The sequence below is a fragment of the Rhinolophus hipposideros genome, assembly GCF_964194185.1.
Source record: "Rhinolophus hipposideros genome assembly, chromosome: 13".
Lineage (NCBI taxonomy): Eukaryota > Metazoa > Chordata > Mammalia > Chiroptera > Rhinolophidae > Rhinolophus > Rhinolophus hipposideros.
Genome location: NC_138059.1, coordinates 34,220,543 through 34,364,721, shown reverse-complemented (window position 1 = coordinate 34,364,721; position 144,179 = coordinate 34,220,543). Strand labels below are relative to the sequence as shown.

The window sequence follows — 144,179 nt, the reverse complement described above, 5'->3', positions numbered from 1 at the left end:
ACAGTATGTTAAAAGTGAAAAGACCCGATAGATCAGGAATTCTTAATCTTTTTGTGTACCAGAGCCCTTTAGAAGTCTGGTGAAGCCCATTAACCCCTTCTGCGACTAATGCTTTTAAATGTATAACATTAATATAAACAAACAGAATTACAGAGAAACCTATTATATTAAAATATAGCCATCAAAATATTTTACAAAATATTTTACAGGTGAGGGTTGCACAACAGGGTGAATATATTATAATTAACGTTACTAAATTATACTTTAAAAATGGCCAAAATGGAAAATTTTTTGTTATATATTTTACCACAATTACAAAATATTTAAATTTTTGTGATATAGTAATATGTATTAAATAACAAGATCTAGCCACAAGTCTCATAACCACTATAATTTCAAAGCTGTGAGGGGAGTAAGCGATATTTGCAAATTTCTACAACTACCGTAATGTGAATGAAAACATCTGTGATTTCTATTGATAAGAAAGTCTCAGATACTGCTAACACGACTGTGGTATCTGGCCTATATTTGTCATTGAAGGTAACACTAAATTTCAGTTAGAGGTTCGTGAAAATAGAGACATTACAATGAATTCCCATTACACACCATCTTGTTCTATCTGTTCCCATTAGAGATGAAACATAAGATGAGGGAGATCTAAGAATCTAAAATAAGAGGTCTAAGTTAACTCTCATACCCAGACCCCCAACTCTAGACAAGGCACATAGAATCAGGGGACACTCAGTGGACAGGGTAGGGCTTTGAAGACTCAGATAAGTCATTTTGCTTATGTCTAGGAATGAGTCAAGTAAACGAGAACTTAGCTATTTCCATTTTCCAGTGAGGATCACACTTACTGCCCTCAGAAACCTGTCTGCATTTTGATTCCACTACTACTGAGACCTAAGACATATTTTTAATCTCAGTATTTGAGTTTCCTCGTCTGTAAAATGAGACCAGTGACTGTATTCACCACACTGGGCTATTGTGAGGATTATATGAAATATATGAAATATAATATTTAAAGCTCATATAACAGCACCTAGCATGTTAAGATCAATAAATACTTATTAAATTACCTCCATAGTAACTTACCCCTCAATTTTTCCTAATGACAACAGGTAATCTCAATTCAGCTATGAGAGTTAAATGTCTGGGAATCTTTTAAAGACAGCTGATTAAATTTAAATATTATGTTTTATTTATTTCTAGCCCTACTTTAATTTCTAGATTGCTGTCGCCCAGCCTCCATGGCCTCTCTCCCTCTGCAAAGAATGAGCTGCCACAAATCCTCTTGAAAGAATGCCTTCACATTCTCTCATGGCTTTTTTTGTGTGTTTGGGATGAAAAAAGAACACTTGAGTGGGGTAAGTAAGGGTGGCCACTCTCTGCCCTCACCCAAGGTACACACATTTAATAGATGTTCTTGAATTTTCCTATTCTGCAGGCTAATGCATAAGGGTTGGGCAAATTAGATATAAGTTTAAATCTCAAAATATGTAGTGTTTTAGGTGAATGTTATGCTGAATTCACAGAAAGGAAAAAAACTACTCTAAATAAACATTTCCTGGCACAATAATTTTCTGTGAAGGGGAGAGCAGTACACACTGGAAAGTAGAGCTAATTTGGGGTTATGGGATAATGAAGGAGGCTGATAGGAACCCCAGGATTCAGGTAATGGATGGAGCATTTTGTGAGGGGCTCAGGGGACTCTGGGTACTCAACAACTAGGGTGGGAGCCACTACGTAGGAGAAGTACCAAGACCCTTTCTTTTCACATTCTTCTCTTTCTCCTATCTATACCACAAGTCTCTTTTCTCTGTCTCCCGACCTCCATCCTGTCCACTAACCAGGACCACCTAATAATTTGTGAGGTCCAGTTCAAAATGAAAATATGAGGTCCCTTTGTTCAAAAATTATTTTAAAAATGTTAAGATGGCCAAAGCAGACCATTAAACCAAGCACAGGTCCCTTTGACGTGCAGCTGGATCCAATGGCACTGCGCGGGTCACCCATGCAGCTGGCCCTGCCTCTTCCTTTCTCTTCTGGTGCCTCACTTCTCACCCATCTGCCTCTGTCTTCATAATGACACTTACCCGTGAGCCTGCCTCATGTAACCTTTAGGATTATAGACTCCTGGATGGTTCAAGCTGCAAAAGCTTCTAGAAGGCCAGCTTCTTTAGTTTTACACAATAGGAAACAAAGGGGTTCGTTAAAGGACAACCTTAAAACCTACCAATCACTCCTGGTTTTTCTGACTACCAGGATAGGGCTCTCCCCACTGAATCGCTTGGCTGCCTACTTCTCTCTTACAGCAAGTTTTCTAGTTAAACTCATTTGGAGGGTTCCTGTTGTCTCTTACTCCACTTGACTGCAGAAAGACATAAGGGGGGGGAAAAAGACAGGAGGAGAGCAGAGATAAGAATAGCCTGAAATAATCAACAAGTTTAATAAAAGTATTGAAACTATTTCTTCTTCAGGTAGGGTAAAGAGTTTCATAGCCTAGGGAGATACGGAGAGGAAAAAGGTGGAAAGAAACAAAATGCTAATTTCAGCTCTTGCAAAATTTTGCTTGGGTAACTGGTATTTATTTGCCAGGCACTATTGTAGGTGTTACAAATACAACAGTAAGTAATGCAAATTTTCTGATTTTAAGGGTCCCAAGAAGTCAGATTAGTAAAATATAACCCCCTCCCCAAAATGCAAGCTGTTAAACTACATATACCTATAACACTAATTTTATTTGTAAAAATATTAAAATAAATAGGGACCTAAATGGTCCCTAAAAAGTGGTTTTGCTGGCTAATGAAATTACAGGTTATTTTATTTTTCTTTAATGTAATTTTCATGCTTTATCACATTTATACTGTCTTGCATTCACAATGAGAAAAACATTTAATGTTTTTATCTTTTGACAATGTACAGAATTTCTTTGAAGCTATTCCATAAGGAAGTGATCTGAAATATGAATAAATTTCATCATTACAGTATTATTTACACTAGTGAAAAATTGAGAACATTTTGCTCAAGATCCTTCCCTTGAGTGTTCTTGAATGATGTCAGTGTAGCTACTACAATTCAGAGATGGTACCACTAGGTGGCAATAAGGACATGTGAGTCCAACTTCAAAGTTAGTTTACCAGCCCTAAATCCTCAATGCTTGTGGAATAGGCACTTAGAATCTTTCTCAAAGTGAATCACAATGTTACATACAAAAAAAGCCTCTAATCTAGAAATCACACTTTTAGAAATAAATTATGAAAGATAATAGAATAAATGAACAAAGATGTATAGCAAAAACTGTGAAAGAACCTCATAAGTGAGGGACTGAGCACATACATTATGACACTTTATTAATCATGAAAATCTATATTGACATGGAAGATGCCCATTCAACGTTATTTTTAAGTAAAAAGAAAGCAGATCACAGAACACTAATATAGAAGATAATTTGTTATAATGGTTAAAAGCACAGCATCTAGAGTCACATGGTCAAATCCCAATTATTAGCTGTATAATCTTGAGCTGTATAATCTTAACCTCCCATAAAATGGAAATGATATTACTACCTCACTGGGTTGTTACAATGATTAAATGAAGTTTTACAGGGAAAGCCCTGAGAGCAGTGACTGGCGAATCCCAAGCTCTCAGCAGGTGTTGGCTACCATTTTACAAACAATGTGATCCCACTACTTTTAAAAATATCCAATATATTTATATGTGTACACATGCATTTTCCAGAAGGATACATATCAAAATGTTACAATAGTTATAGTATCTGAGATTGCAGGTGATATTTTAATTAAAGCTCTTAATCATTTGGGGAGAAAAATTCTGATGGTGACTCTATGTACACATAAATACACAGAGATCTGTAACTTTCCTTCCATACCATATTTCTAAGAAAAAACAAAAGATCTTTTATTTAATTAATAACAAAAATCATTGTTTTAAAATAAAGTTTACGGTGAATCTAATTTTCCTTTTTTAAAAATTTGATTCCATCTCTCATCTCAAGAGAACTTGTTTGTACATTTCTTTATATGAGATGTGATCAAATAATATGAGAATGTTTAAATTTTTTAAAAATTATTACAGTAAAAGACATATTGCCAGTAATCCCACTCAAAATACTCCCCATCACTTCAAATACACTTATCCCATTATTCTCGCCACTTTCCGAAGTAGTTCTGGAAGTCCTCTTTCATGAGTGTCTTTAGTTGTGCTGTCATGGCTGCCTCAATGTCCTGAATCATTTTGACTTTGAGGAAGAGCCAGAAGTCCCACAGTGCCAGATCTAGTTAAAAAGTGGATAAGGACACACCGTAATGTTTTTATTTGACAGAAATTGCCATACCAGAAGTGATGTGTGACACGGAGTGTTCTCATGATGGGGATGATTTACAGCACACTTTAAAATACACCTTCTTTCAACCGTAGCTCACACCCGACTGACTGCTCCAAACAAGTTGAAATTTGTCACATACTGTTACTAAGGTTTGAAGCACCATTTCCCGTACTGAAGATCCCTGCCTTTCCATTATATGGCACTTGGCAGCAGCATTCACCATAGTTTGTGGTCACAGCAGAAAGGCTCCTTGTCACACATTGCTTCCGGTACAGCAATTTCTGTCAAATAAAAATATTACAGTGTGTCCTCATCCACCTTATTCACCAGATCTGGGACCATGCGACTTCTGGCTCTTCCCAAAAGTCAAAATGACCATGAAAGGAAAATGTTTTGAATCGATTCAGGACATTGAGGCTGCCACAACAGCACAACTAAAAACACTCGTGAAAGAGGACTTCCAGAACTGCTTCAGAAAGTGGCAAGAACAATAAGATAAGTGTGTTCGAAGCGAGGGTACTTGAGTGGGATTAATGGCAATGTGTCTTTTACTGTAATATATTTTTTTAATTTAAATATTTATATTATTTGTTGGTCACACCTTGTGCCCATCCTCAATTCTAGTGTGTTGCTGCAGGGCCCTCCTCCCCAGCCCAGGACTGCTCCAAAAATCACAACCAGTGCTGCTTTCTGCTCTAGTCCCACTTCACTGTTCACCTCCAGTCCTCCAGGTGGGATAAAAAACTTTCCTCCTCTATTCCTACTTCCCGTCTTTCTACCACAGGCCCCCAAATCACTCCTTGTTTGAGAAAAATGAATTCCCCTGATTAGGTTCCCTCCAGTCACACCATTTCTCTGTCTTTCTACCATCATTTCCCTTTTTGTTCCTTTTAGATAAAAAGAAGAGCTCCTTTTCCTCCTCCACCCACCCCACAGCTCAGTTTCCCTTACTTTTTCTTTGTCTTTTTCTCTGTGTCCCTGTTCCAGTAATGAAACACTTAGCTGTTTTCTCTTTATAAGCTTGTCAGTTCATTCAGAAACCAAGATTAAAGTGTCAAAATCCTGGTATACACCAGAATATTTTTAGAGAATTAACAACAAATTACCCTTCTTTCATTACTTCAATTCATGACATGAGCTTTAATTGCACCCCTCTCAGTTGCTAACATAAACTTGATACTGGTTATTGAGTTACCTCAATTAGCTTTTTTATCTATGTCCTCATTCACAGTGCTAAGAACAAATAAATGGCCTTCAAATCGTAGTCTCTACATTTGAACCTTTGGCAGTAAAAATCAGTTAATTCTTAGCAGAGAGAAATCAAAACTGAGGTTGGCTCCCTCTGCTGATTCAAAAGGGCCTCAGCTTTGCAGTCACTGAGAGTATGACGTGGCAGACACTGATTCTGGCATAAGGCAATTTTTTCTCTTTTTTTGCATTGGCTTAGTGATTAAAGCAATTAGAAGCAACTACTTCTACAATATTTTAAGGGAAGCAAGAAGCAGCTATTAAATTTAACTAATGTAGGGCTGGCCCGGTGGCTCAGGTGGTTAGAGCTCCATGCTCCTAACTCTGAAGGCTGCCGGTTCGATTCCCACATGGGCCAGTGGGCTCTCAACCACAAGGTTGCCGGTTCAACTCCTCGAGTCCCAAAAGGGCTGGTGGGCAGCGCCCCCTGCAACTAAGATTGAACACGGCACCTTGAGCTGAGCTGCCGCTGAGCTCCCAGATGGCTCAGTTGGTTGGAGCCCGTCCTCTCAACCACAAGGTTGCTGGTTTGACTCCAGCAAGGGATGGTGGGCTGTGCCCCCTGCAACTAGAAAACAGCAACTGCACCTGGAGCTGAGCTGTGCCCTCCACAACTAAGATTGAAAGGACAACAACTTGACTTGGAAGAAAGGCCTGGAAGCACACACTGTTCCCCAATAAAGTCCTGTTCTCCTTCCCCAATAAAAAATCTTTAAAAAAAAAAAAAAAAAAAATTTAACTAATGTAAATGTGTATTACAGGTACTATAATAGTACAATTTTGTAAGGATAAAATATAATAAATGAAAATAAGTTCTGATTTTATTTTTAATCAGCCTTAGAAATTTTGATTGGTTTAAAAATAATTTTTAAATTAGCTCGATCATGTTTTGTTTAAATCAAAGATTTTTCTCTGTAATCAAAAACAAAAGCTCACTTTGAGGATTTATTCATTTGTCAAACAGCTCAGAACTGACGACAAGCATAATATAGGGAGCAAAGTGGGGGAGGGGTGAACTACAAAAGCAGAAGACACAGTTTCTACTTTCAAGAAGTTTATAATCTACTTAGAGAGCAAAATATACACATAAAATAACTCATGGACAATTTTGGAAGCAACGTAATAAACATGTAACAATGTTTGGAGATTATCTGTGTTTCAAGACCTCGAAACTTGAGTTGCCAGATAAAATACAAGACCCCCAGTTAAATTTTAATATCATAAACAACAGATAATTTTATTATAAACATGTCCCATATTAAAATGAAGAAGAAAAAAGTATTGGTTGGTTATTTTTCTGAAATTCAGATAACTGCACCTCCTGTATTATTATTTTCGAAATCTGGCAACCTTAAATTTGAGGCATATGGAGTACAGAAAGGATCCTAATACAGTGGTGTTGGTCAGATAAGCTTCCTGGAGAATGTGAGTTTTAAGCCAACTGCTGACTAAAGCAGCTGGAAACAGAAAACATTCCAAATGTGGGAAATACGTGTTCATGGCACTGTAATCGAGATAAGCAAGTAATTCCTGGTTAGGATGGCAACCAGACTATTTTAGCCGCAGGAAGATTTTCAAGAAAGACAAGAGAGTTGAAAACTGCTGATGTGAATGGTCACTCTTAATTGGATTACTTTCTAGGGAGTTTGTTTAAAGGACAATATTCCTACTTCCCAATCAAAGAGTTTTGTTTGTTTGTTTATTTGTTTGTTTAACTATTTCCTCTATATAAGCCAGGACCACAGAGTTCAATGGTTTAGATACATAAGATTTAAATTGTAAAGGTATTTATACTTTAAAGATTTCCTTATTAGTTTTTTTTTTAATAGTTCCTTTAATCCTTACGATGTATCTCACAGGGGATGCCAGTGAAATTATGGTATTTTTAAGTCACTTAGAATGGTTCCTCTCTCTGGTAGTTATGCCATCAACTAGATACACATTTATGTTCATGTTTCCTTTCTTTGTTTGATGTTAAAGATTGCTTTTTTTAATTTAAGTATAAATTATTTAAATATTTACATGATCCAAAGTTAAATCTACCAAATAAGGCACATCTAAAGAAGTCTTGTTTCTGTTGTTTCTTCTCTAGTTTATTTCCTCACTTCCCCATAGGTAGGTATTGTTATTTTTATTTTATGATTATCCTTTTGTTGTTTTAAAATATAATGATATGTTTATTAAATATAAGTAAATATATTTTTATACCCCAGTCACACCATTTCATAGCATGCTATACAACTTCCCTTGATATTGCTTTCTTTTTTTTTAAGTTTTGGAGTTTATACTGTCAGTATCTGAGATGGTTGCATCTACAACTATGTATAAAGCAAGTGAGAAGTTATGTGATGTTCAAGTACCCAGCATCACCGAAAACTGGGATTCTTGGCATGGAAGGAAAAAAGGAAATAAATAAATTATAAGAGGTTAAATAAAAATCCTATAGTCATGAATTTAAATATGAAGTATCAGCATGAACAAATGATGCATTTTATATGTAAAACAAAAACTATATTTCCTAGCTCTATCTGATGAAAAGTTCTAGAAACAATGACCAAAACAAAAGCAGCAATGAGAACCCCAGTACCCCAATTGTGAACCTAAAATACTATTTCCACTAACAGAAATAAGAGCTCCTTAGAAAAGACTGATTGTAGGAGCAGGAGAAATAAAAGATGAGCTTGGAACATCTTGTCATACAAGACAACAAAGACGCTATTAAAGACTGCAGTCACATCAAAAGGGCTCAGGAGCCAACTTGACGGGGTTCCACTGAGAAGAGATGGGACCATTAGAACATTGATACAAATAATAACAGCAATGAATTTAAACACATCAAATATGTTTACTTCATGAGTTGGTAAAGATAGTAAAGCAAAATAAAAACCTACTAGTCACTGTTAGAGGATACTAGTGAGCAGCTTACTATTTTGAAAACTGATAAAGGGAGAAAATCAAGCATTTATCCTGTCTTCCTATATAAATTGTACCACTGTGTAACCAAATAGTATTCCAGCTAAGAAATAAAGAATGAATGACAGAATTAGAATATCACCATTCTGCAACCTCAAGTGAATTAATGGATCTAGGCATTAATCAATGGCTGCTAGAAACACAAAGAGAGACAAATGGACATCAAGTCCCTCCAAATGGAGGGACCACGTGACCTACAAAGTGGTCCTGTTGAAACCTTTAACCTGAATCTGACAAAGCCTAAGCTCTAACTACCAGTCCACAAGAAACACAGGAGACGAGAGAACATGCTACACACAATGGGTTGGGTGACCAATTTCTTCAACAATTAAATTGCAAGAGGAAAAAATGGAGAGGGTGAGGAAAATAAAGGATTAAAAAAGACTTAAAAGATATACACCTAATAAGAGAGAGGCAGAGGGATTACACAGAGACACAGAAAGAAGAAGGTGATGTGAAGATGGAAGCAGAGATTGGAATGATGTGGCCACCAGTCAAGGAGTGCCAATGCAGGAGCCATCAGAAGCTGAAAGAAGCAAGGGACAGATTCTCCCCTAGAGCTTCCAACGGGAGTAAGACCCAGCTAACACCTTGATTTCAGCCCAGTAATACTGCTTCTGGACTTCTGGGATTCAGAACTGTGAAGGAATACATTTCTGTAGTTTTAAGTCACCAAAAATAATAATAATAATAATAATAATAATAATAATAAGTTAAAAATTAAAGAAAATAAGAATTAGAAAAGAAAAGACTTAAGAGACATCAACAATCATGATGTGTAGACCTTAATTGGATCCAGATTCAAATAAGTAAAATAATTTTTTTTAATTATGATCTTTATGAGAAAATTAAAAATTTGGACAGTGGCTTGATAGTTGATGATATCAAAGAAATTTTACTCATTTTAATATGTGATAATGGTATTACGGTTATTTAAAACCATAAGGCTTACTCAGCCAAGTGCCTGTCTGTGTCTCCGGGGGATGGAGGGGACAGACACCGTGTGATTCAATGTATCACTTTTAAGCCCCTGAGAGTGTGGGTCAGTGTCTGCATGAAGTGGAATAAACTGTGTCCAACCACCCGCCCAAAAAAACACATAAGGCTTTATTTGGTAGAAACATATACTAAAATATTTATGGGTAAAAAGATATAAAATCTGTGATTTGCTTCAAATGAATACTGGGGAAAGGAGTGGGAAATAAGATGAAATCAGACTGGTCATAAAGTGATCCTTGAAGCTGGGAAATGAGTACCTTGGGGCTTCATTGTACTTTTCTCTCTACTTTTATACATGTTTGAAATTTTCCTTAATAAAAAGTCTTCCAAAATCCATATTGCCCACTAATAAACAGCTGTAATTTATTGAACACTTGACATGAATTATTTTATTTGATCCTGACAGCAAATTTGTGAGGCGGGTACTATCCCCATCATCTCCATTTTAGAGATAATGAAACTGAGGCTTAGAGAGGTTAATTTACATAGCCAGAAAAAAGATTCAAATTCAGCATATTCACCATGGTTCTATAAGCAGGTTTTCTGGATACTGCCTAATAGTGCTGAGTCCTGTATCTAGCTTTAAATGAAATGAGAACAGAAGCTGTCATGGGACAATTGGCATCTGAGTTTCAGTCACTTAAAAAAATTTTAATTTCCAAAATACATAACAAAAATAATTAGAAAAACAATAGTGTGTCCATGCCATGCCAAGGAAAATATATCTCTACTTCTATTCATAATAAAAAGCCCATTTAAGCCAACCCATTATCCCCAAAAAAGTATTACTGAGCCTTTCAAAGAACAAAAAGCTAGGAATAATACTTGCAGACAGGCAAAAAGACATACGGTCCTTAAGGGAATATGAATTTGAATAGAAAAACTTGAACAATGGAATGCAGTCTGCTTCTTAGATCCTCTGATGTATGAAATTTCGTCCATTTCCAATAGCCATCAGAAGGTGCTGGCAGGGGCCCAGCTGGCCAACCTGCAAGACCATCTGGGCAAAAGGGAAGTGTTGGGCACACACTGGTCAAGCTGACACCAGCACTGTATTGTTTATTCATTTTTACAGTACCTGTTGAACTACTAGGTAAGGTTAACAAGGAGTGAATCAATTTCAAACCATCCATGATTTCAAAGGAATTAAAATGTTTAATTGAGGCATTAAAGGGGACTTTTCAGCAACAGAATGTACCAAGCTTAGAATGACTTATTACCAAGTCTTTGAAAACTGGTCTGAAGTGCATCCCTGGTCTAATTTAAGGCCAGTATTATCTTTTCCCCTGAATGTAACTCAGGCAAGCCATTTTTATCATTCTGCTTGTATCTAATGACCCAGACAATGAGTCTCTGACTGAATATATAGCTTTGAGGTTGAAAACTCTTATCTCCCCTAAACATTCTGTTCTGGAAGGAAATCACTTTTTAAATGGCAAGAGAACAGCCTAATTCTTTACTCTTTTCTAAGAAACAAAAATGCAATATTCACAAGTGTTCTTCAGACACCAGAGATAAAATACTTGATCATAAAGAAGGTGATTTTTTTGGGCCCGCCCAGTAGCTCAGGTAATTGGAGCTCCTAACGTGGAAGGTCGCTGGTTCCATTCCCACATGAGCCAGTGAGCTGCGCTCTCTACAGCTAAGATTATGAACAATAGCTCTCCCTGGAGCTGAGCTGCTGCAGGCTGCTGTGTGCTGCCATGGGCTGCCGGTGTGACAGCATGAGCCTCCGGTGGGCAGCGTGAGTGGCCGGCAGCCATCACGAGCAGCCAGCAGCCAGCGAGAGCTGCTGTGAGCCGCTGTGAGCGGCCAACTGACAACCGGCGACTGACTGCCTCAGCGGGGGGAGCGCAAGGCTCTTAATACCAACATGGGCCAGGGAGCTACACAACTAGAAGAGAAACAACAGCTTGAACCAGAGTGGAGGGCAGGGAGGTGGAAGAAAGGGGAAAAGCAAAAAAAAAAAAAAAAAAAAAAAAAAAAGTGATTTTTAAATGCCACAAGATTCATGGAGAAAGTGGGTACAGAATAGATTTTCAATAACTCTTTCCCTAACTTGAAAGATATATAGAGTTTCTTTTTTTTATCACAATTTTATTGAATTTCAAGCTTTCCACGTGATAATAACAGGCAAAATATTAAAAGAGTCAAGAAAATTCAGAATCAATTACTGTTTAATGCAAATGCTCTTTCTGAAAAATGAAAACCTTAGGGGGGAGAGAAAATCCTATGTAGATTCTCTAGTAATGCCCAAAAGGGTTAAAAAAAAAACAACAACAATAAAACTGAGAAAATATGTAGTAATATAAGTGCAGATGAGTTAGGAAATCTAAAATTGTTGCAGTAGATTTTCTATATCAATTTTTTCAAATTATTGATAAAAATTTTCTCAATAATTTTCCAAAATATTAAAGAGAAAATGTCAATATTTGTTATGCAATCAGAGAAATAATAGATATTGAATTTCTGAAAGAAAAGAAGTATAACTGCAAATGAAGCCTAACATCACTCTGTCAGATTACTGATAATGTAGGTGCGATCATCCTACTTCCAGTTTTCAAAAGCACCTATTTATCACTCACTTACATAAGTCTCTTCCCCACTGTAGGTCAAAGCAATGCAGATTAGATATTTAGTCATTCACTTAACAAATATAGCAGTAAACTTGACAAACTACCATATTATATGCCAAGCACTGTCCTAAGCACTGGGAATACGACTATGAATAAGACAGAGGGTCCTGGCCTGCATGAAGTTTGGGGAGAGACAAATAACTAAACAGACAATAAGATATCAGGAACTAATGTAATTACAATTATAATAAATCTTAGAAAGGAAAGTATAGAGTGCTATGAGGGAATATAAAAGTGGAACCAAAATTTGAATATTTATTTTACCAGAAAACTCACTGAAATATTTAGTGTTGATAGAATATCCATGTTGTCTCCCAAATTTTCCATCCTACCTTGTAATTAGGCGGGGTCATGTGATTGGTTCTGGCCAATGGGCTGGAAGGAGAAAGGTGTCACTTGTAGAAGGAAGCATTTAGGAGACAGTGCTATCCTCCAGCTCATTCCTTCCCTTTTCTGAAGATCCTGGAGGCCACATGTTGAGATGAAGGCCACATGTTCACAAGATGGGAGCAGCCTTGATTGGTAGGTCACAACAAGGAGGACAGATACCCTGGAAAGTCACCAACTTTCATCAATATCCTATGAGCAAGAGATTAACTTTGTTGTGCTAAGCCATGGAAATTCTGAGGTTCATTTATTACCACAGCATGGCCTATTTTTCCTCGACCATATTCTCACAGAAATCATGCTCATTTTCATGACATCTCTCCATTTTACCAATGGAGAAATAAACATACAGAACAGTAAATTGCCTAACATTAGTCAACAATGAAACAGAATATCCTGCCTTCTTGGTGAGAGCTGTATTCAAAGAAAAGTGTTTTTCGAAAACAGGTGGAGACCCACTAAGTCCAAAATCAACTTATTGGGGTACAACCAGGAATTTTTAAAAGATAAAATAAAACAGACTAGCCCAGGGTAGAAAATATCAGAGTACATTCCACGTATTAAGTATTGTTTTAGGGAACTTTAATTCAAAATATACATACACATACATTGCATTATGCATGCATACACATATGTGTACATATTCATTAGAGTGTCCATTTATATGGCTTTAGTACTACTTTGTGTTATAGACAAAAAGTTTGAAAAATGCTGCATTATACTGCATGAGTTGTTTAATGAAACTCATTTAGATAAAATAATATAAGGATATTAATGATGTGGATACATTGTTTAGATACCATTTACTCAGAAGCTTTATTATCAGAAGAAAAGAAGCATTATGAATTCATTGTAAGATGCCAAAAAAAGAAATTGCAAAATTTGCCATTCAATGTTAATTAAAATAATATTAAATGTAAGAGAAAACGTAAGGAAATCTTGGGCGCCAAGAAGATGAAAGTTAGGATTCAAATTCACTCATTCATCCATCCATTCATTCAGAAAATATTTATCAAGCACCCGTCAAATGCCAGACACTGGCCTAGGCTCTGAGGAAATGCTATGGATAAGCTAGAAATGTTCTCTGCCTTTATGGAGTTTATAATCTAAGCAGAGAAGACAGACACTAGATTTTTAAAATACACATTTTGTTCTTGAGCTTTGATGCAGTGAGCTCTGATGCTAAGAAGGGAAGGCCTGGAATGCAGCAATGGACTGGTAAAGGGTTAATAATCCACACTAAGTCAAAACTTTTTGTGTATATGTACATACATAGATTTGTCATAAATTTTACTGAAGTAAAGTATGTGTACCACATAGTTTACAAATAATAAGACGTACAATAGTCTTTATGGTAAATTCCATATAGGCAATTGATTTCCATGGAATGCTTTCACTGATATCTTGGTGAACTCTTGTATCTGTAGCCAAGGTATGGTTTCAACGGAGGAAAGATTGTAGTTCCAATATGAGTGTGGGCAGATATTTTCATTTATAAAAGATGAAAGTGAAACAGCAAAGACATATGTCAGAACTGGACTCACTCATCAATGATGTTTAATGAATTCTTTGCTGAATAAGGTAATAGTTTTCAAACACTAGAAAAATATTTCCTGAATTTTTTGTGCTATTCACAGACACGACATACTTTTAAGTTTGATCTGCATTATTAACATTTTCTCCATCACTTTCTTAAATTTAAACAATCAACGAAATAATAAATCAGGCCCTGATTTGTAGCATTTGCAGATTTTGTGATGTAAACTTCCTGAGGAGCACCATGCCAATTTGAAGTTACCAATGTGACATCATGGAAGAACACAGAGCTGGAAAGAGATGTACAATAGTAGCACACCATTATATAATTTTCCACCATATAGATACGAGACATAAATTACCTCAAGAGCATAAGTAATAATATAATGTAATTAAATAATTCAGGAGTGAGGAGCTTTGAATATTTAGCATCTTTATTTTAATGTAATTTATTTAATTATAAGTGAATATAATTTAGTTTTTAATAATGGCTGTCTTTAACAACTACCTCACAAAAATCTTGAAACATTCACAGTTGGCTCTGGTGAACATACCACTGCCTGAAACCAACAAGGATTGGAGAAAGAGCAAAGTGAAGGTGGGGAGCATCTCAAAGGAAGTCGTCAAGAAGGCCTTGGTATCATGGAAGAAGTTGATTACAGCAGGGGATAAACCCAATGACACCAAGTGTAACTCCCAGGAATTATTCTCCATCAGTTCCTGGATGGGTGAGTCACTCTCTGGCTTTTCCTCCAGAGTAAAGGCTTAGGTTAGGTTAACAGCAAAATACTTCTAAAATCATTCCCTCCCAGCCTCTTCTCATCCCTTTTTATTCTCTCTTAAATGCTTAAATTGTTTTTTTAATATGACGTAGATTTCAAAGACTTTCTTTTATCTGCCCTTTAGCAGCAGAAAAGTCATTTTCTTCTAAAGTTGAAGTTAAAAGATTAAAAATGTGTTTAAGTAACACAGTGACAGAAATGGTACAGTAGGGACAGGCAAGCAGTTTGTCAATAAACATTAATTGACATATCAGATCCTTTCCCGGTTGACAACCTGAAGAGACATGAAGGCTCCTAAGAGAGGGAAGAAATTTAACCTCAAAGAGCTAAAGGTGGTCCTCTTTACCAATTTACTTGGACAAACAGATGTTAATGGGGGTACTGCTAATCTCTATAGCTGAGCACATTTAAATCACCGCTTGAGACAACACAATGACAATGTCTGTATAATCTAAGCCTTTACTTCATCATAATAAAGGTACCCTCACTCAGAAGATTCATGAAGCATTAAAAGGGCTACTTGCAGTAGTTATGACAAATAAATTTCCACCTCACTAAAAATTTATGCACATTGCTTTTTCTCACATTACATTATAATTATTTGTGTATATGTTTGCTTCATCAAGAGAAGGTATTCGATTTTATTTATATTTCACATAGAAGTACCAGCACAGAGAAGGCACTCAAAAAAAAGGATCTTAAAATAAATGGGGAAATGTATGTACATTATATCTTTTCTGTTTGAGATCCTCAGACCTTCACTGAAGCTTGACTCCTTTCCCCCTAGAGCCCCAAGGATCATTCTCATATTCCCCTGTTCACAGGAATCTATCTTGCCTGGCAAACAACTCAGTATAAATGATCAAGAAGCTTCCATGACTTACGCAATACGTTAATATCTGCTATCCAACAGATTCACTATTTCCTGATCCATAGCCTTTTTAAAGCAGCTAGATTCCATCCAGTGGCGTGCTGACAGGTGTTTAACAACCAGCTCCTAGAGCAGGGAAGTGGGGGAGAGAACCGATTTGTAGCATTTATCAATTGTTGTGTTGTAAATACTCTCGCTGTGGATGATTTCAAGCTACCAATGTGACTTCACTGAACACAAATTTGAGAAAAGATATACATAATAGGCTCTCACAGCCTACTTCAGCTCACCATTAATTTACATCTCATCAGCAGGCTATGCTCACCAGTATAACCTTGGAGTTGGACAGAGCTGGAGTCTAGTCCCAACTACCACTGGGTGACTTTGGACAACTTATTTACTCTGTAAGCTTCCATTTCTTTATCCATAAACTGGTGAGTGTTAAAAATAAGATAATACATATAAAGTGCTTACCACAGTGACTAGCACATAGTAGGTGCTTAAGAAATATTAGCTGCTGTCATCATCATCATCATCTTTATTAATCTCCTACCCTTCAAGGATCACCATTCAGTGCTTCCGTAGGTCATCAGGACACCACCTTTTTCATCTATACAGCCTGCCAGTTGTCACAAGCAAACTCACTTCATTTGGCTTATTGCACAAATATTTGCCTAAGCATTAGCATACAAAAATCCTGCTATATTTTTGTTATTCAACTTCAAACTACTAGGAGATAGGTCTGGAATATTATGAATGGAACTGATTTACTTCTGAAACAGGAAAAGAGAAATGGAGCCTGCATTTGTTGAGTACCTACTTCAATCCACAAGGCACTGTGCTAGGAACTTTGGTTGTTACCTCACTTAATGCTCACAACAAAGAGATATTGAATTTTCATCTCATTTCGATGGATTAGAAGACTTCAGCTCAAAGGGATTAAGAAATTTGCCTGAGGTCACACAGCCAGCGACACAGAGCCAGCCCTCTTCTGGTTGATACTGAAGTCACTCTGCACTGTATCACGCTATTAACCTCTTCGAGAATACTTGAGTGGTGAGATGACAGGCACTATGAGAGTAAACTAGCTGCTACAACTAGCTAGTAGCAAATTAAGAATAAATTAGACAATTTAAGAATAAATTTAGACATTTATTAGACAATTAAGAATAAATTTAGCCCACATGCAACAGAAACTCAATTACAGTATCTTAAAGAAGGATTCTTTTTTCATGTAAAGATGTCCTGAAGGAAGTACACCAGTCCTCATGCATTTATTCAAGGAAATCATCAAGGTCTCAGCCTCCTTTAGCTTCCTGCTACTCAGTCCTTCATGGCCCTAGGAGGACCACCCCATCACCAGGTATTGCATCTACTTTCCAGACAGGAAGCAGTATAAAGACACATCTCTTCTAAGTGTTCCTTTTTTGTGCAAGGGAAATAATCACTTTCGCAAAACCCCCATCCTGTAGCCTTTGCTTACATCTCATTGGCCAGAACTAGGTCACAAGGACACCCCAAGTTGCAAAGGATCCAGGGAATTAGGTCTTTTTAACTGGACACAGTAATTCTCTACCACAATTGGGTTTCTGTTATGAAGGAGACACTAAATATCAGGAAAGCAAGCAGACATCCTGACCTCCAGTGGTCCTGAGAGCAGCCCACAATTTTGGGGGGTTGAAAGGGTAAAGCAGGAATAGCATAGAATTTTCAAGTAAAAAAAGAACTTTGAGATCATTAGCCTAGTGAAATTTCCTGACTAATGAAGGAGTTACTTCTACAACTTCTTAACAAAAAATCATCTAACTTCTGCTGAATACAGACAACATTGTGGTGTCTGGATGCTTGACTATTACATGCAAGAGAACAGGACTTAGGGCTCTAGCAATAAATTGATGACAGAATTGTGGTCAAGAGCCAGAAAAAAGAAAAATACAAAAACAATGCACAGTTCAACTAGATAGGAAAAGGGTTATTACAATCTACATGAGAGAGTGGAGAATTCAGTGAGTTCTAATGGTGCAGTAAAAAGATTTCCATCTTCCTAAATCAGATGATAAAATGTTGAAAAAAATAATTAGGGATAAAACTTAAAAGATGCCTGGGGACACATGATAAAAGGAACAGACTTGCCCCCATTGACACAGCAGACGAATCACATGTGCAAGCGTACTCTGCATGTTAATCTGTGGCTTAGGTAGAATTATCCTGGCATGTAGCACCCAGATGCTGGCCTGATTACTTAACTCATTGTTATCTAACACAGTGGTTCTCAAAGTGTGGTCCAGGAGAGTCTGAGACCCTTTCAGGGTCATTTATGAGGTAAAATTATTTTTCATAATGCTAATAAATTCTTGGCCTTTTTCTCTCTTATTCTCTCCTTAGTATACAGTGGAGTTTTCGAGAGACTACATGACCTTTAATGTCGACATGGAGTGAATGTGGAAGGAGACATGAAAATCCAACTCTCTCTAATTAAGGCAGACACTAAAAAGATCTACAAAAATGTAAAATAATGCCACTTTGCTCAATAATTTTTAAAGAATATTTTATGCTTTGGAAATAATAGCTTTTTCCATAAAAATGTATTATTTAGGTTAACACATAATGGATTTATTGTTATTTTGAAATGAATCAATAAATGGTTTTAATTTCTCAGATTTAACTTCTATTGTGGTGAATATCAGTAGTTATAATCACACAAACAAAAGCTCTTTGGATTTCTCAATAATTTTTAAAAGTATGAAAGCATTCCTAACATCAAAAAGTTTCAGAATCACTGATCTAATCTGTAATCCAGTGGGGGTGTTTTGAGAACCAGTAACCCCAGCCCAGCTGAGGTAGTAAATCTGCTCAATGCATAAATGACTCTATAATACTAAGAAGGCATTCAAATAAGAATAAGGATGGTGACTTCCAGATCAAAATGGCAGCCTGAGGTGAGCCTCTGTAAAGCTCTTCTGGAATTTACACCTAATCGGACAACAATAACTCCACAAAAGACTCCCAGCACAGCAGATAGGCAAAATGAAGATTGCGAGCAGAGGAGGAGGCAGGACAGCGTAGTGGAAGCGAGCCACCCCCCCCACGGCGGACCCTAGGCTGGACGGCGACTGCCGCGCAGCAGCCCAGGAGGTAGCGCAGACTCGGGGAAGGTTTGCTGTGGGGTACGCTAGTTGGGCGAGCGGGGGAGAAGCGAGAAGGGCAAGAGGAAACGCGCCGCGCTCTCCCCACCCCCCACGGTAGAGCAGCGGCCCTGCAGCGTGCCCACAGCAGCAGCAGCAGGCAGCACCCGGGGCTCTAGAATGCCACGGGAGCCCAGGGTGCAGCGGAAAGCGCAGGGTCCAGGAGGTGGGCTCTTTCCCTGCATCCCACAGCTGATCGCTCCCGCCGGGTGGGCAGCTCGTGGGTCCTAGGGCAGACAAAGAACTCAGACGCCACACCTGGGCCCCTCACCCCACTTTTCGAATCCTCCCCCCCCTTCCAGAGACTTAAACTGACCCCTGAACTGAGGAGTAGTGTCAGATTACAGAGGGGCGTCTGTGCTCAGGCGCTGGGAATATTAGCAGCCAGCTCTGACCTTTGGAAGAGGCTGGGAGGAGGGGATTTTCACTGGACGAGGAGAGAAGAGACTCCCAGACCCCAAACCACCACTTTTTCGGGCATGCGGGAGGAGTGTGACGTGGCTGCCAGGGGCGGGGTGAGTCGTGAGAGGTGGCCCAGAGCAATGGCAGCGACCACCACCACAGCCAGTCCTGCTTCCACAGCTCCCTCCCCTTTGCCGGAACTAGTTGAGCTGCGATTCTGTGTCTGCGGTCCACAGTTCTCAGAGCAGCAAATATTCTGTCCTTTGATCCGACACTGCTACTTTATCGCTTTAGCACCCGGCAGGTGGGGGTGGGGCGAGCTCTGGGAGGGTAGGGAGGGGGCGGCTAGTCTACGTACCTAGGGCTTCCGTTCTCCGCTCGGCAGTGAGGGCTTAAACCACCGATTTCAGCCCTCTTCCCTCAGTCTTTGGTGCCGGGAGCGTTGGGTTCAGCCATGCTCTAAGCTGCCCCCTCAGCTCTGTGGGCCGTAAGCGGAGCCCTAGCAGTCCGAGTCCTTCCCTCTCCCGCAGCTGCAGAAGATCCGAGAGCAGCAGGCTCCTAGCACTGAGCTAGGTCTGTGTCCTGCGCCTGCGCGGCTCCGTCTCCGCACTTCTCCTCTCCCTCCTCCCCCGCTCGCGCGATTCACCCACCTGGAGGTGAATTCAGTAGTGGGGCTCTTCGTCTTGCCTGTCTGCTGTGCAGGGAGTCCTTTGTGGAGTTATTGTTGTCCTATTCGTTGTAAATTCCCGGGGAGCATTACAGAGGCTCACCTCACGCCGCCATTTTTTTCCCCTCTCTCCATTGATTGTTTCTAATAGCTTTTTAGTGGAGTCTTTAGGGTTTTCTATATCTTTTGATACACAACATACTTTTAAAGAACGACTGGGTCAAAGAAGAAATTAGAGGAGAGCTCAAAAGATACATACAAACAAATGACAATGAAAATACATCCTACCAAAATTTTGGGGATGCCGCGAAAGCAGTTTTAAGAGGGAAATTTATATCATTACAGGCCTATCTCAAGAAACAAGAAAAATCCCAAATAAATAACCTCATGTTACACCTTAAAAAACTAGAAAAAGAAGAACAAGCGAAACCCAAGGTCAGCAGAAGAAAGGAAATAACAAAAATCAGAGCAGAACTAAATGAAATAGAGAACAAAAAGACAATAGAAAAAATTAATGTGACAAAGAGCTGGTTCTTTGAAAAGATTAACAAAATCGACAAACCCTTGGCTAGACTCACTAAGATAAAAAGAGACAAGACACTAATTAACAAAATCAGAAATGAAAAAGGGGAAGTTATCACGGACACCACAGAAATACAAAGGATTATCCAAGAATACTATGAAGGACTATATGCCACCAAATTTAATAACTTAGAAGAAATGGACAAGTTCTTAGAAACATATAGCCTTCCAAGGCTGAATCATGAAAAACTGGAAAATCTTAACAGGCCGATCACCAGTAACGAAATTGAATCAGTCATCAAAAACCTTCCCAAAATCAAAAGTCCTGGACCACATGGCTTCACCAGTGAATTCTACCAAACCCTCAAAGAGGATCTAACACCAATCCTGCTCAAACTCTTCCAAAAAATTGCAGAAGAGCCAGTACTCCCTAACTCATTTTATGAGGCCAACATTACCCTGATACCAAAACCTGCTAAGGACAACACAAAAAAAGAAAACTACAGACCTATATCTCTGATGAATACAGATGCTAAAATCCTAAACAAAATTCTAGCAAATCGAATACAACAATGCATTAAAAAGATTATTCATCACGACCAAGTGGGGTTCATTCCCGGGGCACAAGGATGGTTCAACATTCGCAAATCCATCAATGTGATACATAACATAAACAATATAAAGCACAAAAATCATATGATTCTGTCAATTGATGCAGAAAAAGCATTTGATAAGATACAACATCCATTTATGATTAAAACATTTAAAAATTGGTATAGAAGGAAAATACCTCAACATAACAAAGGCCATATACGACAAGCCCTCAGCTAATCTCATAATTAATGGTGAAAAGCTGAAGCCCTTTGTTCAGGAACACGACAAGGTTGTCCCTTGTCACCTCTGCATTTCAACATGGTGTTGGAAGTCCTCGCCAGAGCTATCAAGAAAGAGAAAGAAATAAAGGGCATCCAAGTTGGGACTGAAGAAGTTAAATTGTCACTCTTTGCAGATGACTTGATGCTATATATAGAAAACCCTAAAGACTCCACCAAAAAGCTATTAGAAACAATCAATGAATACAGCAAAGTTGCTGGCTACAAAATCAACGTACAAAAGTCCATTGCTTTCCTATATACCAACAATGAAATCTCAGAAAAAGAGATAGAAAAAACAATTCCTTTTGCAATTGCAGCAAAAAGAATAAAATACCTAGGAATAAACTTAACCAAGGATGTGAAGGATTTATATGCTGAAAACTATAAGACATTTTTGAAAGAAATTGAAGAAGACACAAAGAAATGGAAAGACATTCCGTGCTCATGCATTGGAAGAATCAACATAGTTAAAATGGCCATATTACCCAAAGCCATATAAAGATTTAATGCAATCGTCATCAAAATCCCAATGGCATATTTTAAAGAAATAGAACAAAAAATCATCAGATTTGTTTGGAACCACAAAAGACCCCGAATAGCCAAAGCAATATTAAAAAAAAAAAAGAACAATACTGGAGGTATCACACTCCCTGATTTTAGCTTGTACTACAGGGCTACAGTAATCAAAACAGCTTGGTATTGGCGGAAAAACAGACACATAGACCAATGGAATAGAATTGAGAACCCAGAAATAAAACCACATAAATATGGACAGATAATTTTTGACAAAGAAGCTAAAAACATACAATGGAGGAAAGATAGCCTCTTCAATAAATGGTGCTGGCAGAATTGGATAGCCACGTGCAAAAGAATGAAACTGGACTGTTATCTGTCACCATGTACCAAAATTAATTCAAAATGGATCAAAGACTTAAGCATAAGACCTGACACAATAAACTGCATCGAAGAAACATAGGTACTAAACTTATGGACCTTGGGTTCAAAGAGCATTTTATGAATTTGACTCCAAAGGCAATGGAAGTAAAAGCTAAAATAAACGAATGGGATTATATGAAACTGAAAAGCTTCTGCACAGGAAAAGAAACTATCGACAAAATAAAGGGGCAACCAACTGAATGGGAGAAGATTTTTGCAAACAGTGCCTCTGATAAGGGGCTAACATCCAAAATATACAAGGAACTCATGTAGCTCAACAAGAAAAAACAAACAACCCAATGGAAAAATGGACAGAGGACCTGAAGAGACATTTCTCCAAAGAGGATATACAAATGGCAAATAGACATATGAAAAAATGCTCAACATCGCTAATCATCAGAAATGCAAATGAAAACCACAATGAGATATCACCTCACCTCAGTCAGAATGGCTTTAATCAACAAGACAAATAGTAACAAGTGTTGGAGAGGCTGTGGAGAAAAAGGAACTCTCATACACTGTTGGTGGGAATGCAGACTGGTGCAGCTGCTATGGAAGGCAGTGTGGAGGTTCCTCAAGAAATTACGAATAAAATTATCATACGACCCAGCAATCGCTCTCCTGGGTATCTACCCAAAAAATCTGAAAGCATTTCTCTATAGAGACACGTGTACTTCAACGTTCATTGCAGTTTTGTTTACGGTGGCCAAGACATGGAAACAACCAAAATGTCCTTCGATAGATGAATGGATAAAGAAGTTGTGGTACATATACACAATGGAATACTATTCGGCGTTAAGGAAAGATGATATAGGAGCATTTGTGACAACATGGATAAATCTTCAGAGTATAATGCTAAGTGAAATAAGTCAGACAGAAAAAGCAGAGAACCCTATGATTTCACTGATATGTGGTATACAAACCAAAAACAACAAAAGAACAAGACAAACAAATGAGAAACAAAAACTCATAGACACAGACAGTAATTTAGTGGTTACCAGAGGGTAAGGGGATGAGGGGTGGGTGATGAGGGTAAGGGGGATCAAATATATGGTGATGGAAGGAGAACTGACTCTGGGTGGTGAACACACAATGGGATTTATAGATGATATAATACAGAATTGTACACCTGAAATCTGTGTAAATTTACTAACAATTGTCACCCCAATAAATTTAATTAATTAAAAAAAAGAAAAGAAAAAGTAGATAGAGGACCCAAATTAATAAAATCAGAAATGAAAGAGGAGAAGTGACAACAGACACCACAGAAATACAAAAAATTTTAAGAAATTACTATGAGCAACTATATGCCAACAAATTTGACAATCTGGAAGAAATGGACAATTTTCTAGAGGCGCACAACCTTCCAAGGCTAACTCAAGAAGAAACAGAAAGCCTGAACAGTCTGATTACCACCATGGAAATTGAATCAGTAATCAATAATCTCCCAACAAACAAAAGCCCTGGACCAGATGGCTTTACAGGTGAATTTTTCAAAACGTTCAAAAAACAATTATCACCTATTCTCCTTAAGCTCTTCCAAAATGTCCAGAAGGAAGAAAGACTCCGAAACACTTTTTAGGAAGCCACTATCACCCTGATCCCAAAAGCAGACAAAGACACCACAAAAAAAGAAAACTACAGGCCGATATCTCTAATGAACATAGATGCAAAAATTCTCAACAAAATATTAGCGAACAGAATTCAGCAATACATTAAAAAGATCATACACCATGATCAAGTGGGATTCATCCCTGGTATGCAGGGGTGGTTCAACATCCGCAAATCATTTAATGTGATACACCACATTAACAAAATGAAAAATAAATATCACATGATCATATCAATAGATGCAGAAAAAGCATTTGATAAAATACAGCAAACTTTTATTATAAAAACCCTTAAGAAAGTGGGAATAGAGGGATAATATCTTAACATAATAAAGGCCATATATGACAAACCCACAAGTTACATCATACTCAATGGGAAAAAGCTAAAACCATTCCCCCTAAGATCAGGAACAAGACAAGGTTGCCCACTTTCTCCACTTCTATTCAACATAGTGCTGGAAGTTCTAGCCACAGCAATCAGACAAGAGAAAGAAATAAAAGGCATCCAAATTGGTAAGGAGGAAGTAAAATTATCACTATATGCAGATGATATGATACTATATATAAAGAACCCTAAAGACTCCACCAAGAAACTATTAGAACTGATAGATGAATTTAGTAAAGTAGCAGGATATAAAATTAATATTCGGAAATCAGTTGCATTTGTATATACCAATGATAAAATATCAGAAGGAGAAATTAAAAAAACAATTCCATTTACAATTGCTCCAAAGACTATAAAATATCTGGGAATAAATCTAACCAAAGATGTAAAAGATCTGTACTCAGAAAATCATACAACACTGAAGAAAGAAATGAAAGAAGACATAAATAGATGGAAACACATTCCATGTTCATGGATAGGAAGAATTAATACAGTTAAAATGTCCATACTGCCTAAGGCAATATACATATTCAACACAATTCCTATCAAACTGCTAACGACGTTTTTCACAGAAATAGAACATATAATCCTAAAATTTATATGGGACCATAAAAGACCCCGGATTGCCTCAGCAATCTTGAGAAATAAGAACAAAGTGGGAGGTATAACGATATCTGATTTCAAACTATACTACAAGGCTACAGTAATCAAAACAGCATGGTACTGGCATAAAAATAGACACATAGATCAATGGAACAGAATAGAGAGTCCAGAAGTAAATCCATGCCTATATGCCCATCTAATCTATGACAATGGAAGCAAGAATGTACGATGGGGTAAAGACAGTCTGTTCAATAAGTGGTGTTGGGAAACCTGGACAGACACATGCAAGAAAACGAAGCTGGACCACCTCCTTACACCATATACAAAAATAAATTCAAAATGGCTTAAAGACTTAAATGTAAGATCTGAGACCATAAAATATCTAGAAGAAAATATAGGAAGAAACTTCATGGAGATTACCCAGAGTAAGATTTTCAGTGATATATCCCCTCGCGCGAGGGAAGTAAGAGAAAAAATAAACATGTGGGATTACATCAAACTAAAAAGTTTTTTCACAGCAAAGGAAACCATCAATAAAACAAAAAGGGATCCTACTGAATGGGAAAAGATATTTGCCAATGATATATCTGATAAGGGATTAATATCACAAATCTATAAAAAACTCACTCAACTCAACTCCAAAAAAACAAACAACCCAATTGAAAAATGGGCAGAGGACTTGAGGAGACATTTTTCTAAAAAGGACATACAGAAGGCAAACAGACATATGAAAACATGCTCAACATCACTAATCATCAGAGAAATGCAAATAAAAACCACAATGAGATATCACCTCACCCCAGTCAGAATGGCTGGAGAGGCTGTGGAGAAAAAGGAACCCTCATCCACTGTTGGTGGGAATGCAGACTGGTGTAGCCGTTATGGAAGGCAGTGTGGAGGTTCCTCAAAAAATTACAAATAGAATTACCATATGACCCAGCAATCCCTCTCCTGGGTACCTACCCCAAAAAATTTGAAAACATTTATACATAAAGACACATGTGGTCCAATGTTCATTGCAGCTTTGTTTACGGTGGCCAAAACATGGAAACAACCAAAATGTCCTTCGATAGATGAATGGATAAAGAAGTTGTGGTATATATACACAATGGAATACTATTAGGCGGTAAGAAAAGATGATATAGGAACATTTGTGAGAACATGGATGGATCTTGAGAGTATAATTCTAAGCGAAATAAGTCAGACAGAAAAAGCAGGGAACCTTATGATTTCACTGATATGTGGTATATAAACCAAAAACAACAAAAGAACAAGAGAAACAAATGAGAGACAAAAACTCATAGATACATACAGTAGTTTAATGGTTACCAGAGGGTAAGGGGTGTGGGGGAGGGAGATGAGGGTAAGGGGGATCAAATATACTGTGATGGAAGGAGAACTGACGCTGGGTGGTGAACACACAATGGGATTTATAGATGATGTAATACAGAATTGTACACCTGAAATCTATGTAATTTCACTAACAATTGTCACCCCAATAAATTTTTAAAACATAAAAAAATAAAGAATGTAAAAATAAGAAATAAAAAAGATACGCTTTCCATTCAGGTTGCTTAGTCTTGTAGTCTTTTTCCAATTGAGTACACAGACAGACTAATTTGGGGATTTCAAAAGAGCTCCAAGTTGGCCAGTTTAGCTATAAAGCATCCTGAGTAATTATAATCCAGCAAGATAGAAAGATGCAGGATGAGGGCCCATAAATTTTGTACATAAATCCAGGAGAAGTTTCAGAGGGTAGCTATTCAGCAGCCATTCCTTAGAAAGTAAACTTCCTATATTTCATCAGACAGGCATTTTAAATTCTGCAGACGAAAATCCGGTAACAGAGGACACCCATATTCATCCTCAAACTCAAACAAGGCAGGCAGTTCAGAAGACTTACCACAATGATCAGCGTCCACCAAGAAGATGATAAAGTGCAATGGACTTTTATATGTACCTTACACAAATCCACCAAGATGCTGGAGTAGGAGGAAAGTCACTTTTGATCCCACTTCTGAAACCATGTAAAGTCAATTTTGTCCAAGAACTACAAGGCAAACAAAAGCTTTATTTGCGGGTCTCTAGGAATTGTAATTCTACAAACACAGATTTGTATAGAATCCCAACTGTGTTCCTAATGGGAAAGAAAAGGACAGAGTTTATAAAGACAGAAAAAGAGGGCCTTTTTACAGGGGTTACATAAGACATTTTTAAAGAGCTGAGATTGGTGCTGGCAAGCTAACTTACAGTGTGTTATACATGATTGATTGCTTATGTCTATTGCTAGGTAAAAATTTTATTTCTTAATAAAGAGTTCAATGCAGAGCCAGTTCCAGGAACTGTATCAGGATGTAGCCATTTGGTTTATCCCATTTCAAAAGTGTAGTTTCACATGGAGAGGGGTGTGTTAGCTCTGCTTCCTGAAGGCCTCCCAAATCCATTTCAGATTGCTCTCTTGACGGTATGAAGTCCATTATATGAACTCCATTTTGCTGTTTTTCTTTCACAGTATTAAATTTATAATAGTTTTAAACATTCATGGAATTCAATAAACTAGTTCTTTTTAATCTTTTATTTTAAAAGATTAAAAAGAACTTGATCTATTTAATTTGTAAATTAATGGAACACATTAATTTATAAACTAATAGAACATTAAAAAGAAAGTGAAAGCAATTTTTCTTAATTTTCATAAAAATTCACAAGATGTATTAACATAACAAATTGGACATGGGGACTTAAGAAAAACAAATTTTTCTAATTTTTAATTATAAATTGGATATTAATTAAATACAAGCAAATGTGGGATGTGCTTTCCATGCCTAATAATACCACCCTCAGATATAAGCTGAAAGGACGTCATAGAATGGTATGCAGAATGGAGAAAACAATCTCCACTGAGAGTTTTTATCGATGTTCAATGAGTTAAAAAATAAATCATTGCCTATATATCCCTGAAGTATGTTACCTTTCTCAGTGCTGAAGTTTAAAGTTAAGCAATAGGTCTGACAATTAAGCTTGTGAACTTGTTGCAATGATGTTGCTGACTTTTTTTGATATCAGAGGGAGTATTCATTATGATTTTGTATAAACAGTTAATCAAGTTTACTATTTGGAAGTGCTGAAAAGGCTGTGTGAAAAAAGGTAAATGACCTGAACTTTTCACCAACAATTCATGGTTCTTGCATCACGACAATGCACGAACTCACACGGCACTGTCTGTGAGGGAGTTTTTAGCCAGTAAACAAATAACTGTATTGGAACACCCTCCCTACTCATCTGACCTGGCCCCCAATGATTTCTTTTTTTAAGCAAAGATAAAGGAAATATTGAAAGGAAGACATTTTGATTACATTCAGGACATCAAGGGTAATACGACTACAGCTCTGAGGGCCTTTCCAGAAATAGAGTTCCAAAATTTCTTTGAAGGGTGGAATAGGCGCTGGTGCCAGTGCATAGCTTCCCAATGAGAGTACCGTGAAGGTGACCATAGTGATGTTCAGCAATGAGTTTTGTAGTACTTTTTCTAGGATGAGTCCGTGAACTTAATTGTCAGAACTTGTAGGTTAATTGTGATTGGCTTTACACAAATTCATGAACATTTTTTCCATGACAAAAATCTTATGAACAAGAAGTCCATCTGCACTGGATAACTTGTCATGATGTTTTCAAAGAGGTTATCTTAAGAGAATTTTCATTGTAAGCAATGCTAAGACAGAGAAAATTCATCTCACTAGAGGAAATGATCTAACTGTAATAGTATTACCAAAAAAAGCAATACATGAGCGAGACTGAACACCTTGTTTTTAAACCCAGCTACTTGTCCATGGTTAATGACATTATCTGCCATTCAAGTGATCCAGCTTGATTCATTTTCTGTTCCCATATCCAATCAGGAATCAAACTTCAGTTCTTCCTTTGATATGGTGTAAGAGTTTCACATGGTGTGAGCCTTGGTTCTTCCTTTCAAATGATAAGACTTTATGATGGTGGCAGTGAGAATGGTGGCAGGTAGATATAAGCACCTCCCACCCCATTTTCATTTCCCCCATCATACAACCCAGCTTTTATTCTCTCCCACTTCCAAATATGGAATTATTTAGAAGTTCAAAACCTAAGGTGAAAGGCATCTCTTTCAATTGCTGCAGGATTTACTTTAAATAAAAGACAGTTTTGCTTTTCTAAAGCAGTGTGTTTTGTTTTCAGCAGGTTACTGAAGAACTAATATGATAATTGCGTGTGGAAATACTAACTTAATTTAAAAATTCCGCAGTTCCTTTTCAGTACCCAATCTCTGATCTCCGGCTGGAGTACCAGTCCTTCTGGTGTCCATCCGATGTCCCTCCTAAAGCCATCAGAATAGACCCGCAGGCTACCCCCAGTTTTTCTTAGAATGACCAGCTCAGCCTTTAAGGTCAGAGTCAGAACCTCCCAAAGGAGCCTTCATAGCCAATCAGCTGTTTCTTTTGGCTCTGGTTCAGTCCCAATCCGTAGTTTATTTAAAGGACTAAAAGTTAAAACTGAGCCAAAGAAATAGCTAGGAGGTGGCAGCAGCTAATCTCTCAGGGATTTAAATAGAATAAGACACCACATAAGGAGAAGCTTCACTGGAGTGTTTTTACACAGTGCAAGGGATATTTCATGACAGTCATTCTGTGTATCACTTATGGTTGCACTGGAGTTAAAGCCCTGGTCACAGCCAAATTAAGAAAAATGTGGGGCAGTGGTGCCCGCATTTGCCAGGAAACAGATTTCTGTCATTATAGTATGGGAAAATACCATTTGTTATGCCAGAGAAAAATATGTTTTACAAAACAAAAGAGAGAAATGTATCTATGGATCAATTACTATTTCATCTTACTCTATGAATTATTGACTTTAGATGAATGATTCTTCACCACAAGAGATTTTAATTCCTAAAGAGTCCGGCTAAGGCAGGGGTAGGCAGGCCCCCAAATGTGCTGAAATAAGGTGGAAAATAGGAATTAACTGGTAAATTCACCCCCACCTAATAACATTGAGATTTTAAACTACTTTAAAATACTGAATTGGCCTTACAAATATCAAAACATAGCTGTGGGCGAATCTGGCACACATGTGCTGGCTTGCCTTTCTGGCTCTCAGGTTAAGCAAAGAGAGTTACTTTTTCTTCCTAAATTACTAAATTCCTCCTCTTCCTCTTCCTTCTACTCTTCCTCCTCCTTTTCCTTTTTTATTATTGGGGAATAGTGTGTTTCTCCAGGGCCCATCAGGTCCAAGTTGTTGTCCTTCAATCTAGTTGTGGAGGGCAATCTTGTTGAGAGATCGCACTCTAACCATATGAGTCATCCGGCTACCCCTCCGGAAGCTCAGGAGCAGTTCATTGTCCTTCAATCTGGTTGTGGAGGGTGCAGCTCACTGGCCCATGTGGGAATCAAATTGGCAACCCTGTTGTTCAGAGCTTGCGCTCCAACCGAGCCATCCGGCTGCCCCATTCTTTCCTTATTTTTAAATGTCAATAACTTAACAAAAGTATGCCCTGATGTTTATTGTGTTATGTCAGTTTTCCTAGCAAATAATGTGCCCTTGTACCCATTTGTTTAGTTCAGGAAAAGTTTCTTTTATTACATACCCAAATACTTTATCCTATTCTATTTGTTGTCTGTGTTGGATGGTCTCTGTCCTCCATATTGATGGCCTTCTATATATTTTAACCTCTTTGTTCATTTTTCTGTATTCACTGACTATTGTAAGCATTTCCTCCATGCCAATAATTTTATTTTCAGTCATTGACTATAAAATTAGTTGAGCTAGACCTCAGGCGATTCTCAATGATTGTTCTGTAGGTTAGTTGTAATTCTGATGTGGTCATGACAGGAAGCATGCAGAGCACTTACCTACTCTGACATCTTGACCAGAAATCCCAACTATATTTCTTTATGTATATGTTGACTATTGACTATCCTATTCTTTGTTCTTCCTAAATTAATTATTAGATCTATAAAAGTGCTCTTTGGGGTCTCAATTAATTTCCATAGCTCTGAAATTTCCCTGTTCATTTCATTCTGTTGTCTTATTATTTCAGTTTTGAGCCGAGTTTTACAGAATAATAGTATTATAAAGTCATTTCATACTTTAAAGCACTCTCGGGAAATCTTGTTTGTTTGGAGAGGTATATTTTTATTATTTTAAAACCTATTCTCCTCCTTAAAACATCTGTTTTTTATACCATGTTGTTTCTTTCTTTTTCTTCTTATTCATTTCTTTCTCCTTCTTCTTCTTCCTGCACTAATGTGTTTACTTACTTGTCATACCACTTCTTTTCATTTTTCATTAGCTAGCTATGTCCTGATCTCTTATTTGGTCTCATATAATGCTTCTACTTTATTTAAGACCAGGCTGTCTGCCCCATTTGTATTAATTTAATATGTTGGAGTTGCTTTCAATCTACTTACCTTTAGCCTAAGGGCATGGGAGAAGGTTTTAAGAGGAGATCCACACTAGGTTGGGAAGAGCTCTGATTTCTCCTTTGAAGTCCAGTTAAATATCCCGTAGCAGTGCCCGCCCACCCAGCTGTGGGTATATCCCTCTCATTTATCCTACTCCCTCCCCACAGAGACCTAGAAGATCAGAAGCCATGGAGGCCCTTCCTACCTCTGTCAAGGCCCCATAGGGATAAGGAAATCAGCTGCACATGAGGCATTTTCCTTTACTTTTCCCAGGGCTACCTCCTCACTCCCTCAGACTGGTTCTGTCCAAATTGGAAGACATCAATAAAAAGTATCCGAATTCTCAATAATATTTCCGCATAGTGGGTGTGAAGGAAGAGCTATTCCAAAACTTCTATCACTCTCCTTTGCCATAGCTTTTTGAAGTTTATGATGTAAAGTCATTCTCCTCTATTTGGATGCCATTTATAAATTGTTGCCGTTTTTTATTTTTTTTTTTACTACTGTTCATTTCATTACATTGGGAGAAATATTATTTAATCTTGTTTTATTTTGCTATTTATATTCAGAAGTCTCTTTACACTTCCTATTTTCAAATCTTATAAACTTGTAATAATGTATGGATTGGAAATATGTAAAGAAATATTGCAGCTACATAATTTCTTAAAAAGTAAAACTTATTGTCAGACTGTTTATTGCTCTTAGACAGTAAAACATTCCTCAACACTGTTACTCTGTAATAGTTAAAGAGGAATAGATTTCAGCCCCCAAACTCTGGATTCTACAGACCTGTGTTCAAAATCTCAATTCTACCACTCACCAGTTGTAGGATACTGAACAAGTTATCTAATGCCTTCAAGATCTCAGTTTCTTCATCTGTAAAAAGGGGATGATAATAATACCTACCTCATAAATTGAATTAAATAAAATTAAATGCTTATAACAATGCCTGGCACTGAGCTCATTTACTTTCTAAGTTCTATGTGAGTCTTCCCCTTTCCATGATGCAGACCAATGCAATAGGAAATTTTAGAATTAAAAGGAAACTTAAAGATGATCTTAGCCAAACATCTAATATTCTTAAAGATGCACTAAGATATATGAGAAATTATATCAGAAGTAATATTATACCTATTCTCAAATACTCTCCTACTGGGATTAGACATTTGGTCAATAAATATGAATGTTCTGATCATGGGGAAGGTGCATTTCTCATTGTAAATTATTAACTATGTATCCAATCGATTAAAAACACAAAGTCATTTCAGCAGGACCTGTAACAACAACCTAGGCTCTCTAAATCTAGGTCCAGTGCATTTTCCATTGATTGACAGCTTTCTCATATTATTAAAAAAACTATCGGGCTGGCCCAGTGGCTCAGGTGGTTGGAGCACCATGCTCTTAAGGCCAAGGTCACTGTTTCAATTCCCACATGGGCCAGTGAGTTGTGCCCACTACAGTTAAGATTGTGAATAGCTTTCCCTGGAGCTGGGCTGCCATGAGTAGCAGAGGTTGGCATGAGTTGCCGAGGGCTGCTGAGTGCTGCCACGGGCTACCGTGTGTCACCGTGAGTGGCGTGATCAGCTGGTGGCTAGCGTGAGCAGCCAGCGGCCAGCATGAGTGGCCAGCAGCCATCGTTAGTGGCCAGCAGCCGACGAGAGCTGCTGTGAGCAGCCAACCCACAACTGGCAACTGGATTGCCTCAGATGGGGGGAGAGCAAGGCTCATAATACCAGCATGGGCCAGGGAGCTATGTCCTACATAACTAAAGTGAGAAACAATGGCTTGAACAGGAGTGGGGCGGGAAGAGGTGAAAGAAAGGGAGAAAATAAAACTGTCTTTAATTCCATGAAGGGTTATAAACATATACATAAAGAAATATAGTTGGGATTTCTGGTTAAGATGTCAGAGTAGGTAAGTGCTATGCATGCTTCCTCTCACGACCCATCAGAATTACAACTAAACTACAGAACAATCATCACTGAGAATTGCCTGAGGTCTAGCTCAACCGAAGCCCTACAGCTAGACATACAGAAGAAGCCACTTTGAGATTGGTAGAAAGGGCAGAGATGCAGAATAGGCTAGTCCCATACCCACCTGTGACCATTAAAAATTGGGAGAGATACCTTGGCTGCAGAAGTCTCCTCTGACGAATGAGGAGCCCCAGGCCCACACCAGGCTCCCCAGCCCAAGGCTCCACTGTCAGGGAGAGAAGTCCCCATAATTTCTGGCTGTGAAAACCAGCAGAGATTGTGGCTGAGTGAGACAATGGCAGCTGAAGTCCCAGGCACTCCTCTTTAAGGGCCCTGGCACAGATTTACTCACTGACAGACTCACTCACTCGGAGCGCCAGCACTGTGGCTGCAGCTCCAAAAGCACCAAAGACATATGAGCAGGAATTGAATTGTCTAGCTTCAGGGCAAGGTCAGGAGGGGCAGCTTTCTCCCAGACATAGGAACTGGAGTAAGCCATTTTTTCTTTATTGAGCCCTCCCCCCATCCTGGTGTGCAGATGCAGGCAGCTGCCATATTTGAGTCTCCATCAATATAGCTAATACTGTTCATTTGCCCCACCCTCATGATTCCCTGAGATCTCACCCAACCCAAATTTCCAGCACACCCAAGCCACTTCCAGTGGTTTTTCCACACAGATGGCCTGTCTTGACTCACACTTCAGACTTTACTAAAATTTCTCAAAGGTTCACAAAACCCAAATAAGCAGCATCTGACTTCAGCATGTACTGTACATCTGGCTGAGGAGCCCCAAGCCCAGCACTAGTGGCAGACTGCCTCTGTTCAAGGCTTGGCCTATAGAGGCACCTCTAAGCCCAGCACAGGTGGTGGCCATCTGTGGATTACTTTGTGGCTCATGCTAGGTAACCACAGGGCTGTCATACCTGTGGCTAGCTTCGGACCCACCCAGAGCATCACCCAACTGCCTCCAAGGACGACACCCAAAGAGCAGATTCACTTTAATTCCCTATTAAAGTGAATCCTGCTGTGTAGGGTCAGCCCCCTGCACAACAGTTCCTCCACTGTAGTCATGGCCAATCCTCACAACCAGTCAGTCTAAGGGTCAATCCCTCCTACTGACGTACAAACAGAAACCAATGCACAACCACAAAAGGAGAGCACACCCAATCCACACAAGGAACACACCTCAAGTGCCCAACTCAGGTAACTAGGGAGATTGCACAGTGGACCCCACAGGACACCTACTACAGAAAACCACTCTACTAAGACCGGGAGGCATAGCAGCCCTACCTAATACATAAAAACAAACACAGAGAGGGAGCAAAAATGGGAAGACAAAGAAACATGTCCCAATTAAAAGAACAGAACAAAGCTCCAGAAAAAAAAACTAAACAAAATGAAGACAAGAAATCTATCAGATGCAGAGTTCAAAACTCTGGCTACAGGGATGCTCAGTGATCTCAGTGAGAACTTCAACAAAGAGACAGGAAACATACAAATGGAGATAGAAAACATAAAAAAAGAACCAGTCAGGAATAAAGAATACAATAACTGAAATGAAAAATACATTAGAGGGAATCAACAGTAGATTAGATGAAGGAGAGTACCGAATCAGGGATTTAGAAGATAAAGTAGCAGAAAACACCCAAATAAAACAGCGAAAAGAAAAATGAATCCAGAAAAACAAAGATGGTTTAAGGGTCCTTGGGACAATATCAAGCATACCAACGTTCACATCAGATGGGTATCAGAAGGAGAAAAAAGAGAGCAAGTAATTGAAAACCTATATAAAGAAATAATGACAGAAAACTTCCCTAACCTGGTGAAGGAAATAGACATACAAGCCAGAAAGCTCAGCGAGTCCTAAACAAGATGAACCCAAAGAGGTTCATCAAGATACATCATAATTAAAATGTCCAAGGTTAAAGACAGGAGAGTGTCTTAAAAGCAGCAAGAGAAAAGCAGTTAGTAAAAAGAAGAAGAAGAAGAAGAAGAAGGAGAAAGAGGAAGAGGAGGAGGAGGAGGAGGAGGAGGAGGAGGAGGAGGAGGAGGAGGAGAAGGAGAAGGAGAAGGAGAAGGAGAAGGAGAAGGAGAAGGAGAAGGAGAAGGAGAAGGAGAAGGAGAAGGAGAAGAAGAAGAAGAAAGAAAGACAAAAGAAAAGCAGTTAGTTACCTATAAGGGAGGTCCCATAAGACTGTCAACTGATTTTTCAACAGAAACTTTGCAGGCTCGAAGGGGTTGGCATGAAATAAAGTGATGAAAGGCAGGGACCTACAACCAAGATTACTCTAACCAACAAAGCTATCAATTAAAATTGAATGACTGATAAAGAGCTTTTCAGACAACAAAAGGCTAAAGGACTTCATCACCAACAAATAGTATTAAAAATAATCTTAGAGGGACTTCTTTAAGATGAAAAAAAAGATCAAATATATGAACAATAAAATGGTAATAACTACATATCTATCAACAATTTCTTTAAATGTAAGTGGAGTAAATGCTCCAATCAAGATAGGAGGGCTGAATGGATAAGAAAACAACCCTTACATGTGCTGCCCACAAGAGACTCAGTTTAGATCAAAGACACACACACTGAAAATAAAACAATGGAAAAATATATTTCATGAAATAGGAAACAATAACAACAAAAAAAGCTATGGTAGCAATACTTATTCCAGACAAAATAGACTTTAAAACAAAGGCAAACAAGAGACAAAGGAAGACCCCCTTCCAGGTATTTATCCAAAGAAAGTTAAAACACTACTTCGAGGGAATATATGCATCCATATGTTCATTGCAGCATTCATTACAGTGGTCAACATATGGAGGTAGCCTGGGTGTCCATTAATGGATGAATGAATAAATAGGAGGTGGTACATATATACAATGGAAGGAATGGGTTCTTGCCATTTGCAGCAGCATGGATGGACCTGGAGGGTACTGTGCTGAGTGGAGTATGTGAGACAGAGAAAGACATGTGCAATGTGATTTTGTTTAAATGTGGAGTCTAAATAAAATAAATAAACATAACAGAAACAAATTCATAGATAGAACATTTTGATGGTTGTCAGATGGGAGGAGTGTTAGGGTGGTGGGTGAAAAGGGGAAGGGATTAAGAAGTATAAATTGGTTCTTACACAGTAGTCATGGGGATGTAGGGTACAGCATGAGGAATATAGTCAATAATATTGTAATAACTGTGTATGGTGTCAGGTGGTACTAGATTTATCAGGGTGATAGACTGGAGGGGTTTGGAGAACAGGGTGAAAAAAGTGAAGGGATTAAGAAATACAAATTGGTACTTATAAAATAGTCATGGGAGTGTAAAAAAAGGCATAAAAAATATAATCAATAATATGGAAATAATTATGTATAGTGCCAGATAGGTACTAGTCAGACGGATCACTTTGTAAATTATATAAATATCTAGCTACTATGCTCTACACCTGAAATAAATGTAAAACAATATTGAATGTCAACTGTAATTGAAAAATTAAAAAGGGGGGAAGATAAAGGGGAATAAGAGGTTCAAAGTTCCAGGTATAAAACAAATAATCATGGGGATGTAATACACAGCACAGAGAATATTGTGATAGCATGGTACAGTGTGAGATGGTTGCTGGACTTATCATGGTGATCACGTCTTAAGTATATAAGTGTTGAATAACTGTGGTGTATACCTGAAACCAATAATATTGTATGTTAGCTATATTTTAATTAAAATCCTTTTTAAACAAAGAAATGCAGTGGGATTTTTTAACTTGTTTAGGTTAGATAGACATATTAAAGTTCCATACTCTTTAAGCTATAGGTCTCTCATAGAGATACACTAAGCTCACCAAAGGCTTGCTCTTGTCTATACCTACTATAGCATAAAAATTTTAACCTACTTCATAATTCATCATAATATAGCCATTAAAAGATCATCGTTTTGAAAATGTGATGGTATAACTAACTGAAAAACTTACTAATCCTTAGAGGAAAAAATCTGTAATATACTAAACCACAGTGACTTGGACCACCATAAAAATGCTCACGACTCCCAACCCAGACATTAGAAGCCAGAGTATGAGCAGCCTTGGAGAATACATTTCACTGGATGAGACTTACATGCCACTCCTATTTTTCTGGTGCAGTCACCAAATACTCGCCTTTGTGCAACACAACACCCAGGCTCTGCCCTACTTAGTTTATCGTCCTCAAAACAGCCCCTGGGCATGCAGATTATCTAGTTGCTGACAAACTTATTCCAACCTCTCTTACTCCTAATGTGGCAGCAGTTAATCAGATAAACAAGTCAATTATAAATGGTTATGAGCTAAAGAAGCCTACAGATTCAACTTCACACTCCGTTGCCCTCACAGAAAATGTAAGAGGCTGTGGCTTTCAGAGACATCTTCACCTTTATTGCTTAACATAAAGGAAGGCCTTCAGTGGCAGAAAATTCATGCCACTGGAGCCAGAAATAAGCTGACATCTCATTTGTTAGAATTCCCTAATGGCTGTAGTAGACTTCTGCATAAAATATAATATGTCTGGGTGAGACTTGGAAAACTCCTCAAAGAAGTCCAAGCATATGGTTACTTAGTCCTGGTGTGGCATTAAACACCTCAAGCCATAGTGGCTCTGGTGCTGAAAGAGATGGCCACCCCAGTCATTCCCTCACCACCTGCTAAGGTTCTGATGCTCTCAAATGCACCTGAGCAGAGAAGTGCATGTGACTCTTCTCCTGTTGAGTTGGGACCCCTGACCTTTCCATTCGTCTTTTCCTCCAGTCCACTTGCACCCAGGCTGGGGCAGTGACACACCACTTGCTCTCAGGCTGTGCTCTTTCCCCTTTCACAGGAAGGTGACAGGGCTGCAGCAGAGCACTGGCCAGGGGCCTGGAGAACAGTGCGTCCCTCCAGAGCAGCTCTGGTTAAGGTGGACACTGACGACAGAGCCTGCCCTGTGCACAAAGCGAAAGCACTTTCTATGGTTCAACAGAGAAGCTCTGTCTAGTCAAACCCACCATGCTATACTCTTAACTGAAAACTTGGCCACTCAGAGTATTGAGTTTTCTCAGTAACACTGATTCAACCATAACATTTCAGAACAAAAGATGAGCCAGAAATTTCATTACAGATAGGTTTGTTCATTTTTTTTATACAAAGTGTTACTGTAAATAAATTCAAAGGACAAATCTTTGCAAATCAAACAACATACTAACAAATTATAAGGAGGTGTCCATTGCTGAGATCCGTAAAATAGTTAATTATACTCATCTATTAGATTCAGTTTTCGACAACAGATTTTCAGCATTTTGCTAATGATGCACAATTCTCCTTTTGTTTTTTTCTTTCACAGTTGACTCCATAGTCAACCAGGTTAGTTCAATGAATATTCATTTGAGACTGAAGAGTCACAACTTTGGCATGCCATATCCATCTTTTCATTTTCTTAAGACACAAAATCCTGAGTTTTAGCTGGGCATATTTCCCAGCCTCCTTTGTAGCTAAGTGTGGCCATATGACTAAGTTCTGGCCAATAGAATGTAAACAGAAGTGACATACACAATTTCTTGATTGTGTCCCTTAAATGGAAGATGTGTCTTTTTATTCTACTCCTCCCATCTTTGTGCTTGGAACTTAGACATGGTGACAATTCATCTAGGACCAATGCAGATGAGGTTAATATTTTAGGGACGCTGCTGGAATTACAGAATGGAAGGAGTTGACATATCAATATTAGGTGAGAAATGAGTCAGACGGTTGAATGAGAAAATTCTGTGTTGTTTAAACCTCTGTCTTTGTTAAAGCAGCTTAATCTGTATCCTAATTGTAACATCCTATAATTTCAATTTCAATTGTATTACATTTAGAATTTATCCTTTGGGTTACTAATTGCTATTTTATTTACACTAGTTGTTATAAAATATTTAAGTCAAAGAGCAATAATACAATGAAAGAATTATACACATTTCTGACAGAGGGATGATAAATTTGCTAAAATTGATGAGCATTAAAATGCAATTGTTCAAAATGGACATTTTATTGGCTAATTATAAAAATCCAAATCTAGTGAACAAATCCTATTCCCAAGGTTATGTACAGTGTTGTCTACTCATAAAGAACGCAGTCTGTTAGGGGAAGTGAACCTGAACATTGAATTTGGTTTTTTGGGAGCAACTAGGGTGAAAGCTAGAAGAAATCATTCCAATTATTCATGAAAAACAATTCCCTGTTGTTAAATCCTCTTAGCAGATGTAAACAAATTACTCTAACTTTATATTTAACAACCTTTTGAGTTTCAGTTTTAAAGCTGGTGAAAAATAGTTTGTTCAAAAGAGATAATACACATGTTCAAAAAGTTTCTGGTTATAAACTGAGATTGTTGTAACTAAAAGCAATTTCAGAAAGTAGATTGCTATTAAATGCATATTTTCACTCATAAATAACTCAGCTAGAGATGTAAGTGAGAAAGTTTTAGTCTTTTCTCTTAGAATTATAAAGAAAAGGAAACAGTCGGGAAAAGAGAAATGATTTTGAAATAAAAAGCACTAGTACCTAGGAGTTTTCTTTCACTGTGATGCCCAATATGACTATAATTTCTATTTTATTCTGGTTACCACAAATAAAAGACAGTAAAGGTAGAAGTATATTATTAGAAGAGAAGAAATGTGTGTGTCTAATCTTCCTAGTTGTCTTTGGGCTACCAAAATCAGGAGAGAGTGATAATTCAGAAAACAGAATCCCTAAATGTTGCTAAAAGAGAAATCACATGGCCTCAGAATGCCTTAGGGAGATCTGAAGAAGCTATAAGGACTTTCAGTTTCACAAAGTATGAATAAGTCCTAAGTGTCATCTCATTTCAAAATAAGGATTCATAGTAATCAATTAACCTCTCTTAACTTCTCTATTTTCACCAATGGCATAGTGATCACCATGTTATTCAATCACAGAATGTCAGTCATCAATGATTCTTTCTTCCTTTTTATCCCACCTTCTTATTGTCACTCATTGTCATTCTTTCACTTCTTTTCCACCACCACTGAGTTTAGGCACTTGGTACCTCACATCTCAGACCACTGCAACAGCTTCTCTTCCACCCCATTATCCAATCACTATATTCAGTAATTCACTAAACAAATACTTATACTAATAGACATTACAGTGAGTGCTAGGAGTACTACAGTGCACAGATCAGACACCCTTCCTGCCCCCATGGGCTTTATGTTGTTGCAAGGGATGCTAACAAATCAATTTTATGATATTCTTGTCCTCAAAGATTCTATAGAACCCCAGATCTTATCCTGTTATGGACTGAATTGTGTCCCCTCCAAAACTTGTATATTGAAGCCTTACCCTTCAATGTGACTATATTTTGAGATATAACCTTTAAGGAAGTGACTGAGGTTAAATGAGGTCATAAGGTTGGGCCCTAATCCGATAGGACGAGTATCCTTATAAGAAGTGGGAGAGACACCAAAGACCTCTCTCTCGCTCCAAACATGCACAAACAAAAAGCCATTTTATACGACAGAGAAAAGGTGGCCATCTACAAGACAAGGAGAGCGCCCCCAGGAGAAACCAACCCTGCCAGCTCCTTGATCTTAGACTTCCAGTCACCACAACTGTGAGAAAACAAATTTCTGCTGTTTAAGCCACTCAGTCTGTAGTCAGCCTGAACTAAGACATCCTGTTACTCTTGTTTCCACCAGACAGGCACTATACTCTAATACCAGCCCTCAGTGCCAGTGAAGTAAGTCTCCAAAGACGCACCACTTCTTTTTCTACTTCAAACCTTGCTCATGTTACTCCTGATCACAAGTACATGTTACTGTTTTAATAAATAACTTTATTATTTCTTAAAGCATAACTGTAGGCAATGTTTGTTAATCTCCCTTTTAGATCTTCCTGCCTATGATTGAAGTCTATTTGGAAGAGGAGCCTATAACTAAAGCACTGATGGGATATTCTGATTCTAATTGCAGACAAAGTGCACACAGTGGACTAAATAACCTCTTAGGAACAGGAATCATAAAGTAATTGTCTGCTTGATAAATTTGCATTGGTCCCACACTTCCACACATTTGATGATTCATTTGATGATTCATTTGATGCTCATAGAAGGGTAGGAAACTGATAATTATCTTGGCCAAAATGAAATATAGCTATGAAATATTATTTTAAAGTAATTAGGTATTCTATATTACTGGTTTTTTGTTTGTTTTTATTTTCCAAGACAATAATGTCCTAATATATTTATCACAAAAAGATGTTATCTATCCAAAATGTCCTTTTTTGGTAAAGATAATAGGTTTATGCTGAAGCAATCAGAGTACACATATATATTCATAAAATGCCTCAGGATTAAGGGTTACAGTATAGACAAAATGAATTTCTCCAAACAGTAACCATACCTCATACTAGCAAGTCACTGTCACTTGCACCATACATATATATATACACACACATGTATGTATATATATGTGTATATATATATATATATACACACATATGTACATATATATATATATATATATAGAGAGAGAGAGAGAGAGAGAGAGAGAGCCCATTGAGTTTAAGTAAGTCATCAAATGTAGATATATTAGATGTAGCAAGGTCACATTGGAATAATAAACTTATTGCCGAAGTTAATTATTTTTTAAATTACACTATCACTACTTTTATTAACTTTTGAGTATCTGAGGTTATTAATTTACATTAAGCACTTTGGTCCTTCCCAGCAACGACCTCTGTTTCTTTCTTTTCTGCTCAGCCACAAGAATAGCTACTCATTTTTATGGATATTAGGTCTCAAAAGAATTTTGAGGTATGATTTTTTTTTGTCTTCCAGCAGAACTCTTATCACCTTGTAAACAAGTTTTTCTCTGAGTGATAAAGGTTTTACAGGTTCAGAAATACATCTTAAAATTTAACTGAACTTCAGAAGTCATTGGTTATATTAATAATGACATGGATTGGCATATTTAGTGGCAACATTATTCAACAAAGTGGGCCTCAATGAAACACAATACTTAAATAAATATTACAACTCTTTGGAAACATTTCCTGGGACACATTCCTAATTTAAATTATACTAATTAATGTATATTACCCCTAAAATCCTCTTAGGAAAAATTTTTCTATAGGTCAATAATGAGCTTCTTTCCAATTTTTAAAACATGAATAAAGGGCAGCTGGATGGCTCAGTTGGTTACAGTGTGAGCTCTGAACAACAGGGTTGCCGGTGCAATTCCCACATGGGCCAGTGAGCTGCGCCCTCCACAACTAGATTGAAAACAACGAGCTGCCGCTGAGCTTCCAAAGGGGCAGCCGGATGGCTCAGAAGGTTAGAGCTACAGCTCTCAACAACAAGGGTGTCGGTTCAGTTCCCACATGTGATAGTGGGCTGCGCCCCCTGCAACTAAAGATTGAAAACGGCAACTGGACTTGGAGTGGAGCTGAGCTGCGCCCTCCACAACTAGATTGAAGGACAATGACTTGGAGCTGATGGGCCCTGGAGAAACACACTGTTCCCCAATATTACCCGATAAAATGTATCACAAAAAAAAAGGATGAATAAAAACTTATTTTAGGAAGAGGGAAGAAAAGAGTATTTCAGAAAACAGAAGTTGGCCTCTCTGAACAAATTCCTTCTGTGACCCGGCTCATGTGTGAAGTCCAAACGTGTACCATACAATATAGTTCCCACTATTTCAGCTTTACCTGCTAGAGACAATGAATGATTTTGTATAATTTATATCCCACTTCCATTGTTAGTCACTGTTCAGATTTAAAATGTCACCAACATAGAACAGCTTCCCTAGGCATATAGGCAAACCATTCTGTTTCCATGATGTTTTTAAATTATTTTTATTGGGGAATATTGGGGAACAGTGTATTTTTCCAGGACCTATCAGCTCCATACCAAGTCGTTGTTTTCAATCTAGTTGTGGGGGAGCGCAGCTCAGCTCCAAGTCAAGTCGTAATCTTTAATCTAGCTGTGGAGGGTGCAGATCACTGGCCCACGTGGGAATTGAACCGGCAACCTTGTTGTTATGAGCACTATGTTCTAATCACTGAACAAACCAGCTGCCCTGTTTCTATGATTTTTGAGGGAGTATATACAAGATCTGACAATTAAGTTTGCGAAATTATTACAATGATGTTGCTAACCTTTTTTTGATATCAGAGGAATTATTCATTAAGAACTTATGCTAACTGGACAAACAGTTACCAACTTTACTATTTGGAAGTGCTGAAAAGGCTGTGTGAAAAAGTTAGATGACCTGAACTTTTTGCCAACAATTCATGGCTCTTGCATCATGACAATACACCCACTCACACAGCACTGTCTATGAGGGAGTTTTTGGCCAGTAAGCAAATAACTATATTGGAACATCCTCCCTACTTACTGACCTGGCCCCCAATGACTTCTGTCTTTACCTGAAAATAAAGGAAATATTGAAAGGAAGACATTTTGATGACATTCAGGACATCAGGGGTAATACGACAACAGCTCTGATGGCCATTCCAGAAAAAGAGTTCCAAAATTGCTTTGAAGGGTGGACTAGGTGCTGGAGTCAGTGCATAGCTTACCAAGGGGAGTACTTCGAAGGTGACTGTGGTGTTTTTCAGCAACGAGGTATGTAGCACTTTTTCTAGGGTGAGGTTGTGAACTTAATTGTCCGACTTCATATGATGTGCTGCACAGTCACTCTGTAGATGAAGTTTCAAGAAAGGAAAAACAAGCCTTATTTTATTCTAATTAAAAAGATAATATATGTCCATACAAAATATTCAAACAATTCAAAAGAGTATATAGAAAAAAATGAAAACACCCCCAAATCCTAGTTGCTATAGGTGGCTAATAATAAACTAAAGAGTTGGGGAAACACTTTTCCAGATGTCTATCCATGTATACACATATACATGTTCTAAAAATTTTAATAAACTAACACTAAGTGTGTTATTTCATAATCTGATTTTTTTCACTTACCAGCGTGGCTTTCCATGTCAGTGAATAATTGATATTCATAAATATATATCATACTCTTTAATGAGTGAATAATTTCCTATTCTTGTATACATCACAGTGTATTCAAGCAATCACCTCTTTAGTTTGCTTCCAATTTTTTGAGATAATAAACTATAATGTAATGGCTATGTAATTTCACTTTTGTATATTTGTCCAATTATTTCTTTTGGATAATTTCCTAGCAATGAACTTTGCTAAGTCAATAATCATTTACCTTTTGAGCTTTTAATTAAAAAAATAAATCTATATTGCCAAATTGCCTTTAGAAAGTTGTGTACCAATTTACTCTCAGCAACACTATATAAGAATGTCTCTTCCTCACAACCTTGCAAACACCAAATTTTACTCATCTTTTCCAACTTTGGCAATTTGTTATATAGCAATAGAACCAATATACCTATTATATCTATTATCTCAGTTTCTGTGAATCAGGAATCTAGGCATAGTTTAACCAGGTCTTCTAAGATCTCTCACAAGGCTGCAATCAAGGCATGAGACAGGGCTGAGGTCTCATCTGAAGGCTCAACTGTGGAAGGATTTTCTTCCAACCTCACTTACATAGTTGTTAGCAGGATTCAATTCCTTTTGTATTGTTGGTTTAAAGGCTGCAGTTCTCAGCTGACTCTTGGCCAGTGGCTGCCCTTAATTTCTTGCCACATGTGCCTCTCAACATGCCAACTTTCTTCATCAAAGCCAGGAAGAGAGAAAATCTGCTAGGAAGTCAGAGTCCTCTGTAATTTGATCACAGAAGTGGCACACCCTCAATGTTGAGGGTTTACTGGTTCTTAAAAGCAAGTTACTTGGGAGGATGGATGGGACTACACAAGGCCATAAATACCAGAAAGCAAGGATCACTGGGACCGTGTTGGAAATGCCTACCACAGTCCATCCTCTGGTCCCAATGATTAACATCACTTCCATATGGAAATCACATTCATCCTTTCCTAAGGCTTTCAAGAATTTCATCTCATTATATCATCTGCTCAAAGTCCAAAATCTCATCATCTAAATCAAGTCCAGGTGTAGATGAAGCTCCTGAGATGTACAAACATATCTTGTTTTATTGTGCTTCACAGTTGTTTTTTACAAATTGAAGGTAAGACACTCCACCAGCAGCAAAAAAAAAAAAATTATGACTTGCTTTGTTGCTATACTAGCTATATTGCAGTGATATCAAACCAAACCTGCAATATCTCCAAGGTACGCCTGTAGTTTTGTTAAGTATATCTCCTGGGGAACAATTCCTTTTAATTTGGCAGAAATTGAAAGGGGAAAATGGGAGGTACAAAGGCATCAGTGGTCAGAGCAGTTCTGAAATACAACAGCAAATGTTGAAAGTTCCAAGATTAGGGTTCAAGGTCTAGGAATAATTCTCTCTGCGTATTTTCTCCACTCTCTGGACTCGGTTCCACATCTGAATCTTCCTTTTTCATGAAAGTTAGCACAAGATTGCAGCTGAACAGTTTTATCAACCTGCCTCTGGCCAGAATTTTGGAAATCCAATGGCTACTTTTTATTTTCTAATTTCTCCCTTTCCGTTCAAAATGGTAGTGTTTGTGGTCATACAATATTCTCAAAAACTTTGTGAGCCTTCTGTGAATTTCACTGGGGTTCATTCCATTGGATAAGAGCCCATCCAAAAATCTCTTCTAGGTAAGAACTTTTCTACCTTTGCCCCTCCTAATTTTACTGAGGAACAATGCTCTTAAACTTCCTCGAGGCACACCTTTAATCTCTCTCAAGTCTTTTGTGTGACTAAACATTCTATCCTTTGAACCTTCTGAAGCTTTAAGGTTGTGTAGTCACACTCTCAGTGTTTCCTCTTATGCCACTTTTCCAGTCAGTCCTTGGAAGCCATTTTGTAGTTTCAGCATCTTTTATCACCTGAAGAGACTGAGAATTTTCAAAATCATCAAGTCCTGGCTCCATTTGTTTCATAGTTCCTCCCTCTCTTAATTTATTTCTCTCCTCTCGCTCTTTACCATAAATATTGAGAAGAAACCCAATGGGACTTTTGACACTCTTGCTTGGAAATTTCCATAACTATATATCAAAGTTCATCACTTACATGTTCTGCTTTCCATATAATTGCAGGAGATATTTGGCTACATTTTTTACCATTACATAACAAAAATCTCCCTTCCTCCAGTTTCCAAAACATGCTACTCATTTCCCTTTAAGCCTCACTGGAAGTGTCTTCAAAGCCCATATTTCTAATCACAGGCAATTTATCTTTCTTTATCAGACTCCTCAAAATTCTTCCAGCCTCTGATTGCTGCTTAGTTTCAAAGCCACTCCTGCATTTTAAGGTATTTATTATAACAGCACTCCATTACCAGGTACCCAAATCTCAAAACTAGTTATCTATTGCTAGATAATATAACCACAAATTTAGTAGCTAAAAACAACACATTTACCATCTAATAGTTTCTGTGGGTCAGGAATACAGATATGGTTTAAGTGGCTATTCTGCTTTAGCATCTTTCAGAAGGTGTTGGCCAGGACTGGGGACGTATCTGATGCTCAACCAGCAGATGATCTGTTTCCAAATTCATGTGGTTGTTGGCAGGATTCAGTTCTTTCCAGGATGTCAGACTGAGGGTCTTCCTTTCTTACTAGCTGCTAGTAGGAGGCCACCCTGAGTTTCTTGCCACATGGAAGCTTGCTTCACCAGAGCCAGTAAGAGAAAGAAAAAAAAGAGTCTACTAGCAAGATAAAAACTACAATCTTAAGTCATATGAGCACAGAAGTAACATCTCATCACCCTTTGCCATAGTCTATTGGTTAGAAGCAAGTCACAAGTCTCTCCCATGCTTGGAGGAGAGGGAGGATTACAAAAGGAATGTGGATAGCAGGAGCTGGGGAAAGGGGGACATTTTAGAATCTTTCCTCCACAAAATATTGATGCCTTCAATTAGGGATATATCTTTGCTTGCACCATGTATAAATAGCTATTGTTTTGTTTTTAATTCACATTAACATTAATATCAACTACTCTTTTAAATATCTCCTGAGCATCTATCATTTATGCTAGGAATTTATGTTAAGTACAAGGTATAGTTCAACGATGAGCAAAACCTGACACAATTCCTGTTCTCGTGGAAATTATAGTCAGAAGGTGAGAAAAAATACTGATATGAATAAATGTGAAATTACATGTTCACAAATACTATGGAAATTTGTGGTGCTATGAAAATATGTAATATGAGAAAGTGACCTAATCTAGTGGTTGGGCACAGCTTCTGGAAGAAAATGGTGTTTTGTATGAGATAAAAGGACTGATCAGGAATTAATCAAGAAAAGCAAGGAAAAGAACTCCATGCCCAGGAAAGAGCAAGTGAAAGGGGCTTGTAAGAGTAGAAGCATGAAATGACTGAGGAATAGAAAGTGTGATTTGAGCAAGGAAACCAATAGGTACCTCCAACTCTCATCTGTCCTCTAGAGTACACACTCGTGTATCTACCTGCTTATTTGATATCTTTACCTAGGTATTTTGGACTCTTCAAAATCAGTGTGCAAAACACCAAGTTACTAATCTTGGCTTGCCACACTTAGTTCTTTCCCAATATTCCTCATTTCAGTGAATGTAACCACTATCTGTCCAATTGGAAGTGAGAAACCTACGAGTTGTCGATGACAATTCCCTCTTCTTCAGTTCCTCATCAAAATATTTTTTAAAAAAGATTTTTATTAAAAAATATAGCTAACATACAACATTATATCAGTTACAGGTGTACAACATAGTTGTTCAATATTTATGTACCTAAAAAAGTGATCACCAATGATAAGTCCAGCAACCATCTGACACTGTACTACGCTATCACAATATTGACATTGCAATAATACAGCATATATTTCCTATGCTGTATATTACATCCCATGACTTCTTTTATATCTGGAAATTTGAACCTCTTAGTCCCCTTCACCTTTTCCCCATTTTTAATTTTTCAATTATAATTAACATTCAATATTGTTTTGCATTCATTTCTGGTGTACAGTACAGTGGTTAGACATTTGTATAATTTAAGAAGTGATCCCCTTGACTACGAGTAGTATAACACTCACCAGGCATTATACATAGTTGTTACCATATTATTGACTACATTCTCTATGCTTTACTTTACATCCCCATGACTATTTTGTAACTACCAATTTGTACTTCTTTTTTTTTTTAAGATTTTATTGGGGAAGGGGAATAGGACTTTATTGGGGAACAGTCTGTATTTCCAGGATTTTTTCCAAGTCAAGTTGTTGTCCTTTCAATCTTAGTTGTGGAGGGTGCCATTCAGCTTCAAGTTGTGTGTCCTTTCAGTCTTAGCTGTAAAGGGCACAGCTCAGCTCCAGGTCCAGTTGCCATTGTAAGTTGCAGGGGGCACAGCCCACCTACCCTTGTGGGACTCGAGGAATTGAGCCGGCAACCTTGGGGTTGAAAGCCTACAGGCCCATGTGGGAATCGAACTGGCAGCCTTCAGAGTTAGGAGCATGGATCTCCAACCGCCTGGGCCACCAGGCCGGCCCCCAATTTGTACTTCTTAATCCTTTCACCTGTTACACCCTGTCCCCCACCCCCTCCTATCAAACACCCAGATAAATCTAGTACCCATCTGACACCATACATAGTTACAATATTATTGACTATATTCCTTGTGCTATACACTACCATCCCCATGATTACTTTGTAACAACGTATTTACACTTCTTAATCCCTTCCCCCTTTTAACCCACCCCAACCTCATTCCCATCTGGCAATCATCAAAATGTTCTCTGTATCTGTGAGTGTTTGTTCTTAGATTCCACATGTAAGTGAAATCACATTTCATCTGTCTTTCTGTTCTCACAAATACTCCACTCAGCACAATACCCTCCAGGTCTATTCATGCCACCACAGATGGCAAGAACCCATTCCCTTCCACAGCCATGCAATATTCCATTGTATATGTGTACCGCCTCCTCTTTATTCATTCATCCATCAATGGACACCCAGGTTGCCTCCACATATTCACCATTGTAAATAATGAACATATGGATACATACGTCCTCTTGAAGTACTGTTTTGGGTTTCTTCAGATAAATAGCTAGAACTAGGAATACTGGGTCCTTGTCTCTTATTATAGCCTTTGTTATAAAGTCCATTGTGTATGGTATAAACATTGCTACTCCAGTTTCTTATTTTTATTATTTTTTTCCATTTTCAAAAAATACTTTTTCAATCCCTTCACTTTCAGTCTGTGTGTTTTTCAATTTGAAGCATCCCTTGCAGGCAGCATATGTAAGGGTTTTGTTTCCTTATCCATTCAGCCACCCTATGCTTTTGATCATTTAATCCATTTACATTGAAAGTAATTGTTGATGATGTCATAAAAATTGCAGCATGAGCTGAGCCTTTTGAAATCTCCCCTGGAATTTACAACAATTTGAACAACTATAACTCCACAAAAGACTCCCTGCACAACAGACAGGCAAGACTTAGAGGCACACTACTGAAATCACCTAAAGGTGGGCAAATTGTGTGAGTGGGGAGGAGGAAAGGGAGAAGTAAAGAGATGGGGCCACACTGGCACAGCACGCAGACCTAACTCGGTGCTCCAAGCTCGGGGCATTCCAGCACTACTGCAGCTGCAGGAGAGGGAAGAACTCGAACTGCAAGGGCCCACAGGACTAAAGGGACAGCTAAACCCAACACTCACGGGAAAGACCTCAGAGCAAAGACCGAGGGAAGAAGGCAGAAAACGGTGGTTTAAGCCCTCACTGCTGAGCAGAGAACGGAAGCCATAGGCACTGAGACTAGCCGCCCCCTCCCTAACCTCCCACAGCTCACCCCGCCCCTACCTGCCCAGTGCCAAAGCTGAACAGTAGCAGTGTAAAAGCAAAAGAACAGAATATTTGCAGTTCTGAGAACTGTGGTTCACAGAAACGGACTCACAGCCCAAGTAGTTCCAGCAAAGGGGAGGGAGACGTGGAAGCAAGACTGGCTGTGGTGGTGGTCATCGCCATTGCTCTGGACCCCCTCTATCAACCCACCCGGTCTGTCCCCACATATATGGGTGGATCCCTGCAGGAGTAAACAGAACTGCTGAAACATATGGACTCTGAATCTGGTGCAGGAAGAGATTTGGAACTTCAGAAGCTCTCCACATCCCCCCACAATGGTGGTGCCCTATGACCGAGGTAAACTGTTCACTGAGGAGAAGCCCGCCTTCCAGGGAAACCCCCATTGCATGAGAAGCTAGAATAGTGCATAGAAAATATAACACTACAGTGTGAGAGAGAAAAAAAGGCTGCAGTCAGAGAGAAAATAAAACATTCTGCCAACACCTACTGGAAAACAAAAGAAAGACCTCTTCCTATCAACCTATGGCAGAACCCACTCCTGTAGATGTCTGGGAAGAGAAATAATAAATCAGTAATTGCTGAATAACCAAGGTAGCAAGATAGCTCAGAAAGAAAATGAAAAGTCTCCAGAATATGAAGCTAAAGTCATGGAAATATTTGACGTAAATGACAGGGAATTCAAGACTGCAGTTCTGAAAAAACTCAATGACATGCAGAAAATACAGACAGGCAGTTTAATGAATTCAGAAACACAATCAAAGAACAACATGAACATTTTACCAAAGAGATTGAAATTTTTAAAAAGAATCAAATAGAATTTCTGGAGATTAAGAACTAAATAGAAGAAATGAAGAATGAAATAGCAAGCTTAGGTAGTAGAGTTGACCAGATGGAGAAAAAAATCAGTGACATAGAAGATAGAAACTAGGAAATGACACGGATGGAAGAAGAAAGAGACTTGAGACTTAAAAGACATGAAATAACTCTACAAGAACTTTCTGACTCCATCAGAAAGAGCAATGTAAGAATAATGGGCATATCAAAAGGAGAAGAGAGACGGTAACAGAGAGTATATTGAAACAAATAGTCAATGACAACTTCCCAAACTTGTAGAAAGAACGGGGTACTTGAATCCAAGAAGCAAATACAATACCGAATTATCCCAACCCCAAAATGCCTTCTCCAAGGCACACTGTATTGAAGCTGTCAAAAATTAACAAAAAACAAAGAACACTCAAGGCAGCCAGGGGAAAAGTAGACGGTAACAAAACAAGAAAAGCCCATTAGATTATCACCAGATTTTTTAGCAGAAACTCTACAAGCCAGGAGGGAGTGAAATCAAATATTCAAACTATTGAAACAGAGAAATTATGAAGCAAGGATAATATATCCAGCAAAGACATCCTTTAGATATAAAGGAGGAATAAAGACACTTCCAGACATAAATAAGCTGACATAATTTTCTAACACACGACTTGCACTACAAGAAATACTGAAGGAGGCTATTCAACCAGCATAAATAGGGATAATTTGTGACAATCATAACATAAAAAGGGGGAGAGTAAAAGCCTGAACCAGAATATGGGAATGGAGAAACTATGTATGGTGAAGAAAATGGAATACTCTAAATATGAAACTTTCTTTTACATAAACTTAGAGGTAACCATTCAAAAAAATCCAGACTGAAATATATAACGTAATAAAAGTATAAACAGATAAGAAAATCATAGAATACCGCCACAAGAAATAACAAACAAAAACAACAAGGCAAAAAAACAATAGAGACACAGTCTTACCAGAAAACCAAAGATAGAATGATAGGAAATCTTCACATTCAATAATTACCCTAAATGTAAATGGACTGAACTCACCAATAAAAAGGCACAGAGTAGCAGATTGGATCAAAAAACTAAACCCAACCATATGCCGTCACAAAGAGACACATCTCAGCTACAAGGACAAGCATAGACTCAAAGTGAAAGGGTGGAAATGGACACTCCAAGCAAATGGTGTCCAGAGAAAATCAGGTGTGGCCATACTGATATCAGATGAAACAGACTTCAGGGTGAAAAAGATAACAAGAGACAAAGATGTACATTTCATAATGGTAAAGGGGAATATACAACAAGAAGACATAACAGTCATCAATATTTATGCCCCCAATCAGGGAGCACCGAAATATACCAAGCAACTACTAACAGAACTAAAGGGAGAAATTGACCAAAACACAATTATACTGAAGGACCTAAATACATCATTGACAGCTATGGATAGATCATCCAAACAGAAAATAAATAATGAAATAGCAGCCCTAAAAGACACATTAGATGAAATGGACATAACTGACATTTATAGAGCACTTCATCCTAAAATATCAGAATATACATATTTTTCTAGTGTACATGGAACATTCTCAAGGACAGACCATACATTGGGACATTAAGCTAGCCTCAGAAGAAACTAGTTTAAGAAAATTGAAATCATACCAAGTATATTCTCTGATCACAAGGCTTTGAAACTGGATATCAACTGCAAAAAGAAAGCAAGAAAGAACACAAATACATGGAGATTAAACAACATACTTTTAAAGAACGACTGGGTAGAAGAAGAAATTAGAGGAGAGATCAAAAGATACATAAAAACAAATGAGAATGAAAATACATCCTACCAAAATTTTTGGAATGTAGTGAAAGCAGTTTTAAGAGGGAAATTTATATCATTACAGGCCTAGTTCAAGAAACAAAAAAAGTCCCAAATAAATAACCTCACGTTACACCTTAAAGAACTAGAAAAAGAAAAACAAATGAAACCCAAGGTCAGCAGAAAAAAATAATAAAAATCAGAGCAGAACTAAATGAAATAGAGAACAAAAAGACAATAGAGAAAATTAATGTGACAAAGAGCTGGTTCTTTGAAAAGATTAACAAAATTGACAAACCCTTGCTAGACTCACTAAAATAAAAAGAGAGAAGATATTAAACAATATCAGAAATGAAAAAGGGGAAGTTATAACAGATGCCACAGAAATGCAAAGCATCATCCAAGAATATTATGAAGGACTATATGCCACCAAATTCAATAACCTAGAAGAAATGGACAACTTCTTAGAAATTATAGCCCTCCTAGTCTGAACCATGAAGTATTGGAAAATCTAAACAGACCGATCACCAGTAACAAAATTGAATCAGTCATCCAAAATCTTCCCAAAAGCAAAAGTCCGGCACCAGATGGCTTCACAGTGAATTCTACGAAACCTTCAAAGAGCGTCTAATACCAATCCTGCTCAAACTCTTCCAAAACCTGAAGAAGAGACAGTACTCCCTAACTCATTCTATGAGGCCAACATTATCCTGATACCAATACCTGGTAAGGACAACACAAAAAAAGAAAAGTACAGACCAATATCTCTGATGAATACAGATGCAAAAATGCTAAACAAAATTCTAGCAAATCGATTGCAACAATGCATTAAAAAGATTATTCATCATGACCAAGTGGGGTTCATCCCAGGGGCACAAGGATGGTTCAACATATGCAAATCTATCAATGTGATACATCACATAAACAAAATAAAGGACAAAAATCATATGATTATATCAAGTGATGCAGAAAAAGCATTTGACAAGATACAACATCCACTTATGATTAAAACACTTAATAAAATAGGTATAGAAGGAAAATACCTTAACAGAATAAATGCCACATATGACAAACCCTCAGCTAATCTCATAATTAATGGTGAAAACCTGAAGCCCTTTGTTCTACGTTCAGGAACACGACAGGGCTGTCCCCTATCACCTCTGCTTTTCAACATAGGGTTGGAAGTCCTTGCCAGGGCCATCAGGCACGAGAAAGAAATAAAAGACATCCAAATTGGGAATGAAGAAGTTAAATTATCACTCTTTGCAGATGACATGATGTTATATATAGAAAACGCTAAAGACTCCACCAAAAAGCTATTAGAAACAAGCAACGAATACAGTAAAGTTGCTGGCTCATAATCAATGTACAAAAGTCCATTTCATTCCTGTGTACTAACAATGAAATCTCAGAAAAAGAAATAAAAAAAACAATTCCTTTTGCAATTGCAGAAAAAAGAATAAAATACCTAGGAATAAATTTAACCTAGGATGTTAAAGACCTGTATGCTGAAAACTATAAGACATTTTTAAAAGAAATTGAAGAAGGCACAAAGAAATGGAAAGACATTCCGTGCTCAAAAATTGGAAGAATCAAAACAGTTAAAATGGCCATATTACCCAAAGCAATATACAGATTTAATGCAATCCCCATCAAAATCCCAATGGCATTTTTTAAAGAAATAGAACAAAAAATCATCAGATTTGTTTGGAACCACAAAAGATCCCGAATAGTCAAAGCAATCTTAAGAAAAAATTACGATGCTGGAGATATCACACTCCCTGACTTTAGCTTGTACTACAGGGCAACAATAATCAAAACAGCATGGTATTGGCAGAAATACAGACACATAGACCAATGGAATAGAACTGAGAACCCAGAAATAAAACCATATAAATATGGACAAATAATTTTCGACAAAGAAGCAAAAAACATACAATGGAGAAAAGACAGCCTCTTCAATAAATGGTGCTGGCAGAATTGGAAAGTGACGTGCAAAAAAATGAAACTGGACTACTATCTGTCACCATGTACCAAAATTAATTCAAAATGGATCAAAAACTTAAGCATAAGAACTGAAACAATAAACTGCATAGAAGAAAACATAGGTAGTAAACTTATGGACCTTGGTTCAAAGAGCACTTGATTCATTTGACTCCAAAGGCAAAGGAAGTAAAAGCTAAAATAACTAATGGGACTATATGAAACTGAAAAGCTTCTGCACAGCAAAAGAAACCATCGACACAATAAAGAGGCAACCAACTGAATAGGAGAAGAATTTTGCAAAGTGCCTCCAATAAGGGGCTAATATCCAAAATATACAAGGGACTCATGCAACCCAACAACCACAAAAAAAAAAAAAAAAAAAAAAAAAAAACCACAACCCAATTGAAAAATGGGCAGAGGACTTGAAGCGACATTTCTCCAAAGAGGACATACAAATGGCAAAGAGACATATGAAAAAATGCTCAACATCACTAATCATCAGAGAAATGCAAATAAAAACCACAATGAGATATCACCTCACCCCAGTCAGAATGGCTGTCATCATCAAGACAAATCGTAACAAGTATTGGAGAGGCTTTTGAGAAAAAAGACCCCTCATACACTGTTGGTGGGAATGCAGACTGGTGCAGCCGTTATGGAAGGCAGTGTGGAGGTTCCTCAAAAAATTATGAATAGAATTACCATATGACTCGGCAATCCCTCTCCTGGGTATCTACCCAAAAAATCTGAAAACATTTATCCATAAAGACACGTGTGCTCCAATCTTCATTGCAGCTTTATTTATGGTGACATTGTAACAACCAAAATGTCCTTCGATAGATGAATGGATAAAGAAGTTGTGGTATATATACACCATGGAATACTATTCGGCGGTAAGAAAAGATGAAATAGGACCATTTGTGACAACATGGATGGATCTTGAGAGTATAATACTAAGCAAAATAAGTCAGACAGAAAAAGCAGAGAACCATATGATTTCACTGATACGTGGCATTACAAATGAAAAACAACAAAAGAACAAGACAAACAAATGAGAAACAAAAACTCATAGACACAGACAATAGTTTAGTGGTTATCAGAGTGTAAGGGGGAAGGAGGGTGGTTGATGAGGATAAAGGGGATCAAATAAATGGTGATGGAAGGAAAACTGACTCTAGGTGGTGAACACACAATGCGATCTATAGACGATGTAATACAGAACTGTACACCTGAAATCTATGTAACTTTACTGTCACCCCAATAAACTTTAATTTAAAAAAAGGCAAATTGCATGTGATGTGGAGGGCAAACAGCAAAGCTTGGTAACCAGGCAATTTTTTTTTGAGTTGGCTCATGAAGTGTTCAGGCGAAGTGAAAAAAATACCTCCAAGACAAAAATCTTCCAATGAAGTGCCTGCTTGTTATGGATAATGTTCCAGCTCACCCCCCCAGGTTTAGAGGACGAGTTGATGGAAGAGTTCAGTTTTATAAATGTAAAGTTTTTGTCCCCTAACACGACTCCTCTCATCCAGCCCATGGACCTGCAGGTCATATCTAATTTTAAGAAGGTTTACACCAAAGTACTGTTCTAAAGGTGCTTTGAGATGACCTCGGACAGAGCTAACCCTTAGAGAGTTCTGGAAGAATCATTTCAATATCCTACATTGCTTACATCTCATAGACAAAGCATGGGGGGATGTGTCTCACAGAACGATGAAGTCAGCACGGAAGAATTGTGGCCAGAAGCTGTCCTTGAATATGTATTGAGGAAGTTGAAGAGGACGCTCCTAGAGTTGAGGATATTGTGTCTCTGGGAAAGTCCATGTGCTTGGAAGTGAGCAGTGATGATGTGGAGGAGTTAGTAGGGGACCACAAGACTGAACTCACCACAGAAGAACTTCAGAACATTCTGACGGAGCAGCAACAAGCGGCCACTGAGGAGTTGTCTTTGGAGGAGGAGGGAAGAGAAACTGTTTCTACTCCACTGATCAAAGAAATGTGTGCAAAATGGATTGAAGTGCAAATTTTTGTTGAAAAATATCACCCTGATAAAGCTGCTGTAAGTCATGTCGCTAACACTTTCAATGATGATGCTATGTCTCACCATAGACAAATTTTAAAATATCGGAAAATGCAAATGTCAATTGAAAAGTTTTTACTGAGGAAAAGATCCAGTGAGTCTAAACCAGGTGTCAGTGGTGTAAAAAAATCAATGGAAGGAATGGCAGGAGAGGAGTCACCTACAGAGATTATGGAAGAGGGCTACAGAACACCTGAACAACACTCACCTACTGTGATTCTGGAAGAGGACCACAGAACACCTGAAGAACGGTCACCGATTGTGATTCTGGAAGAGGGCTACAGAATACCTGAAGAACAGTCACCTATTGTGATTCTGAAAGGGACCTCCCCAATCCAAACCATGACTATCATCATTGGAGGTAAAAAAAAGTTACATTTTCATTTTTATCATCTATAGTAATTTTTACATTGTGTTTATTTATTATTGCTTTTACAGTACAGTATATTGTGTTTATTGCTTTCATTGTGTATCATTTTATGGTTCTATGGTATTATTGGATAGTAAAATTCATGCTAAATTGGTGTTTTAGGGGTTGATTTTAAAGGTCTGGAATGGATTAATCCATTTTGCATTATTTTCTTTGAAAATAATACCATACCTCGGTTTTCAAACTTTTCAGAACTCTAACAGTCTTCCGGAACGGATTATGTTAGAAAACCAAGGTACCACTGTATTAGTATTTACTTTTTCTCACTTGAATTTAATTATGAAGCATTTCAGGGATACAAAAAATTGAGATAATATAAGGACCACTCCTGTACCCATAATCCAGTTTAAGAGATAAAACATTTGTCGTGCGAGGGACCCTGCTCGCTGCACCATTTGTCATGCGGGGCATCTGGCGGGGTGTAAGGTGGGGTCTCTTCTCCCGCTCCCCACATAAGAATGCAGGACACAGTAAGGCCAAAAAGGAACACCCACGGAGCCATAGATAGGGGAGTCAAACCAATATATTCTGGCTGGCGGCTGGGCTGGAGACACAGGAAGCAGGATCTACATAATCTGCCTAACAGCAGTCCGCGCTTGCCAGCCACCATCTTCTTGCTAGCCCCCATTCTCCTTTTCGCTAGCATAGCCACAGCCGTTATATTAGTGGCCAATGGCTTACGGGTTACAGCTGACGGCCAACTAGCCACAGCTGCTGGCCATCTGATCACAGTTGATGGCCATTTACTACCCAAGCCAGCACCTTTCTATTGTGAGGCCGAGAGTCTGGAAACTGTTTTTTGGGGCTTTGTCCCCACAACATTACAGATTCATTTGTAACCCCTTGTATACTTCACCCCAAATCCATTTTTCTCTTGCTTTCCCTAGGAATAACCACTATCCTGAATTTGGTATTCATTATTCCCATGTATGCTTTTACATTTTTATCTATAACTGCTTTTTTAAACTTTATATACATGGTTTCGGAATGTAAATATCCTTTGATATGTTTTTGGCTGCATGGCATTCTACTAAATATACCACAATTTTCACTTTTGTTATCACATTCAAACTTCTCTGCTTCCCCTGGCCCTTACCCTCATGTCCCAACCAGTTTTTAGTTTCATACAGGTTCTTAGCATATCTAAGAGACTTCCAAATATCCTGATTAATAACACATTTATAAACACATTTATTTCAGCTTAGCATACTTCTGCAGATAATTTCATTATTTACTAATTCTTACTAGACTTATTCTGAAAATTACCCTTTCCTCAACTGTATTCCATTTTACTGTAAAACCACCCTCACAGGTGTATAATCTTATAACCCAGTAGTTCATAATGGCAATAATATACACTTTGAAGGCCCAAGTCAACATTTTTCTTTCATCAGCCCTCAAAGATAAGCTACTTGAGTGGAACTTCCTGCTCTGTTATGGACTAAATAAATGTTTGTTGTCCCCACCACCAAAAAAAATAAAAACTCATATGCTGAAGCACTGATCCACAATTTGACTGCATTTGGAGATAGGGCCTTTAAGGAAGTAATTAAGGTTAAATAAAGTCAAAGGGTAGGGCCCTTTAGTGATATTAACTCCTTTACACACAGTATGCTTTGCTTTGAATCTTTCAAAGCATTGCTTCATTTAAATTTTACCTAAACTTCATTCTGCTGCAATAAATCTAACTTTGTGTGACTACAGGTGTATTCCTGTGAGCTTTACCAGATGGGCTTTATCAACTGACATGAATATTCATGACCATGTTAAATGCAAAATAGTAAATAGTATATGACCCTATTTTTGTTTTTAAAATATAAATATGTGGAAAGATAACTAGAAAGTTATTTATGAAAAATGATTATATCTGTATTACCTAATACAGTAAACATGTATTTACTTTTTAAGGTTAAAGGACAGTCATGGAAAAAAAGATATGATTTTACACAATACTTGTTAGGCTGCCAACGGAACAGGCAAACCCTGATATTATTGTACAATAGCTTAATTCATAAATCCACAGGTGTTAACCTAGAATGGGCAGTGGAATTTCTCAGGAACGTCATCACACTAATGTATCTGGAAACAAAACATAAACATAGGATTATAAATCTAATTTCATAAATATAATGAAATTTGGAATCTTTTAGAACCTAACGCAGATCCCGATGACACCTTCTAAATTTTTGTCCTTGTACTTTAGTCCTTAATTATAAATCTGCATAAAGCTTAACAGGAGTAGTTTATTATTTACAAAACTCCCTTTCACCCATTAATAACACAATGCATTTATAACACTGTTGCAAAGTAGGTCAAAATATATTTTTGACATTTGGTCTAAAGTCTTACATTCCCTATTCTTTGAGAAGGCCTATATTTAGTTCACTTAAGACACTTGCTTATATGCTAATTATCATTTAATAATAAAAAACCGGCGTTTGCTTATAGCAAATGGAATGTAAAAAGCCTAAAGAATTCTCAAGCATCATCTTAGTAATTAAAATCTGAAAAGGTAATTCATTTCCCTCTAAGGAGGTGGTCAACACAGAGATTGACACACAGCATACAAAAATAGAATTCTTTAAAACTCCTTTTGTGGTCTTGTATAGAAGCTCAAAGTGCAATGAGGAAGCTACTTCTCCATGTACATACAATCTAATGTGCTCCTGTTATTTCTTATTAAAGCTACAAATTAGGAAAATAATGCCGCCTACGGACTTTCCCATTTTTGAATTCTGGGGAGTAACAGCGAGAGCAAGGAAGAGTGCATGAACAGTACGACAGGACATGGCCCTAGCCAGGCACGTGAATGATAGACAATCAATCTGCGTAAGTTGGCTCTGAATGGAAGTATACCCATTTTGTGAATTACACCTAGACCATGTAACTTCTTACATCAGTCTGAGTGCCCGGCCTCAGACTCAGTTGAGCCCATTCTCAAAGTATCCAATCGATCGGCGACCCAGGGAAAAAAAGCCGCTTCTACTCCAACACCACTCCCAGAAATAGAATGAAGAAATGAAGAAAACCTAATCGTACTAGGAAGACTTTGACCTAGACCCCGTGACCCGGTTCCTCGCTCTTCACCCTCCTCCCCGCTCTTCCCTCACCACCGGTTTCCCCGTGAGCCCCTCCCCTGGACTCATTCAAAGTGCCACGTCGCCAAGTTTAGGGCTATCAGCTACCCCGCGGAAGCTTCCTCCAGTTAACCCCTCCCAATCTCCAGTCCAGTCACCGATCCCAGGCACGGATCCTCCACCAGGCCCGAAACAGTCACCGCCAACCACGACAACCGCGCCCCTGCCCCAACAGCTCCCACCTCGCCCCGGCCGCGCCCACGTGACACCCCGCCCCGCCCACCGGTTCCCACGTGACCTGCGGCCCTCCCTGGTCTACCCTGCGCGCCTCTTGGATCCTGGCCGAAGCCGCCATTGTTCCGCCGGAGGAAGACAGCGGGGCCTGGCACTGGCGCCGAGACGCCGCTTAGCGGCCGCCACTGGAGACACTTCCTCCCGCCGCCCCCACCCCCTTCCTCCTGGCGGCAGCCGAGTGAGGCTGACAAGGGGGAACTGCGAGCCCCCTCTCCTCCTGGCTGCGGCAGCGGCCGATCCCCGGCCCCGGCGCGAGGGGCGGCCGCGATGCGCTCGGCCTGAGGCAGTCGGCCCGGCCCCTCCTTGGTTCCCTTGACTCTTCCACGGCGTCTCTGCGCCCCAGCGTCATCCTGCGCTCCCTGTGACGGGAGGGAAGATGGCTGCACGGAGCTGGCCGGACGAGCTGGCCCAGCAGGCCGAGGAGGGCTCGGCCAGGCTGCGGGAAATGCTTTCGGTTGGCCTAGGCTTTCTGCGCACCGAGCTGGGCCTCGATCTGGGGCTGGAACCGAAACGGTACCCGGGCTGGGTGATCCTGGTAGGCACGGGCGCGCTCGGGCTGCTGCTGCTCTTCCTGCTGGGATACGGCTGGGCCGCGGCTTGCGCCGGCGCCCGCAAGAAGCGGAGGAACCCGCCCCGCAAGCGGGAGGAGGCGGCGGCCGCTCCGGCCCCGGCCCCTGATGACCTGGTCCTGCTGAAGACTATCAGGAGCGAGGAGCAGAAGAAGAAGAACCGCAAGAAATTGACCGAGAAGCCCAAAGTGAGTAGGGGAGGAGCGACGATAGAGTAGGGGCGAGGGGCCGGCGTGGAGACCCTCGAGCGAGTGGGAGGCCGAGCCCCATCCCCTTCGTCCGGGAATGGAAAAGGAAAAGAGTGAGGTTAGTCGAGAGCCCGGACGCAGAACTCCCCAGATGGAGGAAGTGATCGGTTGGACAAGTTACTTGGGAGAATGGTGGGAACTCGGGCAGTGTAGGACTGGTGGGGAAGTGTAGGACCAGTTTCAAGGAAGGAAGTTATATGGTCGTTCTGGGGTATGTTTAAATAAAAGCTCCCAGAGGTCAAGCCGTTTTCAGGAACTTGACCGGCCGGAATAACATACTACCAACTCTCCTTGAGGCCTACGAGGTAGGGTGCGTGTGTAATGGGACCTTACGATGGTGTTGGGAAGTTATGGAAAGACTGCGCCTGGGAGACAGATGTCTAGTTCAAGTCACACATTGAGACGGTAGCCACTGGAGGAAACGCGGTGACCTAAAAACTCTGGGGCTTACAGAGGATTAAAGGTACCCAGGTCTAGACGCGCTTCCATTTTAGTTGGGACTGTTAAAGGGAAATGGTTGCCCACTCTTATTTCTGTGAATGTGGCCAGTGGAGGCCGGAACAGGAGCAAGGCAAGATTGAGTCAGCTACCTAATATACTTTGGGGGGTACATGGACCTATGAGAGAGCTAAGGCAAGTTCAGCGAAACGGTGTCTGAGGTTTCGAAATAGAGTAAAAGGGGATGGATGACAGGGCAGAATGGTGCAGGGTGAGGGATTCATGCACCGATTTACCAGATCTCGTGTGGAACTACAGAGAGCATCACATCCGTTTTATCATGCCTCGTATTTTATTTCTGCATTCTTTATTGCCATTTCCCAAGGGTTCTTACATCATATCTTTCATGGTTTTATTTATTTTTAAAAATACTTTACAGTTGAGCAAATAGAGTATGAATGGTGTGTAGAACTAGAAACAGTTCCTAACCTATTTTTATATCCACTTAATTAAGGTCCTCACCTTTTCTGTGCAGTAAAGTAAACGTAACCAAGGCCTACTATGTGAAATTCACTCTGGTGTTTGGTGGACAGTGGGAGGTAGACACATAGGAATTAGGGTCAATCATGGAGACTAGTGTAGGAGACAGATTCATAAATAGTTATAATATTGCATAGACTGATAGGTGCGGTAGAAGTCTGAGCAATGTTAATGAGGTTTGGAGGTTGGGAGACTGTTCCATCGGAGGGATTTAGGAAAGTTATCGGAGGAAGTAGGATTTGAGTTCAAACTAAAGTAATGAAAGTATTGTTGGTAAGAGTACAAAGAATAAAGCTATGTTGGAGACTTGACAGGTCACAGTGCGTTGTTAGGCCTAGGTAAGTATTCACATTTTGCCTGCTGAAGATGCAAGATGCATACAAAACCCAGAAAAGGGTACAACTTTGTCATTATGAATACTACCTTTAATTAAGAGAAAACAGTACTGATTTGGAACATATATAATTACATTTGTAGAGAGCATTAAGTTATTACCAGAAAGTAATGTTACAATGAAAGTAGAGAACGTGGCTCCAAGATGAGGAAAGGTGATCTTGAAAAAAACCACATATATTCATAATCTAAGCCCTGTGTGGATGAAGCAAGTTGTGAAAATTTCAAAGCCCTGTCTGAGACTTCTAAAATTTCAGATAGACTTGAGCTCCAAAAGCCCATCCAAAGTGCATCATAGCACTCAGATGACTCATCTGAAGAACACAGACTCCCATGAAACTTGTACTGTGAAAAGGCTCATCAAACTTCGGACCTATCCCTTCTCCTTTTCATTTGAGTGAAGGAAGGGGAAAATGAATAAACAAATCTTTTATTAGCTTTGGGGAGTGGAGAATTGGAAGAACAACTAATAGTTGATGATAATTGGTTGAGAAAACATCTTTGCCTACCTAATGGTAAAGATATGTTGGAGAAGTTTATCGACATTTACAAAACTGTGGCTTTCAAATTTTTCTTGACTGCAACCTACAGTAAGAAATACATTTTACATTACAGTACCCCCCTCACACATATAAAACGATTCTGTTTTTCTTTAATGATATTTGTAACGCACTAAATTGGTTTCACATTTGCCTGTGAGGCATGACCCACAGTTAAAAAAGCACTGCTTTATAGGGCTAAGAAGTATAAGCTGTCTGTTTTTAGTACTCATATGCTTTGCACTGTGTTAAGTATTTACTTACAGAAAAGCAGGATACAGCTTCCAAATTGAAGGCAGTGAAAAGAAATTCAGTATTCATATGTCTCACTATGAAGGAAATACAAAAGTAAAAGCTCAGTTTCTCCCCAGGGAGCTTTTTACTCCAGTTGTGGGAAAAAGATATACTCACAGAAATTAACAGTGGGCAAGTATGGCAATGAAAGACTTAATCACAGAATTTGGCTTTGGAAATGAGTCAGAGCAAGATAGTGGGAGAGGCTGAAGAAACGGCAAAGGCCCAGGGAAAGAAACTTAACTGTCAGCCTAACAAGAATGGGGAACTCTAAACTTGAGTAAGGCATTTACTTTGTTCTGTTTAGCTTATCTTGTTTATAAATTGAAGATCTTCGTTGAGTTAAAACACTGCTGGATTCCTCAAAGTGTTATCTCTGACTAGTTGCAGTAGAGTTGCTTTGAATGCTTCTTAAAGTTTTTAGATTCCTGAGCCCCTCCACAGATCTTATAAATTCAGAATCTCTTAACAGCCTAGGGAGTCTGCATTTTTAACAAGCACCTTTGGTAAATCCTTGCCTGTTTGAAAACCACTTTCTGGAACAGAGACATAAGAACCATAGTATAAGAGATTTCTAAGTAGAATCACGTTTAATCTTTTAATCCATCCCTTAATTACTACATTCTAATAAACATTTTAGGATATACTTATTCAAGTGAATTCAGTGATGTAAACTACTACAATTTTTTCTTTTATTTCATTATTTTCAGTTTTCTTAAATCATTCCAAATTTCGCAACATGAATTTTCAAAATTTGCTTGTAGCTTGTTTTTGTTTTTAGAGTGGGTGGTGTTTGACTTTTTAAAACCTATTCATAAACGTTTGTTGAAATTCTTATATTACTTTGGTTTTCATCTTCTAATAATGTCTTGCCATAGGTCTTTTAAGGGCATGAACTGCAGTTTGTTCGCCCTATTAAAGTGAAGAGGGTAGCACTTTTCACTGATCTCAGTTCTTGGCATTTTGGGAAATCATCGTTATCTTGCATGCATTTTTTATGACACCTCATTCAATGTGAGCATTAAATAGCTCTCAGTAAATATTTTTCACTTGACTTCATCTGAGCAATGATTTAGATGGATATGAGATCTCCAATAACTGGTCTTGAACAATTGTTGCTTTGAATTTCAACTGGAAGCACATAATCAGGATCAACTTCAAATAAAATTCATTTTAGTAGAAAGTTATTTTTATATTAATGTGGAAATTATCAAAGATTTGCCATAATGCAGTTGTCTATATCTATAAGCTCAGTGAACAAAAGAGCAGTGTTTTGTCTTGTTTGCTTCTGTATAACCTTGCATGGTGCTCAATAAATAATTATCAAATGCATAATATGGTACGATGTCCCATCAAAATATTTCTACAACTTATTCCTATTCTTCTTTTCTGGTAAACAGCCATATGAGCCACCTTTTTATTTTTATAGTGGAAAATGCCTATGTTTGCCTCATCTGGCTAAAATTTTGTAAGGTCCGTCTTTCTACAGCCATTCTCTGCACTTCTCCCTTCCCTCCTCCCCGCTCGCGTGATTCGCCCACCTGGAGGTGAATTCAGTAGTGGGCCTCTTCGTCTTGCCTGTCTGCTGTGCAGTGTGTCCTTTGTGGAGTTATTGTTGTTCAATTAGTTTTAAGTTCCAGGGGAGCTTTACAGAGGCTCACCTCATGCCACAATTTTGATGACGTCCTGGACCTTTCTGTCTACAGCCATTCTAATAGTATGCAGTGCCTTGTAGTCATTACTTCTGTTCCAGTTTCACTGCTACTGCCCTACTTTTGGGCTTTATTACCTTTTGCTTCGGCTATTCTTACAGCACCGTAACTGGTTTTCCTGCTTCCAGTCTTTTTGTTGCCAATCCTTTTTACCCACTCATGCCAGTTAAATCTGTAATCACGTGACTTTCATGTTTACATCTTTTCAGTAGTTTCCCTATCACCTATTAAATAAAATCTAATCTATGACATGGCATTCAAGCCTCTTCACGATTTTACTTCATCTTAGGTTTATCTCTTACCATTACCCTTAAGACATTACCTTTAGCCAGTCTTCTGTTGCTCTATTCATATATTTTTTTTCTATTAAAAGGTCCTTCTTTCTATAATCTCTGCTAATTTCTACCTATCCTTCAAGGCCCAGCTACGTTGCTACCTCTACTATAAAGTCTTTCGTGGCTCTTCAGCTAAAATTAGTCTTTTTTCTGTGTTTTATATTTCTTATGAGAACTAAAACAAGAAGTCAGTGTTCCCTAAAAACATGCCTGGAGGGCAACTCAGATTTTTTGGAAGTTCTACATGTCTGCACATGATCAGGAAAGCACCTCAAGTATTGATTTGGGGGTTAGAAATAAATTTTAGGGCAGGCCCAGTGGCTCAGGTGATTGGAGTGCCGTGCTGCTAACGCCAAGGTCGCCAGTTCAATTCCTACATGGGCCAGTGAGCCGCGCCCTCTACAGCTAAGATTGTAAACAATGGCTCTCCCTGGAGCTGGGCTCCGATGAGTATCCAGAGATTGCCGTGTGCTGCCATGAGCAACCGGTGGCCAGAGTGAGTGGCCGGCAGCTGGCAAGAGCTGCCGTGAGCAGCTGACCGGCAACTGACTGCCTCAGCCTGGGGGGAGCGCAAGGCCCCCACGTGGCCAGGGAGCTGTGTCCAACTAAACTGAGAAACAACGGCTTGAACCGGATGAGTGGGGAGAGGGAAGAAAAATTTTAGTAAGTAGGTGAAATCACTAATATGGAATCCCCAAATAATGGGATCAACTATGTTATTAGTGTGTATCTGTAACCAGCCCATTCATCTCCGAACCTCATGTGTAGTAGGTGTATGCTTGATTTCTCCAATTGGAAATCTGATATTTGGCTCAAACTTAAACATCTCTAAAACAGAGCTCAATTCCCTGCCTTCTCCCAGTCTTCCCATTTCCATCAATGGTAAATGACTGCTGCCAATTCAGTTATTCAAGCCAAAAATCTAAGAACCATTCTTGATTCTTCCCTTTTCTTCACCTCATATCTTCTTCACCTCATATATAATCCATCAGCAAGTACCATCAATTTCATCCTCAAATATATATACATATATATATATATATATATATATTCAATCTGACTACTCTCATTCTACTATCACTTTGGTTCACTTGTACAGCAGTAGCTTCTGTTGACTGTCTCCAATCCTTTCTCAAAACTCTAATAAGGAGTCTTTTAAATAAATGAATCACCCTCTTGTCTAAAACCCACACTTCAGTAACTTTTGAATTTAGATCTAGACTTCTTTCCTATATGGCCCAGCACCTGCTTTTCTTTCTAAGCTTATTTTGAGTTGGTTTCCTCTCATTTGTTGCCTCCAACTATAGTGACCTTTTTTCAGTTCTTCAAACACTTTCACAACCCAGTGCCTTTACATGAGCTATTATTAACACTTCTGGAACAATCTCGTCCTCGCTGATCTAATCAGCCTTTAGATCTCACCTTCCCAGAAAAATCTTTTCCTGATTATCCAATTTGAAGTATGTATCCTCTTCTATTTTCTGTCTCAACTTCTTGTGTGTTTCCTTTACTGTAGTTACCACAGTTTGTAAATTATTTATTTATTTATTTATCCATTTACTTTTCTGGAATCTTTTCCCTCCACTAGATTGTAAGCCTTCACATATAATGGCAAACAATGCCTGGCATGTAAGGGCCTTTGATAATTATTTGTTGAATTAAATGGTGAACAAAGTAGCTAAAATGACATCTCACAGTTCAATTGGATAATGTCTTATTGGGCTAAATAAATTTGTCTTTTAAGATGTTGCCAATAGAATTATGTTTTTATTCTTAGGTAATAGTTTTGTCATATTATCCCAGCTATTAGTAAAGGTAAATTATTAGGTTGGTGCAAAAGTAATTGTGGTTTGAAAAGTGAAAAATAATTGCAAAATCCGCAATTACTTTTGCACTAACCTAATATATCACTTGCCACCCACAGGGTCTTCTTTTTACCTTTAAGTCTAAGTCTATAGGTCTCTTAGTTTTAAGTCTTAGAAGAGTAATCATTTGATTAAAAAATCCTGAGTAAAACAATCCTGATTTTACAGAAATCTTGAGATTCATAGAGATGAAGTGATTTATTCAAGGTCATAGAGCAAAAAAGTTTCAAAGACTCCAGAAATCTAATTTCTTATTTCTAGTGTTATTTCCACTGTACCTCTCTGGTTTCAGTAGCATATTCCAGGATATTACATTGTATTCAGAGAGCAAATCCAATTTCCCCAGTGAGTTACAACTTTCTTTGTTGTTTTTAAATTTTAGTTTTAGAATCAGAAGTTTCTGCTAAAAATCATAATGACTTTTACAAAAGCTTCAGAATTGGCTCCATTTGTTTGGTTATATGACAGGATTTTTTCATCTTGTCATTCTATTCAGCCAGGGGTCTGACAGAATTTTTCTGACAGAGAATACCTTTAATAGTTTGCACTAGTCTTAGATACCAAGAGTAGCAATAAACCCTCTGAACATTTGTTTTTGTTGTGCTTCGACATTATTGATTAATGTACTATTTCTTGAGGTTGTGAAAGCCTTGAAAGTATTTTTAAATTACTATTATTATTCAAAAAAAATCAAGAGATCTAAATGAGGAATTGGTGTTATTTGACCAGTTTCAAATTTTACTGTGTTTTCTCTCCAACTATGCTAGTAGTTTTCAAACTGTCCCATAGAATGCCAGTATACCTGAAAGCATCCATCAAGACCTAAGAAAGAGGTACATGGATATGTGCCTGCTGTATCACCTGTAGTCTTTACCTCAGTGCCCATCAGATGTAAAACCTTGAAAACCATGTTGTATTTAGTTTTTCAAACATCACCTTGAGCATAAATTGGCCATGTGGCGGGTATTGGATGTGCTCTCTATCCCCTAAAAGTAGCCCTGAACATCCCTGGTGCAGTCAGCAGCAGGTAGTTTGGAAATCCCTGAAGAGAGTTGAGTTTTTGGCTAGGTGTTTAGAAAGCACAAGGATCTTTACCACTAAAGGAGATATGTGAGGATATATAGCAAGGTTTTGAATTATAGATCATATGTGTAAGATTGTTCTCTCAGTTATTTAGAGTTTAATTTGGTGTTGAATTTAAAAATGCTGTGTAAGTTACTATGTGACTGAATCTATTGTTTATGTGTATGTTTAATTTATGTAATATGTGCACATTAGGTAGAGAAGAATAAACAGTTTGTGGTTTCAAATAAATGATGAGAAATTGTGCTATCTTGAATTTGTATGAGAACTCTTCACAACTAAAACTAAGAAACTGACCAACTGTTTCTTGTCCATTAAATGAGATAATACATGTAAAGCATTTAGCAAGGTTCCTGGCACATGGCAAATTCTTGAAAATTATTAGTTATTGTAAGTCTGTCTGATAGTCTAATCTATCTACTAAAGATGACGCCTCTTGAATTTCTATATCTTGCTTGCCTTTTGTCTTTTTTTAGATGGACGTAATATGTATACTACGCTTCCTATATGCTATGTATAACTTGTAGCTAAGGAAATTGAGGCTCTTGTGAAGTAGTAACTTGTCCAGGATGACTCACATTTGAGAATTCATCCCTGGACTCAGCTTGCCTTCAAAACCCATACTCCCCCTTTAAGGGATAATGTGGGGAGAAGAGGTATATCTTTTGTCTTGTAATTTAGTAAGTGCTATGTACTATTGTATACCTGTCTTCTTCCTTTGCTAGATTCTAAGCTTCTTGAGGGCAAGGATTGTACCTCACTTGTCTTTGTTTCAAGGTATTAAAGGTTCTTTCTACTGTTACTCCACTGTGTTCATGAATGAACACAAATGAATATTAAGTGACTTTTTAAGAAAATGATGAAACTACAAGCTGTTTTTTAATAAGATAACATTATATTGCTGTCTCTAGCACAAGCCTAGACTGTTTCTAGCCTCTGAGAGGCTATAATTACTTATCATTTGTTTTCTGTTAACTTCCCCAAAGAATTTGTGTCTGGAGCATTGGGCCTGACGGATACATGTACTGTTTTCAACCCTCTTGATCATCAGAACGTAACATTTATTTTGAGCTTGGTAATATGAAAAATAACCTGAATGCTAGAACATGACAATGAGGATATGGGCTATCATAGCTTTGGAGAGGAAAGGATATTGAAGGGAAGAAACTGTTTCTTGAGCAAATGAAGTATGCTTTCACATGTTCTCTCATTTACTATAATTTTAACAAGAAACCTATATAAGTACATATTTTCCTTTGTATATTTACAAATGATGAAATTTAATGGTTAAGTCAAGGAAAATGCTTAAAGTTGCAGTGATTAAATATAGAAGTTGGCCTTAATCTCAGGTTTGTGCTACTCCAAAGTCCATGGTCTTTTCATATTCCGTTTTTTTGGTGGTTGGTAGACTGTCCTTCTACTTTCTAAACTTGAAAAGTTTCCAAGGAATTTGAAGTCATAGTTTTTACATTTTGTGGCTAAAAATAAAATTTACATAATTAAGTAAAAATTGGATTTGAATCATTTTTTGGGGGGGATGGGAATAGGACTTCATTGGGGAACAGTATGTACTTCCAGGACTTTTTTCCAAGTCAGGTTGTTGTCCTTTCAGTCTTAGTTGTGGAGGACGCAGCTCAGTTTCAGGTCCAGTTGCCGCTTCTAGTTGCTGGGGGCAGCCCACCATCCTTTGTGGGAGTCGAACCGGCAACCTTGTGGTTGAGAGGACGCGCTCCAACCAACTGAGCCATACGGAAGCTCAGCGGCAGCTCAGCTTAAGGTGCCGTGTTCAATCGTAGTTGCAGGGGGTACTGCCCACCATCCCTTGCGTGACTCGAGGAATTGAACTGGCAACCTTGTGGTTGAGAACCAATGCTCCAAACAACTGAGCCATCCGGGAGGCAGCTCAGCTCAAGGTGCTGTGTTCAATCTTAGTTGCAGGGGGCGGAGTCCACCATACCTTGTGGGACTTGAGTTGAACTGGCAGCCTTGTGGTTGAGAGCCCACTGGCTTATGTGGGAATCGAACTGGCAGCCTTCAGAGTTAGGAGCATGGAGCTCTAACCGCCTGAGCCACATGGCCAGCCCCTCAATAGTTTCATTTTAGATGTCAAATGTTAAACCTTATATGTGCTTACCTTAGATATAGATTCTTTTACAGTTTAGAATCAATTTAGTAAATAGCTAAAGGCTGCTTAAATGAAGTAAAAGTCTATTATTAAGCTTAAATTATTCTGAACTTTCAAACGCTTAGAGGGCAAATTTCTTTCATGTGTCCTTGTTCCTGAGGTCCCTAGCCCAATGCCTGGTACTTATGTTCTTAATAAATGTTTGTGGAATTGTATGGAATTAATAAATTGAAGATTAACTCATATGAAGAATTTTATTTCCTTGAAATCAGGAGTTCTTTAATAAGACCCTGCTCTCCTACTACCGTGTTTTCCTGAAAATAAGACCTAGCTGGATAATCAGCTCTAATGTGTCTTTTGGAGCAAAAATTAATATAAGACCCAGTGTTATGTTATATCACGTCATATCATATTTTATTTTATATTATACCGGGTCTTATAGTAAAATAAGACCGGGTCTTATATTAATTTTTGCTTCAAAAATGCATTAGAGTTGATTGTCCTGCTGGGTCTAATTTTCAGGGAAACACAGTACATGGACCCCTCCTCTGTTTTAATTTCCTGATTGTCAGCCATGTGTCTTCATTCTGACTTATCACTACCCCTCCCAACACACACACACACACATACACACACACACACAAAATGTTCTTTTGTGAATACATTTTAAAAAGGATCTGAGATGGGTGTTGGGGGACAGTATAATAATAATGCAGATATGGCACTGCCTACAAGGAATTTATCCACATAAGTAATGATTATATCATTTTTCTGTTACTGGTTGATTTTCACCAAATTTGAAGGACATTCTAGGGTTGTCTAATTTAAAATATAGATTGTATGCTATATAAGAAATTAACTTTGGTTAGCCCTGGAGGGAAGTACCTCAAGGTCTTCCAGAGAATTTTAAACTGGTACAATAAGAGGCCCATGTAGGCTCCATGATCAGAAAATAACACTGTCATATAAAACCCAGATTGGCAGTCACGTTGGCTTTGAAATATTGGTTTTCAATTAGTTGCTTTTCATGTGAGCAGATCTACATAATATGCTTTCATTTAGGGATTTGCTAATTTAAATGCGATGAATAATTTTCCAGGACAAGGCCTTCTTGACCAACTAGTAATGGCAGAATAAGCAGACAGATTAGTGTTGCTGATGGGTAAGAGAGGTACAACCACTATAATGTATCCTCTTTTCCTGCTACCCAAGAATTCTGTTGAGTTTACTCTCTTGGGATAGGAGGCTTTTTGTTTTCGTGGTATCCGGTGGGGATTTGTGGGGACTTGTTGGTGACTTATGGAATCCCAGTAGTTCTGAGAGCTATGGAAAGCCCAAGAGTTAGTGAAAAATTGAGAAATCTGCATAGACCAGAGAGAACAGCTACAGTTAAAGCCTTTACATAAATTGATGTTGTGAAGAAGGAAGTAAAGTTGGCACAGGTTAGAGCATGGGACCACCTTTGGCTTGCTGATCATTTCAGAGCCTTTGAAATGAAAACAGTGTTCCTGCTGCTGATCACAGATTGAGGACTTCAGATTTTGTATTGCTTAAAAGGAAAGATTGTGGGGGCGGCTGGATGGCTCAGTTGATTAGAGCACGGAGCTCTCAACAACAAGATTGTCAATTCAATTCCCGTATTGGATGGTAGGCTGCGCCCCATGCAACTAAAGATTGAAAACAGTGACTGAACTTGGAGCTGAGCTGCGCCCTCCGCAACTAGATTGAAGGACAGTGAGTTGGAGCTGATGGGCCCTGGAGAAACATACTGTTCCAATATTCCCCAATAAAATAAAATAAAGGAAAGATTGTTTCATCTTTCCCTCGGGAGGCTGTATCAACAGTGTTTGCTGTTGGTCTCAAAGGAATTGCATTGATTTAGTAGGTTTTTAAGATAGTTTTCAATCCGTTAATTTCTCATCTTTTATCAGTTAGTAAATAAATTTAAATGACTCAATGTACTCATTTACATGAGTAAAATGGGGGTGCTATATAAGTGACTATGATGGAGAGTTTCTGAAAGGGATTAATTAAATGAAGTTTTTGCAGATGTAAACCTTCTGAGCTGCCAGTTAGAGATAGGAAACGAATTGGAGTTTCAAGATCCTGAGTTGGTAAGACTTACATAGAAAGGTGAGGCTGACCACAGGAAATCAGAAAAAGTAAATTTTGCTAGAGAGGGTAGTATGAACTAAGAAATAGCCTGAGGATTGACAAGATGGTGATATTGAAAAGGTGATATTGAATTCAACAAAGTTTTAGATTCCAGAGGTGGATATGGCTCTAATTCCAAACTGTTTTCTGGACTTTCTTACCTTTCTCTGTGCACTGCCCCCATCCTCATACATACACTCAGAAGTTAGAAGAGGCAGCATTAAAGTGGCAAAACAGGACAGAAGAAAGAAAACTAAATCAAGAGTGAGAAGACCTGGTTTTGGCATTAGCTGTCCAACTTGAACAAGTTGCTCAATACCTGGCAGATTAAATTTGGATTAATTAGGAATTTAATCCTAATTAAATCCTAATTTTAATCAGCTAAAAGACATCCTTTCTTTTGATTTTTCTGCCATGAATCTTTGGGAAGCCTACAAGTTGGGTTTTAGAGTATTAATGCATATCCCTGATAATATTGAACAAATGCTGGTAGTCACATTATAGAAACTTTGAATTTTCACGTTTTATTGTATAGCTCTGCTGTAATTAGTAATCTGTTGTAAATCTATTCTGCAGGAACCGGAAGTAAAGCAATTGAAACTAGTATATTGATTTACTAACTTACTGTGTTGAATATGAGAATGGGCAAGTGAAACAATAGGATCCAGAAAAGAGGTTACAATACAGATACCTGGGAGATCAGGTGGGGATACAGACACCCCTGGAGTTGTGCAGCACCACAGGGTGGGCTTCTTAGTTTCAGGACCTAGTGTATTGATGGGAAGAGACTTCAAAGAAAAGATTTAAAAATTCAAGTCCAAAGAGTTCTGGTCAAGATGGCAGAGTAGGTAAACATTATGCTTGCGTTCTCTCATGACTACGTTAAAATTACAACTAAACTACAGAACAACCATCATAGAGAATCACCTGAAGTCTAGCTGAACAGAAGTCCCATAACTAAGGACAAACACAAGAAACCACTTGGAAAGAGGGCTGCTGGAATCTCAGGCGATTATCTTAAAGGACCAGTGCATGGACTTAGTGAATGACACACTCGCTCGCTCTGAGCCACATGCTGGAGCCCAACTCAAAAGGCACCAGGGACATAAGAGAAACGGGAAAGAACTGAGTTGTCTGGCTTCAGAGTGCGGGCCGAAGGGGCAGCTTTCTCCCAGACAGAAGTGCTGACAGAATCCATTGCTCCTTGCTGAGCCCTCCCCCTCACAGCGTGCAGACATAGGTGGCCACCATATCTGAGTGTTTTATCAATCGAAATGACACCATTCATCCTGCACTGGTGATTCTCTCAGGTCTCACCCAACCCAACTTGTGGACCACCCAACCCACCCCCCACAAGCCTCTTCCCATGGCTTTTCTATACAAATGGCCTGTCTTGGCTCATGGTGAAGACTTTCCTAAAATCTCTCAAAGGTTCACAATCCCCAAACAAGCAGCATGTAGCCTCAGTGTGCCTCGTACCTCTTGCTGAGCAGGCCCAAGCCCAGCACTAGCAGCAGCCAGCCTCAATTCACAGCTTGGCCTCTCCCAGGTACCGCCAAGCCCAGTACAAGAGGCAACCATTTGCAGATCACTTTGTAGCTCATACCAAGTGGTCCTGGGCAAGGCAAAGACAGTGGCTGAACTTGGCCTGCAACAGAGCTCCTCCCAAGAAGCCCCAGTTCCAAAACACCTGGTGGCCAGCTTTAGACCACACCAGAGCACTGCCCAACCACCTCTAGAAAAGACACATCCAAAGGGAAGACTGGGCAGGCACCAGAGTCCTGCTTAAGTGAATACTGCTCCATAGGGACAGCCCCTGCACAAAACCTCCTCCATTGTAGTCATGGCCAGTCCTCACAACCAATAAGCCCAAGGGTCAATCCCACCCACTGACATGCGAACAGCAATAGATGCTCAACTACAGCAGGAGGGCACCTACGACCTGCATAAGGACACACCTGGAACCTGGCCCAGATGACCAGGGAGACTGCGCCACTGGGCCCCATAGGACACCAACTACATGAGGCTACTCTACTAAAACTGGGAGCATAGCAGCCCTAACTAATATATAGAAACAAACAAGGGAGGCAGCCACAATGGGGAGATAAAGAAACATGCCCCAGGTGAAATAACAACAAAGATCCAGAAAAAGAAATAAGCAAAATGGAGACAAGTATCTACCAGATGGAGAGTTCAAAACTCTGGTTATAAGGATGCTCAATGACTTATGTGAGAACTTCAACAAAGACATGAGAAAAATAAAAAGAATTAGCCAGAAATAAAGAATACAATAAGTGAAATGAAGAATACATTACAGGGAATCAACAGAACATTAGATGAAGCAGAGGATTGAATCAACGATTTAGAATATAAGGTAGGGGAAGAACAATCAGAACAGTAAAAAGAAGAAAAGAACCCAAGGAAATGAGGATAGTTTAAGGGGCCTCTGGGACAACATCAAGCATACCAACATTTACATCATACGGGTACCAAAAGAGAGAGCAAGGAATTGAAAACATATTTGAAGAAATAATGATGGAAAACTTCCTTAACTTGGGAAAGGAAATAGACATACAAGCCAGGAAGCACAGAATGTCTCAAACAAGATGAACCCAAAGAGGCCAACACCAAGACACAGCATAATTAAAATGCCAAAAGTTAAAGACAGAATCCTTTTTTAAAAATATTTTTAAAAAGAAAAAGATTTTTTAAGTGGGGAAGGGGAACAGGACTTTATTGGGGAACAGTGTATATCTCCAGGGCTTTTTCCAAGTGAAGTTATTGTCCCTTCAATCTTAGCTGTGGAAGGCGCAGCCAAGCTCCAGGTCCAGTCGCCATTAGTTGCATGAGGCACAGCCCACAATCCCTTGCAGGAGTTGAACCGGCAACTTTGAGGTTGAGAGGACACGCTCCAACCAACCAAGCCATCTGGGAGCTTAGTAGCAGCTCAGCTCAAGGTGCCATGTTCAATCTTAGTTGCAGGGGGCAGAGCCCACCATCCCGTGGGAGTCAAGGAGTCGAACCTGCAACCTTGTGGTTGAGAGCCCACTTGCTCTCGGCATCAGTGTGGGAATCAAACCTGCAGCCCTCGGCATTAGGAGCATGGAGCTCCAACCACGTGAGCCACCAGGCCAGCCCAACAGAGAGAATCTTTTTTTTTTTTTTTAAGATTTTATTGGGGAAGGGGAACAGGACTTTATTGGGGAACAGTGTGTACTTCCAGGACCTTTTTTCCAAGTCAAGTTGTTGTCCTTTCAGTCTTAGTTGTTAGTTGTGGAGGGTGCCATTCAGCTTCAAGTTGTTGTCCTTTCAGTCTTAGTTGTGGAGGACGCAGCTCAGCTCCACGTCCAGTTGCCATTTCTAGTTTCAGGGGGCACAGCCCACCATCCCTTGCGGGAGTCAAACCGGCAACCTTGTGGTTGAGAGGACGCGCTCCAACCAACTGAGCCATCTGGGAGCTCAGCAGCAGCTCAGCTCAAGGTGCCATGTTCAATCTTAGTTGCAGGGGGCACTGCCCACCATCCCTTGCATGACTCGAGGAATTGAACTGGAAACCTTGTGGTTGAGAGCCCATGCTCCAACCAACTGAGCCATCTGGGAGGCAGCTCAGCTCAAGGTGCCGTGTTCAATCTTAGTTGAAGGGGGCGGAGTCCACCATACCTTGCGGGACTCGAGGAGTTAAACTAGCAGCCTTGTGGTTGAGAGCCCACTGGTCCATGTGGGAATCAAACTGGCAGCCTTCGGAGTTAGAAGCATGGAGCTCTAACCGCCTGAGCCACCGGGCCAGCCCCCAGAGAGACTCTTAAAAGCAATTACCCACAAGGGAGTTCTCATAAGACTGAAACTTTCAGGCCAGAAGTGATTAGCAGGAAATATTCAAAGTGATGAAAAGCGAGGACCTACAACCAAGATCACTTTATCCAGCAAAGCTATCATTTGAAATCAAAGGACAGATAAAAGAGCTTCCCAGACAAGAAAAAGCTAAGGAGTTCGTCACCACCAAACCAGTATTACCAAAAATGTTAGAGGGACTTCTTTAAGATGGAAAAAAAAAAAAGAACAAAACTATGAATAATAAAATGGTAATAACTACATATCTATCAATAATTATTTAAATGTAAATGGATTAAATGCTCCCATCAAAAGACATAGGGTAGCTGAATGGATAAGGAAACAAGATCCTTATATATGCTGCCTAAAAGAAACTCACTTTAGATTGAAAGACACACGCAGATTGAAAGTAAATGGATGGGGGCCAGCCGGGTGGCTCAGGCGGTTAAGCTCCATGCTCCTAACTCCGAAGGCTGCCGATTCGATTCCCACATGGGCCAGTGGGCTCTCAACCACAAGATTCCCAGTTCAGTTCCTCAGATTGAACACGTCACCTTGAGCTGAGCTGCCGCTGAGCTCCCGAATGGCTCAGTTGGTTGGAGCGTGTCCTCTCAACCACAAGATTGCAGGTTCGACTCCGCAAGGGATGGTGGGATGCACCCCCTGCAACTAGCAACAGCAACTGGACCTGGAGCTAATCTGCACCCTCCACAACTAAGACTGAAAGGACAACAACTTGAAGCTGAACGGCACCCTCCACAACTAAGATTAAAAGGACAAATTGACTTGGAAAAAAGACCTGGAAGTACATACTGTTCCCCAATAAAGTCCTGTTCTCCTTCCCCAATAAAAATCTTTAAAAAAAAAAAAAGTAAATGGATGGAAAAAGATGTTTCATGAAAACAGAAATGAGGGGTGGGAACTGGGGTAGCAATATTTATACCAGACTAAATAGACTTTAAAACAAAAGACCCAGTGATCCTACTTCTGTGTATTTATCCAAGGAAACCCAAAACACTACTTACAAGGGAATGTGCATCCATCCATATGTTCCGTGCAGCATTATTTACAATGGCCAAGATGAGGCAACCTGGGTGTCCATCAATGGATGAATGGATGGAGAAGAGGTGATACGTATATACAGTGGAATATTACTCAGCCATAAAAAAGAATGAGATCTTGCCATCTGCAGCAACATGGATGGGCCTGGAGGGTATTGTGCTAAGTGAACCAAGTCAGAGAAAGACAAATGCCATGTGATTTCACTTATATGTGGAAACTAAAGTACAAAATAAATGAAATAAACTCATCGACACAGAGAACATTTTCATGCTTGCCAGATGGGAAGGTGGTTGGGGGATAGGTGAAATAGGGGAAGGGATTAAGAAGCTCAAATTGGTAGATACAAAGTAGTCATAGAGATGTAAAGTATAACAGAAGGAATATAGTAAATAATATTGTAGTAATTATGTATGGTATTAGATGGGTACTACTATATTGGGGTGATCACTTTGTAAATTATATAAATGTCTAACCATTATGTTGTACACCTAAAACTAATATAATATTGTGTATCAACTGAAATTGAAAAATAAAAAATTGTTTTAAAAAAAAGAGTACAGGTGCTGGGCCCCATTCTTCAAACTCCTGAATCTAAATACATTTCTGGTAATGGGGTTTGGAAATGCTTATTTAAAAAGAAAATAAATCCTCAAAACTAATGATTATGATTAAAAGAGAAATTTAGGATTCACAGACTTAATTCTATTCATGAACACCTCTAAGTGCTATCATTTTGTTTTAGGAATGTTAGGAACGCTTAGCCTTTTTAAGCTGTGGCAGTGAGTTCATAAAGCTTTTTAATCCTACAACAGTAGAGTCATTAAGTTATAGAAATACCGGGGACATTTGAGATTATTTGATACAGAGGCAAACAAACTGTGGTCCATAGGTAAAATCTGGCCCTCCATCTGTGTTTGTAAATAAAGTTTTATTGGGACACAGCCACACTCATTTGTTTGTATCATCTATGGCTCTATTTGGTTCTTTACTGAAAAAGTTTACCCACTTGAATAGATCATACCTATCATTTTATAGATGTAGAAATAAAACTCAAAGATAGTGAAGTATTCTGAGAGCACAACGTTAATTGGTGGTCACAGTGCAAATACAGTTTTTAGTTCTCCTTTTCCTGCTTCCATTCCATTATTTTGTGTTTGAGGGACTGATACCAGGGTGAGATCAGGAAATTCATTTGTGGTACATAATTTTGTTTATAAATTTCTTATATTATAAAACACAGTTGGACAATAAATAGTCTATCAAGTATTAGATAAAATGGCTGTTTAAAAATCTTTTTAATTTGGATTGGGGGTAGAATTTGATTGTTGTATATTCTGTTTCCTGAGTACAGATCTTTGGTTGGATCTGCCAAGCAGTTTGATGACAAGATTTTTTGTTGTTGTTGCCTATGCAGCCAAATGGGCGGACTGTTGAAGTGGCTGAAGAGGAAGTTGTCCGAACTCCTCGAAGTGTAACAGCAAAGCAGCCATTAGAGACAGATAAGAAAAATGAAAAGGTAAGTTTGGGAGCATATGAAACTCTTAAGAAAGTGACATATAAAAATGATGCTATTTCACAGAATTGTACATATTCCCCCTCCTTCCCCCCCAACCCCCCGCAGCCCACCATTTAAGAAAAATTGAAAATCCAGTTATCGTAGTAGATGGATGGTTGGTGAAGGTTCCAGATATGTAACATACCTCCTAGTATTTGAAAACAATTGTATTACCTTTGTTAATAGTAGTACATTTCTGACATTAAAAGCTTAGCAAAATTGTCCTATGGTATTAAATGTAAAAATAGATTTCTCTTGTGATGGAGACATAATCGCCTACTTATTGGACAAAGCTTGACTGTTTTTAACAAAGGAGAATATTTTATACTCATCATTATTAAAGTTTGGATGGATATGCACTTGTGAGTTTTCAAACAAGCCAGTCTGTCATGGGATTTTATTCATTTTCCAGTTGCCAATGTTAGAACTGACCAATTTTTATTTGACTTAATCTGTAAAGTAGGCAAAATGTATAACAAACTGTTAACAGTGTTTCTACCTGCTATGGAAGAAAGAGACTTTTCATTTAATTTCTTTTGGTACACTAAATATTCCCTCACCCTCCTTTTTTAATCCAGTGCATGTATTTTTCAGGAAAAATAAACAAACTACCACCACAGATAGGTAAGTGATTTCTAGGAACTAGGGTGCAGCAGCTCCAGCACCATAGAATAGTGGTATGAAATGGTTGCTCCAGTTTCTTAATGCTTGCAATTTCAAAATATCCAGAAGGACTGGTGAGATCACTTCTCCCTCCAGTGAAATTGCTCTAGGGCTAAGACAGCTGCGGGTAGGATGGCTTAATATGAAGGATTGTTGTGGGAAAGACATTTATGTCTGACTTTGTCTTTAGCAGAAAAATAAATAGTAAATGACTTGTATTAACACATAAGCATACAATTTAAGGATTGTGAATTTATACCATGAATAGGTTATATGCTTAATATATATCTATACTTCTCACATCTAGTGTCTGCTTGTTTCTGGACTTTCTACTAGTGAACATTTTATACTTACACTTGCTTCCACTCCCTGGATTATTCTGTAAAATTTGTAGTTGAAATGATTAATGAACTACTATTTATCTCTGATTGATTAATCATAAATAGATTGGGTATATCAAGATGTAAAACCACAGTTTGAAATTTATAATTCTGAAATTTCTTATGATAGGAAATAATTATAATAATAGGACATTTGTTAAGTGCCATCTATAATATGGCAGGCATTGTGCAAGGTGAGATATGCATATATGTATGAACATATTTACAGGTACCGTTTTTCCCCAAAAATAAGACCTAGCCGGACAATCAGCTCTAATGCGTCTTTAGAAGCAAAAATTAATATAAGACTGGATATTATATTATATTATACCCTGTCTTATTATATTATATAGGACCCGGTCTTACAGTAAAATAAGACCAAGTCTTATATTAATATTTGCTCCAAAAGACACATTAGAGCTGATTGTCCAGCTAGGTCTTATTTTCGGAAAACACAACTTATTGAACATTTACTGGGTATGCCTTTAAGACATTATAGAATATTCATACACGTTACTTTATCCTCACAAGAGTGCTGAGGGGGTGGCATTATACCTATCTTACAAATAAGAAACCTAAGGCTTAAGTTACCTAAACTGTTAAAAGTATAGTCAGTTCTAACCCAGACCCATCTGACTTCAAAGTCTGTGCTTTTTACTTCTCTATTATTTCTGATCCTTTCAAAAACTGCCAGGCAGGTAGTAATAGCCCCATTTTACAGATAAAGGCTAGGAGGTATAGAAAGATTTTGATTTCATCAGTTTCTGAACTAGCGTTTGAACCCTGCTCATTCTGATGCCAAAGCCCCATGTACTTTTTAATCACTTGACAGTGCCTCCTTCTTTCTGTTGCTGTTGCTTTTTCAGTGCGAAGCTTCTACCTTTCGTTTGTTGCCTGTTTGATTTGCCCGTGCAGTGACTGCAGTAATTTACTCGAAGCTGTGATAGTGAATACCTTGCCTTATGAGGCTTGAATAAGGCTCATAGATAAAACTTTGTCTAAAAAACTGTATATGACAAGAGTTACAAATCTTGGGTCTAGGAAGGTCTTTGGATGTGAAGGTGGTTGCTTCATTGATTAGTCTCTGGTAGAGTATACAAAGGACCGACCATGAGCCAGGCTGAATGCATTGTGCTATTAGATGCTGAAGGGAATAAAGAGAAATGTAAGATATACTTACCCTCAGAGAGATTACAATCTAGTTAATGAAAGGCAAGGGAAGAGAGATACCAGGTGACACGAGGCATTGAATGTCAGGTATTCAGAGTAGTTAGATTTTCCTGTGTGGGTAGCCAAAAGATGGACTTAATTGGACTCTTACGGGAGAGGTGTGATATTTTAGTAAGTGGAAGGGGGGAGACTGATTTTGCCAGGGGAGGGAAACAGATGCACACAATAAGACGTTATTCAGCTGAAACAAAACAACATACTCAGACATGCTCAAGGAAAAGCCCTAGACAAGTTTAACTGGTCACAGTGGGGTGGGTATATAGATAGATTGGGTGTATCAGGATGTAAAACATGGCACAACATTTATGATTGACACATCAGTCTTGTATCTATGATTGTAAGGGTCTGAATTGAGATAAAAATGTAAAGATTGTTAGAAACAACAGAAACAAAAATGTATAAAATTTGGTCATCAGATTGTTCAAGAGGATTTGTGTTGAACAATTCAGCAGTTGTGTCTGCTGAAATATTGGTATCATTCATTATATGTATTAATAAGCTCTTACGTTTTTATGATGTTACACAGTGTACAAAATAGTTTCACATCTCTTAAACCTGGTTAACAACTCGCGGGGGAGGGTACTATTTTTTTTTTTTTTTTACAGCTCATTAAAGAGAGTTCAGTGAATTGCCCAAGATAACATAGCTAGTAAGTAGTGCTCTCTCACTTTCCCTGAGGCAGCAGTTCTAAAACTGAAACCCTAAGAAGTGGTCCCAGAAAACAAAACTATTTTTATAATAACTAAAACATTATTTACCCTTTTCACTATGTTGATATTTGCACTTATGATGCAAAAGCACTGGTGGGTAAAACTGCTGATGCAGCACAAATCAAGGCCGTGACACCAAACTACTAGTGATGTTATTCTTTACTGCAATGCACTCATTAAAAACAAACAAACAAATAAACAAAAAATCCTGCTAGTTTCACCTAAGAGTGTCTTTGATGAAGCAGTAATAATTATTAGGTTTATTAAATCTTGACCTTTGTTATTTTTTTTTGTTTTGCTTTGTTTTTTTTTCAATTTTTTTTTTAGTTTTATTTTATTTTATTTTATTTTTACATCCCTCACACCTGAACCCCCCCTCCCCCCATCCACCACCACCCCGACCTCACACCGAGCCATCACATTATACACATAAAATTATAGTTGGCATTCATTAATGTCCAGTCTCTGCTGTACAATGCCATGACCAGGCATCCACAGCATCCCTGAGGTGGTCTCCCAAACAGGACACATGTCCATCGGACACCCAACAAAATCCCCAAACACTATTGAATAAGTTCCCCAAAGTAATTGTCAAAAAACCCTGAGGCCATCCTGTGGTCACCAGCCGCCCCCCAATCCCTTCACCCTTCCCCTCATCCCCAACCCCCTCCCCCCCTCCCATCTAACAACTCTCGGTTTTTTGTGTCCCCAAAACTGTCTCTGATTAGTTCATTCACATATTCTTTTCTTTAGATTCCGCATATAAGTGAGATCATATGGTACTTGTCTTTCTCTTTCTGACTTATTTCACTTAACATAATGTTCTCTAGATCCATCCATGTTATTGCAAATGATAAGATTTCCTTTTTCTTTATGGCTGCGTAATACTCCATTGTGTAAATGTACCACAGCTTCTTAATCCAGTCATCGACCGATGGGCATTTCGGTTGTTTCCATATCTTGGCTATTGTGTAAAGTGCTGCAATAAACATAGGAGTGCATACAGATTTTTGAATTGGAGTTTTGGATTTCTCCGGGTAGATGCCTAGGAGTGGAATTACTGGATCATAGGGTAGTTCTATCTTCAGATTTCTGAGATACCTCCATACTGTTTTCCATAGTGGTTGCACTAATCTACAATCCCACCAACAGTGCATTAGCGTTCCTTTTCTCCACATCCCCGCCAGCATTTGTTGTTTGTTGATTTATTGATGATAGCCATTTTGACTGGGGTGAGGTGGTATCTCATTGTGGTTTTTATTTGCATTTCTCTGATGGTTAGTGAGGTTGAGCATTTCTTCATATGTCTTCTTGCCTTCTGTATGTCCTTTTTAGAAAAATGTCTCCTCAAGTCCTCTGCCCATTTTTTAATTGGGTTGTTTGTTTTTTTGGAGTTGAGTTGAATAAGTTTTTTATAGATTTGTGATATTAATCCCTTATCAGATATATCATTGCCAAATATCTTTTCCCATTCAGTAGGATCCCTTTTTGTTTTATTGATGGTTTCCTTTGCTGTGAAAAAACTTTTTAGTTTGATGTAATCCCACATGTTTATTTTTTCTCTTACGTCCCTCGCGCGAGGGGATGTATCAGTGAAAATCTTACTCCGGGTAATGTCCAGGAAGTTTCTTCCTATATTTTCTTCTAGATATTTATGGTTTCAGATCTTACATTTAAGTCTTTAAGCCATTTTGAATTTATTTTTGTATATGGTGTAAGGAAGTGGTCCAGCTTCATTTTCTTGCATGTGTCTCTCCAGGTTTCCCAACACCACTTATTGAACAGACTGTCTTTACCCCATTGTACGTTCTTGCTTCCATTGTCATAGATTAGATGGGCATATAGGCATGGATTTACTTCTGGACTCTCTATTCTGTTCCATTGATCTATGTGTGTATTTTTATGCCAGTACCATACTGTTTTGATTACTGTAGCCTTGTAGTATAGTTTGAAATCAGGTATCGTTATACCTCCCACTTTGTTCTTATTTCCCAAGATTGCTGAGGCTATCAGGGGTATTTTATGGTCCCACATAAATTTCAGGATTATATGTTCTATTTCTGTGAAAAACGTCGTTGGTAGTTTGATAGGAATTGCATTGAATATGTATATTGCCTTAGACAGTATGGACATTTTAACTGTATTAATTCTTCCTATCCATGAACATGGAATGTGTTTCCATCTATTTATGTCTTCTTTCATTTCTTTCTTCAGTGTCGTATAATTTTCTGAGTACAGATCTTTTACATCTTTGGTTAGATTTATTCCCAGATATTTTATAGTCTTTGGAGCAATTGTAAATGGAATTGTTTTTTTAATTTCTCCTTCTGATATTTTATCATTGGTGTATACAAATGCAACTGATTTTCGAATATTAATTTTATATCCTGCTACTTTACTAAATTCATCTGTCAGTTCTAATAGTTTCTTGGTTGAGTCTTTAGGGTTCTCTATATATGGTATCATATCATCTGCATATAGTGATAATTTTACTTCCTCCTTACCAATTTGGATACCTTTTGTTTCTTTCTCTTGTCTGATTGCTGTGGCTAGAACTTCCAGCACTATGTTGAATAGAAGTGGAGAAAGTGGGCAACCTTGTCTTGTTCCTGATCTTAGGGGGAATGGTTTCAGCTTTTCCCCATTGAGTATGATGTTAGATGTGGGTTTGTCATATATGGCCTTTATTATGTTAAGATATGATATTCCCACTTTCTTAAGGAATTTTATCATAAAAGTTTGCTGTATTTTATCAAATGCTTTTTCTGTATCTATTGATATGATCATGTGATTTTTATTTTTCATTTTGTTAATGTGGTGTATCACATTAATTGATTTGCGGATGTTGAACCACCCCTGCATACCAGGGATGAATCCCACTTGATCATGGTGTATGATCTTTTTAATGTATTGCTGAATTCTGTTTGGTAATATTTTGGGTCGTCGTGTTCTCATTCTCATTTGTCTCGAGATATCTTTTGATTTCTTCTTTGATCTGCTGCTTGACCCATTCATTATTTAGTAACATGTTATTCAGCTTTCATGAATTGGTGTGTCTTCCTGGTTTTTTTTCCCTGTAGTTCACTTCTAATTTTATAGCACTGTGGTCAGAGAAGACAATTGGTATGATTTCAGTTTTCTTAAATTTATCAAGTCTTGTTTTGTGTCCTAACATATGATCTATCTTGGAAAATGTTCCATGTGCACTTGAGAAAAACGTGTATTTTGCAGCATTGGGGTGAAATGCTCTGAAAATATCGATTAAATCCAAGTGGTCCAAAGTATCATTTAAGGCTGTTGTTTCCATATTGATTTTCTGTCTGGAGGACCTGTCCCTTGTTGTCAGAGGTGTGTTGAAGTCCACTACTATGATAGTGTTGCTGTTGATCTCTGTCTTTATGTCCATCAGTACCTGTTTTATATATTTAGGTGCTCCTATGTTAGGTGCATAGATGGTTACTAGGGTTATGTCCTCTTGTTGGATTGATCCCTTTATTATTATATAGTGCCCATCTTTGTCTTTTAATACGTTCTTCATTTTAAAGTCTATTTTGTCAGATATAAGTATTTCAACTCCAGCTTTTTTCTCACTTCCATTTGCATGAAATATCTTACTCCAACCTTTCACTTTCAGCCTGTGTGTGTCTTTTGATCTCAGATGAGTCTCTTGTATACAGCATATACAAGGGTCTTGCTTCCTTATCCATTCAGCCACCCTATGTCTCTTGATTGGAGCATTTAATCCGTTTACATTTGAAGTGATTATTGATAGGTACATAGTTATTGCCGTTTTTAAATTTGTAGTAAATTGTTTTCATCTTTCTTCTATTTACAGAAGTGCTTTTAGTATTTCTTGCAATGCTGGCTTGGTTGTAATAAATTCTTTCAGTTTGTTCTTTTCTGGGAAACTCTTTATCTCTCCATCAACTTTAAATAATAGCCTTGCTGGATAAAGCAATCTAGGTTGTAGGCCTTTGTGTTCCATCACTTTGAGTATCTCCCGCCACTCCCTCCTGGCCTTCAATGTTTCTGTAGAAAAGTTATTTGATAGCCTTATGGGAGTTCCCTTGTACGTAACCTTCTGCCTTTCTCTTGCTGCTTTTAAGATTCTCTCTTTGTCTTTAAGCTTTGCCATTTTAACTATAATGTGTCTTGGTGTGGGCCTGTTTGGGTTTATCCTGGTTGGAACTCTTTGCACTTCCTGGGCTTGTATGTTGGTTTCCTTCATCAGGTTAGGGAAGTTTTCAGACATTATTACCTCAAATATGTTCTCAATCCCTTGCTTCCTCTCTTCGCCTTCTGGTATTCCTATGATGCACATGTTGTTGCGCTTGATGTTATCGCAGAGGTCTCTTAACCCATCTTCATTGTTTTTTATTCTTTTTTCTTTCTGTTGTTCAGTTTGAGTGATCTCTGGTAACTTGTCTTCTAAGTCACTGATTCGATCCTCTGCTTCATCTAACCTGCTGGTCCTTCCTTCAAGTGAGTTCTTAATTTCGGTAATTGTGTTCTTTAGTTTTAACTGGTTGTTCATTATGATTTCTATATCCCTCTTTATGTCATCTCTAATCTTCTTAAACATTCTTATCATCAGTGTTCTGAACTCTGTCTCTGACAGTTTGGTTACCTCTGCTTCATTTGGTTCCAGTTGTGGAGGTTTCTTCTGTTCTTTTATTTGGGACATATTTCTTTATCTCTCCCCATTCTGACTGACTCTGTGTGTTTTCTTTGATGTATTAGGAAGATCCTCTAGAGCTCTTAGTTCTTGCTGGGTTATCTTATGTAGTATGTGTCCTTTATATTTGACTTGGACTACTTCATTCTTCTCCTCTGCATGTGCTCCACAGGTGGTTCGAGTGTTTAGTATATCGTCCTGTTCAAGAAGAACTTTAATTGCTTTTTGCTTGTGAGTAGGTGGGTTTAACTCCTAGGCCGTCTAGTTGTGAAACTTGGATCTGCCCACCTCAGGGTGTTCTGCTGGGTGAGGGTTGGCCACTTAAATGAGGTTTGGCCTCTATGGGCTCTTGTACCTTCAGAGGATTCCCTCTGGGTGTGTGACTTGTAGGTCAAGCTCGATAGTACTCTGGTTTGGTCCAGAGTTGGCTTCTGGATATGTTGAATCTTGTGCCTCTTAAGCTGGGCCCTGTTAGGGCTTTTTCAGCACAAATCAAGTTACCAAGTACAACAACAACAACAACAACAACAAAGAAAACAAATCAATTACATTCACATGTAAAATACAACCCACAATCCCCACTCAACATAGGCAAAGATATCAAAGAAAAAAAGGCAGAAGAAAGTAAATCACAACAAGCAGAAGAAAAAAAAAACACCAGGCAAAGCAAAACAGAAAGCAGCACCAGTCTTGGCTTAAGCCCACCAAGTAATCTCCAGGTTGTCCTCCGCTGTGCCAAAGAGTTCCCTGCCTATTGCGCAGGCAGCGCTGGTCACCTGGTGCCCAGAGTGAATTTGGGAGTGTAGATTTAAATGCGAGGGGCTGAGGGGTCTGGATGACAGTTTTCAGAGAGACCGTGCAGTTTCTGTCCTTTTCTGCACAAATGCACGCTGAGAGTAGCTCCACCAGCCCTGTGCCCAGTACTCTTGAATCTTAGGGCCCTCCTTCCGTGGGTGTGTGGGAGGGGGCAGGCGGGAGATCTCTAGGCTGCTGAAAGCTGGGAGCTGCGTCTGCCGCTTACTGCTGAACTCAGGGAGTGCTTCCGCAGTTGCCCTTGCCCCGCCCCAGGCCAGCCAGAGAGGGTGGGGGCTGGGGATGGAGGGGTCTTCTCTCTCCCGGGCCAGCCACGTCACACTCCTCCCGCAGGCCCGAAAAGGTGGTGGCTGGGGGTGTGGGAGTCTCCTCTCTCCTCGTCCAGCGAAAATCCCCTTCTCCCAGCCTCTTCCGAAGGTCAGAGCTGGCTGCCAATCTTCCCAGCGCCTGAGCACAGACGCCCCTCTGTAATCTGACACTACTCCTCAGTTCAGGGGTCAGTTTAAGTCTCTGGAAGGGCGGGGGGGAGATTTCGAAAAGAGAGGCCCAGGTGTGGCATCTGAGTTGTTTGTCTGCCCTAGGACCCACGAGCTGCCCGCCCCGGCAGGAGCGATCAGCTGTGGGACGCAGGGAAAGAGCCCACCTCCTGGACCCTGCACTCTCTGCTGCACCCTGGGCTCCCATGGGACTCTAGAGCCCCGGGTCCTGCCTGCCGCTGCTGCTGTGGGCACGCTGCAGGGCCGCGTCTCTACCGTGGGGGGTGGGGGGAGAGCGCGGTGCGTTTCCTCTTGCCCTCCTCGCTCCTCCCCCGCTTGCCCAACTAGCGCACCCCAAAGCAAACCTTCCACGAGTCTCCGCTCCGTCCTGAGATTCGCGCAGAGGTCGCCGTCCGGCTTGGGCTCTTCCACGAGTCTGGGCACCGTCCTGGGCGCCCCGGGCGGTGGTCGCCAGCCGGCCGTGTGGGGGGGGGAGCATGCTTCCACTTCGCTGTCCTGCCTCCTCCCCTGCTCGCAATCAGCGCTCACCTTCAGGTAATTCCTCCACGAGTCTCCCCGCTGTTCTGCGTGTTCTATATCTCCCTGTGTCTTTAGAGCTGCGGTTTACCGCCGCTGCCGCAGCCTCCGCTGGCCTGTTCCACTCTACTCCTTTCCTTCTTCCTCTGCTCACCCAATTTGCGCACCTTCAAGTAATCCTTCCACGAGTCTCTTAGGAGTCTCTTAGCTGTTCTGCGTGATGAGCAAAGAGTTGTTTGATGGGTTATATGTCCCGTTTGTAATAAGATCCGGAGGAGAACTCAGAAAATGTGCCCCGCTGCCGCCATTCCTATGACGTCACTCCAAATCTTGACCTTTGAATACATGCTTTTTAATTTTGTATGATGAAATGGGAAGTATGCATAAAGTATGCTGCATACTGAAGAACAATGGTTGTCTTAAGGAAAAACCCTTGTGTAATTTAGTTGCAAGCTGGACTAGCCACTTATTTTTATGTTACTTCATTTTTACTTGAAAGAACAACTGGAAGACAGGCCTTGGTTATTTATATTTGGGTATTTGCAGTCATTTTCTCAAAAATAATCAAGATGATCCTGTCACTTCAAGAAAAACGACTGATGGTATTTGTTGCAAATGATAAAATGATTTGTTGTCAATTGAAAATTGAAAATTTGGAAAATATGTATTTCACTACAATGAGCTTGAGAACATCCCATTACTTAAAGAATTTCTGATGAGATCAGTTGTGATATTAACAGATGTGATATTTTCAAAATACCGTATGTAATGGAATGTTTTAACATTTTGGAAGATGTATGTAACTCAATGAACGAGTATTTTCCAAATGACCAATGCTTGCATGTTATAAAATCAGGCAAGTGTAAAAGAGTCATTCAAAGTGCAAGATAGTCCAGTGGATTTTAATGTAGTAGAATATGGAAAGTTCATAGATGCAGTTTCAGATTCCATATTGCAACAATTTTTAAGAAACTACCAACTCACAGGTTTTGGTGTAATATTTTTTTCCTTCCTCAACCTAAAGCCATTCGTGACTTCTGCTTTTTTACTCCACAGTCTTGACCATAATCTAAAGGTCCTGCTTGTACCTCATTCTCTTTTCCTAACTCTTGTCCTCTCAAGCTCCAGACACATTGGTTTTCTTTCTTTTTTTTAAACAGCTTTATTTTGAGATATTTTATGGTAATAAAATTCACTTCTTTTAAATGTGCAGTTTTAGTGTATCTAGAGTTGTACACCTATCAACACAATATAATTTTGGAACAGTGTCCTCTTCCCAGAAAGAAATCTTGTGTCCATCAGCAGTCACTCACCATTTTCCCCTCTCTTCCCCTTAGCCTCAGCCCCTGGCAACTACTAATCTTTGGTATAATATCAAATAATACTACAATTATCTAAAAAAACTATTCCTCCCTTTTCCAATTACATATCTTTGTGTATGTAACCAGATTTTCTTCATGTGCTTCAATCAAATAACATATCAGTAAATTGAATGCAAAAGCAAATATGCGACTCCAGCTGTTACGAAGCCACACATCAAAGGTATTTGCAAATATAATAAAACATACCACTCTTCTCACTAAAATGTTTTTCGTTTTTGGAAATAGTTACTTATATAGTTATAATTATACAATATGTAATTAGTTATTTTGAAATAAATTAATACATATCTAAAGATTTTCTTAGTTTAAATTTATAATATGTTAGATGTCAATAGGTATAACCCACATAAACAAAGGCACTTTGACACCCTCAATAACATCTTAGGAGTCTAAAAGAGTATCCTATGACCAAGAAGTTTTTATTTTTCTTTTATTGAAGTTTATTGGCGTGACATTGGTTAATAAAGTTACACAGGTTTCAGGTGTACAATTCTGTAATACATCATCTACATATCACATTGTGTGTTCATCACCCAGAGTCAGTTCTCCTTATACCACCGTATATTTGGCCAAGAAGTTTGAGAACCATTGCTCTAGGATGGTCAGTGTTTAAAAGACCAAAGACAAAATTATTCAGAGGCAGCATAGATTTTTAAACAAGCATATACTATAGCACCTCTTAGAAAAAAGAGAATCTCTCCCTGCATGCCCAGTGAGCTTACATGTGCTTGTGTTTTACCTTCAATAATACATTTCAGAAACTGTAGTTTTAAATCCAGGGATTGGCAAACCATGATCTGCTGGCCATTCTGTGTCTCCGCCTATTTTTTAAAGTTTTGTTGGAACACAGCCATACATGCTCATTTACTTATTGTCTGGTTGCTTTTGCACTACTCTTAATATAATCCTTCAGATTCATTAAAATGTTTCGTTATCTGTAGTGCTTTGATATGGTCTGATTCTCTAGGTCTTCAACGCTTGACAGACTCCCTTGTGCCACAGGGTCTATAGCTTCGTCATTTCTTGGATTCCCCAAGGAATTAGTTTTCAAGGTCCCGTTTAAGGTAAACAAAGTAGTTTATATAAAAGAAGGAATATCTTACTAAGGAGACCTCTTTTCTGCCCCTAGACTTTTCTGTCTAAACTCCTAAAAAATAGCAGAACTGAGACCAGAACCAGGACTTCTGCCCTAGACCATCATTTTTCCATGATACTATGGTTGTACCAAGCAGGAAGTAGCAAGAGGGGATCGAAATGCAGTGAAATGGTGAACTTGGTTTTAAAGATGCCAAGATTGAGGTGTGAATGGGTTCTCTAAGTGGAAGTAATTTATTAGGCTTTTGGAAATGTGAGAACCATAGCTGGGAAAGAATTCAAGGCTAGATAGTAAAAGGAAGTCTTAAGAAAGGTTTCTTGTAAACTTTTTAAGATTGTGAGTTGATAGCATGCTGCTTGTGCAGTGTACCATCGTTTATGAGCTCACACCAAACATATTTAAATAACTGAATGGCTTGGATGATGGGACAAGCATACAAATATAATAGCTCAGAGGTTTTATTTGGGGGACAGTGAGAGTTGGGCAGATAGGGCTATATGTAATTCAGTTCGTTTTACACTCTTTCGTTGAGTAACCAAATATTAATTGAATCCTTCTGTGTGCAAGGTACTATTCTAAGCACTAAGAATACAACCATTGAAAAAACAGGGTAAAATGGTTGAAAAAAGAGTCACTGTTCTCATGAATTTTAGTGGGGGAAAACAACTTAAAACAAGCAAATATATTCTCTAACATCAGTTGGTGATAAGTGCTGTGGAAGAAAATAAATACCAGGGTAAGAAGAAAGAGGTAAAATGAAAGCTGTGGGCACTTCCCTGTACCTGTAACTACTCCTTCCTTCCATTCAGGAAATGTATCACAGTACTAGTGAGTGGAATAATCTTGACTATAATTTAAATTAACCCTGCCCCCCCCAAACAGGGAAATTGGTTGCAAATCTCTCTATTTTTAAAAAGATTTGTGATACTTTTCATAATTAATCTCATCCTGACATTGTGTCCCAGGTTACTAAGAACTGCTGATATAGACAAAGTAGAGAAAAGTAATTACTGTGCCCCTTGGACCACCCGCCATCCTTTGCCATTTAACCATGCTCAACTCATCTGTATGTTTGAGACAAGTGAGAAAAATAAATAGTGCCAAAATGTGGGGCAGTGTAAAATAGGGCTTGCCATATTTGTTGAGGTAGAAAGTGGATGAAACTGATCCTAAAGCAATGATTTTCAGACTTTTCAAGTGGCAGTTGCAAAGTTTTCAAATTAATTTTACTGACTAACAATTTTTAACTTTGTCAAGTACATTTTAGAAATCAACCATTACCCAAAAAAGGGGGGTGGTGGAATTTTAACAATGGAAATAGAAGGAACAAAAAATAGAACAGTTTTTGCCATGAGTTAGTGAAAAAACTTACACACCAGCCACTAGTCTGCAGACTAGAGCATCATAATATCCACTTCTAACCTTTAGAAAATACTCACCATTCCTCTTTTTCATGCTTCATTTCTTTTACCACTCCTGACATTACCAGCAGAGACTCTTGATGGTTATAGAACAATAAACATTGCAGATGTCAGTTCACCAGAATTTTAAGGACCAGTACTTTACAGAATAAAGAATAGATTGAATAAGGGTTACATTCAGAAACTGGCTACTTAAGCTTGTGTATAACTAGCTAATTGCAAAATAAAGTATTTGTTCAGTATCCTTTTATGATAGTTTTGATGCTAAACAAATATTAGGTTGTACTCCCTATTGATCTTTTCAGCATGAATTGGGACTGCCCTGCCTTTTTTTATACCTTGCAATTCTTTAAAATGGCAAAATCTTCTAAAAGAGCAGTTAGCCATTGGAGTAGATCTACTTTTTCTGCCAACATACACCTTTTGCCACTCTAATAAGTGATGTCACTTATTTTTTTTGAGTGTTATCTAATTTTAGGAATATTCATTCAGATTAAGAAATTAAAGGGTGAGCTTAACTGGGAAGTTGTTTTTGTGTGGGTTATTTGATAATGAACTCATCATTTTTTGATATTTTAAGTTATTTGAATTTGAGAGCAAATTATTTTTAGTCCTAGAACTACTTCAGCACATGTTTTTATGACCAGTTTTCAAAGTGGAGTATACAAGAATATCCATTATGATGAAGGAAGAAAATATTAGACTATTTATACCTAGTGTTTTATTTAAAAAATTAACCTTTACTCATATTTTATATGTGGCTAGTCATTGGCACCCTCATTTGGGATGTTAGAGGAGGTAGTAGTAAGACACTGTATAGGAGGAATCCTGAGAAGGATGGGGAGTTACAATTGAAAAAGTATTCCCACTGGTTCTTTGCTTACATACCATAGTTGACAGATTGCAACATATCTGTGCTCAATTCCATGGGTTGATTCTATTACTCGGTTTAAACTAAACTTAGTAAACAGACTGCTAAGAAGCTGCAGGTTGCAGATGATAATAATGCAAGTAAACAACTGGAAAAAGAGAGTAGACACTAGTATTCCTACTAAGAACTTTATCAGCCACATCATCATGAGGTTAAGATGATTTGGTCCCCCAAAATTGAAATTAAGGAAGATTTTTGAAGTAGAAATGTATTTCTACTTTGGTAAGAAACCTTGCCCATACATACTGTGCCTTGAGATTTTAGCTAAAGATATTCTAAAAACTATGCCAAATTAGCAGGATATCTAAGCACTCAGAATGTGAAGACCAACCTCTGCAGTTTTTCAGAGATGTTTATTTATGCAGTACTCAATATGACATAATTTTACTAATTTATTATATTTTATATAATAATTTATGTAATTTATATAATTTATTTTATTTATTATAAATATTTAGAACCTTCTCTTGAGGTTCTTGCTTAAAGGGAAAGACATGCCAAGGGGAAATACTTGTTTTTCCTGCCATGGTAGAATTAGCAAAAAACAATATGGCAGTAAAGCAAAACACGTTCCTTGACCAGCATATACTGTTGGGTGCATCATAAAATACATTACTAGGACATATCTCGATCAAAATGGCGTCGTGAGGTAAGCCTCTGTAAAGCTTCCCTGGTATTCAACTAATCGAACAACAATAACTTCACAAAGGACTCTATGCACAACACACAGGCAAGACAAAGAGGCACACTACTGAATTCACCTAAAAGTGAGTGAATCACAAGAGCAGGGGAGGAGGGAAGGGAGAAGTGCGGAGACGGAGCCCCAGGGGCGCAGGACGCAGACCTAACTCAGTGCTCCGAACTCGCTGCATCCCAGAACTATTGCAGCTAGGGGAGAGGGAAGACTCGGACTTCCCTCTCATAAGTGGGGCTCCACTTATGGCCCACAGGGCTGATGGGGAAGCATATAACACGGCTGAACACAACACTCATGACAGAAACCTCGGAGAAAAGACTGAGGGAAGAAGATTGAAAACAGTGGTTTAAGCCCTCACTGCCGAACACAGAAGGAAAGCCTTACGCAATGAGACTAGCCGCCCCCTCCCTATCCCACCAGAGCTCGTCCCACCACCACCTACCCGGTGACAGAGCTGAACAGTAGCAGTGTCAGATCAAAACAACAGAATATTTGCTGTTCTGAGAACTTTGGACTGCTGACACAGATTCGCAGCCAATGTAGTTCCTGAAAAGGGGACGGAGCTGTGCAAGCAGGACTGGCTGTGCTGGTGGTTGCCGCTATTGCTCTGGGCCACCTATCTGGGTGGATCCCTGCAGGAGTAAACAGAACTGATGAAAAATATGGGCTCTGAATCTGGTACAGGAAGAGCTTTGGAAGTTCAAAAGCTCTCCGCATACCCAAAGGGACACTGACCTGTGACCCAGGCGAACTGTTAACAGAAGAGAAGCCCGTCTCCCAGGGAATCCCCCCATTGTGTGAGAAGCTGGAATAGTGCAGAGAAAACATAGCACTACCGTGTGAGAGAAAAAAAAGCCTGTACTTGGAGAGAAAAATAGAACATTCTACGAACAAGTACTGGAAAAGAAAAGGAAGACCTCTTCCTATCAACCTGTTGCAGAAGCCACTCATGTAGATATCTAGGAAGAGAAATAATAAATCAGTAATTGCCATGAATAACCAGGGCAACAAGACAGCTCAGAAAGAAAGTGAAAAGTCTCCAGAAAAGGAACTTAAAGATATGGAAATATGTGACTTACATGACAGAGAATTCAAGATTGCAGTTCTGAAAAAACTCAACAAGATGCAAGAAAACACAGAAAGGCAGTTTAATGAACCCAGAAAACAATCAAAGAAAAACATAAGCATTTTACAAAAGAGATTGAAATTTTTAAAAAGAACCAAATAGAATTTCTGGAGATTAAGAACTCAATAGAAGAAATTAACAATAAAATATCCAGCTTAGGTAGTAGAGATGACCAGATGGAGGAAAGAATCAGTGACATCGAAGATAGGAACCTGGAATTTACACAAATGGAAGAAGAAAGAGACTTGAGAGTTAAAAGAAATGACAGAACTCTACAAGAACTTTCTGACTCCATCAGAAAGAGCAATATAAGAATAATGGGCATAGCAGAAGGAGAAGAAAGAGAGAAGGGAACAGAGAATACATTCAAACAAATTGTCGATGAGAACTTCCCAAACTTGTGGACAGAACTGGATCCTTGAATCCAAGAAGCAAATAGAACACCTAATTACCTCAATCCCAACAGGCCTTCTCCAAGGCACATTGTATTGAAGCTGTCTAAAATCAAAGACAAACAAACAACCCTCGAGGCACCCAGGGAAAAGAGGACGGTAACCTACAAAGGAAACCCCATTAGATTATCATCAGATTTTTAGGCAGAAACTCTACAAGCCAGGAGGGAATGGAACCAAATATTCAAACTATTGAAAGAGAGAAATTATGAAACAAGAATAATATATCCCGCAAAGATATTCTTTAGATATGAAGGAGGAATAAAGACCTTTCCAAACATACAGAAGCTGAGGGAATTTTCTAATACACGACCTGCACTACAAGAAATACTAAAGGAGACTATTCGACCACCATCAACAGGGACAATTTGTGGCAACCAAAACATAAAAAGGGGTTGAGTAAAGGCCTGAACCGGAATATGGGAATGGAGAAAGTAAGCGTGCTGAAGAAACTGGAGTACTCTAAATATCAAACTTTCTTTTACATAAACTTAACGGTAACCACTCAAAAAAAATCCAGAACTGAAATACATACTGTCATAAAACAAGAAACAGAGGGAAACGTCATAGAATACCACCACACAGCAATAATAGACAACAACAAAAAGGCAAAGAAACAATGGAGACACAGCCTTACCAGAAAACTAAAGATAGAATGACAGGAAATCCTCACATATCAATAATCACCCTAAATGTAAATGGACTGAACTCACCAATAAAAAGGCACAGAGTAGCAGATTGGATCAAAAAACTAAATCCAACCATATGCTGTCTCGAAAAGACACATCTCAGCTACAAGGACAAGCATAGACTCAAAGTGAAAGGGTGGAAATTGACATTCCAAGCAAACGGTATCCAGAGAAAATCAGGTGTGGCCATACTGATGTCATATGAAACAGAATTCAAATGAAAAAGGGAACAAGAGACAAAGATGGACATTTCATAATGGTAAAGGGGAGTATACAACAAGAAGATATAACAGTCATCAATATTTATGCCCCCCAATCAGGGAGCACCGAAATATACCAAGCAACTACTAACAGAACTAAAGGAAGAAATTGACCAAAACACAATTATACTAGGGGACCTAAATACATCATTGACAGCTATGGATAGATCATCCAAACAGAAAATAAATAACGAAATAGCAGCCCTACATGACACATTAGCTGAAATGGATGGACATAATTGACATTTATAGAGCACTTCATCCTAAAACATCAGACTTTACATTCTTTTCCAGTATACATGGAACGTTCTCAAGGATAGACCATATATTGGGACATAAAATCAGCCTCAGCAAATTTAAGAAGACTGAAATCATACCAAGCATATTCTCTGATCACCAGGCTTGGAAACTGGATATCAACTGCAAAAAGAAAGCAGGAAAAAAGACAAATACATGGAGATTAAACAGTATACTTTTAAAGAACGACTGGGTCAAACAAGAAATTAGAGGAGAGATCAAAAGATACATAGAAACAAATGACAATGAAAATACATCCTACCAAAATTTTTGGGATGCAGCGAAAGCAGTTTTAAGAGGGAAATTGACATCATTACAGGCCTATCTCAAGAAACAAGAAAAATCCCAAATAGATAACCTCATGTTACGCCTTAAAGAACTAGAAAAAGAACAAGTGAAACCCAAGGTCAGCAGAAGATAGGAAATAACAAAAGTCAGAGCACAACTAAATGAAATAGAGAATAAAACGACAATAGAAAAAATTAATGTGACAAAGAGCTGGTTCTTTGAAAGATTAACAAAATTGATAAACCCTTGGCTAGACTCACTAAGATAAAGAGAGAAGACACTAATTAACACAATCAGAAATGAAAAAGGGGAAGTTATCACGGACACCACAGAAATACAAAGGATCATGAAAGAATACTATGAAGGACTATATGCCACCAAATTCAATAACCCAGAAGAAATGGACAACTTCTTAGAAACATATAGCCTTCCTAGGCTGAAAGATGAAGAACTGGAAAATCTACACAGACTGATCACCAGTAATGAAATTGATTCAGTCATCCAAAACCTTCCCAAAAGCAATAGTCCGGGACCAGATGGCTTCACTAGTGAATTCTACCAAACCTTCAAAGAGGATCTAATACCAAACTTTGAGTTTGCTCAAAGTTTGGAAGAGTTTGCTCAAACTCTTCCAAAAAATTGAAGAAGAGACAGTATTGCCTAACTCATTTTATGAGGCCAACATTACCCTATTACCAAAACCTGGCAAGGACAACACAAAAAAAGAACTACAGATCAATATCTCTGATGAATACAGATGAAAAAATCCTAAACAAAATTCTAGCAAATCGATTGCAACAATGCATTAAAAACATTATTCATGACCACGTGGGGTTCATCCCCAGGGCACTAGGATGGTTCAACATCCGCAAATCCATCAATGTGATACATCACATAAACAAAATAAAGGACAAAAATCATATGATTATATCAATTGATGCAGAAAAAGCATTTGACAACATACAACATCCACTTATGATTAAAGCACTTAATAATATAGGTACAGAAGGAAAATACCGTAACATAAGAAAGGCCATATATGACAAGCCCTCAGCGAATCTCAAAATTAATGGTGAAAACCTGAAGCCCTTTGTTCTACGTTCAGGAACACGACAGGGCTGTCTCCTGTCACCTCTACTTTTCAGCATAGTGTTGGAAGTCCTTGCCAGAGCAATCAGGCAAGAAAAAGGAATAAAAGGCATACAGATTGTGAATGAAGAAGTTAAATTATCACTCTTTGCAGATGACATGATTGTATATGGAGGAAACTCTGAAGACTCCACCAAAAAGCTATTAGAAACAATCAACGAATACAGTAAAGTTGCTAGCTACAAAATCAACGTAGAAAAGTCCATTGCATTCCTATATACTAACAATGAAATCTCAGAAAAAGAAGTACAAAAAAAAGCAGTTCCTTTTGCAATTGCAGCAAAAAGAATAAAAATACCTAGTAATAAGCTTAACCAAGGTTGTGAAGGACCTATGTGCTGAAAAGTATAAGACATTTTTGAAAGACGTTGAAGAAGACACAAAGAGATGGAAAGACATTCCGTGCTCAGGGATTGGAAGAATTAACATAATTAAAATGGCCATATGACCGAAAGCAATATACAGATTTAATGCAATCCCCATCAAAATCCCAATGGCATTTTGTAAAGAAATAGAACAAAAAATCATCAGATTCGTTTGGAACCACAAAAGACCCCTAATAGTTAAAGCAATCGTAAGAAAAAAGAACAATTCTGGAGGTATCACACTCCCTGATTTTTGCTTGTACTACAGGGCTAGAATAATCAAAACGGCATTGTATTGGCAGAAAAACAGACACATACACCAATGAAGTAGAACTGAGAACCCAGAAATAAAACCACATAAATATGGACAGATAATTTTTGGCAAAGAAGCTAAATACATACAATGGAGGAAAGACAGCCTCTTCAATAAATGGTGCTGGGAGAACTGGCAAGCCACGTGCAAAAGAATGAAACTGGACTGCTATCTGTCACCATGTACCAAAAGTAATTCAAAATGGATCAAAGACTTAATCATAAGACCTGACACAATAAACTACATAGAAGAAACCATAGGTACTAAACTTATAGACTTTGGGTTCAAAGAGCACTTTATGAATTTGACTTCAAAGGCAATGAAAGTAAAAGCTAAAATAAACAAATGGGACTATATGAAACTTAAAAGCTTCTGCACAGCAAAAGAAACCATCGACAAAATAAAGAGGCAACCAACTGAATGGGAGAAGATTTTTGCAAACAGTGCCTCTGATAAGGGGCTAATATCCAAAATATACAAGGAACTCATGAAGCTCAACAACAAAAAACAACACAATTGAAAACTGGGCAGAGGACCTGAAGAGACATTTCTCCAAAGAGAACATACAAATGGCAAATAGACATATGAAAAAACGCTCAACATCACTAATCAGCAGAAATGCAAATAAAAACTACAATGAGATATCACCTCACCCCAGTCAGAATGGCTATCATCAACAAGACAAATAGCAACAAGTGTTGGAGAGGCTGTGGAGAAAAAGGAACCCTCATCCACTGTTGGTGGGAATGCAGACTGGTGCAGCCGTTATGGAAGGCAGTGTGGAGGTTCCTCAAAAAATTACAAATAGAATTACCATATGACCCAGCAATCCCTCTCCTGGGTATCTACCAAAAAAAATTTGAAAAGATTTATACATAAAGACATGTGTTCTCCACTGTTCATTTCAGCTGTGTTTACGGTGGCCAAGACATGTAAACAACTAAAATGTCCTTCGATAGATGAATGGATAAAGAAGTTGTGGTATATATACACAATGGAATAGTATTCAGTGGTAAGAAAAGATGATATAGGAACATTTGTGACAACATGGATGGATCTTGAGAGTATGATGCTAAGCGAAATAAGTCAGACAGAAAAAGCAGAGAACCCTATGATTTCACTGATATGTGGTATATAAAGCAAAGACAACAAGAGAACAAGACAAACAAATGAGAAACAAAAACTCATAGACAGAGACAATAGTGGTTACCGGATGGTAAGTGGGGTGGGAGGTTAGAGATGAGGGTAAGGGGGATCAAATATATGGTGATGGAAGGAGAACTGACTCTGGGTGGTGAACACACAATGGGATTTATAGACGATGTAATACAGAATTGTACACCTGAAATCTATGTAATTTTACAAACAGTTGTCACCCCAATAAATTTAACAAAAAAAAAACACATTATAAATGATTGAGTACATTAGTATAGCAGAGTAAATTGCAAATTCAGAGAAAGTACAGGGTGGAGCTGGTTAGCTCAGTTGGTTAGAGCATAGTGCTCTTAACAAGGTTGCCAGTTTGATCCCCACGTGAGGCCACTGTCAATTGTGCCCTCCACAACTAGATTGAAACGACTACTTGACTTGGAGGTGATGAGTCTTGGAAAAACACACTTAAAAATAAATAAAAGTGTAAAAAAAAAAACTGGGAGAAAGTACACATATTTCTAACATTACTTGCTAGATTCTGTTTCAATAATGAAATGTGTAATGAACTACTTTGGTGAGCAACTGAAAATGAGATACACAGAGATGCATTCTCAACATTAGATCACTTATTTAATTAAAAAATTTTGTATGAAAAACTGAATAAAAACCGCTGCTGAAGGGACACTCGGACTGGACTGGAATTAAACCAAGAAAAACTTGGTGGTTATAGAGCTAGCAAGCACTATGCATGAAATTCATTCACTACATTATTTCTAGAAGAGTCGGTAATTACATTTTGGCAAAATACTTTTATAAATATTTGGTGTGTGTTTTTTCCCCCTTTCTTTTGCTTCCCCCCCATCCGGTTCAAGCCACTGTTTCTCAGTCTAGTTGTGTAGGACACAGCTCCCTGGCCTACGCTGGTATTATGAGCCTTGTGCATCCCTGGCTGAGGCAGTTGGTCACCGGTCATTGGTTAGCCGCTCACCGCAGCTCACGGCAGTTCTTGCTGGCTGCCGGCCACTCACGATGGTTGCCGGCCACTCATGCTGGCCACAGGCCACTCAAGGCAGCACACAGTAGCCCACAGCAGTATACAGCAGCCCACGGTAGTACACAGCAGCTCATGCTGGCTTCCGGTCACTCATGCTTGCCATCAACCACTCATGGCGACACACAGCAGCCCACAGCAGCACACGACAACCTCCGGCTGCTGACCATAGCCCAGCTCCCACGAAAGCTGCTGTTCACAGTCTTAGTTGTAGAGCGGCAGCTCACTGGCCCATGTGGGAATCGAACTGGTGACCTCAGCGTTATGAGCACGGCACTCGAACCACCTGAGCCACCAGGCCAGCCTAAATATTTGGTTATTAAGGTGGTTATTTATTTGGTTATAAGGTAGTTATGGTAAGATTTAGTTAGAAGATGGTTTAGTGTACAGCTTTAAAAGTGAATTACACATTTCTCTTTTACCAAAAACTCAGTGTTTCAAATATTTTTTTTCATAATAAATGACAAATGGTTGTCTACTCAGTTGATACTTTTGCAAAAAATTTATACTTAATCTGTCCCTTCATTGTTAAGGAAAGTTTAACAAGGTGTCAGAAAGTAGCTGATTTTTTTTAAAGAAACTCATGCAGTGAAGAATATGTTCTAAAATGTTGATATCATTATGTGATTTTGTAATTTGAAGTAATTTGTCATTTACTTATGAAAATTCTCATATCTGCACAATTTAACCGCTTGGGAGTGAGCCGTTTTCTGACAGAAAAATAGCATGGCAGCCCAGATTCTGGAGCACACTTATATGAGATCAAATCCCAGCCCCAACGCTTTACTAATTATGTGATCTTGGAGTTGATTAATCACTGTGCTTCTCTTTTCTCATCTGGAAACAATAGCATCTGCCTCGTAGAGTCATTTTGAGACTTAATTCAGTTTATTAGAAAGAGCTATATAGTAAATGACAGCAATACCACCAGTCTTTTAAAACTTTCTGAATCTTTTTAGTGAATCCATTTGTTAACAACACCCCCAGAAAGTAGAATCTTCAGATTCGATGGCAGGAACAACTGATTGGTGTTGAGAAAGAGTACATTTTACTAAATTTCCACAGAAACCTTTGCATACTTAGAGTATTAGATTGAAGAATTTGTGTCATTGGGTGGGGGCGTGGGGATAAAGGGAAAGGTAAAGGGATTAGGAAACAGTTGGTAACCACAAGATGGCCTCAGGGTTTTTGAAAATTAATCTGGGGAATGTAATCAATAATGTTGTCAAGATTTTGTAGGGTATCCGATGGACACGTGTCCCATTTGGGAGACCACCTCAGGAATACTGTAGATGCCTGATCATGGCATTGTACACCAGAAGCTAAACAATAAGGAATGCCAACTATAATTTTATATATATAATGTGATGGCTCGGTGCGAGGTCGGAGGGATAGTGGATGGGGGGAGGGGGATCCACAGTGTGAGGGATATAAATGATGAACGTCTAAGTATTACCTTGTCTTGTACACCTGAAACTAATAAAAATAAATAAATAAATAAATAAAAATGCATGAAAAAGTTGTATTAGAAAAAAAAGAATTTGTGTCATGATGGTACTAATATATGTCCTCCATTGGGATCTCTTTACCTTTGTCAGATATGACAGTTTTAATACCAAGTATTAAAATGAATGAATTTAGAAGATTATTCAAAACTATTGAAGCATAGTCGATCATACTGCTCTTGCTAAAAATAGTTGTTTTACAAATGTGTGTACTATCAGTAGTAGGATATGTATAAAATTTACAAATAAACACTTTAGAGTATATGCTCAGTTTTTTTCTCATAAGAGCAACAAGCTTGTTTAACCCTCTGCTGTAGGAGTGAGCAGCAAACTGTTCTACCTAGCATACTTAACTCGAATATTTTATTTGAGTTACCTTATGTTCCATACATGGGCTGCCATCTGGGTAATGGCGCTGCTTATTTGCTTTTTTGGATAACTCCTAATGAGATTTTAGAATTATCTAATTTCATAGGCATCAAAATTTCTCAATACGTTATCAAGCCATTGTGTTTTGTGTATATTCTTTAGCATTTTTTCAAAAAGCTATAGTGGATCTAATGACTAATTATCAAATCTTTTTCATTGTCGTTGTTAGATGGGTGTGGGGGGGGGGGTTGGGGATAAGGGGAAAGGTGAAGGGATTTGGAAGCAGCTGGTAACCACAAGATGGCTCAGGGTTTTTTTGAAAATTAATTTGGGGAAGGTATTCAATAATGTTGTAAAGATTTTGTTGGGTATCCGATGGACATGCATCCTATTTGGGAGACCACCTCAGGGATACTGTGGATACCTGATCATGGCATTGTACACCAGAAGCTAAACATTAATGAATGCCAACTATAATTTTATATATATAATGTGATGGTTCAGTGTGAGGTCGGAGGGATAGTGGATGGGGGGAGGAGGGTTCACAGTGTGAGGGATATAAATGATGAACGTCTAAGTATTACCTTGTCTTGTACACCTGAAACTAATAAATAAATAAATAAATAAATAAATAAATAAATAAATAAAGAACATAGAAAAAAAATCATTTTCATTGTCTAAATTTTAAAAACAAGTGATTTGCTTTTCAAAGTGCAAATATTTTAAATCCCAAGCGGCTAAATACTGTGTGTGTGTTCATTATCTCTTTAACTCATTTGCCCGACTGTGAGGCAAAGGTGTAATGGCCATTGTAATGGGAGGGTATCTTCAGCCCGGAAGACTCCATAGACTATAACAGAATTTATTATAGGGTAATTTACTTATGGGAAGATTGAGCAGGAGCAGACAGATGGCCCAGCACTTTTGTGCAAATTATTCTCTGCCTACAGACCGGTTAACAGTACTTTTTTAATAGTACAAGGACTAACAATTAAGTTCGCAAACTCATCCTAGAAAAAGTGCTGCATACCTACCTCATTGCTAAGTATCACTACGATCACCTTCGAAGGAATCCCCTTGGAAAGCTATGCACTAAGGTCAGCACCTAGCCCACCCTTCAAAGCAATTTTGGAACTCTTTTTTCTGTAATGGCCATCAGAGCTGTATATATCCTGAATGTCATTAAAATGTCTTCCTTTCAATATTTCCTTTATCTTCAAGTAAAGAAAGAAGTCATTGTGGGCCAGATCAGGTGAGGAGGGAGGGTGTTCCAATACAGTTATTTGTTTACTGGCTAAAAACTCCCTCACAGACAGTGTAGTATGAGCTGGTGCATTGTCATGATGCAAGAGCCATGAATTGTTGGGGAAAAATTCAGATCGTCCAATTTTTTCCTGCAGCCTTTTCAGCACTTCCAAATAGTAAACTTGGTTAACTGTTTTGTCCAGTTGGGACAAATTCATAATGAATAATCCCCTCTGATATCAAAAAAGGTTAACAATATCATTGCAACAAGTTTGCGAGCTTAATTGTCTGACCTTGTGTAACTTGTTAAGGTCTAGAATCGACCACCCCTCAATTGGACAGAGGACACACGCGATAATGCAAGTCACACAGCGAGGTTTATTTCCAGCTAGCTGGGGTCCAAGTATCTGCCCGACGCAGCGGGTTTCAACAAGGACCCCGAGCACTCAAAGCCAAGGGTTTATATAGCATCTTTAAAGCATCCAGTAATTTTCCATAGCTTCAAAGAGTATACATATCATGGGCTTGTTCCACATTCTGGGGATTTGACAAGATAAGGTGGCTTGTACCCCACCCAGTCGGCAGTTAACAAGATAAGCTCTTTTCAAACAGAACATCTGGTCCACACCCTGTTAAGGTCATCCAGAAAATGGCTTCCTTTCTTATGCTAACCTACTCTTACAAACTCGGGTACTAAGGATTGAAAAGACACAAGGGCAAAGAATGCAGTAGTGCCAGGGGCCAGACTTCCTGGTGGTTTTGTGATAGATAGGTGATTATTTATGATCAGTACTATTACCAGTTTGATATTTATCTCAGTTGTCTTGCCATTTTGGCTGTTGCTAACAAAAATAGTTTATGGATACATTTTAAGGAACACAGATAATCATCAACTAGAAGGCTTTGATATGGTTCCTAGGGACTATGAAGTTGGTCAGAGGTCACAGCATGAAACTTAAAAATGAAATCTGGGACACAGAGATGAAGTTAGTTTTGTTCATATCTACATCTATACACTCATTCTCAGGAGTCTTTATATTATTTGTTCATATATATGTTTGTGTGTGTGTGTATAGACCCACGCATACATGTGTATACATACGTATACATATATATTTGACGTATAACACTGATGGATTTCTTCTTATGAGACTATTAGAGATTAAACTTTTTGTAATATTTACAGAGATGTATGTATGAGATGGAGAGAAGAAAAAATGTGAAGTTATAATGGAAGCCAATAGGAAAAGATTTACTTTACAAATTTTTCAAATCACTTCTAATGTTTAAGTGATAATCTGTTTCAAATAATGTTGGAGGTTTTTGGTTAAGGGTAGTTTGCTTTGTGCTACCTCTGAGCCCCTGCTAATATCTGATGCTAGACAGACTTCAAGAGCAGATATCTTCTTCATCTTTGTATTATATATCAGTATCTATCATGAGTCATTCAAATAAAGCAAAATAAATTTTCTGTTGAAAATATAATTAATTAACCTCTTATTCTCTTGCTTTCAAGAAGTTCTGTTATCATTAAAAGAAAACTAGAACACTCGCACAGTAAAAAAGTATTGGAAATGTCACAAGAAAATTGGTGACGTGATGAAATTCATGGCAATTTTAAATGTTTAGAGATACAAAATTTTATGTACTTAGGTTTAGGGGAGAGAAAAGGGGATAAGTGATAGGGATAAAATAAATGGGGTTTCTGGAACTTGAGCTGGGTTAAGAAAAAATAACGAGTACAGGTCATTTCAAGCATTGAACATCAATTCGTAGGGAAACGGGTTAGTACCCTATACATCCTGGCTGCAGCACTTTATTTTGAGAGAAAATCCACAGTCAGTACAACGTGGGCAAAAGACAGGAATGTTTAGAGATGACAGTCTTGTTGGAACCAAATGATTATGTGAATAAAAGAATATAAGGTTGAGATTAATTTGTGTCATATAAGGAAGTTACTAGCCTTTATAGCTGGTAGATGTCTGGGGTTTTGTTTGGTTTGGTTTTGGTTTTTTAGGTACATTACTTTTTATTGCATAAAGTAGGAGCAGCACATGTGTCGCGCGGGGGACCCTGCTCGCTGCGCCATTTGTCGTGCAGGGTCTCAGCTCCCGCTCCCCGCCCAAGAACGCAGGACACGGTAAGGCCAAAAAGGAACACCCATGGAGCCATAAGTAGGGCAGTCAAACCAATATATTCTCGCTGGCAGCTGGGCTGGAGACACAGGAAGCAGGATCTACATAATCTGCCTAACAGCAGTCCGCGCTTGCCAGCCACCATCTTCTTGCTAGCCCCCATTCCTTTCCTGCTAGCGTAGCCACAGCCGTTATATTAGTGGCCAATGGCCTACGGGTTACAGCTGACGGCCAACTAGCCACAGCTGCTAACATCTGATCACAGTTGATGGCCATTTACTACCCGAGCCAGCACCTTTCTATGTGAGGCCGAGAGCCTGGAAACTGTTTTTTTGGGGTTTTGTCCCCACACTCCACCCCTACAGGGTCTCGCCTCACAATCTACGCAACAAGCGTCTTCTGCGAGGGGCCCTGTGCAAGGAGCCTGGAGGTGAATGCACTATCCCGAACACAGCCAGGCTCTCTGGGCACAGCCAGGGTTTCTCAGGGCACCACCAGTACTTCTGGGCACAGCCAGACTTCCTGGGCTTCTTAAGGTACCACCAGTCTCCCCGGGCACAGCCAGGGTTTCTCAGGGCACCACCCCAGTACTTCTGGGCACAGCCAGACATCCTGGGCTTCTTAGGGTACCACCTGTTTCCCCGGGCACAGCCAGAGTTTCTCAGGGCACTGCCACTCTCTCTGGACACAGCCAGACTTCCTGGACTCAGCCAGGGCCTCTCAGGGCACTGCCACTCTCTCTGGACACAGCCAGACTTCCTGGACACAGCCAGGGCCTCAGGGCACTGCCACTCTCTCTGGGCACAGCCAGACTTCCTGGACACAGCCAGGGCTCTCAGGGCACTGCCACTCTCTCTCTGGGCCTCTCGGGGTACTGTGCTGGAACAACAGCGGCTCACATCAAGGTGCTTACATATTATCAATGGCGGCCAGTCAAGACACAAAAGCAAACATGCTCGCCAGTCCCACTACATGGTGGTATGTTCCCAAACAGTCAAGCGTCCAATAAATTAGGGATGGAAGGCAATTCCTCATAGTCCATAGTCATTCGCCAGGGCTGTCCTGGGGGTGAGGGATGACCTTAACCTCGCCCTCATCTCCCACGGAGGACTCAGCATGCATTTCCTCCTGGGACAAGTCCCGCATCCGGGCTGCCTCAGCAAGCAGTCCCCAGCCCACAGGGCGGCAACAACCTTCGCTTTCTCCGCTTTCTCCGGCCTCTGCTGGTTGGGGAACCATCCACATCTTTCCACCCCTCCACGGGAATCGAGCTCTCCAGCAGCTGCTCCTCCTGGTCTTCCTCAGACTGAGCTTTCATACGCACAAACTGCTCCACTGCCCTTCGGAAAGCTTTGGCCAGCACCGTATCCTGCCGACTACGCCATGTGTCACGCAGGGTACCCTGCTCGCTGCGCCATTTGTCGTGCAGGGTCTCAGCTCCCGCTCCCCGCCCAAGAACGCAGGACACGGTAAGGCCAAAAAGGAACACCCATGGAGCCATAAGTAGGGCAGTCAAACCAATATATTCTCGCTGGCAGCTGGGCTGGAGACACAGGAAGCAGGATCTACATAATCTGCCTAACAGCAGTCCGCGCTTGCCAGCCACCATCTTCTTGCTAGCCCCCATTCCTTTCCTGCTAGCGTAGCCACAGCCGTTATATTAGTGGCCAATGGCCTACGGGTTACAGCTGACGGCCAACTAGCCACAGCTGCTGGCATCTGATCACAGTTGATGGCCATTTACTACCCGAGCCAGCACCTTTCTATGTGAGGCCGAGAGCCTGGAAACTGTTTTTTTGGGGTTTTGTCCCCACAACATGTGCACTAGGGACAGGTGCATCTGGAAAGCAATTGAAAGAAACAAAAAGTTAGAGCCACTTAGCTGTGCAAACAGTGCTCAAGAAGCCTTTTCTACTTTGTCTCCTGAGACCAGCACATTGAGGGAACTCCAGCAGAGTGGGGTAACCCATCTAAGGCTTAAGATCTGGGTGGGTGCAAATGAGAGGCAGTCAGCGCAGCCCAGCCTGTCAATGTCCTCTGTGAACCTGGCAGCTGGACTTCACCGTGGAGATCCTGCCCATCCACGGGATACTATATCTGCAAAAAGCAGAGTGCTTTCTGCCTCAGCTGTGGCTGGTTGTGGAAGGGCAGCTAGCCAAGTTGAGCTGGGACTTGGTACAGGTGTTCAACATCTCCAGTCCAAGAAGTAGTTCATCCCAGCCATGACTGCTTGTGGGCGCTCACCGCCCCAATGGCCCGGCTGTGGAAGGCGTCATTGCTCACCTTGCTGTACTCACTCAGGGCGAAGCTGAGCACCTGCTGCACATCCTTCTCCACATCCTCCTCATTCACCTTGTGGTTCACCTTGCCGGGCTCACGGCCAGCACCAGGGTCAGTGCAGCCAGCAGGAGAAGCAGGAATCACAGGCACCAGGCAGAGAAGAGCGGAGGAGGGTTACAACCCAGAGGCCACCTTGTCTGGAATTTTTTAAAAGGAAATGTAAATTAATTGGACTGATATCGATATGTTGGGAGATGAGCCTTGGGAGGGAAGCCCTTGAAGATAAGAATTTCTCCTAATGTCTCATTTACCTGTCTTTTCTCCTATTAGATTATAGCACAGTTTCCATAAGTAGAAACTTTTATTCAGTCCTATATACTGAGGTTCTACAACAATATCTGATACATAGTAGGTATTTAATAAATCTCAGTTGCATGAAGACTGTTTAAGAGAGGCTAGTTTAATAATTCACCCAGCTCAATGGTAGAGCCTGACAACAAATGGGGGTTGGGATGGGGAAGCTATGGTAACAAGGAAGCCAGAACTGTTAGTTGTAGTGGAGCTGCTCAGAAGTAAGATATTCACCTCAATTGGATGCCTGGGCAAATTAGTAGTATGTATGCATATTTAATTTAAAGTCTAATGGAATGTTATTAAGTTTCATCTGGTTATTCTTTTTTAGTTACTTTTAACGGTAATGGTAAAATAAAACAAGACTGAAGCCAAAAACCAAGACAATCCTTCTTGTCTTTCTACAGATTTTAGTGGCAAATCATGGTATATTTCAGTGTGAATGTAATTTGTATCCCTTTTTCATAGTTTCCCTCCTTTAAGAAATCTCATTTAGGGCGGGCCCAGTGGCTCAGGTGGTTGGAGCGCCACGTTCCTAATGGCCAAATTTGCCAGTTCCATTCCCACATGTGCCAGTGAGTTGCGCCCTCTACAGCTAAGATTGTGAACAGCAGCTCTCCCTGGAGCTGGGCTGCCGAGCAGCTGGAGGTTGGCGTGAGCTGCCATGGTCTGCCTTGAGCTGCAGCAGGCTGCTGAGTGCTGCCCTGGGCTACCGTATGCTGCCTTGAGCGGCCGGTGACCAGTGTGAGTGGCCAGCAGGCAGCCGTGAGCTGCTATTGGATGCTGTAGGCTGTTGTGTGCTACCGTGAGCTGCTGTGAGGGGCTGTCCGTCGACTGGCTACGGACTGCCTCAAATGGGGGGGGGGGGAGAAGGGGGGGAGCAAGGCTCTTAATACCAGCATGGACCAGGGAGCTATGTCCTACACAACTAGACTGAGAAACATCGGCTTGAATCAGAGTGGCAGAAGGGAGGCAGAAGAAGGGGGGAATGAAAAAAAGAAATCTTATTTATGTATACTGCTTTGTATTTAGCAATCTGCTTTCACATCTTATTTAATCTTTAAAAGATCATTATATGAGGTTATTTCTGTGTTTCCCGAAAATAAGACCTAGTCAGACAATCAGCGCTAATGCGTCTCTTGGAGCAAAAATTAATATAAAACCTGGTATTGTGTTATATAATTATATTTTATGTTATATTATACCCAGTCTTATACTAAATTAAGACTGGGTCTTATAGTAAAATAAGACGGGTCTTTTATTAATTTTTGCTCCAAAAGACTCATTAGAGCTGATTGTCTGCCTAGTCGTATTTTAGGGGAAATACGGTAGGAACTTTTGTCCCAAGTAACAGTTGGAGAAAAGGGTTTAGAGTGATTTGGCCCCAAATCACATAGCTAATGCATGATTAAATTTGTATTTGGAGTTAAATGTAAAAAGAGTAGCAGAGTATTTGGGAGAGCAGGCTAATCCCTTTATGGCCTCAGTTTTTTATGTGTAAAATGGGTGCCTACTTTTAGGTAGTTCTGTACTGTACAGCATGGTAGCCATTTGTCACATGAATATTTAGCACTCTTTTTCGTACTATCTCATTAATAGTTTTTTATTGATTACATTTGAAATGATAGTATTTTGGGTGTGGGGATAAATATTAAAATTAATGTAACCTATTGCTTTTAACTTTTTAACATATGTCTGCTAGAAAATTTTAAATTACATATGTGGCTTGTATTATATTTCTGTTTGACAGTGCTTCTCCAAATCAGGGTTTGGCAAACTCTGGCTTCCCAAATCCATCCAGCTGCCTATTTTTGTAAATAAAATTTTATTGGCATACAGTCACACCCATTAAGTTATATACTTTATCTGGCTACTTTCATGATACAGTAGCAGTTGTGTGGCTGGTACATGTGGAACCATATTGCCTACAAAGCCTAAAATATGTGTATTTACTACTATTTGATACTTTATAGAAAAAGTTTGCTGACTCTGGCTCTGGACTGTATTGACAGGTGCTCAATGTGTTATCCTTACTTAAGAGTGGATATCAGAGAGAGACAGACAGACAGAAAATTCTTGGTGGGTGCCAGTGGGGAGGGACTGCTAATGGGTACCATGTTTCTTTTTGAGATCATGGAAATGTTCTGGACTTCAATAATGGTGATAATTGTGCAACTTCAAATATACTAAAAACCACTACACTACTTAAAAAAGAGTATTATGTTATGTGAGTAATATCTTAATTTTAAAAAGTAGATATGAGCCTGGCTTGGTAGATGTAATAAAGCAGTACATTAAACACGATACATGTTCATGATAGTAAGAACATGCAGTGAAACAAACAAATGCAAATCAACTATGGGAATGTAAAAAATTTTTAATAGTTTTTTACATATTTCCATAGTCAAAGATAATTTTTAATCATCATTAAGAGGTCATGCCAAAAAAAAAGAGATCATGCCACTTGAGAATATTTGCAAGTAGTTTATTGATAGGAAAAGCAGTTAGCTGTCATTTATTGCTTACTCAAACCCATACACTGCTTACCCATAAAAAAGACTTATGAAGATACAATCTGTTTAGTTGTGAACTTCAAGATAGTGCACAACAATACGTATGTAGCCAATCTCAATAAATAAATAAGTGAATACAAAGTATAAATAAAATCACTATTTTATGAATATTCTCTTCTGGAAGCATTTATCTAGATACAGAAATCATGGCTTCATGAAGTTTTTAGCAAGGTTTTGAAAAGAGAAAATAATATTATCAGAAGGGATTTGAAAGGCCATTCCAAAATGTCCATATTTTGTGTGTGTGTTTATTTCTTAAATGAATTATTAAACGTCTACCAAATACAAATCCTAGGTATTTTCATATTACTTTGAAACTGACAAAATGTCTACTTTGTACCTTCTACCTTTTCCATTGAGTTTTTTTAAGGAATAAATAAAATGAGTATAAAGTACTATTAACACGTAGTAACCACTCAATAAATGGTAACCTTGTATTATTGCCATTTAATATGTTAAGTTCTTTAATCAAACATTAAACTTTTTGGTTGTCAGCATCATACATTTTATTACGTATTTTACTGACTCCTTACCTTTTCAGAAACATAATTGAATGTTAAGTAACGTTCTATTTTACTTTCAGTCAAAGAAAAATAAGAAGAAATCAAAGTCAGATGCTAAAGCAGTGCAAAACAGTTCACGCCATGATGGAAAGGAAGTGGATGAAGGTACTTGAGCAAGTGAAAGGACTATAGAAAAAAGTTTAATCCTTTTTTACCAAGGTGCATTATAACAAAGCTGCACTTGTTCCGCTTAATCTTGTATCTAGCTCTTCTTTTTAATAACTATACATTTTAATGTACAGTTCTGTGGCATTTTTAGGAAACACTTTTTTATCTAAATTATTTAAGAATCTAATAGTGCTTTCCCTAAAAGGAACTGCCTTAAATTTTAAGGTCTAACTCAATATCTTGAGCAATTGAAAAGCCATTTGTTTTTGTTTCCTAGAAGTACAGATTGGGTTTTTCCCTCATTCTTCTTAATTATGCTGTCTCTAGAAAGCTGTGTACAAAATTTTTGAGTAAGCCGTTTAATTGTTATCACCTAATAAACCCATTTATTAGTAGTTATATAAAACACTCCTATCAGTTATATCAAGCAAGATAAAGATATACACGATGATTTCTATATCATTTTTTCTAAATCATAGATGACAGATTTGCTAAAAATTATGAGATTAAATAATGGCAGTTAGCTGCCTAAAACAACATAATGAGGTTAGAATAAATCTTAGGATAAATTAATATAATCAGCACTCTTGGTTGTTAGTTTAATATCTAAATTTATCATAATATCTTGTTTGCCCTGCCCTATCTCCCTCTCAAAAGCTACAACTTTTTTGTTTTCCTCTTACTGAATATCTTTTTTTTTTTTTCTGGGGCTGTGTCAGGAGCCTGGGAAACTAAAATTAGTCACAGAGAGAAACGACAGCAACGTAAACGTGATAAGGTGCAGACTGATTCATTGGATTCAGCTATCCCTGGGGTAGAAAATACCATCACAGTTACCACTGAGCAACTTACAACTGCATCATTTCCTGTTGGTTCCAAGAAGAATAAAGGTATATTAGTAGAACATAAAAATGATTCTTCAAATCCAACTCCATTTAATCAGATGTACAACATATCATTACACCAAAATCTGACTGTTTTGAACTGCTTGCATCGTTGGCTGATATACCCTTCTTTGTGAGAGCACTGTGGACCATGTGTTGGTTTACCTGATAACAGCAGTGTTGCTTGTTACATACTGCCTAACGAATGGCCTATTGAATTAAAATTGCCTTTCTGCCTTGAGTCACATGAGAAAATGATGTTGCCTCTTTTTTTCCATGTGTATTGCTCTGCCCCAACTCTCTTACATCTCCATTTCTTTCAGTGGACAATACATTTATTAAGTGGAATTATTTGTCATCATTCTGCATGTTGGGTGCTTTCACTCCAAGATGAAGAAACAAGCATGTTCTGGGTAGTACAGGATTTCTTATTGCCCCAACTTTTTGAGAATGCCATAGGTGTTTGATAAAGCTAGACTGGAACTTCAAAGGTTATTGAGGTAATGTTCTTCCCAAGTATCTCCAATGCTCAAACTATCCACCACTGATGCCTTCTTGGTAGCTCTTTACAGTGCCATTATTTTTACCCTGGAGGTGTCAGTCTACAGAGAGATACTATTCAACTTGCTTCAAGGCATTGACTTATCTTCCTTCACCTTTTTATGAAATGCCTCCCCACCTGACACTTCTCTAGACTACTTTCTTAGCGTTTTACTTTTTTGCTTGATGACTTGGTGGAATTTATTGCTTTGGTATAGCAATGACTTCTACTGATCCATTTTCACTGTCTCATATTAACCATGCTTTTGTGTTTCTGTTGGGGACCCTCTTTCATTGTCTTATGCATGCCTTTGTTGCTAGCACAATCCTTTGTCATGCTTGTTTTTTGATACATTTTGATCATTATGCTTTTTAGTATCAGAGAAACAGTATCTTTGTTATAACATGCCATATTTCACCTCTTGCCATATTTCATAAGTCTTGGCTCCAGGTATTGGCAGAGTTCTTAAATTGATGTGTTCACTTCCAGGATTGTTGAAAAGGCAGCTGGTATTGTTGAAGTGACAAAGTTGAATTCAATTGCAGAGCCCAGTTCTCCAGTTCCTACTTAAAAGAATCTTGGTAACCATTATAGAACAGCAGATTCTATATTTACTTAGAAATTTTTTAGATCCTTGATTTGCATTTTAGTTAACAAAGAATATGGTTACTAAAGAACTCAATTCCTTAAGGAAATGTGAAATACGTTGTGAGTAAAAATGACTCTTTTCCAGTGTAAGAATTTAGTACTTGAAGGAGCAATTTATTACAAAGAGTAAGTAAAATTAATTTGTATGTTACTCCTGATTTAATGTGTATAGTGGCCTATTTAGTATTAAATAAATTTTGTTTCTATTTCAACCAGGTGATTCTCATCTAAATGTTCAAGTTAGCAACCTTAAGTCTGGAAAAGGAGATTCTACACTTCAGGGTGAGAGAAATTACATGTAACTTAAATTGAAGACCCATCAAAATGGAAACTTACATACATGTCCCTTTCCTCACATGAATGACACAGAGGGGAAAGAAAGGCTTAAAATGATTTTTAATTGCTAAAGTAACATAATCACAGTCCAGAGATTTTGGAAAATAGATAAAAAGAAAAATCACTCACACTTCTAACAGTCTTTGGTATATTCTAGTTTTTTCCCCCTCCCCCATATGTAAATACATTCTTTTAGTGATAGTTTATATGTAGTTTTGGTTCTTGCTTGCATAATTTAAGCCACTGGAGAAAAGGGATTTTTTGGGGGGGGGATTTGTGTTTAATATAGACTTTTCCACTGTTTATTAAGAAAAAAGCCTTAATACCAATAATCTTTGGTATTCTGCTTTTTTAAAAATATCAAATATTTCACAGTAAATGGATTATAAAGTTACACAGTGCTGGGCCTGCTCAGTGGCTCAGGCGGTTGGAGCTCCATACTCCTAATGCCAAAGGCTGCCAGTTCGATTCCCACATGGGCCAGCGAGCTGCAACCTCCACAACTAGAATGAAGTCAGTGAGCTACCGCTCAGCTCCCCGGTGGCCAGATTGCTCAGTGGGTTGGAGTGCGACTCTCAACCACAAGGTTGCCGGTTCGACTCCTCAACTCCCTTTAAGATTGAACATGGCACCTTGAGCTGAGCTGCCGCTGAGCTCCCGGATGACTCAGTTGGAGTGTGTCCTCTCAACCACAAGGTTGCCAGTTCAACTCCTGGTGGGCTGCACCCCCTACAAATAACAACAGCGACTGGACCTGGAACTGAGCTGTGCCCTCCACAACTAAAATTGAAAGGACAACAACTTGACTTGGAAAAAAGTCCTGTTCCCCTTCCCAAACAAACAAACAAATAAACAAACAAACAAATAAATAAAATGAAGTTATACAGTACTTCACAAATAGAAAAAATATACTTTATTTACTTGTTTATGATAAAGATTGAATTAAGCAGAGTGATATACCTTACCTAAAAGCTATAGTGTTGTAGTAAAACATAAATTCAGGAATGAAAAGTCACCTCATTTTAGGCTTGTTCTGGGCACTGTCTACTTCCTGTGTTCCCATGGTTCTCAATCCTGGCTACACAGTACAATCATCTAGGCAGCTTAGAAAAACAACACACCATGTATTTAAAAAGAAACATGTCCTTATATATGCAAACACATGTATGTATTTACGTATACAAAGAGACATATATATGTACATATACCTGGGTACAAATATATACACACATCTGTACTGATGCCTGGGCTCTATCCTTAGAATTTCTGATTTTCATTTGTCTGGGCTGAGGCTCCGGTATCTACTTTTAAGAATTTTTTAGATTGATTTTAATGTGCAGCCAGGTTTTAGAATTATTGCCTTATACATAAAATATATGTAAATATTTAAAGAAAAAACATGTAATTAAGTAGAAGTCTTTGTATTCTTAGTTGGTAAGTATTCTGAGTATAGCAGAATGTGTTGTTTCCTGTTTGTTCTGTTGTACTTTCTTTGAGCTAGTCATTCTGCTGTTGAAAACAGTATATATAAAGTTCAAACCAGCTGTTTTTAAAATAAAAGTCATTCATGGTGGTCATGTCACTTTTTAAATTCTTCATTTTTATCTTTAAAGCTCAAACTATTTAGAGGACAGTAGGAGGGAAGTGAACGATCAATATAAACTGAGCAATCATAAAAATTTGAAAATATTCCAGTTTTAACAAGGAAGCATGTATCAATTCTTAATCTTTATTTTCTTTTCTTTTAAGTTTCTTCAGGGCTGAATGAAAACCTCACTGTAAATGGAGGAGGCTGGAATGAAAAGTCCATAAAAGTCTCCTCGCAGATCAGTGCAGGTGAGGAGAAGTGGAACTCTGTTCCCCCTGCTTCTGCAGGCAAGAGGAAAACTGAGCCATCTGCTTGGGGTCAAGACACTGGAGATGCTAATGCGAATGGAAAAGACTGGGGAAGGAGTTGGAGTGACCGTTCAATATTTTCTGGCATTGGTAAGAACGGTTAGAAATGTTTAAGGTCGTTTAAAATTGCTTATCTGGTATAGTACATATTAATTTTCCAGGAATGAAAAAAGATCCATGAGTAGAAAAATTAGTAATGCCATACAGAAATAATAGGAATAATTAACTCATCTCAGATCCTTCATATGGAGCAAAGTGAGAACTAAATAAGTAAATAATAGCGTTTATTATTTGCTCTTTACTTAGTTTTTTCACATACTTTATCATTTGATTATCGATGTTAGTTAACTGGTATAATTGTATTATTAGTGACGTAATAAGTATAATGTGTGAGCAGTCTTTTTGGTTAATTTCAAGTTATAGTGGGTTTAAATAAAAGTAAGTAAACAGAAGTACAGTTTATAGCATCCATTTATATACTGTTTTACTGTTTATAAAATGCCTATTTATAATTAATTTTCCTGCTGGATTTTAAAGAATAGTAGTTGAGAAGCTTTTTGCTGTTGAGCCACCAAGTTAAAAGCAACTTAATTTCAGGTGTGTTGTATGTATTATAGAAAAGAAATCCAAAAAAAAAAAAAAGAAAAAGAAAAAAATCCATGTTAAATATGGAAAACTAAAAAGAAAAGAAGAAATCTACTGTTATTACACCACCCAATGCCAACCACTGTTTTTTGTATTTCTTTATGGTCTTTTTCTGTGTACAAATTTTTTTTTAATGTGATCCAAATCATATGATTTTTATGTTCCCACCTCCCACTTAATAGTGTAACAAATATTCTTCTTACCTTTTGTAAGTGTTTTTGTTTGATGGCCCTGTAATATAAGTATAACATAAATAACTACCATGTTATAGGAGAAATAACTTTTTTCTTTTTTTAGCTATTGTAAATAACATTGCATTGAATATATTTGTTTGGGGGTGATTTCTTTAGGATAGATTCTTGAGAGTGATATTACTGGGTTAATGGGAATATGAATGTTTACAATGCTATATGGCATATTGTCAAAGTATTCTTTTAAGAGAGTTGTTCTGATTTATATGTCAGTGACAATATGAATGTCATTTGTCATATGCTGACCAAGGTTGAGTATTCATATTTTTAAAAATCTTTTCTAATTTGGTAAGCAAAAAATACAGAATTGTTCTGGTTACCTTTTTTATATCACTAAGGTTGAATATTTTTCACAACTTTATCATTTCTATTTCTTTTATGAATTGTCTATTCATATTCTTTGCCCATTTGTCTAATGTCCTGTTTACTCTTGTTTTTTAAGTTGTAATTCCTGTACATTAAACATATACTTTTTCTGTTGTGCTTGCTTCAGATATTTTTGTTAATATATTTCTTTTAATTTTGGGGGATCAGTAGATACTACAGACTTTTTAGTGTTTAAGTGGAAAAAATTTTCTTCCTGTGTTATTTGCTTTTACCATCACTTTTAAGCTTAGAAAGACTTATGAAAACTTGAGATCATTTACTGATATTGTTTTTAAGCTTGTTATCCACTCCCGCTCCACTCCTCTACCCCAGCCCCATTCCCACAATGTCCAAAAATTGGGTAGAAATATAAAAATGTGTTGGGAAGAAGAGACATCCCTAAATTCCCAGCTTCATTTTCAGCAGTGAAGAGAGCACAAATTTCTATGCTGTGAAGCATCCTTTCACATTTAATAAAAGAAATGGTCAAGTTTTACCAAGTAATGTTAAGAACTCTGACCTTTTAAGATATTTGCAATTTACTTATAAAAGCTATGTAGCGTTTTCATAATTAGGACACAGATCAGATGATATGTACTTAATGTTGCTACAGATAAAATTAAACAGCAGATTAGAGTTCCTGCCTAGATGGACTAGGACCTTTTTGAAATTGAAAGGGAACGAACGATATATTAAATTAGGTTTGCAGTGAATCAGAAGAGAGAGATACGACTGGTATATAGATGTATATGTTCCTTAAAATGCTCATATAAGTAAGAAATCTCTTGAAAATGTTGAGAAGGTAGCATGCTGTAGTGGAATGATAGACTAATTCAGATAGATCTGTTTGATATGAATCCCTATTGTTCCACATACTAGCTTTTATGGAAATTAGGCATATTATTTAACCTGTATGAACCTCACATTTAAGTAGTTGTGAGGATTGTCTATAATGAATATCAAGTACAAAGTTCAGTGCCTGACCCAAAGTCATAGCTTAATTATGATAAATAATAAGGTAGCTAGTAGCTATAATGGAAAGAGCATAGACTTTGGAAATCAGCCCAAGTTCCAGTCATGGCTCAGCTGTTTTCTGGCAAGTAACTTAACTACTCTGAAACTCTGCCTAGCAGTGTTGCCCTAAGGATTGAAAGTGGTTGGTGGAAAGAGCCCAGCACATAACAGACATTCAATAAATAGTAGCTATTAATATATTAAGTGGTTCTAATTTGTAAGGTTATCTTTAAATATTGTTATCATAGTTTTAAATCTGTACATATCTTTCAAGTTTCATTGCAAATTGAAGGTTCCAAGTGACGTTCTTTATTTTAACAGCTGCTTGGTCTAGTGTGGATAGGGGAATGAATACCTCTGAACAGAATTCTGCTTCTTTTGCATCTCTCACACTTAACTCTGCTGTTTCTGGTATGTGAAAACAGTCTTTCATTTAGTTAAAAAAAAAAATTTCTGTTTAAATTAATTTTAGCACTTGTATTTGAAAAAATAATCAGCATCAAGTACTGCTATCAACATAACTAATAATAGATATGTAATAAAAAGTGTCAGAGGCCTTAATAAAAGGGGGAGAAAGACCTAAATTCTTAATCTGCAAGTGACTTAGTTCCTTTCTGTAGTGGGGGTAGGAAGTTTCAGTAGCCTAACGTAACTGAAAGTACATTGGCACACAGACAAGTGCAAATGGAAGGTCTTCCTTTGAGGGTCATGATACTCTGCTGTTACTAGTGTACTCCTACCATATTTCTCCTTGCAATTTGGCATTTTATTTCTATTTGCCCTATTCATCATAAGTTTATAGCTAAGCCTTCAGGTTTTACGGACACTCATATAACAACTCTACTTTGAGTGTATGTTGATTAGAAAGTACATTGTTAACTAACAAACTATCAATTCAGAATAACTTAAATAGATATGCCTTTTATTAATCATATAGAAGCTATATGTACTTAACAAATGTTACTTAATCATGGGAAATGTTTAGTTTGTAATGCTTGTTTCATGTTGGGATTCATGGACCAGTGTACTAATTATGTAGTTCCACAGTATCTGGAGTCACCATTCTAGAACAGGGGTCAGCAAACTTTTTCTGTGAAAAATAACTGTTTGAGGCTTTGTGGGCCACACTGTCTCTATTGCAACTACTTAATTCTGCCATTGTAGCAAGAAAGCAGCTAGAAATGATACATAAACAGAGGACTGAGTCTGGTTTTGAATTATTTTATTATGACTTTCCCAACTATTTAAAAATGTGAAACTATTCTTGGCTCATGAGCTATACAAAGAAGGGGTGGCTAGAGTGGGCCTATGGGTCATACCTTGCCAACCCCTGGTCTCACAGACTACATTTCTGTTCCAGAGGTATAAGTTAATTGCTTCCTTCATTTGGTGACTTTATACAACAGCGATGCTATTCTCTTCATATATTCAGAGAAGGCAACATGGGCTGCCAAATAAATAGCAACAGTGTTACTGTAGTGCTTCTAAGCTGCAAATGTGCTAATTATGTATGAATTTTATAGTGTTACTCTGTTAAAATGTATATAAAAATATAAAACTTTTGAATATGTGTGTGTGTGTGTGTGTGTGTGTGTGTGTGTATCAGGCAGTTACATTAGTGGAATGCTAGTAAAATTATTTATAACCAAGGTTAAATTTATAAGTTAATAAGAACTTTGATCAGAAGAAGTGATTGTATGTGTCTTCTATACTAACAGGCATTCCTTTCTTTATATCAGTGGCTCTGAATCCAAAGTGAATAACAGTCACCTAAGGACTCTGTGAGAGAGAGAGAGAGACAGACAGACAGACAGACAGACAGACAAATTAGATAGATTAGATAGAAATTCTGATTCAGGTCTAGGGTATATACTGGGAGTGCCAGAAAATGTATACACATGACCTATATTCATCTTTGTTATCAGTATATATTATTACAATTTTAATAGTTTTTTTTCCTTTCTGAAAATGTGTATGCATTTCTTTGGCGCCCTCTGTATATATCCGTGACGGAAAACCACCGCTTTACATTTGCATTCTGAAATGAATATATGCTATAGAGGAAGGGTTTTTGATCTGGCACCAGTGAACTTGTATGCCCCCAAAACTGTATGAAAAATTGTGTGTAAATTCTGGACATTTAGTAATCTACCACAGCTTTCATAGATTCCTAAAGGACTGTGTGACCCCAGTTCTTACCCCACCTATTCTCCCCCTCCGCCATGAAAAATAAAAATGGAAAAAACTCAGAAGATAATACAGTTGACCCTTGAACAATGAGAGGGTTTTAGCAGTGGGTGCTGACCCTCCCATGCAGTTGAAAGTTTGTGTGTAATTTGACTCCCCAAAACTTACCTACTAATAGCCTACTGTTAACCAGAAGCCTTACCAATAACGGTCTATTCACACATTTTATATGAATTATATACTATATTCCGACAGTAAAGCTAGAGAAAAGAAAATATTAAGAAAATCATAAGAAAAAATATTTACAGTATTTATTGGAAAAAATACATAAGTATACCCGCTTAGTTCAAAACCATGTTGTTCAAGGGTCAGCTGTATTCTTTTCACACTAAATACACCTAAATTTAACTTGGTCTCTAAACTAGCAGCTTAACTCTCTTGTCTTTGGCTTCTCTCTGCCTCACCTCTCTAGAATAACCATCTATTTCTTTACCTTTTCCTTAGACAGAAGGTTCTAGCAAACTTAGACATTTTCTAGTTCTCTCCTTCAGGGTTCTAAGGATAGGCTACCCTGAAACATTCGGAATTTCTTTTGTGCTTTATTATTTTCAATTAAGAAGAAAAGTAAAACAACTTTTTTTGACTTGAAATTTGTAGATAACTAGTTTGAAGAATATATTATAAAAGACAAAAATCTAATGGATTGGTGTCAGGGAAATACATATTTCTGCTCAGTGAATTAGATAAGTGATTATCTTGCTTAGTCTAAAATTACCCTTAATACTACTTTATCTTAACTCTTTTTATAATGTCTAAATATTTCCTTTTAGGAGAAATACAAAAAGTGTCCATGTACAGAGTATAGAACTATTGTTATGAAACATCATTAGAAAATTCCATTTTTAATTTTATTGCATTCGTTTTCATTTAAGGGTCTACTGCTGAGCCAGTTTCTCAGTCTACCACTTCTGATTATCAGTGGGATGTTAACCGTAATCAACCCTTTATCGATGATGAATGGTCTGGGTTAAGTATGTCCTTTTAAAAATTATCAGTTTGGGGTTTTTTTTTGTTTGTTTCTTTTTTGTTTCTTTTTTTCAGAATCTTCTTTCTAGTGCCCTGAATTCATACTTTATAATTTTAATCCTAATTTCTTACCTTTTAGGTCAGTAATTTAATACCAAATGTACTACTTGTAAACTGAATACCTATAGGATTAAAACTAAATTCATTTTTCATGATTGAGACAATATTTAAACATGAAGTTTTCTTATAGTTGCTCTAGTTCAAATTTTTGTTTTAAATGAATGTTCTGTTTCTCTTCCTGGTTTTAATATAATAAATAGAATATACAGGAATGGCTTTGAATTTGTGAGGTGTGCAAGTTTTTTTTAGCGTTTAAAACAATTTTTTAGCCTGATTCCAGGAGAAATATAAGAAGGGTAAAGACAAGAGTCATAAAAAATAGGAAGGGAAAAATACGGTTTTTATGTTCAGAAAGCCCATACCATCTAATTAAAAAAAAAAAAGATTGTGTTTTGTTTTCCTACAACTCCAAACCTCAGAATTTATTCCATTCTCAGAATTTTTATAGCACATTTTTTTCCTGCTATTTATTTAGCACTTAACCTTTTGGGACTTTCTACCATTTTGGTCTTTGTAAAAAAAATTTTTTAAGAATATGTTTCATTACTTCAAGTAGAGTTGAAATCCTTTGAAGATAGGAATTTTCACTCTTATATCCTCAGTACCTAGTGCAGCACTTTTTACACAGGTGTTTGATAGTGATAATGATAAAAGCATGATTGTTTGCCAGGCACTGGTCTGAATCTTGTGTGTATTTATAACTAATGCTTATAATAATTCTATGAGGTACATTTTTCTCCCCCACACTTACCAGATTGAGAAACTGAGGCAAAGAAAAGTTATCGAACTTTCCCCAGGCCATACAACTACATAGTTGAGAAGGTGGTGTCAAACTTTGGTAGTTTGGCTCTAGAGTTCATACTCTTAACCACTACATGGCAGGCACAGCCTTGGTGATGATTGTTATCATGAAGGTAAGCTCACAACACAAGGATTAGTCTGTACATTAATTAGTCTTTGTATAGATTCGTTGAAGTACCGTTCTTACAGATTAAGGAGGGCCATTATGTGAAAAGCCTTGAATTGCTGGCTAAAAACTGGGAGGTGGGGATTAGTGACTAGTTTAGAAGGTAGATCCTAGTCTAGTCCTAACTTTAAAATATAGTACCTCACATGGCTTGGACTTTGTCACTTATCTTGGAATCTAGATTAATTGAGCTGTAAAATGGAGCAAATAATTTGTCCTAGCTACTTCCATAGATTGTGAGGTTTTAATGAAGTAATTGAATAAACATGAAAGCTCTTTGTAAATGATAAAGTATCTTATAAATACAAGGTATTACAAGGATGTGAAAGCACTATTTTTGGAAAAAATAGTGTATTTGTACTTTGGGAAGAATGATCAGGTATGTGCAGGATAGAACAGTGATTATAGGAACAGAAGGAGTCACTAAGAAAATAGCAGTGAGGTGTCTTGGGCAGCTGGGGGTTAAGGCTGAGGAAATCAGAGCAAACAAGGCTCTAGGCTTCTCAACTTGGGTAGAATAGCTCCACTTTTATCTAAGAATTCTTGTAATATGAAAAACATGATTGGCAGCTAAAATAAAAGACTGAAAAAATGTATCCACATGACTGCACTTTAGTATCAGGAATACCGTCTTTCTCAAGTTTGTTATGCTGTATGGCAGAATTTTAAGTCCAAAGTTTAACATCATTTCCTCTGTGAATTTTATTTTTTGTCTTACCATCTTTAATGTGGCTAATTTTGGTACTTGAATTTAATTATTCCCTCTAAATTTGTAGAATGCATGATTTAGTACTTGAGATCACTAATCTACAAAGTGTGTGTATAATGACATACATGCACACACACATTAGCTTTACACTTAACAGTATAATATGATTAATATATTGACCCTCTGGTTTGAGGCATAGACATCATTATCTGACAAAAAGGTATTGATTCTACGCAGGCACTTGAATATAAGGTTAAGATGCTAAAGCACAGAAGGTAACATTTTTAAAGGCAGGTGTTAATCTATCAATTATCTTAGCCATAAAAGAACATCATCATCAGAACCTCTGTTAAAGGTCAGATTTTGGACAGAACTTTGTTTCTGTTGGCACATCAGAGTGAATGAGTTAGCTACAGCATAGGGAAGGGGCTAAGAGCATGAGCTTTGAGGACAGACTACCTTGGTTTGAATTTTAGCAGACATGATCATTCTATGCCTCAGTTTCATCATCTGTGAAAACTGTAGTTCTTCCCCACCCCCACCCAGAGTTGTTGAGAGGATTAAATGATACAGTATATAAAGCACTTAGAACACTGCCTGATACATAGTAAATATTTAGTAAGTGCAGTGATGCTGTTAATATTCTTCTAAGGGCAAAATTAGTCTATTCAGTGGAGTTAATTAGTATTATCTTTATAAACACTGGAGAGTGATTTTTTTAACACAATTGTTTTGTATTAGTGTTAATACTGAATTAAGTTCTGACAAGAAACAGCTGACTGTTATTTTCTTACTGAGATAAAATAGAGACGAGCTATGAGATGCTTAAGCCTAAAACATTCCACAAGCAAATTAAATAGAGACAAATTTCTTACCATTTTGAAGACAGCTAATATGGTTCTTTGAAAAGACAGTGGCAAACTAATGGGGGAATTTTGAGAAATGAGTGAGTCTCTGTTTATAAATGGAGAGAACTGTACTATGAATGAAACAATACAGTTTTAAGGAAACTACCATATGTCTAAGAAGTTTTTTAGCACCTTAGGCCCAGGAATCTTAAGAACTATGTGTTGAGAAGTCTCCTGGTGACAGTTCTTAGTTTTAGGTGATTGACCTGTTATTTTAAAGTAGTTTTATTTGATCCCAGTTAATTAAAAAAAAAAAAAATCTGAAGTCAATAAATATGGAACAATCACCAATAAAGTTTTATAAAGCCAGTAGAGATTATGCTTCTGTTAATGTTCTTATAGAAGTTACACCATAGGCTACAGTTATTCCTCAAATGTTATGGCCCATTTAAGCCTTTGAAAAAATAATTTTACTAAGTACTTTACTAGATTTTTATCCCCAGCCCACCATATTTATTAAGAAGATAGTTTAAACGTTAGTATATTGCCCATTCATTTCCCTAAACTTTGTTTTCTTAATGAAAGAAAATGAAGTTTCTTTTCTGGCAAGAGGCTTTGGAGACCTGGCATATGGACAGCAATTTTCCCAATCTGGGTTTCTTATTTGTGAGGCGTAAGCAAAACCAAGGACAGCTTTGGCATTCAAATCTCCTAACAGTATTGTTAATGAGTACTTGGTGTAAGATGAGCACTTGGTGCCAGACATCTACTAGATTCCATATTTGTAAAAATGATTTCTACATTAAGATATACCAAGTGTATCTTAATTGAGATTTATCAGGATTATGAAAAATAAATTCTTAATTACATATGCCTGATAGCTTAGAAACTGGCTTTCTGTTGTTAATGTCATCAGTAATATGTAAACACTAGCTACATTTACTGAGCACTTACTACATTGCTATGAACTCCTTAACATGTATCTCATATAATCCTCTCAGCAATCTTATGCAGTCTACATATAACCCATTAAGATTCAGAAACCTAACCAAAGTCACATAGCGATTACGTGGTAGAGCACTATTCAGATGTAGATCTGTTTGGCTCGGAGGTCCATGTTCTTAACCTCTGTCAGTACCACATACTGCCGGCTTAGGGTCCCTGCCTAGGGTAGTACATTGAGAAATGTAGGAAGGGACTTCCTTTTTTGTAACACATTCCATACTTGTAGTCACTTGTCTCATGTTTTTCCTCCACTAGACTATAATAAATTTTTGCCTACGTTTTCAGTCTTTCCCCCTTCTCTATTGGTTTTGCCCTCTTCTTCCTTTCCACCCCCTATGACAGAATCTATCACTTTGTACTGTAAAGTCTATCACTCTGTCTGTTGTACTTACCTATCTCAATTCCTAAATAGACAGACTGTGAGCTCCATGTGGGGAAGGGATTATTTCATACTGATTTTTATATCTCTGGTACCTACCTCGCTCAAGTTCTAGTGCATAATTGCTTAATAAGGTATAATTCCACTAAAATATCTATTATTAATGTATTATTTTCTTGTATCTCTTCTTTCTATAAATTTGGGATCATACTGTATAATTTTGTCTGTAATTTTTTTTCTGTGAGCTTTTTCCTGGATCATTATATATTCTTCCAAAGCGTGGGTTTTAAAGCCTTCATGAGGAAGTATCATAATACCTCCCCTTTAAACAAATTCTGTAGAGTTCATGGGGAAAAATAAGAATAGCAAAGAAAAGAAAATAAGAGTAATGCAGGCAGATTTGTTGTCCTAGATACTAAAATGTATTACAGAGTTAATGTTATGTGTGGCACTACCCCAGAAATAAGACAGTGAAATAGACTAGAAATTCCAGAAACATTACAATGACTTGTTAACTTTTAGAAATAGACCCTAACATCTGTCATCTTAAATTAGTATAAATGAAACCGGACTATAAGTCATTACAGGAGCACATATAGGAGTGTATAGGATGTCCTGGAAGAAGAGGGAAGAATTAACTTTGAGAGCAACTTATTTAACCAGGGTAAACCCAAAGAATGTTTTTCCCTTTTAGAATAAGCCAGTGATAGCTCCCCAAAAGAGGTAAAATTCATTGCCTCCTAGAGTGAAAGGAATTTGGAAGGCTAGAATAAACTTATTTGTGAGAATAGGATGGTAGAAGCCCAGAAAGTGACTCACATATTTTGGAATAATAAAAGTAATACTGAATAATATGAAAAATGTAAGAAGGTACAAGTTAAGTATTAAAAGAGGAGCAGGAAAAGGAAGACGTTAAGTGTTCTGTCATGACTTGGTGAATTTGAAGAAGAATCTAATCGTGAAAAGTTCATGAGGAGGTGAGAATGTATAGTGAAAAATTACAGATGGCAAGCATAATTTTGGCACTGCTGTTAAAGACTGACTAATTCTGTCCCTAAAAATTAAAGTAATTACAAAAATGTTATAATAATCAGGACAAAAAATTGACTAGGTCCTAGACCAAATTAGACATAAATAGTGAAAAGAGCAAATTTAGGACACCTAACAAAGTAGGGAGAGTGGAATTAAATGGTTAATTCATAAGTTTTCTGGAGTTTCTTAGAAATTCCATTTAATTTGCCATACAATGTGCCCAGCAGAAGTTGGGTAAAGGTTTTTATCATCATGTTATTGGTTTTTTTCCTAGCTCTTAAAATCTGCTTGAGAGAAAAAAGAACAATAGTTAAAATTACAGCTTAGTTCAACATAAGGAATTTTAATTCTTGCATTTTAGTTTTTGGAAAAAATGATAGATACCTAATTCACACTGTTAAATTTTAGATGGTCTGTCTTCTGCTGATCCCAGCTCTGATTGGAATGCTCCAGCAGAGGAGTGGGGGAACTGGGTAGATGAAGAAAGAGCTTCACTTCTAAAGTCCCAGGAACCAATTCCTGATGATCAAAAAGTGAGTAAAAGGATTGGCGGGTATGTTTATATCTCTGTGTACCCAACTATGTTAGAATTATTAGGGGTTACAGTCTGTATTATATCTAGTGGTAGAATTCCTTCAGAGAGGCATTCTCATCATATTTATGTCAATCGTCATGCCTGCATGCCTTCTCTGTGTCACTTTTCTTTCCACAACTTATTGAGGACTCTTATGTGGAAAGAATCACTAGACACTGATATGAAAACAAACAGTTCCTGTCCTCTTTATTAGAATTATTATACTAGCCTACCAACTCAGTGTGTTTTAGAGAAGAGTAAATTGCTTCCAACTGAAAGATTAGGGAAGGCTTCATAGCAACAGACAAGATGGAGAACATCATAAAAAAGGCTCCAAGGCAGGAAAATAGGTAACACTTAAATGGTGGAGAGGTAAGTAGTACACATGTGTGGAATCAATTGCTGATAGGATCAATTATCTATATGTCTATCTTCCCCCTTCTCGGCTGCCCATGAAGTGTTTATTTTTGTAGCTCTAGCAACATGCTTGACATTTATTCAGTAAGTAAATAAATAAATGAAAGGGGTGGCCCTGACTGTTACCACATTTTTATGGAATTCTATAAATAATGGAAACCTGTTGACAGCTTTTAACCAAGGATAACCTAATCATCACTAGGTTTAGGAAAATTAGACCGGATATAGTAGAAAGACAAGATCAGTTTGGGAGGCTCTTTTGTACTGTTTTGGGAAAGCGTTAGAGACATGAATCAGAGTAGAGAACTAAGTTGATAGATTTGAGAAATAAATGGAAGTCGTATTTACAAGAGACATAAAGCTACTGATCAAACTTTGCTACTGGTTATTAGGAATAAGGGTGAAAAGTCAAAGAGGTTCTGAAGCTAATAGGACCATTAGTATTCAACAAACATTAATTGAGCATCTACCATGGGTCAGGTATTGTGCTAGTGGAGAAGCAAAGATAAATAATACATAATTATTGCCTTCAAGGAGCCTATAGTCCAGTTAGGAAGCAGAGGAAGGAGACATGCAATCAACAGATAAAAGTGGTGTGACCGTATGTCTTGAGTATTATGGAAGCACGGGAGTTTTAGCACAGGCAACGTACGTAGAGATAAAGGCAGAATGGGATGCAAAAAGTAGTGAAAAATGCGACTGGAGAAGGAGGCAGGGACCAGATTCTAGAAGTCTTTATATGTCATGTTTGAAACCTCGGACTTCATCCTCTAAATAATGGAAGAATTTTAAGCTAACGTGTTTTGTTTTGGTTTTTTTGACTACTGTTAACAATCCATGTAGAAAAAGGAGTGGCACATGTGAAGGTAAGAAGACCAATTTAGAAATTGTTTAATAGTCCAAGCTGCTGTCCTGGACCACTGAAGAGTGGTATATGGAGTAGAGGACAGATTTGAAAAATAAATTGAAGTGAAATAATACAGCATATGATTAGAATTGAATGGAAAAGGAGTTATCAGAAACGACTTCTAGGATTGTAGCATGGATAACCGGGAGGGTGAAAGTGGTGCTCCAACAGAGAATATAAAATCAAAGCTAATTTATTGGTGGAAAGGTGGTTGGTTCAGTTTGGGATATGTTAAATATGGGATGTTTTGTAGTCGTGCCACAAAGAAGTTGGTTGTACCAGATTAAAGCTTAGGGAAAAGATGTGTATTTGGAAGTTACTAGTATATGGTGGTTAAAATTTTGAGGGTGGGTGAATCTAGTAAAAATCTGTAGAGTTGAAAAGATCAGTAGAATGAGTATAGAAATCTGGAGAACTCCAACTTTTAAGGAGAAATAAGAGACCATGAAAGAGACCTGAGGAAGGAAAGTTCTGGGTCACAGTGCCTGAGACATTTGCTCTCTGATAATTTAACGAAGTTTCATCAGAAATCTTGGAATAGTAGCCCTATTGCAGTAAGTTGAGTAAATGAGAGTTTAAAAATAGTAACAAGAAAATATTTTTTTTTAGAGTAAGTTTGGATAGGAGTGGAGGGGAGGTAGTGGACAATAGCGAACTGTGGTATCAAGAAGGGTTTTGTTGGACATTTTTTGTATTTTAATGGTAGGAGAGATTTTAGTGCAGGGATTGGCAAACTTTTTATTAAAGGGCCATGCAGTAGTGCAATAGCCACAGACAATATGGAAGTGAACTTTATCTATAAAAACTGCCATTGGGCCCAATCTGTCGTTTGTCTACCCCTGCTTTAACATTTCTGTGGACAAAAAGGGAAAGGATCTAGAATAAAGTAAAAGTTAAATGATATTTGAATAATAGCGTGTCAGATCCTGGCAGGAGGTCAGGGGTGCACTTTAGGCACAAGTAAATTGTGCGTTGGCTTTTAATTGGATGTAGTACTTCTTATCTTCGGAAACCAGAGAAAGAAAGAGGTCCTGATGGGATTTATTACTAAGAATGTAAATAAATTGGTGGGGGAAAGGGCAGTCACTTAACAGGTAAAATGAAAGTCTGAGAAGAAAAGAAAAAAATGAGTTTTAGATTGATCTACAAAAGCTTCCTAGAGTTGCCAGGAGCTAGAGGAAAGAGGGATGAATGTGCAGAGCACAGAGGGTTTTTAGGGCAGTGAAAGTACTCTGTATGACACTATAACGGTGGATACCTGTCACTATACATTTGTTCAAACCCATATAATGTACAACACCAAGAGCTAACCCTAAGGTAAATTAGGGACTTTGGATGATAATGATGTGTTGTCATGCAGGGACTCAGCTCCCGCTCCCCACACAAGAACACAGGATATGGTGAGGCCAAAAAGCAACACCAACGGAGCCATAGATAGGGGAGTCACACCACTATATCTCGCTGGCGGCTGGGTTGGAGACACAGGGAGTAAACATCCGTCCAGTACCCCAGCAAAGGGGTCTTCCTGCACCCCAGTCTCTCTGGCAGCCAGGCGAGACACACAGAGTAGGAGCTGCACAATGCACAATTTGCCGTCAGCTTTTCTGCCTGCTAACCAACCCCCTAGTGTAGCCACGGCAGTTATATCAGTGGCTAATGGCTAACTGGTTACAGCTGACGGCCAACTAATCACAACTGATGGCCATCCACTACCCAAGCCAGCACCTTTCCACGTGAGGCCGAGAGCCTGGAAACTGATCTGTGGGACTCTGTCCCCACATGTCAATGTAGTTTCATCGGTTATAACAAAATACCCCTCTGGAGGGTAATGTTGATAATGGGGGATCCCATGCATGTTTGGGAGTCTACTTTTTTTTGAAAAAGCTTCCTCGTATAGTACCTTAATACACAGCAGTCATTCTGGTACTCATTATCAGAATTTAACAGTAGAACATTTCCCTCACTGCAAGGATCCCTCAGGTAGCCCTTTTTTTTTTTTATATCTACCCTCTTTCCCCTTCCATCCCCACGCCCTAGCAACCAATAATCTCTCCCATCTCTATAATTTTGTCATTTCGAGAATGTTCTATGAATAAAATTATATAATATATAACCTTTTGGTACTGTTGGGTTTTTTGTTTATTTTTTTGTTTTGTTTTTCACTGAGCATAATTCTCTAGAGATTCATCCAGATTATTACATATATCATTAGTTGGTTCTTTTTCACTTCTTATTAGTAGTCCATGATTTGGATATATTAGGTTGGTGCAAAGTAATTGCGGTTTAAAAGGTTAAAAATAATTGCAAAAACCTCAATTACTTTTGCACCAACCGAATACCTCAGTTTACAGGCATACCTAGTTTTATTGCGCGTTGCTTTATTGCGCTTCACACGTTTCCTTTTTTCACAAATTGAGGACAAGACCCTCCAACAGCAAAAAGATTACAACTCACTTTATTGCGATACTCGCTTAAGTTTGGTGGTCTGGAACTGAACCTGTAGTATCTCTGAGGTATGCCTGTATTTAACTATTCTATTGAAGGACGGACATCTGGGCTGTTTCCAGTTTGGAGCTGTAAATACTAAAGCTGCTACACACATCATGTACAAGTTTTTGTACGAACATAAGTTTTCATTTCTCTGTTATAAATGCCCAGGTGTACAATCCCTGAGTTATGTGGTAGTTGCATATTTAATATTTTAAGAAACTGCCAAACTGTTTTCCAGAGTGACTGTATCACTTTGTATTCCTACTGGCATTGCATGAGTGATCTAATTTCTCTGCCTCCTTGTCAGCTCTTGCTACTGTCATTGTTTTTTATTTTAGCCATCCTGATAGGTGTGTAATGATATTACATTGTAGTTTTAATCTGCATTTCCCTAAAGGCCAATGTTGAACGTCTTTCCATGTGCTTCTTTGCCATCTGTCTATCCTCTTTTATGAAACGTCCATCATACCTTTTGCACATTTTCTAAATGTATTTGTTTCTTTACTGTTGAATTTTAAATATTCTTTATATAGTCGAGAAACAAGTCATTTGTTGGATGTGTGATTTGCAAATATTTTATCCCACTCTGTAACTTGTCATTCTCTTAACAGGATCAAATTCAATTGTAATGCAAATAGTAATGCATTTAAACTCAAATAAAATAGAACTACCTATCTAGTGAGTTTTTAAAAAACAAGTTTGCACAGCTAATTGATGTTGTAATGAGATGAAAGATGTAAGAAAAAGTCATTGATCATAGACAATAAGAGACTGAAGTTCCATGTACTTTGTTAATTATGTAACTAGATCAGTTTTATTGTTTATTACTAATTCTTATTTAATATTTAGGAGATAAAGACTGAACCTAATGAATGAAATTATTTCATGATAGTTTTCTAAATAATGAAAACTTAACCAATTGGTTCACTTTAACATTTTTGCTGTTTTTTAAAAAATCAGGTTTCAGATGATGATAAAGAAAAGGGAGAAGGATCTCTTCCAAGTGGGAAATCTAAAAAGAAAAAGAAGAAAAAGAAGAAGCAGGGTGAAGATAACTCTCCTGCACAGGTAAACTATCAAAACAACAAACATTCATTAAGCATCTAAAATAAGTGAAAAGCATCTAAAATAAATGAAAAGAAAATATGCAGATGCTAAGAATATGTAGAGATAAAAGACACAATGTGAGATATCAAATTTACTTGAAAGTCACAGAATGTTTTAAAGATTTTCTACGTCATACTGTAATAAAAACTTTGTTGCTCTAAGAAAAAATCATATCAAACTTGTAATCCCAAAAGTAAATAAATAAAATTCTAAATTAATCATATGCATTTTGATTTATATTGTAGTGAAATGGAAAAGGAGGTATAGTACTTTACACATACAAAAATTCCCTTTTGCTAACTGAAATTTAGCACAATTAGAAAACCTTGTGCATAACAAGTAGAGTCTTTTACTTGACTCTTCGTTTGTCAGCTTCCACTTAGTATTCTTTCCTGCTTTTTTGGCTTCTAATAGAAACTTTCTATCACTCCAACATTTTCCTTTTCTTTGCCCTTTCCTACCTGGGGATAAATTTTTAGATTATAATATAGATGAAAACAAATTTTAATTTCAGACATACTAGATTACTAGAAATATACATGATTTTTGAAAGTACTATATCACCATTACATGGCAACTTATGAAAATCTTACTCCTTACTTACAATCATGTAGCTAATTGTTTCATTATTTTCCCCCTTTCTTCCACCTCGCCCTCCACTCTAGTTCAAGCCATTTTTTCTCAGTCTAGTTGTGTAGGACACAGCTCCCTGGCCCATGCTTATATTATGAGCCTTGCACTACCCCCAGCTGAGGCAGTCGGTCGCACTACCCCCAGCTGAGGCATTCGGTCACCGGTCATTGGTCAGCTGCTCACAGCAGCCCACAATTGCTGCCAGTGACTCACTGGCCACCAGCCACTACTGGCAGCTCACGCTGACTTCTGGCTGCTCACGGCAGCCCAGCTCCAGGGAGAGCTATTGTTCACAATCTTAGCTGTAGAGGGCAGAGCTCAGGGGCCCATGTGGGAATCGAACCGGTGACCTTGGCGTTAGGAGCACGGCGCTCCAACCACCTCAGCTACCGGGCCAGCCCCTCATTCCTTTAAATGTAGGAGATAGCCAAAACTTTTAGAGGCCTACATATAATTTTCCTATTTATTGTTCTATTTTGGGAAAAGTTTCTGCATGACTTCTTAAGGAAATACATGTTCAGTTTTGTTTGTTTTTTTGTCATGGTAAGCACAACCCTTCATAAATGATACAGATTCATTATCTATGCTAGTTTTTTCTCTTTAGTAGTAATTGGTGGGTATTAGGGCTAATGTGACTAATATCAGTGGATATAAAAAAAAAAAAAAAAAAAAACTGGACCAGCCCCGTGGCTCAGGTGATTGGAGTGCGGTGCTCCTGATGCCAAATTTGCCAGTTCGATTCCCACATTGGCCAGTGAGCTGCGCCCTCTACAGCTAAGATTGTGAAGAACAGCTCTCCCTGGAGCTGGGGTCTCGTGAGCAGTCGGAGGTTGGCATGAGCTGCGTGAGCTGCTGTATGCTGCCATGGGATACCGTGTGCTGCCATGAGCTGCTGGTGGCCAGCGTGAGTGGCCAGCAGCTGGCAAGAGCTGCCGTGAGCTGCTGTGAGCAGCCGACCGGCAACTGACTGCTTCAGCCGGGGGAGCGCAAGGCTCATAGTACCAGCGTGGGCCAGGGAGCTGTGTCCTACACAACTAGACTGAGAAACAGCGGCTGAACCATAGTGGGGCAGAGAGGGGAAAAAACAAACTATGTAATACGTGTGCTTTTCTTATTAGCTGAGCTAACTGATGAGAAATGTGATTAACAACTATCCTTTGTTAGTAATAACTATCTGAAATCCATTTAGCCAAACTTTTTCTGGATTTCTGTGACTTAATTATGGCCTTTACTAATACTGCTTCTCTGGCTTGTGGATTAGGTGAGTTCTTTTTGGAAGAAATTTTGCAGGACAGATGTAGTTTATAAATTTCAACTCAGTGGAAAAGTTCATTGTGAAAATTCCTTTGGTATTTTGATAGTCCTTATTTTTAAAATGTTTGATCTGTTTTTAAAAATACAATGAATTATGGGGCTGGCTTGGTGGCTCAGGCGGTTGGAGCTCCATGCTCCTAACTCTGAAGGCTGCCGGTTCAATTCCCACATGGGCCAGTGGGCTCTCAACCACAAGATTGCTGGTTTAACTCCTCGAGTCCCACAAGGGATGGTGGGCTCCACCTACTGCAACTAAGATTGAACACAGCACCTTGAACTGAGCTGCCACTGAGCTCCCGGATAGCTCAGTTGGTTGGAGTGCATCCTCTCAACCACAAGGTTGCTGGTTTGACTCCCGTAAGGGATGGTACGCAGCGCCCCCTGCAACTAGAAATGGCAACTGGACCTGGAGCTGAGCTGCACCCTCCACAACTAAGACTGAAAGGACAACAACTTGAAGCTGAACGGCACCCTCCACAACTAAGATTGAAAGGACAACTTGACTTGGAAAAAAGGCCTGGAAGTCCACACTGTTCCCCAATAAAGTCCTGTTCCCATTCCCCAATAAAATCTTAAAAATAAAAAAATTTAAAAATACAATGAATTAGATACAGACTTTAGAGTCTTATCTATTTTCGTATTTCAGGTCTGCCATTTACGAATTGTTTTTTGTTTGTTTTACTTTGCCCAAGTTCCTTACCTACTACATAGGTTGCTTTGGTATTTTTTCTTTTTAAGATTTTTTATTGGGGAAGGGGAACAGGACTTTATTGGGGAACAGTGTGTGCTTCCAGGATTTTTTCCAAGTCAAGTTGTTGTCCTTTCAATCGCAGTTGTGGAGGGCGCAGCTCAGTTGCAGATCCAGTTGCCATTGTTAGTTGCAGGGGGTGCAGCCCACCATCCCTTAGAAGGAGTCAAACCGGCAACCATGTGGTTGAGAGGATGCGCTCCAACCAACTGAGCCATCCGGGAGCTCAGCGGCAGCTTGTCAAGGTGCCGTGTTCAATCTTAGTTGCAGGGGGCGCTGCCCACCATCCCTTGAGGGACTCGAGGAATTGAACTGGCAACCTTGTGATTGAGAGCCCACGCTCCAACCAACTGAGCCATCCGGAAGGCAGCTCAAGGTGCCGTGTTCAATTTTAGTTGCAGGGGGCGGAGCCCACCATCCATCCCTTGAGGGAGTCGAACCGGCAACCTTGTGGTTGAAAGCCTACTGGTCCATGTGGGAATCGAACCGGCAGCCTTCAGCGTTAGGAGCACGGAGCTCCAACCACCTGAGCCACTGGGCCAACCTGGTTGCTCTGGTATTAAATGAGATACCTGTGAGGTTCTTTCTGAGGTATATAGCACGTGGTATCGTATCCATAAACGATTACATTTTTGAATTTGTTCGTTTTTCAGTAAAGTTGTTTTTAGTTGTTGAAATGTATTTGGTGGGGGTTTTTACTATTAGAGTTCAGCTTAGCATGGAACTAACTTTTATGTCTTTTCTTTGTACAGACTGCAAATCTTATATACATACTTCCAAACCTAGTTGCTTAAGATCGCATCAAAATTTTGAATTACTGTCTAAACCCACTATCATCCTGAACAAATTTTGTAGAATATCAGTGTTGGAAGGAAACTTTCAAGATCATCTTAGCCAGTTTTATTAATAAAAAGAATGGCCACTTATATGTATGAGTTTGCTAAAGAACAATACAATTCACAGTGATGGCCCTATTTAATATATTCTAGTTCGTACTTTACTTATTTCACATACCTAAGCATGTAGTGTGCTTCAGAATTATTTTGTTGAAACTTTTTAAAGTCTGAAGGCCTAAGAGTAGACCTGTTTAAAGCTTGGATAGGACCTTAAAAATTATCTAGGTAAATTTTACTTTCTAAAGTCTAAAGTTTAAGTATCAACTAATTCAACCAGTTAAATATCAACTAGGAAAAATACGAGTTTACTTTATTCTATTTGAGTTGGTTTAGAAAATTAGTGTGATTCCCATTTTGGGATGTGAATGTATTGCTTTTTAATTTACTATTGATTTAAACCAATCCCTGCAGAAAACAAGGATGATGAATGTATGTTCCAAATGTACCTACGTATTTTGAATCTTTGAATAATTATTATGTTCTTTTAAGCTATTTGAACAGTTTCTGAAATAAAATTATTTTTTTAATATATTCTGGATATTAGTACAACAAACCAAATAGATTTTAATTAGTAAAAATGGGTGATTTATATCATCTAATAGACTACTTTTCTCTGTAGGACCCAGAAGAATTAGAAAAAGAGATTAGAGAAGAGCTTCCAGTGAATACCTCTAAAGTCCGTCCAAAACAGGAAAAAGCTTTTTCTTTGAAAACCATAAGCACTAGTGATCCAGCTGAAGCACTCGTCAAAAATAACCAGGTAACATTTTGATATTTAAGGAATAAAATTTTGATGACTTGAGATTTGTATCATATTGTATCATATTCATTAATATTTTATTGAAGTACCGTGCTAAGCATTTAAAATAATCAAAATAATTTAGTCCTCACAACAACCCCACAAAAAAGGTAAGGATCCATTATATAAAATAAGTTAGAGGAGTTGAATAAACTTGTCCAAAGTCCCATAACAGCAAAACCAGAGCTGCTAGACTATATTTTGTCCTGTTAAATATCTAGCGTACAAGGGATTGATAGAGAAAATGTAACTGATTTCATTTTCCCCAAAGCATACACATAATCTGACTATGGTCTAACCTCTGAAAATACAACATTTGTTTAAATGTGAAATACATATGTGCTTTCTGTGGAAACTTTTGATGTGTCTGAAGGCACCATTTTACAAAAGGTCTAGGCCAGTGACATAAAGACCATAGCTCTTTAAACTCTGATTTCTGTTTAGGTGAATTACATCATATTGAAATATATTAAGTTCTACTAGAGTTGCATCGTTCATTTATTTACTCATTCAAAAAAAATGTATTGGGAACCTACTACATGCTACACACTATTTTAGATTTGGGGATACATCAGAGAACAAAGCAGACAAAAAATATCTGTGCCTTTGTGGAACTTGCATATATGTAATAAAACAGTTTTAGGCAAGAACCTGAATTACCACTAAGAGAAAGAATTTGTAACAGTCTAGTACTAAAACAAAATCTTAACCTTTCTTTCATTTTGAATTTGATGCTTTTATTTCCCTAAACATATTTTAAGGTAAAAGGATGCAATCCCAATATGTCCATATGTTTAATAGCAGGACTACAAAGGGTCATTTGACGTTTTGATGTTTTGCTTAAGTTATTTTCAGAAGCCATCTTGTAAAGAATATTTGAGTCCTTTTGTGATTTAACATACATAAGTGAGAAAACAGTGTGGGGGGAAAGGAGATTAAAAATAAGTAACAAGGGGCCGGCCTGGTGGTCGGAGTGCCGTGCTCCTAACGCCGAGGACAGCTGTTTGATTCCCATGTGGGCCAGTGAGCTGCGCCCTCTACAGCTAAGATTGTGAACAACAGCTCTGGCTGGAGCTGGGCTGCCATAAGGTGCCGTGGGCTACCGTGTGCTGCCATGAGTGGCCTGCGGCCAGCATGAGTGGCTGGCAGCTGGCGAGAGCTGCTGAGTGGCCAACCGCCGACCGACTGCCTTAGCCGGGGTGGAGCGCAAGTCTCATAATACCAGCATGGGCCAGGGAGCTGTGACCTACACAACTAGACTGAGAAACAATGGTTTGAACCGGAGTGCGGCGGGGAGGCAGAAGAAGGGGAAAAAAATAAAGTGATTTCCCTTTAAAAAAAAGAAAAAAAGTGATAAAACTAGGGTATGAAATAAATACAGGAAACATTAAGAAAGCTAAACTGAATAACAGAAATTCTTTTCAAATACCTGAAGTAGGAAGAAACAATCCTAGTAGTTACCTGGCTCACATAGCTTCTTCCTTTTGTTTCCTTTCCCATTGTGCTTTCTTGAAGCTACGAAGCCTGGAAGAACAAGGGGCAAGAGAAACATTACTTACCCTTGTTTCTGTATTCAAAATAATGATCACAGGTAAAGCTAAAGGGTGAAATGATCTCCTACTCATCGATTAAAGCCTCAAGGCACTCCAAATATTGGAGAATCTATTATTACCTGCTTCTAACTATTAATTAACAGACCTCAGTGAGGCATATCAGTTCGATTACCTGCTTTCTGCTCCCATTTGAAAGGAGAAGCAAAGTTCACAAATGTAGGCCCTAACCACCAGACTGGATAAAACTAAAGATTTGGGCCTGAGTTTAATAGTTGCTTTAACTAGCAAAACTAGTAGCCATAGTCAGCTTTTGTCCCCTTGGGTACAAAAAAGGCCATCTGTTCCCTTGGGTTGGAAACTGAAGCTATTGCTGCTGCTGTTTGAGATATCCCTACCTCTTGAAAAGGAGAAAAGGAGGTATCACCTACTAATAGTTCTGAAATTAGCTATTTTCTTTTTGTCTTTCACATGAAAAGGTTTTGAGGAGTTGAGAGTTGGTGAGAAGTGGACAGAAACATTAAATTGCTAACAAATATAAAATCGTGCAATTTATAATGAAAAAGAAAAATATAAATGTTAATGAAAATGGAATTATTTACTCCTACTTGAGATTCAGTCATCTTAAATCTTCATCTATCTTTATCCCAACTTATATTTGTGTATATTTTAGATAAAGATTTATTTAGTTATGTCACTAGAGGGCATGCATGAGTTGTAGTCCTTCTTCTGGAAAGCAGCTTAGTATTTACTTGCTGCTATACAGCCTCTTGGTATTACTATGATACTTAATTTTATTGGAAATTTTTTACAAAAATCTATCATTTTATTCCAAAATAGCCTATCAAATCTCTTCCACCTGCTGTTCCTACCGAGCCATCTGTTATTTTATCAAAAAGTGATTCTGACAAGAGCTCTTCCCAAGTGCCACCAATGCTACAAGAGTCAGATAAATCCAAGTCAAATACTAAGCAAAATAGTGTGCCTCCTTCACAGAGTAAGTAATCTCATCTTTGGTTTTTTTTGTGTGTTCTCTGTACTGTTTATAAATATTAGTATCTTAGACGTCTAATGGATTAATAGAGCAGCCTGTTCTTCCTTTGCAAATTCTCAATTCTTTGGAACCTTGTGGACCTCAGTTTTGGGGACCAAGGAGCTGAAATCACTCCAGGCAAGAATAGGCAGCCAAGGACCTACACAGAGGACTACTTGGTACCTGCCCTGGTCCTCCTGGTCCCTCCCTCTTCTGTGCACATGTTCTTGAAACTACAGATTGGTCTGTGCCTTTTTTCCCCCTCCTTTTCTCCCTCAGCTACCCTAAGTGTCCATTTTAACCCACTTTTATGTTTATTACTTAGATAGAGCCATATTAAATGATGGTTTTCTATCATAGGTCAAAACTAGTGATATGTTATCCATATGGTTCATATAGGTAAACGAAAGAATACATTGGGATTGAAGGAAAAAGAGGAAGGAAGACATGGAATAACCTAAAAAACATGTAATTAGAACTTAAAAACTTAAACATAAAATTTGAGGCATTCTTAGTAGATTTCAAAGCATGTTTTCATTGATACTACTTTTATATGTTTGAAATGTAACAGTATTTTACCATCCTAACTTTTTTCTCTCTTCTTTTTCTTTTCTCTTTCAGCCAAGTCTGAAACTAGCTGGGAATCTCCCAAACAAATAAAAAAGAAGAAAAAAGCCAGACGGGAAACGTGAATTTTCTTTTCCTGAATTGGACATGTGTTTGCAAACACTGTCTTGAAGATTATGCTGTTTATGCAATAATTTGTGAACATGTACAGAGTTTTATATAAATTTAAACCAATTTTTAAAACAAAACTGTGAACACAACCACCATAAAAATGGAATCAAAGGAAAGTTAATTTATGAAATTAAGAGTTCAGCAGAATATACTACAGTGATGGAAGACACTTGGGAAGAGTCTTTTCAATTTAACGAAAATGATCTTAATTTAAGAATATTATCCTGGTTTTACAACAGTGCCCTGTTTACAACAGATTGTGCCCTATCTCATCTGCAGCTGAGGAATAAAGGATTCTGATTGAGAGAGAATGTTGCCTACTACATAGTAGGCAGCTTCTTGGATCTTATGCACAGAACTTACACCATTTGAATCTGTTTTATGCTTAAGTCAAAGTGCTTTGATCAAATGCATAATAGGCCATATCTTTACATATTTGTTGGTAGCAGTTTGTATTAAAGGAATCACAAGTGCAAATAAAAAGTCATTTATCATTTGTTTAACTAAACTGTCATGGTTTAGTTTACAATTTTTAAAAAGTTCTTTATTAAAACATTGAAAATGTAGTTGACACTTATGGCTTTTGAAGTTATTTTTGATAGTCTTACATTACTTGAATTGTTCAAAGTACAGTATATTTTAAATTAAGAAAGGTAAGCTGTATGTATTTGTTTTATGTTTTTAAGGATCAGACTCACAAATGATGTTCTCGTTTATGATTTGAAAACTTTCAGGCAAAATGCAACTTACATTTTTTTCTTCCCCTAGCGATTACTTTTTTCCAGCGTCAGCTCTTCTTTGTTACTATTACTTTCTTTGACTTTAAAAATGAAATCTTTCACAAACTATTATACAGACAGAAGTTTGAGTATATGATGGAGAATAAAAAACTAGTCAGACAGCTTTAATTGACATTGTCAAGACTTCCAGTTATCAGGAATACATTTTTTTACTGCCTTAACCTGTAGTGCGTAGAATATGCATCAATTTCTTGAAGGGGATTCGTGTTTTTATAAGAATTTTCATGTAATTATTGCAATCATGGTCAAATAAGGAACGTTTCCTGCTTGAAACTATATTGATTTAAATGTGTGAGATGTTTCACCATTTTCAGGCACTGTGTAACTATTGTAATAAACTGGCAGGTATCTTTGTAACTATAAATAGTGCATGCTCAGCCATGTACACTGTAAATAGCCTTTACCAAACGTGTTTGACAAGGACCATAATTATCATTTAGTGAATTGTGATGAAGAAAAAAAGCCATGATTTATTTGATGTGATTGGCTTAATTGTTTTTATGTGGCGCCAAGAATGAACCTGTTTAGCTGTCACCAATGGTACTGATCTATCCATCCAACATTGTCTTTATTATATTTGATTGTGGTTTGATAGTATTGCATTGTCATACTAGGAAAGCTAAAGGAACAAAATGGTTTTAGTTTTGCTGAAGACTGGCCTTATTAATGGACAGCTTTCCTAACAAGCGATTAACTTTTTATCAGGTGGTAACATGTTTCAGGAACATAGCAGTATGTTTACATGTTAGAAGTTTTGTTTAATTCTATAATATTTCTAAATTGATTTGTTTAAATAAATTCAGCAAATGGATAGCATTGTTTTTATTTGCTTCAATATCGGGGTAAATATGCTAAAGTGCCAGGAATGGATTTCTTCAATGACTTACTCTGTTAGCTTTACATAGATGTTTCCTAGAAAGATCCAAGGATTTGCTAAGTTGCCAGCACTTTGTAAAGTTATGACAAAGAAGAATTCATAGGGAGTCTGTAATTTTTGGATGTGCCAAAAGATTTGTGCTCAAAAAATTTAATTGAACTCTCTCAACTCTACCTCACCCTTTCTTTATCTTAGAGTTTTGTTGGCAGTGTCAAGTGTTGGACTTTATTTCTCCAGCTTATATTCTCCAGCTTAGTATCTCCCATTCATCCACCTACACCAGGTATTAGAGACACTGTCTTTTAAGAAGAGATGAAGTTTGCAGATGGAGAAGTGCATTGCTAAATTGGGGTGGATTCAGTATGGATACCTCTGTTCCTTCTCTCTGGCTCAAGAACTAGAACATGGACTTTAGATTTTATGAGAGGATAGCTCTGAGTGATAAAACGAATGTTTATTCTCTTTCACTTGCATGAGATACAAACTCTTGCACAATTAAAGTATTGTTGTTCATTGCTCTTTACCTGTCCCGGAAGGTCTTTGTGTGACATGAAAGCAGTTTCTGGAATCTGAACACAAACTGTTCCCCATCGTCAACTCAGAAGGCACTAAAATCAAGGTAGTGATTCAGGGAGGAGAGAGAGGATCCTATCGTCCTCTGGAGGCTTGGATTAGATGCCCCCCAAACTGTTAGTAGGGAAATAACTGATCCCTTTAGGCTCCATCAGGCCTGGATGGGAACCTTGTTCTGATTAGCAAATAAGACTCCTAGAGAAACTACTTAAAATCACCCTAGGCCCTCCTGTCTCCACAAACAAGTATTTATGAAAATTCTGTAACAGGGAGTAGTGGTTTTAAGATTTCCCCAGACAGAAATCCTACCTATCTATACTCTGGATTGAGCAAAACAGTAGTTGAGAGAGTCCAAAAAAAAGTACTGAAATAAAATGTCAATGTAACTTACCATGTTTACTTCATGCATGCATTTTGTTGGGAGCAGTGGAAATTCATCCGAATCTAATGGTATTATTTCATAGGCTAATCTGCTTTGTATTTGGGTTAGATATTGAGGGCAATATTTAACTACAGAGTTTAGTTTTTCTTAATTAAAAACTGTCCTCTATTAATCTAGTGTGGAATATCTTTCAATATTTAGAATTTAGGTTTAAGATGTCTAATAGATGTCTTAAGTCTTTCCTGTAAACTCATTGCACAAACTGGAATTACTTTCCAAAAGACTTAGGGAATGCAAATATGTTATTTGTAAAATGCATTGAGTATTGTAAATAAAAGAAAACATTTTTGTTTTGTTTAAATTGCTTGTTATAGTTCTCTTATGGGAAAGGACTTCTGTCATTTTGCATCCTAAGGTAGTCTAAAGTCAATTTCTTTTTGATGTTCTTGATGTTTCTTTCTAAAACCATAGGTGCACTTGCAGGCTTTACCAGTGGGAAGTCAAATACTTGGAGTTAAGTACCTCTTAGAAAGCCCCTGTTTGTGAAACACAATGTTCTCTGGGAAACAGTTCCCATCTCACATCATGTTAGCAGTACATGTAACTGCCACCAGGTGCATTACCCCAATTGTATTAACCTTTTAGGTTAAGGAAACTAGACTCAAATTTGGCGTGATGTATTAGTTTGTCTATGTCCCCAGACAATAGCAACTTAAACAAGATAGAAGTTTATTT

At 38.2% G+C, this 144,179-nt stretch overlaps 1 protein-coding gene across 4 annotated transcripts; it reads left to right on the top strand.

Annotated features, from left to right (window-relative positions):
• The first annotated feature begins 60,720 nt into the window (after positions 1 to 60,720).
• On the top strand, positions 60,721 to 143,802 carry MTDH (metadherin). Of its 4 annotated transcripts, XM_081070827.1 has the most exons (13): positions 60,721 to 61,484; positions 79,330 to 79,431; positions 112,665 to 112,749; positions 113,472 to 113,642; positions 115,042 to 115,107; positions 116,911 to 117,147; positions 119,655 to 119,744; positions 122,453 to 122,551; positions 128,015 to 128,139; positions 132,955 to 133,062; positions 137,312 to 137,452; positions 139,882 to 140,038; positions 140,696 to 143,802. In XM_081070827.1, exons 1-13 carry the CDS (start codon positions 61,104 to 61,106, stop codon positions 140,764 to 140,766), a joined length of 1,833 nt encoding a protein of 610 aa, XP_080926953.1. In that variant the 5' UTR covers positions 60,721 to 61,103; the 3' UTR covers positions 140,767 to 143,802. The 4 variants fall into 4 exon arrangements, with proteins under 4 accessions (XP_080926953.1, XP_080926954.1, XP_080926955.1 ...); XM_081070828.1 differs by lacking the exon at positions 119,655 to 119,744 and having other exon boundaries at positions 60,725 to 61,484; XM_081070829.1 differs by lacking the exon at positions 122,453 to 122,551 and having other exon boundaries at positions 60,725 to 61,484.
• Positions 143,803 to 144,179: the final 377 nt, after the last annotated feature.

Excerpts from the sequence above, each read along its gene's own strand:
- MTDH (XM_081070827.1), top strand. The coding sequence starts at position 61,104 with ATGGCTGCACGGAGCTGGCCGGACGAGCTGGCCCAGCAGGCCGAGGAG. Across the intron at positions 115,108-116,910 it reads AGGAGATTCTACACTTCAGG|TTTCTTCAGGGCTGAATGAA; the intron begins GTGAGAGAAATT and ends TTTTCTTTTAAG. Across the intron at positions 128,140-132,954 it reads CAATTCCTGATGATCAAAAA|GTTTCAGATGATGATAAAGA; the intron begins GTGAGTAAAAGG and ends TTAAAAAATCAG.